We start from the raw sequence: 144,179 nt of genomic DNA on the forward strand, positions 1-144,179 counted from the left end.
CTGGGGCTGGATTCTCCGCAGCCCCACGCTGAAATCGCGTTTGGGGCGGGGGCGGATAATCCATTTTTATACGGGGATCGTGCCCGGCATCACTACCGCGATTCTCCAGTCCCCGGAGAATCGCTCGCACGCGGATTATGCAGCACGGCTGGGGACAGAGGCCCCCCCCCCCATTCCAGTGATTCTCCGGGCAAAACTGGCCGGGTTCCCGATGGCGTGGTTCTAACCACGTATTAGCTGTTGGGAACATCGAGTGGCGGCGGGGGGATCGAGCACCGGGAGGGCCTCATGGGCGGCCGGGGCAGCGATCGGCCGTGCTATCTCGGGGGGACCTATATTTCCGAGGTCGCTCCACGGTCCGAGTCCACCATCGCGCATGGCGCGGTCGTTGCAGGCCGCCGCCATGCGCCTCCACTTTCGTCCCCGGGCCATCGATCGTGCGATGGAGGGAGACCATCGCCTCCGTCACCACCTCCTTCACCGCCACCTGGACCTCCTTTTTTATTGCCTCCTTCATCGGCGGCCAGTTCCTTTTGTAGTTCCTGGTGGGGAAGGGGAGATTGTTGCTGGTGTCGGCGGTAGTGCTCGCGTCGCTGGTCTTTACCACTCTTGGGTGGCTGTGGCTTCCACCTTGCCTCGTGAATCTGCTGGCTTCCGCCCTCTCGTCTGCACCTCGAGCTCCCGTTCACCGGCCTTCTCTTTACCACTTTGGGATTTCTTTCCGTTGGCCTTTTAGGCCAAATTTCTCTGATATTAAAATTTTTGGTTCTAGTTGGGATCTGCGTCCGCTCAGCACATCACCACCACCAGAAATCTGGTTCGTAATTTGTAACATGGTCCCGCCTAACTGATGTAAAAAAAAACAAGAAGTGCATATGCATGGCTCTTTCCAGCCGGTGCATGGACCGTTCGGATTACCAACATAAAACATTCCAAACCGTGCATGTGCAGCCCTTTCCTGGCTGACATATGTACTGGAGATCCCGGGGGCTGGATTCTCCAAAAATGGGGCTTTGTCCCCCATGCTGGCCTAAAAATGCTGGCGGGTGAGACAGAGAAAGCATTCATGCTGTGGGGTGTGGGCTAGGGGAGTAGTCATACTGATCAGCAAGAGGACGAGGTTTACAGAGACCAGCACTGTTACGGACCCTGGGGGTGGTGCGTCATGGTCAGCAGTGTCCTAAACAGGACACCGGTAATACTGGTAAATGTGTATGCTCCCAACTGGGAATACACAGACTATGGCGGAAATCCCCGACATTGACACACACCACCTAATAATGGGGGGCGACTTTAACTGCGTGCAGGACCCATTGACTGACCGATCGAACCGCAGAACAGGGATAAAGACAGGCATGGCTCGGGAACTGGGAACATTCATCGAACAGTTGGGGGGAGCCCATGGAGGGTCCTGCACCCTGGCGGGAGGGAATTCTCGTTCTTCTCACTGGTCCATATGGTATACAACCGAATCGACTTCTTTGCAGTGGGGAAATTGGTGCTTCCAGGAATAGTAGGAGCGGAATACTCCGCGATAGTCATCTCCGACCACACTCCGCACTACGTGGATGTGAGGTTAGAGACAGGCTGTGCTCAACACCCCACATAGGGGTTGGACACGGACCTCCTGGCCGACAAGGCCTTCTGCCAGAAAACATCACAAGCCACAGGCGACTACGTGACTAACAACTGTAAAGGGGAAGTCTCACCTTCCGCATTCTGGGAGGCACTAAAGGCTGTGATTAGAGGGGAAATTATAGCCTATAAAGCACGCAGAGACAGAGAGGAGAGGGCGGCCAGGCAACAGCTGATTACCTCCACCTTGGAGGTCGACAGAAAGTACTCCGAGGACCCGACCGTAGAGTTGCTGGCGGAGAGGAAAAAGCTACAAATGAACTTTAACCTGCTGTCCACTAGGAAAGCAGTGTACCAACTCCGCCGGACACCGTCTACGAACACGGAGAAAAGGTTGGCCACCTACTGGCTCACCAGCTGAGAAAGCAGACAGCCACGAGGGCAATAGCATAGGAAAGGGGAGCAGAGGCAGACTGGTAACGGAACCAAAAGAAGTCAATTGGGCATTCAAGACCTTTTAGCGAGGGCTGTCCACCTCCGAGACCCCCGAATGGGACACGGGGATACAACAGTTCCTCGACAGACTAGATATGCCAGTTGTGGGGGAGGACAGGTGGGGAGGAACTGGAAACACCAATAGATCTGGGAGAAATCATGGAGAGCATCAGCACCATGCAGGCGGAGAAGGAGCCAGGACCCGATGGGTTCCCGGCGGACTTCAATAAAACATTTGCCCCGGCCCTGGCCCCACACCAAAGGGACATGTTCGCAGACTCGCTGGCGAGGGGCACCCTGCCTTTTACACTAGCACAAACCACAATATCGGTCACACCCAAAAAAGAAAACACCCGACGGAATGCGGCTCTTACAGACCCATTTCACTGCTGAATGTAGACGCAAAGATACTCGCAAAGGTCTTTGCCAAGAGACTGGAGAACTGCGTACCAGAGCTGGTCGCAGAGGACCAGACAGGCTTTGTCAAGGGTAGGCAACTCACTATGAATATCAAGCGGTTGATGATTGTAATAATAACCCCCCAGGGAGAGAGCACCAGAAGTGATCATCTCCCTGGATGCAGAAAAGGCTTCGACAGAGTCTAATGGATGTACCTCGTCGAGGAACTGGAGTGGTTTGGGCCAGGAGCAGGATTCATCTCCTGTGTGCAACTCCTGTATAACGTCCCGAAGGCGAGCTTTTGAGCCAACACCACCAGCTCTGAATACTTCCAGCTGCACAGAGGCACATGGCATGGATGCCCACTGTCCCCGCTCCTGTTTGCCCTAGCAATCGAACGCCTGGCGATCACTCTATGAGACGCAAACAGCTGGAAGGGCTTCCAAAGGGGAGGCAGAGAGCACAGAGCCTCACTCTATATGGATGACATGCTCCTCTAGGTCTCAGAATTGCAGGAAGGACCGTGAACAGCTCCTGAAAGAGTTTGGAACATTCTTGGGTTACAAACTCAACCTGGGCAAGAGCAAGGCATTCCCGGTGAAAGCAAACGGGAAAGGAGCAGAGCTGGAGGGACTCCCATTCAAACTAGCCCAAAACAAATTCTGCTACCTGGAAATCCAAATAGCCAGGCACTGGACACAGATCCACAAGTGGAATCTGACCAGCCAGGTGGAGGAAGTCAAAACGGATCTACAGAGATGGGGCATGCTCCCTCTCTCCCTGGCAGGGAGGGTGCAGACAATCAAAATGAACGTACTACCCAGGTTCCTCTTCCTGTTTAGATCAATATCGATCTTCATCCTGAAGGCCTTTTTCCAAAACAAGGAAAGGTGGGGGGGTGGGGGGGGGGGGGGGGGGGGGGGGGGGGGCTGGAGAGAACCCAAGAGTCCCCAAATCAACAGTGTAAAGGAGAAAAGATAGGGGTGGCCTGTCATTACCAAACCTGCAATATTATCACTGGGCAGCTACGGCAGAAAGAGTGAGGGGATGGGTATGTGAACCCAACACAGAATGGGTGCTGATGGAGGAGGCCTCCTGAAAGGGACAGCACTCGCAGCGCCCCTGATGAAATACACATCCAGCCCAGTGGTAGTAGCCTCACCAAGGACATGGAATCAAATGAGGCAACATTTCGGTCTGACCAAGATGTATCCCATGGATACCACAAGTTCCCGCCAGCCATGCTAGACTCCACCTTCAGAAAATGGAGACAGGATGGGGGGACGTTGACAGTCAGGGACTTTTACATGGGGGACATACTAGCTGGGAGAACTGACGGAGGACCTGGAACTACTGACAGGACAGGAACTTAGACACCTCCAGGTAAAGCACTTTCTCCGCAAGGAGAGAGTAGGATACCCCAGGACCCTGGGGACCACATTACTAGGGGACCAGATAAACACGGACAGTAAGGAAGGGGGAAACTGCGGGAAAATGTATGGACAGCTGGACAGGGCTCGAATGCCATTGGACGAGGCCAGACAGAAATGGGTAGACGAACTGGGGACAGAATTGGGCTGGGGACCCTGGAGTGAAGCACTGAATAGGGCCAACTCCACCTCCTCCTGCGCAAGGCCCTGCCTCATGCAGTTCAAAGTGGTGCACAGAGCATACCTGACCAGAACCGGAATGAGCAGGTTCTTCCCGTAGGTGGAGGACAAATGTGAACGGTGCCAGAGAGGCCTGGCCAACCACACCCACATGTTTTGGGCTTGTCCCAAACTTGGTGGGTTCTGGACAGCCTTCTCTGAGGCAATGTCCAAGGTTGTGGGGGTGAGGGTGAAGCCATGCCCAAATGTAGCAATCTTTGGGGTATCGGAGCAGCCTGAGCTACACATTATGTGGTTCACCTGAGGAAGGAGCTGCAGTCCGAAAGCTCGTGTTTGAATCAAACCTGTTGGACTTTAACCTGGTGTTGTAAGACTTCTTACTGAGCTACACATGGGGAAGAAGGCCGAAGCCCTAGCTTTCGCTTTCCTAATCGCACGCTGGAGAATCCTACTTGGCTGGCGATCAGCAGCACCACCCATAGCTGCAGACTGGCTGGCATACCTGGTTGAATGTCTCCACTTGGAGAAGATCAAATACACCATCCGAGGGTCGGAGCATGGGGGCAGATTGTCGGCCTGTTCCAAGACCTGTTCGAAGCAAACAGTGACTAGAGGAAAAAGTGAGAGATGGGAGAAGACAGACAGGAACACAGTAACTCTGTGGGGATGGGTGGGGGCGGGGGGGAGGAGGGAACGCGGTGGAACTGAGGGGAGCAGCACAGAGTGAGGCCGCCCCCCCCTCCCCCCAAACCCACAAGGCAGACACAGCAGAAAGCACAAAGGGAAGAAGGGGGAGATCAGGAGCCAGGGGCAGTACACCCTGAATGAAAAGGGGGACCAGGGGCTGGGGTTGGGATGGCAGGGGCGGGTGGGGGGGGGGGGGGGGGGGAGGGAAGGGGGGGCAGGAGGGAGGGGGGGCAGGAGGGAAGGGGGGCAGGAGGGAAGGGGGGCAGGAAGGCACACCAAGACAGAAGATGCCAAAATGTATATAAATACCACACGTACTGTAAATATTAAACATAAAGTGCAACTGTGGAAAAATTTAAAATACCAATAAAAATATATATCTTTTTTAAATTATTAAACCACGTATGTGTGGCCACGTCCGAGCCAATGGATGCATAGTTTATCTTACCAACATAAAACAATGTGAACTACAAATGTGTATTGCAATCCCATCCAGCGTATGCATGGGAGGCCCGAGGTTCATCGGGATTGGGAGATGCCGACCACGGAGCTGAAAACGAAGATTAGATTTTGTTTATTTACATTAATGTGTAATTATTTTGAACCTCATTTTGGGGCACACTTATGGGAGCTTGTGGGGCGATACACCGCTGGACAACCTCTGCACTGCAGCAGAGGTCTTAAGGAACAAGTTTTTGTGAAGGCAGAAAGTGCAAGATAATTAATGATAATAATAGACATGCTTTTTGCTTCAGACTGTGAAGACATGTGTACCATGTTAGAGGTGGAACAGAAATTCAGCATTCCATAGAATCTGTAGATGTCAAACTTGGTGAGAGTAGGAACAAATAGAATGGTTAGAATTAAGTAGTCAGCGATCTTAAAATAACTCTGATTTTGATGGCAATTGGAGGAACTGAAAGTAATGTCTTTTGAATTTAAAACCAAGGTGGGCCATGAAACAGTGCCTCTGAAACATGTCTATGCTGCCCCAATGACTGAGATGTCAAAACAAACTTGCCTTCGAACCCCTTCAGGTGAACTAACCATTGAAAGGCCTTCTTTTCCAGTGAACAACTTGGGTTAATCTCTGCCTAAATTTTCACCTGTATGGAGGTATTTTTTTAGATTGAACAAATGGTCTTCAGATTTGTTTAGACTGCGAGGAAGGCCATTTATCATCTGCACTGCTAAGAATACAAATATCACCGAATCACAGAATAATACAATGCAGAAGAGGCCCTTCAGCCCATCGAGTCTGCACCGACATATGTAAAACACCTGGCCTGTCTACCTAATCCCATTTGCCAGCACTTGGCCCATAGCCCTGAATGTTAAGACGTGCCAAGTGCTCATCCAGGTACTTGTTAAAGGATGTAAGGCAACCCGCCTCTCCCACCCTCCCAGGCAGTGCATTCCAGGCTGTCACCACCCTCTGGGTAAAAAAGCTTCTCAAATACTCCCTGAACATCCTGTCCCTCACCTTGAACTTGTGTCCCCTCGTAACTGACCCTTCAACAGGGCAGCACGGTGGCGCACTGGTTAGCACTGCTGTCTCACGGCGCCAAGGCTCCTGGTTCGATCCCGGCCCCGGGTCACGGTCCGTGTGGAGTTTGAACATTCTCCCCGTGTTTGCGTGTGTCTCACGCCCACAACCCAAAAAGATATGCAGGCTAGGTAATTTGGCCATGCTAAATTGCCCCTTAATTGGAAAAAATAATTGGGTACTCGAAAAAAAATTTTTTAAGTAACTGACCCTTCAACTAGTAGAACAGTAGAACAGTACAGCACAGAACAGGCCCTTCGGCCCTCGATGTTGTGCTGAGCCATGATCACCCTACTCAAACCCACGTATCCACCCTATACCCGTAACCCAACAACTCCCCCCCCTTAACCTTACTATTAGGACACTACGGGCAATTTATCATGGCCAATCCACCTAACCCGCACATCTTTGGACTGTGGGAGGAAACCGGAGCACCCGGAGGAAACCCACGCAGACACGGGGAGGATGTGCAGACTCCGCACAGACAGTGACCCAGCCGGGAATCGAACCTGGGACCCTGGAGCTGTGAAGCATTTATGCTAACCACCATGCTACCATGCTGCACTAATGGAAACAATCACGGGGCAGCACGGTAGCACAGTGGTTAGCACGGTTGCTTCACAGCTCCAGGGTTCCAGGTTCGATTACCAGCTGGGTCATTGTCTGTGCGGAGTCTGCACTTTCTACCCGTGTCTACGTGGGTTTCCTCCGGGTACTCCGGTTTCCTCCCACAGTCCAAAGATATGCGGGTTAGATGGATTGACCATGCTAAATTGCCCTCAGTGTCCAAAAAATGTTAAGTGGGGGTTACTGGGTTACGGGGATAGGGTAGATACATGGGCTTCAGTAGGGTGCTCTTTGTAAGGGCCGGTGCAGACTCGATGAGCCCAATGGCCTCCTTCTGCACTGAAAATTCTATGATTCTATTCACCCTGTCCATGTCCCTCATAATCTTGCACACCTCAATCAAATCGTCCCTCAGTCTACTCTGCTCCAGGGATAACAACGCAAGCCTATCCAACCTCTCTTCATAACTGAAATTTCCATCCCAGACAACATCCTGGTGAATCTTCTCTGCACCGCCTCCAGTGCAATCACATCCTTCCTATAATGTGGCGGCCAGAACTACACACAGTACCCCAACTGTGCCCTCACCAATGTTCTATATAACTCCACCATGACCTCCCTGCTTTTGTAATCTATGCCTCGATTGATAAAGGCAAGTGCCCCATAAGCCTTTTTCACCACCCTGCCCTTCTGCCTTGAGAGATCTAGGGACAACCCCTCCAAGGTCCCTTTCTTCCTCGGAACTTCCCAGTGTCAAGCCATTCATTGAATACTTCCTTTTCACAATACTCATTCCAAAGTGTATCACCTCAAAGTTTTTAGGGTTAAATTCCATCTGCCACTTTTCTGCCCATTTTATCTATATCTTCCTGGAACCCAATACACTCACCCTCACTCTTAACCACCCGGCCAATCTTTGAGTTATCCACAGTGTCATTTATATACACTTTTAAAAAATATTTTTATTAAGTCATTTATATGAACAGTAAATACAAACCAACACAAGAGTAAGAGCCTACAGGAACCTCATAATAAATAAATAACTAACCAAGAGTCCAACCCCCTCCCCCCATGCCATTCCCCATCTCCTGTCCTGCTATCCCCATTTTAGCTCATGTATTCCCCCATTTTCCCCCGTCCCTCCCGCTGCTGACGCCTCAATTCTTCTCAAAGAAGTCGATGAAAGGCTTTGATCTCTGGGCAAACCCGTCAACCAACCCTCTTAAGATGACCTTGATTTTCTCCAACCGTAGGAACTCCACCAGGTCACTCACTCACACCCCCGCTTTTGGTGGCTCCGAGTCTTTCCACTCCAACAAAATCTGTCTCTGGGTTACCAGGGAGGCAAAAGCCTAAACATCTGCCTCTCTCGCCTCCTGGACTCCCGGTTCTTCTTAGAACATAGAACAGTACAGCACAGAACAGGCCCTTCGGCCCTCGATGTTGTGCCGAACAATGATCACCCTACTCAAACCCACGCTATACGCGTAACCCAACAACCCTCCCCCCCTTAACCTTACTTTTAAGGACACTACGGGCAATTTGTCATGGCCAATCCACCTAACCCGCACATCTTTGGACTGTGGGAGGAAACCGGAGCACCCGGAGGAAACCCACGCACACACGGGGAGGACGTGCAGACTCCGCACAGGCAGTGACTCAGCCAGGAACCAAACCTGGGACCCTGGAGCTGTGAAGCATTTATGCTAACCACCATGCTACCGTGCTGCCCTAATACACTCCAAATATCGCCACTTCTGGACTCAGGACCACCTTCACCCTCAACATCTGGAATATCACCAAACCCATTCGAGTATTGTCCACTGTAATTGTTTCCCCGGCACCCAAATGTATATTTACCTCCCCAGTCTCCAACACCCCCCTCCCCCCCCCCACCAACAGTTGGCCACTTATGTGTTGTAAATAATTTTGCCAGGTGTACAGAGTTGCTGCTGTTGAGCTGGTGCACAATACCCTACCAGTTATTCTATTTTATTTTTTATTGTATTTTTTTTTATTATTTACTATTTTCTTTTCTTTGGTATGTTTGGGTGTGCCCTTATATATATGCGTCTCTTATCCTGTGTACATAACGGTAAATATACTTTGTTCAAAAATCCAATAAAAAACATTTATAATAAAAAAAACATCTGGAACATTACATCTGCGAGCACCTGCCAGAACCCCTGCAGTTTCAGGCATGTCCAAAACATGTGGACATGGTTCGTGGGCCTCCCCATGCACCGCCCACACCTGCCCTCTACCCCCTCAAAGAACCTGCTCATCCTAGCCACCATCATGTGCACCATATGAACTACCTTAAACTGGATATGGCTGAGCGTCGTGGACAATGATGATGCATTCGGTGCTATGTCTTTTCGTCCGACGTCATTTCGTCCAACGACACTTCGTCCACGTCTTTTGGTCCAACGTCTTTTTGTCCGCCCGTCTTTTGGTCCAAGGTCACTTCGTCCAATTATCCAATTACAAATTAACTCCGTATAAAACCATTCAATTGATAAAATGCAAGTACAATACAGCAAGTGAATTTAGTTGCTAAAATGCAAGTAATTGATAAAATGCAAGTAAAATGCAAGTAGAAAAATGCAGTTTAAAATCTAAAAATGCAGTTAAAATGCAGTACTTTCCTGGAGCGGAGAAACTACGACATCAACTGTGCAGCCTTCAAGACGTCATTGATGAAGATGAACATCTTGCCAAGGCCATCCCCACAGTCCCACTACTTGTCTTCAAACAACCGTGCAACCTCAAACAAACCATTGTTTGCAGCAAACTACCCAGCCTTCAGAACAGAGACCACAACACCACACAACCCTGCCAGGGCAATCTCTGCAAGACGTGCCAGATCATCGACATGGATACCACCATGACACGTGAGAACACCGCCCACCAGGTACGCAGCACATACTCGTGCGACTAGGCCAACATTGTCTACCTCATACGCTGCAGGAAAGGATGTCCCGAAGCGTGGTACATTGGCGAGACCATGCAGACGCTGCGAAAACGAATGAACGGACATCGCGCGACAATCACCAGGCAGAAATGTTCCCTTCCAATTGAGGTACACTTCAGCAGTCAACGGCATTCAGCCTCTGATCTCCAAGGTGGCCGTCAGGATGCGCGACAATGCAGAATCGCCGAGCAGAAACTTATAGCCAAGTTCCGCACACATGGGTGCGGCCTCAACCGGGACCTGGGATTCATGTCGCATTACATTCATCCCCCCCACCATCTGGCCTGGGCTTGTGAAATCCTACCAACTGTCCTGGCTTGAGACAATTCACACCTCTTTAACCTGGGGTTACCCCGATCTCCGGATCCGTAAAGGTTTAATTACCTGCAAATGCTCGCATTCAAAGCATTGTCCGGCATCTTTGAATTTGTCTATATACATGTTTCTGGAACATCCCTCTTCATTCACCTGAGGAAGGAGCAGTGCTCCGAGAGTTAGTGTTTGAAAGAAACATGTTGGACTTTAACCTGGTGTTGTAAGATTTCTTACTGTGCTCACACCAGTCCAACGCCGGTATCTCCACATGATGAAATTTAATGCAGGGACATGCAGTGATTCATTCTGGTAGGAAGAATGCAGAGTTAGTGGGCTGGATCCGCCGATTGATTTGGACTCGCGAGAATCCTGAGGCAATTCACTATCCCTTGTAGTGAAAATTTATGCACGGTGAGGATTGTAAAGGATTCTGTCACAAATCCCATTATTGCGGTTCCATTTTGAATGGGCGCCTGCTGGCAAGGTCAGCGGCTGGCCCCTTCTCTCCGCAATGAAATTCAGCCCCCTCACCATGAGATTTACTAGGTCATCCTGCAAACCCCCCCCCCCCCCCGCCCCACATTATGAGAATGACCTGGCTCCCCAACAGAAACCCCCATGATTGAGCCCCCTGCCACCAGAGTCCCCATATCAGAGCTCCCCTACAGAGACACCTCTATATGAGAGCCCCACACCAAAGAGTCTCCATGAGCAGCATTGTAGCACAGTGGTTAGCACAGTTGCTTCACAGCTCCAGGGTCCCAGTTCGATTCCCAGCTCGAGTCACAGTTTGTGCGGAGTCTGCATGTTCTCACCCGTGCTGCGTGGGTTTCCTCTGGGTGCTCTGGTTTCCTCCCACAGTCCAAAGGTGTGCAGGTTAGGTGGATTGGCCATGCTAAATTACCCTTAGTGTCCAGAAAAGTTAGGTGGGGTTACTGGGTTATGGGGATAGGGTGGAGGTGTGGGTTTAAGTAGGGTGCTCTTAGGGCAGCATGGTGGCACAGTGGGTTAGCCCTGTTGCCACACGGCGTCGAGGTCCCAGGTTCGATCCCGGCTCTGGGTCACTGTCCGTGTGGAGTTTGCACATTCTCCCCGTGTTTGCGTGGGTTTCACCCCCACAACCCCAAAGATGTGCAGGGTAGGTGGACTGGCCATGCTAAATTGCCCCTTAATTGGAAAAAAATTAATTGGATACACTAAATTTTTTATTTTTTTTAAATAGGGTGTTCTTTCCAAGAGCCGGTGAATGGCTTGATGGGCCGAATGGCCTCATTCTGCATTGTAAATTCTATTATTCTAAAAGAGAGCCCCACGCCTGGAAGCCAGAGAGCAGTCCAGACAGAGACAGTGAGAAAAAACACTGCTTTAAAACGTGTCTTTGCAAACACCTGCTGGCTCAGGCAGAGAAAGCAGTACCTGTAAATTCCTAGAAAGCAAAAACCACATCTCTAGGGTTTAAAACCTCTCGCATCTTTGATCTCCAAGGCTTTCATTCATATCAAGAGAAAATTGCTTGCACTCGGCTGTGATTGGCAATTTGCACACAGCCCGCTGTCTTAATTGGTTAATTTCATTTCCCTTCACGCTTGAACGAATCTGAAGTATCCTGCTCTGTAACAAATTTATACATATCTAGCTATGATTGACAGCTCTTGGACTACATCGCAAGCAGTTAAATGCTCTCTCGTCTTCTTTTTCTCTGCAGAAAGCATTTGCATTTTCCCATGGATGCGGGGTGCAAACCTTGGCATTGGCAACCGGAGAATTCAGCCCTACATCTTTGGACTGTGGGAGGAAACTGGAGCACCTGGGGGAAACTCACGCAGACAGGGGGAGAACATGCAGACTCCACACAGACTGTGACCCAAGCAGGGAATTGAACCTCAGACCCCAGAGCAATTGTGCTAACCACTGTGCTACCTTGCCATTCGTACGGTATTACTTGACCAGTAACCAGTAGTAATAAAGCTTATCCAATATCAAAACATAGTACTTGCACAATTACTGCAGCACTAAAAGTAAGTCAAAAGCACCTCACTGGGACTCAATATTAAATTTAATTTCAGACCGCAATTTCTGCCCACATTTTGTTTCCGTTTCTTTGCAAGCTTCAGTCCTTCCCTTGTTTTTAGACAGCAGCACACTAAGTGCCTATTGCCACTGGAGTAGTAACTCAAAGAGCCAGAGTTATGCTCTGTGGACCGGGTTTGAATCCATGGCAGATGGTGAAATTTGAATTCAATAAAAAAAATCTGCTATTAAATGTCTAAAGATGATCATGAAACCATTGTCGATTGTCGTTGAAACCCCATCTGGGTCACTAATGTCCTTTAGGGAAGGAAATCTGTTATCCTTACCTGGTCCGGCCTACACGTGACTCCAGATCCACAGCAATGTGGTTAACTCTTAAATGCCCTCAGGGATGGGCAATAAATGATGGCCCAGCCAGCGATGCTCACATCCAATGAAATAATTTTTAAAAAACTTGTTCCGGACACATCTATTCATCTTTTCTTGCTTAATTACCACTCACATCTCTGAAGAGAGACTGAGTAGACTGCGACTCTATTCATTGAAGTTTAGAAGAATGAGGGCGATCTAATGGAAACATATAAAATTATGAAGGGAATAGATGAGACAGAAACAGGGAAGTTGTTTCCACTGGTGGGTGAAACTGGAACTGGTGGCAGAGCCTCAAAATAAGGGGGAGCAGATTTCGGAATGAGTTGAGGAGGAACTTCTTCACCCAAAGGGTTGTGAATCTGTGGAATTTCCTGCCCAGTGAAGCAGTTGAGGCTACCTCGTCGAATGTTTTTAAGGCAAAGATGGATAGATTTTTGAACAGTAAAGGAATTAAGGTTTAAGGTGAGCAAGCCGGTAAATGGAGCTGAGTACACAAAAAGATCAGCCGTGATCTTATTGAAGAGCGGAGCAGGCTCAAGGGCTCAAGGGCCTGCTCCTGCTCCTAGTTCTTATGTTTTTATAAAACTTCATTGGTAGTAAGGATATGTTCCAGATTGCTCCTATGTTCTAGATTCTGCAGCCAAGAGAAACAACTTCTCAGTGTCAAGACCCTTCCAAATCTTGCACGTTTCAATTAGAGAATTCCCATTATTCTAAACTCCAGAACGTACAGGCCTAATTTATTCAATTCTCTCATCCCAGGGACCAATCTAGTAAACATTTGCTGTACTGCCTCTAGTCCAAATGTAAACTTCCTTAAATATGGAGAACAAAGCTGTACACATTACTCTAGATGCGATTTCACTGAAGCTCTATGTAAGTGCAGCAAGGCTTCCCTGTTGTTATACTCCAATCCCCTTGCAATAAAGACCATCATGCTATTTGCCTTCTTAATTGTTTGCTGTACCAGCTTTCTGCTTTCCTTGTACCAGTGCACCCAAGCTCCTCTGAAAAGAAAACTCTGCATTCCTGTTCAGACTATTAAAGTATTATATCACACTTTCCACATTGTACTTCATAAGCAATCTTATTGTCCATTCATTTAACCTGGCTATGGGCTTGATCTGATGGAAAGGTTTTTTAGCGTAATTTGTGGCAGGTTCTGCTGGGAGATTCCCGCCGGCTCTGCCAGTGAGTTCCTCACCTTACCACACTTATCTAACTACACTTAGTCACTTTTTTGGATCCTGGGGAATTTCTCACCGGTTTAGCCCTCAAGGGGAGCTGAACTTGCTGGCCAACCCCCTTTCTGGCCCCCCACACATCAACACCCCCCACCCACCCCCACCAACCTCCCAGATGCCCTTTCTTACATGTCTTGCACCACGCCACCCTTCATACACCTCCTACACCCTCCTTTCACGGACATTACCCCTCTCAGGCCCTGCCTCTTTGCAGTGCCACCCGGGCTGGCCTGGCAGTGCCATGGTGCCCACGGTGCAAGGAGAGGGCCAGGAAGCCACTTTGCACTGTCCCTGATCACTTAGGGGCCTCCGTTAGCCCGTAAGACCCCCCCTCCCCCCCCCCCCGCTGGGTGTCGTAAGCCTGGTCCATGTCTGTGTGGACCAGTACTGAACGGTGCCCTGCTGGGGCCTACCTGGGGAGGCCGGTAGTTCCGGGCAGCATGGTAGCATTGTGGATAGCATAATTGCTTCACAGCGCCAGGGTCCCAGGTTCGATTCCGGCTTGGGTCACTGTCTGTGCGGAGTCTGCACATCCTCCTCGTGTGTGCGTGGGTTTCCTCCGGGTGCTCCAGTTTCCTCACACAGTCCAAAGATGTGCAGGTTAGGTGGATTGGCCATGATAAATTGTCCTTAGTGTCCAAAATTGCCCTTAGTGTTGGGTGGGGTTACTGGGTTATGGGGATAGGGTGGAGGTGTTGACCTTGGGTAGGATGCTCTTTCCAAGAGCCGGTGCAGACTCGATGGGCCGAATGGCCTCCTTCTGCACTGTAAATTCTATGATTCCCGGGAGTCTGGTGGATATCCCGGGTGAGACTTCTTAAGCGAGCACGGCTTGGTCATGGGCGGGATCCTGATCCCAACACTTCACGGGGTCTGAATAGATCTCTCGAGTCATATTGGCTGCCGAGAAGACAGCAAGAGGCTTCACCCAGCATCTACCAGCCATGCTCTATATCTCTTTGTAGCCTCTGTCCTTTTCACAGCTTACATTCCCACCTATTTTTGTGTGCCGTCAGCAAACTTTACTCTCAAACAGATATTACTCTTAGCCAGGGGCGCGATTCTCTGACCCCCACGCCGGGTGGGAGAATCGCGGGAGTGCCGGGCGATTCACGCCACGCTGCCCTGGCACCTACATGCGATTCTCCCACCCCCCCCCCCAAAACGGCGTGTGTCACGTTTTACGACAGGCTGCTCGGAGAATCGCTGCTCGCTGTTTCTGACGGTCGAGCAGCAATTCTCCGGCCTGGGTGAGCCGAGCAGCCTGCCTAACCCAACCGGTTCACGCCGGCGCCAACCACATCTGGTCGCTGCCGCGTGAACAGCGCGAGACCACTGCGTGTGGGGCCTGTGTGGGGCCTGTGGGGGGGGGAGGGAGAATCAAGCACCAGGGGGGTGCTCAGGAGGGGTCTGGCCCGCGATCGGTGCCCACCGATTGTCGGGCCGGCGTCTCTAAAAGACGCACTCTTTTTCCTCCGCCGCCCCGCAAGATCAATGTTCCATTCTTGCAGGGCGCCCGCAGGGAGGACGGCAACCGCGCATGCGCAGGTTAGCGCTGGCCAACCTGCGCATGCACGGGTGACGTCATTTGGGCGCCGCCGGCCGCGTCATTCAGGCGGCACCGCATTGACGTGGGCACCAAGACCCGGCGCGCAAAATTGACACGCTGCCCCTCCTAGCCCCCTGGGGGTGGGAGAATAGGGGGCGAGGAGCAGCCTCCGACGCCGGAGTGAAACACTCCGGTTTTCACTCCGGCGTCGGCACTTTGTCTCCCTTTGGGAGAATTGCGCCCCAGATCTCTCAATCCGGTCCACCGACCTCTTGTTCGAAATTTGTCAGAAAGTGAACTTGAAGATTCTTCAAATAACGGCTTCATTAGACCATAAGATCATAAGACTTGGGGGAAGAAGTAGGCCATTCTGCCCACTGAGTCTGGTCTACCTTCAATGAGATCATGACTGATCTGGGGCGGCATTCTCCCCTACCCGGCGTGACGGCGAGTCCCGGAGTAGGGGAGTGGCACCAACCACTCAGGGGTCGGGCCTCCCAAAGGTAGGGAATTCTCCCCACCTTGGGGGCCAGCCCCGGAGCGGTTGCCACCAGAAGACCGGCGCAAAAAACCGGCGCCCCCGGCAGCGGGGCTGGCCGAAAGGCTTTCACCGGTCCGCGCATGCGCCGGCAGTGACGTCAGCGGCAGCTGACCGCTGACATCACTGCCGGTGCATGCGCAATGTGGGGTTCACTTCCGCTTCCGCCACGGTGGAGGCCGCGGCGGACGCGGAAGAAAATAGAGCAGCCAGGGCACTGGCCCGGAGTCTGAGAGGGGGGCCCCGATCGCGGGCCAGGCCACCGTGGGAGCACCCCCCGGGGTTCGATCGCCCCCCGCCCCCCCAGGACCCCGGGTGCCTGCTCGCGCCGCTGAGCCCGCCGTTCCAGAGGAGGTTTAAACCTCGGCGGCGGGAGAGGCCTCCCAGCGGCGGGACTTTGGCCCATCGCGGGCCGGAGAATCACCGCAGGGGCCTCGCCGATCGGAGTGGCGAGATTCCCGCCGCCGCCACTTCCCGGGTGGCGGAGAATCTCTGCCACGGCGGGGGCCGGATTTTCGGCGGCCCCAGGCGATTCTCCGACCCTGCTGCGGGTCGGAGAATTTCGCCCTACGAATCTGTTGATCTCAGCCTTGAACTCACTTAATGACCCGACCTCAACAGTTCTCTGCAGTAAAGAATTCCATAGATTCACTACCCTCTAAGAGAAGAAATTCCTCCTCATCTCTGTCTTAAATGGGCAAACCATTACTCTGAGATTATGTCCTCTGGTCCTTGACTCATCCACAAGGGGAAACAACCTCTCAACATCTACCCTGTCAAGCCCCCTGAGAATCAGATATATCTAGTTAAAGTCACCTCTCATTCTTATAAACCCCAATGAGTACATACCCAACTTACTCAACCTCTCCCCCTAAGAAAGTCCCTCCATATCCAGGATCAACCAAATAAATTTACTCTGGTCTGCCTCGAATGCTGGTATATCTTTCCTTACATTAGAGAATCAAAACTGTTGATAGTCACAGGCCGTTTCTCTCCCACATTTGCCTGCACCAGGATCACTAGTGAACTAAACAGCAGCACTTGTGGAGCAGCTTTCTTCAGCCTGTGAGCTGAGAAAATGGCAGGAATGGAGCAGTGAGTCTGCTGAGGAGCGAGAAAGAGTCAAAGTGGCTGTCAAGTGGGGTGAGGGATAGGAACGACTACTGGGCGGGGGGGGGGGGGGGGATGGGGTGGGAAGGGAACGAACACTTGCGGGGAGTAAGGGAAGGAATACTGTGCGGGGGAAGGGGGTAAGGAATCAATTACCAAGTTGGGGGGACTGGGGAGTGGAAAGGAGTGAGTACCGGGCCGGCAGTGGGGGGGAGGGAGCAACTGCTAGGTGAGAGGGGAATGCGAAAAGGAACGAGTGTTGGGACCCAGGAGTGGTGGTGTTGAAAAGACCGAATACAGGACAGGAGGAAGGGGAGGGAGTGAGCGAGTACCCAGTATGGGGGAGGGGGGGGAAGTGAGTACCAGGTGAAAGGGAGGTGAGAAAGGGAAGAAGTACCAGGCAGGAGTGGAAGGGGGAAGGGAGTGAGTACCGAGCGGGAGTGAGTACCGGGAGGGGGAAGAAACTGGGGGCTGGGGGATGTCATGGGAATGTCACTTTAAGAAATGTTTGTTTGCTCAAGTGACTGCAGTGATGTCAGAGTGTGGGTGGAGCTGAGCTCTGGCTCTGCTTTTTAGTTTCACTTTAAGGAAAAGCTTGGGTGTGCCGGTGTTTTTTTTAGTTTCGTTTTAGTGTTGGAGCTGCAGCCAGCCAAAGAAGGTGTAATTTTGATCTCTCTGCTATCCAAAGACTATCTCTAGATTGTTTGGTGAATTCAGAATGATATCTGCTCTCAGTAGCGAATTTAATGATGTGCTTCGGTAAAAAGGGGTTTATCTTATGGATGTTAAAAGGAAAGTTCAAGGATTATTTAGAGTGTTGTATTCTTTGGGGTTGTATTTGAATTGATGGTTGCTAAGATGTTCACTGTATGTTTTAAAAAGGTTAACTGATTTCATAGAATAAACATTGTTTTGCTTTAAAAAATACTTTTAGATTTCTGCTGCACCACACCTGTAGAGTGGGCCGTGTGCTCCCCATACCACAATCTAGTAAAAGTCGTGGGTCAGGTGATCTCCATGATATACCTTGGAGTTCTCTAAACCCTGGCCCATAACAAATTGGGGGCTCGTCCAGGGTAAAAGTCGATCTATTGCGTTGGCTTTGCGAACGTAATGACAGTGAGGGGTGAGCATATTGTGGTAGCTTTTCAGGTGTGATATTATGGTTTAAGTAGGGAGTGTGTTGTGGACAATGGCTCTTTCAGAGGCTCAGAAGTTTTTGGGGGTGGAGATGGTCACACGCAATACCTTACAGACAGAGACTAAAAACAGACTGTTAGATTTGGCAAATACATAAGAACATAAGAACATAAGAACTAGGAGCAGGAGTAGGCCATCTGGCCCCTCGAGCCTGCTCCGCCATTCAATTAGATCATGGCTGATCTTTTGTGGACTCAGCTCCACTTTCCGGCCCGAACACCAGAACCCTTAATCCCTTTATTCTTCAAAAAACTATCTATCTTTACCTTAAAAACATGTAATGAAGGAGCCTCAACTGCTTCACTGGGCACGGAATTCCATAGATTCACAACCCTTTGGGTGAAGAAGTTCCTCCTAAACTCAGTCCTAAATCTACTTCCCCTTATTTTGAGGCTATGTCCCCTAGTTCTGCTGTCACCCGCCAGTGGAAACAACCTGCCCGCATCTATCCTATCTATTCCCTTCATAATTTTAAATGTTTCTATAAGATCCCCCCCTCATCCTTCTAAATTCCAACGAGTACAGTCCCAGTCTACTCAACCTCTCCTCATAATCCAACCCCTTCAGCTCTGGGATTAACCTAGTGAATCTCCTCTGCCCACCCTCCAGCACCAGTACATCCTTTCTCAAGTAAGGAGACCAAAACTGAACACAATACTCCAGTTGTGGCCACACTAACACCTTATACAATTGCAACATAACCTCCCTAGTCTTAAACTCCATCCCTCTAGCAATGAAGGACAAAATTCCATTTGCCTTCTTAATCACCTGTTGCACTTGTAAACCAACCTTCTGTGACTCATGCACTAGCACACCCAAGTCTCTCTGAACAGCGGCATGCTTTAATATTTTATCGTTTAAATAATAATCCCGTTTGCTGTTATTCCTACCAAAATGGATAACCTCACATTTGTCAACATTGTAATCCATCTGCCAGACCCTAGCCCATTCACTTAACCTATCCAAATCCCTCTGCAGACTTCCAGTATCCTCTGCACTTTTCGCTTTACCACTCATCTTAGTGTCATCTGCAAACGTTGACACATTGCCCTTGGTCCCCAACTCCAAATCATCTATGTAAATTGTGAACAATTGTGGGCCCAACACGGATCCCTGAGGGACACCACTAGCTACTGATTGCCAACCAGAGAAACACCCATTTATCCCAACTCTTTGCTTTCTAATGCATTGAATTTAACATTACCTGACAAAGTACGAAAAGATTAGGTACTTGCGGCGGTAGCTGAGCATTTAAAATTGCCTGAGATACAGGCTGACGCATTAGAAATGGGAAAACTTCAGTTACAAATCAAATTGAACATGAAAAAGAATTAAAGCAGCTTGAATATGAAATGCAAGAAAAAGAAAGAATAGCCCTAGCAGAACAAAACGAGAGAGAAAGGAGGATACACTTCAGGGAAAAAGAAAAAGAGAGAGAAAGAGATAGAGAGGAAAAATAAAAAGAGAGAGAAAGAAATGGGGAGTAAAAAGAAAAAGAGAGAGAAAGAGATAGAGAGGAAAAAGAAAAGGAGAGAGATGAAAGGTGAAAAGAAAGAATGGCCCTAATGAAAATGAAAATCGCTTATTGTCATGAGTAGGCTTCATTGAAGTCACTGTGAAAAGCCCCTAGTCGCCACATTCCAGCGCCTGTCCGGGGAGGCTGGTACGGGGATTGAACTGTGCTGCTGGCCTGTTTGGTCTGCTTTAAAAGTCAGCGATTTAGCCCAGTGAGCTAAACCAGCCCCTTAATTGCTTATGGTCACAAGTAGGCTTCAAATGAAGTTACTGTGAAAAGCCCCTAGTCGCCACATTCTGGCGCCTGTTCGGGGAAGCTGTTACTGGAACAGAACAAAAAGAATGAGAAAGGGAAATACAGATCAGGGAAAAAGAGAGAGAGAGGAAAAAGAAAGAGAGGGCGTGATTCTCCGCACCCCATGCCACGCCTCCCTGGCACCCTCCATGATTCTCCCACCCCCCCCCCAAAATGGCGTGTTGCGTTTTGTGACAGGCCGTTCGGTGAATCGCCGCTCGCCATTTCTCACGACAAACGGCGATTCTCCGGCCCGAATGGGCCGAGCGGCCTGCCGAACAGCCACATCTGGTCGCTGCTGGTGTGAACAGCGCACGACCGGTGTTTGTGGGGCCTGTGGGGGGTGGAGGAAGGATCGAGCACCACGGGCGTGCTCAGGAGATGTCAGGCCCGTGATCGGTGCCCACCGATCGCCGGGCCGGCGTCTCTAAAAGACGCACTCTTTTCCCTCCACCGCCCCGCAAGATCAAGCCTCCATGTCTTGCGGGGCAGCGGAGGGGAAGATGGCAACCACGCATGCGCGGGTTGGCGCCAGCTTGGGCGCCTCCGGCCACGTCATTCCCGGCGTGCTGCTTTTACGCAAGCGTCAAGGCCAGGCGCTCGGAATTCACGCGCCTCCGCTCCTAGCCCCCCGGGGGGGCAGAGAATAGGGGGCGAGGAGCGGCCTCCGACGCCGGAGTGAAACACTCTGGGTTTCACTCCGGCGTCGGCTGTTTGTCTCCCTTCGGGAGAATTACGCCCAGAGTGAGAGGACAGGGAAAGAGAGAGAGAGAGAGTTTGAACTTTGGAAAATGGCCGAAAATGGCCATGAAACATAGCAGTCTGTTAAGATTGGCGGATGGAAAAAAACCACAGACACCCAAGCTTTACCTCAAAGCAAAATTAAAAAGCAGAGCCAGAGCTGAACTCCACCCACACTCTGACATCACTGCAGCCACTTGAGCAAACAAACATTTCTTAAAGTGACATTCCCATGACAGGGAGAGGAACTGGCGGCTGGTAGTGAGGAGAGGAACGGACTGCTGGTGTGGGAGGAGAGGAATTGGCTGCTGTTGTTGGGGGGGGGAGGGGAGGGGGCGCGGAAAGAGACTGGCTGTTGGTGTGTGTGTAAAAACATGTGTGAGAGTGAGTGACTCATTGTGTGCGTGGGAGTGAGAGTGAGTGACGGAGTGATGTGGAGGGAACTGCGAGAGACTGAGTGAATGTGTGGGGGAAAGTGTGAATCTGCCTTTTACCTAATATCAATATTCTTACTCACTATAACCACCGCACACTAACACATACACACGCACCCTCATCCTCACCCACCCACTTCTATTTGTCCCCTCACACTCTGATCAATTTTATTATTCACTGTTCTTTGCGTAACAATTTATTGCTGTACTTTTGTTCAGCAATTATTTCTTTCCGTTAAAAACCTCAACTTTAAAAAAAAATTCAGTTTAATGTTATGCAAAACCTCTTCTTTCTGAAATTTTCTCATCAGCCCCTTGAGGGAGAAGAATATACAAATGTGGCAAAAAGGTTGGACAAGTCTGGTCTAAATCATTGACATAGATTGTCAATAGCTGCCAACCAGCACTGATCTTTGAAACATTGCACTAGTTACACCCTGGCACCTTGGAAGTGCCCCAGTTATTGCTCTTCTTCCTGTCTGCTGAACAATTCTCTGTCCTTGCCAGTATATTACCACTAATGTATTTATGTTGTGTAGCACTTAACAAATGCCTTTTTGTAATCCAAGAGTGTACATTTACTGGTTCCCCTATATTTACCCTAGTTACCATCTCAAAGATCTCAAATAAACCTATTATACAGTATTTGCCTTTTGTAAAACGTTGTTGGCTTTTCTAAGTGCATTATTAAATCTTCTTGAACAATAGATTCCAACACTTTCCCACTGAATGGTGTCAGGCTAACTGACCTGTAGTTCCGTACTTTCCGTACAATGTGGTCATTGCCTTTGGTCATACAGATGTTGCTGGCTTGGCCATATAGAAGGTGAGTATTGTCAATACAAGGGATATGTTATTGAAGCTTTACATCTTGCCTCATCTTGTGAGAAGAAAGAATGCCCAATTTCAAAGAGAGCAACATATTTATACTTTATGATAAAATGGAGCTGATTGGTTTGCACGTTGACTCTTGCACCTCTGCATACAAAAGACTTGTTGAGGCATTGCATATTATTTTGAACAAAGCAAAAACATGGGGATAGTAGTTCCCTGGTACATTCTCCATGGCCATTCTCCTCAACCAATCAGAGTTGACTTGCCAACTAATCAGCTCTTTTGTATGAATTGTCGCTCCCTTACATCAGCCCAAATGATTACAAGACGAAACGTTTTGGCAACAGGTCTTTTTCCGCAATATTCAAGAATCCTTAATTTCTCTAGTAAACCACAGATGAATCTTTCTTCTTGAGTTTTTGTTTTTTAGTAGTATGTAGTAGGTTGTATTTATGTTGAACGTGGTAAATTGTTTCTTACAATGTTTCCCACTGTTTATTTACCACCAGACCTCTCGGGTCTATTTATCTAATTGACCATTCGCCAGTTCCCCTCTCATACTTATGTCATTTGTTTTTTTTAAGTTCAAGTTTGGGCCTGGAGTGTGTAAATTTCAAATTTATTATGGAAATCAAGTATGATGACCTTTTTCCCAAAGGATCGTCTATTATGAGAATACGAATTAGACTTGCCTCATTGCACAACATAACTTTATCCCTCGTGCAATTCTAGGAAACTGTCAGGAAAGCATTCTACAAATTAATCTTCGAATCGACCTTTGTCAATTTGATTTTAAAGCCCTCCAAATTACTACATTGTCTTTGTTACAAATGCCAATTTTTAAAAATGCTCTGTCCACTGGTATAGCTTCTGTTCGACGTCATATGGACATGTTCCACCAACAATTTCTGATTATCATTATTCCTAATCTCCACCCATTCTACATCCTGTCCTTCTGATCTAAGATCCTTTCTCACTATTGTTCTTATGTCTTCCTTTACTACGAATGTTGCTTCTCCTTTTCTATTCTGTCTGCTTTTTTTAATGTTGGGTACCCTGGAATGTTTATTTCTCAACCTCCATCACCTTGTAACCATATTCACGTAATGGTGATTACACCCAAATCATTTATCTATATTTGTACTGCTAGTTCATCTATTTTAACATATTTTGCACATTCAGATCAGAAGGCTGGATTCTCGACAAAATGAGACTCTGTCCCCAAGTCAGCGTAAGAATGGTGGAGTCTTACTCCTGAAATTCCGTGAGAAAAGTTAAACTAATTCATAGCCCTGCAGGGGGTTAGCAAGGAACCTCGCAGCTTTTGCTGCAGATACTGGCCCCCGCACTTTCGGGTCAGAGGCCGTGCATGCACATGGCGGTGATCTCCAGTGGCTGCGCCGTGCTCCATGACGGATTCGGACCACGGAGCCAGACAAAAAAAATAAGCCCTCCTCTCGGCTGCGCATCCGAGCCTGGTCGGGAGCGGAGGTTTGATGAGCCGGCCTCTGGCAATGGGCTCCCGGCGGCACGGCGTACTCCCCGGTGACGCCAACTTTCGGGGCCCGGAGAATCGCCGGACCGGCGCCGGGCCCGATTACAGCGTCAAACTGGATTCTCCGCCTCGGTGCCAGCCACGATTATGCAGTCGGGCTGTGGAGAATCCAGCCCATTATATTTTGTTTATTGACTACTATTCATTATATGGAACTTATTCACTGATGCATAATTACTGTAAAACTCTCTGTCCCTTCCTGGTCCTTTCTGATTGTCTACAGTCAAATCACTGCCATGTCCTGTTGTCTCCACTCACCTGGAGTTCCCTGTGGTTTTTCACAGAACATTAACCTGAACAGTGTAATTTGATCCTGAAAGCACTAGTAAACAATTTATATTACTGCATAATATAACTAAACATTAGTATTATGTTTCTAATATTAAGCTCTTTATGATGAAATACTTCTATTTTTATCATGTAATGTATCCTTAACATTAATCTGCTGGGTTTTAAAATTTCTTTGTCAGTATTGAATTGATTTTCAGCTTGAAAAATTGGCCAACCTCATTATATCAATATCTATATAATTATATTTGTTTTAGTGTGACAAGTTGTAGAAAATGTTCCAGCATTTTGTGGAAAGTTACTAGACATGTCACTAGCATCAAGATGGCTGCAGATTTTAAAAACTAATTGAAGAAATGAATTGTTCACTTTTCTTCAGCCTCACTGAGCACTTTAATTAGGGAGCATAAATCACACAGTGGGTTTAATGAGATAAAATAGTTATCCTGTCCCTTTGAGAAACTATATCACTTGGTCAAGAAAACCCACACAAAAACCCACATTTAACAATGAACTGGCTTGAATTTCTTGTAGTCTGACCCTGCCTCAGATGGCTTTACAGAACAGATATGGCATTGTGCTGCTGCCTCTGCCCTGGCTCGCATTAGGGTGGATCAAATAGTCTTCATCATGTGGAACTTAACCTTATGCCAAAGACTTCTGGAGAATGTCAGCTCACATTCTCGGTTTTACTTTGGCAGTGAGGAGGAGTACGGGTGAACTGAGAAGAAATGTAATGATGTTTGGCAATCTTTGCAAGAATAAAAGTCGTTTGTAGACTTCTCGACATAATTGTTAATAGAAACAACAACAAAAAAAGAATGTTTGTGGCTACTTTGTAGAAGCTAGCAGCCAACTTACGTTTGACTGAAATATAACTAAAGATATTCGGACTGATTTTGTGACGCATTGCTAGTATCACAGGGCCTCACTGGCAAATAGTAGAGGCTGATAAGAATGTGTGCTCAATCCATTGCCAGACGTAATTTGCAATATTTGATTGGAGGGAAAAGTTAAGTCACGCAACCAACAAGTGAGCCCTTATTAATCAGTGAAATATTTATATTGAAATACTTTATGCTCTGTCATCATCATGTAATTTGTCCATAAAATATAGATGCACTGGACTCAGGAGTGGGAGTAGATCATTCAACCCTTCGAGCTGATCTACCATTCGATAAGGTCATGGTTAGAACAAAGCACAATACAGCGCAGGAACAGGGCCTTCAGCCCTCCAAGCCTGTACCGGTCAGGATACCACCCTTTGCTAAAACCCGCAGCACTTCCTAGTGCTGTACCCCTCTATACCCATCCTATCCATGTATTTGTCGAGATGTCTTTTGAACGCCATTAATGCATCTGCTTCTACAACCTTTCCTGGCAACGCGTTCCAGGCACTCACCACCCTCTGTGTAAAAATCTCCTCCAAACTTTGCCCCACAGTGCCTGACCCCTCCACCCTGGGAAGGAGTACCTGCCCATCCACTCTAACCATGCCCCTCAAAATCCTGTAGACCTCTATCAGGTCGCCACTCAACTTCCGTTGTTCTAATGAAAACAGTCCAGGTCTATTCAGCTTCTCCGCATAGCTAACATCTTCCAGAACAGGCAACATCCTGGTAAATCTCCTCTGCACTCTCTCTATAGCCTCCACATCCTTCTGGTAGTGTGGTGAACAGAATTGTGCACAATATTCCAAGAGCAGCTTTACCAGGGTTCTATACAACCAAAGGGGCTTCTTCATGCCCCCTTACAGCACCCCCCTTTCAGGCCACCCACCCATCAACCGCCCCCCCCCCCCCACACTCCCAGATGTCCCTTCTTACATGCCTTGCATGTCTCCACCCTTCATATCCCTCCAGCACCTCCTTTCACGGACATGACCCCTCTTATGCCCTGACTATTGGCGGAGCCACCCTGGCACCCTGACAGTGCTCCTGCCAGGTTTGCAGTGCACCCAGACACCTTGGCAGTAAGACCCCCCCCCCCCCCACCCTCCCCGGGTGTCGTGACGACGGGTCCATGGACCAGTACTGAACGGTGCCTGGCTGGGACCTCCCTGGGGAGGCCCATAGTTCCCAGGAGGATGGCTCAAGAAAAGGGTGTGAATTCAGAAAACATGGCCGCGCTATTAACTCAATGCTGCTTTTTAGAAGTCAGCACGCCACTGAACTCAGCAGCACGATAGCATTGTGGATAGCACAATTGCTTCACAGCTCCAGGGTCCCAGGTTTGATTCCGGCTTGGGTCATTGTCTGTGCGGAGTCTGCACATCCTCCCCGTGTGTGAGTGGGTTTCCTCCGGGTGCTCCGGTTTCCTCACACAGTTCAAAGATGTGCAGGTTAGGTGGATTGGCCATGATAAATTGCCCTTAGTGTCCAAAATTGCCCTTAGTGTTGGGTGGGGTTACTGGGTTATGGGGATAGGGTGGAGGTGTTGACCTTGGGTAGGGTGCTCTTTCCAAGAGCCGGTGCAGGCTCGATGGGCCGAATGGCCTCCTTCTGCTCTATAAATTTTGTGATTCTGTGATTTTGAACGTGATGCAAGCAGTGTTGTGATGTGTACGTGCTGTGGACACAACCATTTTAGAAGAAATTGCCCTGCGCATGGAAAAAATTGCCCGCAATGCGGTAGATCGAATTATTTTGCCTCCCGGTGTCGTTCAACATCAGCAAAACCAGCGAAAGACTCCAAAAATCAAACAAAGTAAATAAGAAAGTACAGAGTGTGCCAAACAAAGGTGATGGAGAAAATAAATTTCATTCAAATTTAGAATCACCGAAGTATACTCTACAACAGGTATTGTCAAACTCCGGGGCGGGACCCGGGTCGCGGGCGGGTGTCGGGAGGGTCGCGGAGCCGTCAGTCGTGTGCTCCCGATCGCGCAGATCCGTGCGCGACAGCCGCAGCAGCCGGCTTTTAATAATGCCGGCTGCGAGTGGCCTTCAAAATGGCACAGGAACAGAAAAAAAACATTTGGCCGCACTGCATATGTGTACCCAAGCATCGGTGCGCATGCGCAAAACTATGCGCATACGCACCGATGATTGGGCATGGATGCGCAGTACGGCCGCATTTTTTTAATATGGTCGCAGGCTTTTTTTTTCAAGTTTGGGAGGGACCACAGGGACAAAGGGAGCATTGGGGCCAAAGGGACCCAAAACCATTTCCTCGATTTTTGGCAGCAACAAACAAGGTAAGAGAAAATGGTGGGTCCTGCAGGTCGGCCGGCGTGGGTTGCAAAGGTCGGCTGGCGTGGATCGCGAAGGTCGGCCGGCCTGGGTCACGAAGGTCGGCCGGCCTGGGTCACGAAGGTCGGCCGGCCTGGGTCACGAAGATCAGCCAGCCTGGGTCGCGACGGTTGGCTGATTGGTAAAAATGGGTCTCCGGAAACAAAAGTTTGAAAAACACTGGTCTACAAGACTCTTTCATGGTTGATGTGATTGCAAGGGTAAATAAATTGGATACTGTTGAAAATAAAGTACTTCAATTGACAGATCTGTAAAAGGACGGGATTGTTACACTGTACGTAAATGTTTCAGATGTTTCATTTAAGCTAGACACAGGTGCGTATGCCAATTTAATTACAGAAGCGGATCTGCCACTGATAAAGGAGCCGCAAAAGATTGAAACGTCCAAGTGTCATCTGACTGACTACAATGGAAACGCAATTGCAACAAGACGTTCCTGCTGCCTGACAGTAAAGAACTGTGAGTTATGCATTCCCTTGGTGTTTGAAATAGTTGACTCCACAACATCATCATTGATAGGTGTGCATGCATACAACTAAATTTGGTGCAGAGAGTCCACACTGCCAGCACATTCAATGGTTCCCTCAGTGATGAAATAGAAGAGACCCTGAGCAAATTCCCGAATGTATTCAGTGGAATGGGTGCGTTACCGTTCAGTTATAGCATTCAGCTAAAGAGCGATGCTAAGCCAGTGATACATCCACCTCGCAGAGTGCCAGCACTTTTAAGAGACTGTCTGAAGGATGAATTGAATATGATGTTGCAATGCAAAATCATATCATAGATAACTGAGACAACTGACTGGGTGAGCACAATGGTGTGTGTTCACAAACCAAATGGTGACTTACGCATATGCATTGATCCAAAAGATCTCAATAACAATATTAAACGGTTGGGTCTTCCGAACCTGATGTATTACTACTGGGCAGGCGAATGTGGAGAAGGTGCAGAGCTGGGTCAGAGGGGTTGATTCCCAGTGGGTCAGAATGGAGGAGAGTTTGTGTAGGGGGTCAGGATTGAAAGCACTAGCAACAGTGCCCCTCCCGATAGCCCCGGGGAAGTACCCAGGGCGTCCGGTAATAATAGCTTCATTGAGAATTTGGAGTCAGTTTCGCCAACACTTCGGGTTGGGGGCAGGGTCAAGGGAAATGCCGATTTGGGGGAACCACAGATTTGAGCCAGTGAGGTGGGATGGAAATTTTCGGAAACGGGAGGAGAAGGGGATTAAGACACTAAAAGATTTGTTTCTTAGGGGTCGGTTTGCAGGATTGAAGGAGCTGGAAGCGAAGTATGGGCTGGAGCAGGGGGAAATGTTTATATACATGCAGGTTCGAGATTTTGCCAGAAAGGAGATACAGAGCTTCCCGGTGGAGCCGGCCTCCACATTGCTGGAGGAGGTGCTGATGACAGGGGGACAGGAGAAGGGGGTAGTGTCAGCGGTTTACGGAGTTATTTTGGAAGAGGAGAAGGCACCACTGGAAGGGATCAAAGCAAAGTGGGAAGAAGAGTTGGGAGAGGATATGGAGGAGGGGTTCTGGTTTGAGGTGCTCTGGAGAGTGAATGCCTCTATCTCGTGCGCGAGGTTGGGGCTGATACAGCTGAAGGTGGTATACAGAGCACACCTCACGAGGGTGAGGATGAGCCGATTCTTTGAAGGAGTAGAAGATGTGTGTGAACGTTGCGGGGGTGGCCCCGCTAATCACATTCATATGTTTTGGTCCTTCCAAAGCTAGAGGATTACTGGAAGGAGGTTTTTAGGGTAATTTCTAAAATGGTGCACGTGAAACTGGACCCGGGCCCCCGAGAGGCCATATTTGGGGTGTTGGACCAGACAGGGTTGGAAACGGGTGCAGAGGCAGATATCGTAGCCTTTGCCTCGTTGATCGCCCGAAGGCGAACCTTGATAGGTTGGAGAGCAACCTCTCCACCCTGTGCCCTGGCGTGGTGGGGGGACCTGTTGGAATTCTTGACTCTTGAGAAGATTAAGATTGAACTAACTTCAAGGTCTGGAGTATCTTTTGGTTAAAGCTGCATCCAGTCACAGCCTGTGTTATCCCAGAGTACATAACACAACATGGTACCAGGTATGGAGTTTTTCACTGTCTCCTCGCGGATACGAATCACCTTCTCATCAGATGCCGGGAGGGTGCTAGCACTCAGCTGCACCTGTGATTCAATCTGTCGGATAATTTCCAGCAGTTCACTAGGCAAGGTGATGGAGTGGGACAATGCATCAGCAATTTAGGCTGGGGGTCCCCCTATTACAGAAGTCCTTGGGGGGTCCCCACCTATTACAGTGGTCCCTTGGGAGACTGTCCCTATAACAAGGGGTTCCCCCTAATACAGGGGTACTGTGGGGGTCCCCCTATTAATAATAATAGCTTATTGTTATAAGTAGGCTTCAGTGATGTTACTGTGAAAAGCCCGTAGTTGGCACATTCTGGCGCCTGTTCGGGGAGGCTGGAACGGGAATTGAACCCGCGCTGCTGGTCTTGTTCTGCATTACAAGCCAGCTGTCTTAGCCCACTGTGCTAAACCAGCCCCTGATCAAACCCATGAAAACAAGGGGAGAATGTGCAAACTCCACGCAGACAGTGACCCAGAGCCAGGATCGAACCTGGGACCTCAGCGCCATGAGGCAGCAATGTTAACCCACTGCGCAACCGTGCTGCCCTATTACAGGGATCGCTGGGGATGTCTCCCTATTACAGGGGTCCTGGGGGGGCGGGTCACCCAATTACAGGGGGTCACTGTGAAGGTCCTCCTATTACAAAGGTCCCTGTGGTGGGGTAGCCCATTACAGGGGCTGCTGTGAGGGACCCCTATTACAGGGTTCCCTGGAGGCTCCCCTATTACAGGGTTCCCTGGGGGTGTTCCACTATTACTGGTATGCCTGTGGGGAGGTCCCTCTATACAGGGATTCCTGAGAAGAGGTGTGGGGGGATGTCTGGTAAAGAAGGCATAAAGATGTACAGGCACTGCATTGTGGGGTGAGGGTGGCCCTTCATTGGGCTCAGATGGTTCATACCAGCATGGCCCTGATGTGGTAGACCAACTGAGCCCAATGGAGGGCAACCACCACCCTACAATGCAGGGGCCTCTTCTGGAGTTGGGAGTTTCCTCACAGAGGTCTCGCTTCTGGGGGCTTCCTGACACGGGTCTCTCTTCTGGGATGTCTGTGGAGAGTCTCCTTATTTAGGGGGTATTTGGAGGCGTCTCTTTATTTAGGGGTCTCTATGGGGGTCCTTTATTTAGGGGTCTCTGTTGTGGGGGACACCCTTACTGGGGAGGGGGACCCAGAAAATTTGAGGAGTGGGGGGGCTAAATTGTGCTCCAGGGAGTGGTGAGCAGTCGCAGGACCTCACTATTGGTTGCCCACTCAAAATGGTGACCCGATCACGGGATTCTCTTGGGAATCGCTCGCAATTCTCACCATACATAAATTTACATGGTTAAAGATTGGGAATCGTTTCCTGATTTGCGCTCCCAACGAAAATTCAGCTCCGACGGGAGATCATAGTCTCCAAAACAGAATCTCTTTGTCTTTTTACCATTTTTGCAATCTCTGGTGTTATCTGCTGTTGCACTCTCATGTTTTTATGCACTATCCATTCCTGCCGCACTTTGATCATTGTCATGTTGAGCAGACATGGGAATAATACAAATTGTAAAACTGCACCTTTTTTAAAAAGTGGACATTGTTAGACATATAAAATGGCTGCCACAGATAACCTGACTTTTGGAACTGCCATTTTTCCAAGCTTCTGGAAGCTTCAAAAAATGAATTGCAATGTCCACAGCCTTGTGGAATATCACACTTGCTATTGTCAGGACTTGCCCCAAAACAGCAAGGATAATAAAGCCTCAGACATGTCTTCAGAACTACCAGATAACAAAAGGGAGCTGCCAAAACTGATTATTCATATGGAAGTGCATAAAACTCCAATCTGCCTTCATTGTTTGTCAATGGTTTTGACCATAGAAGGTGGAAGTTACTCCATTAATATTAACATATTATTAGCTGCTTCTCATCATGTATCATTGTCCTGTCATCGCATGGCTGAAACTCTTTCAATTTGAAAGTCTTTTTATTACAATTCCTGCTTGCTTGTGGACAACATAGCAATGCAGAGAGTAGAAATAACAACATTATACAAACCTGGCCATGACATATAACTTTTTCAACAAGCCACAATGTTTCAGGTTTATGCCCTTCATAACATCTGCTTCCAAACTATCTTAAATTCACCTGGAAAAGCAAACTAGTCCTCTGGCAACAAGTATTATTCAGGCTGCCTCTCTCTATGTGCTGCGTATCTCTGATTGTGAGGAATCTTCCATAAAGTCCAATCTTCAGCTTCCAGAGAGTAACAATATTCCATCAATCTATTCTCCAACAGAAATGCTCCCTAAAGACCCAATATGATATGGCTTCATTGAACTTAAGATTTAAGAGTTGGAGTTGACCACTTGGCCCTTCAAGCCTGCTCTTCCATTCAACAAGATCACAGCGATCTTCTACCTCAACTCCACCTTCCTGCACTATCTCCTGTCATCTTCAAAGACTTCAATCTGCTAGTGGCAACAGCTTTATGGGGGCTGGGGGATGGGGGCTGGTTTAGTACACTGGGCTAAATCTCTGGCTTTTAAAGCGGACCAAGCCAGGTCAGCAGCACGGTTCAATTCCCATACCAGCCTCCCCGAACAGGCACCGGAATGTGGCGACTAGGGCCTTTTCACAGTAACTTCATTGAAGCCTACTCGTGACAATAAGCGATTTTCATTTCATTTAGTAATGGCTGTCTCCACTGCAACCTCTTTGGGGTTAAAACATGAAGGCAGCCTCTCCATCTCCATTAATTCTTGCTGCCTCCGCTTTCTCCTGCAAGTAAAAGAGTAGTGTGTCAGAGAGTGTTGTGCAAGATGGTAATGATGTGCCTTTCATGTTTGCATAGCTGAAAGCCTTGAGGTGTAGGTGGGAGTCTTGTGAAATGTATATGTGAGTGAGATAGAGTATCCAAATTTTGATTACTAATTCACATTTATAGAGATTGTTAGTAGGTGAGCAATGGGAATGTTGAATTTAACAGTGAATGAATAGGTGGTGTAGTGGTAGGACATCAGGGGCAACACGGTAGCATGGTGGTTAGCATAAATGCTTCACAGCTCCAGGGTCCCAGGTTCGATTCCCGGCTGGGTCACTGTCTGTGTGGAGTCCGTGTGTGCGTGGGTTTCCTCCGGGTACTCCGGTTTCCTCCCACAGTCCAAAGATGTGCGGGTTAGGTGGATTGGCCATGATAAATTGCCCTTAGTGTCCTAAAGAATAAGGTTAATTGGGGGGTGGTGGGTTAAGGGTATGGGGTGGATACGTGAGTTTGAGTGGGGTGATCATTGCTCGGCACAACATCGTGGGCTGAAGGGCCTGTTCTGTGCTGTACTGTTCTATATCTATATCTACATGGCACATGAAGATGCACTCACTGACCTTGACAACTCGGTGCAATCATTAAACTTCTCCCTGAACTGCATCCAAGTCCTGGTCCTTCCTCTGCTGTCTCTTGTCATTGCATTCTGTACATGTGCCTGATGGGCCCCTAGCTCTCGAGGGACATCTCTGCATGTTTCCACCTCTTGCAGTGCTATGCTCAAAAGACTTTGTTCCCCACTCTGTCCTGCAGTCAGCCATTTGTGATTATTCAGAATGGTCACAGGGTTACCACCTTCAACATACCTCCCCTTTAAGTAGTGTAGGTTAACTTTAAGTAGTGCAGTTAAGTCATAATATTGGACAATCCCTAATATGTGCAGTGAATTGAATAGTGCAGGGAGTAATGGCTTCATGCAGAAATCATGCATATGCGCACGCAAACAGGGTTGGCATCCTGTCTGCATTTAAATCAGTGGCACAGATTAATTAAGCATCATGATACCTTTTGGAGGGATTATCCAATTTAACTCTTTCTGACTTTGAAATTATTGTGTAGGAAGAGAAATCCTGCCTGTACGTGGGCACAGGAAATAAGGAATGGATTATAAATCTGCAATCTCTGGTTGAGAAGGGGTTTTCCTGCCTGTTCTCACTAACACAAACAGACTTGTGACAGGAACTTCCTTAGTTTTGTCAGGAATTTCCTGTCACATACATAGTTATATTTAGCCATAACACAAGAAAGAGCATAGACTAAAATCCCAAATTTAATTCTCTGGACTGTGACTGCGGGGCATTATCCTCCATCATTCCTATTGACATCTCTTTAAGCTTCAATTGCGCCATTCTCCTCTTCTCTGTTGTCACCTTGGTATGACTCCCCTAATTTACTTAACCAACTATTACCAAAGCATGATTAGCAATGGTTTCTTTTCTACCCTCACATTGTCACTTTGGAAATACCTCAAAGATTTATCCTTAACCCTCTGGAAAAAAAAAACATGCTGTCGAAGATTTTCATCTTGAACTCATCAAGTTCTCAAGTGTCATAGTATTAAAGAAGAAACATCAAATTATGTCCCGAGATATTGAACTTAAAAAAGAAAGACCTGTAAGCTTTTTGACATGCATACAAACAAAAGATGGCTGAGGACATAAAGTCAGTCACTGGGTGGGTGATACACAGAGAGACAATGGAACCACACACTGTTCCCAGACACAAACTAACTGCCATCTCTGGGGAGACAATGGGAGATCATGGGAGATGAGTATCATCTCATCAAGAGATGGTGTCCAGATGGATTTGTGGATCTTGCCTTCCAGGGATTCATAAAGACTGGGGGCGGGGGGCGATCGAACCCCGGGGGGTGCCCCCACAGTGGCCTGGCCCGCGATCGGGGCCCCCCACTCAGACTCCGGGCCAGTGCCCTGGCTGCACTATTTTCCTCCGCGTCTGCCACGGCCTCCGCCATGGCGGAAGCAGAAGAGAACCCCACATCGCGCATGCGCCGGCAGTGACGTCAGCGGCCAGCTGCCGCTGACGTCACTGTCGGCGCATGCGCCGACCGGTGAAAGCCTTTCGGCCAGCCCCGCTTCCGGGGGCGCCGGTTATTTGCGCCAGTCTTCTGGTGCAAACCGCTCCGGCGCGGGGCTGACCCCCAAAGGTGGGGAGAATTCCCCACCTTTGGGGAGGCCCGACCCCTGAGTGGTTGGCGCTACTCCCCTACGCCGGCACCCTCCGTCACGCCGGGTAGGGGAGAATGCCGCCCCATGGGAGCCATTCACACAACTGTTCCGGGACCTGGTTGTGGCCAACGAACAAACAAATAAATAATCAAGGAGCCAAGTGCCATGGGAAAGAAGCTGAAACATGAGAAGAGAGAGGGAAGGGAGGGAAGACCTGGGAGGTGGGTTGGGGGGGGGGGGGGTGCAAGACAGTGCAAGAGGGGGTTGCTAAGCACAATAGAAAAGAAAGGAGAACTGCAGAGGCGGGGGGGGGGGGGGGGGGGGGGGGGGAAGGGGGCCGGGAAGGGGGGAATGGGGGCAGGGAAGAAGCAAGGACAGGGGGCAAATAATAATAAAGGGGAACTAGAGGGGAGGTAAGATGAGGGAACACAAACTGGAAGGAGAGCACGGGAAACAACAACGACCACAACGAACGCAGCAGGGCAACAGAGAGTAAGAAAGTACAGGAGGAAGGAGCGACGGGCGGCCGAGGTGGAGGCAAACACAACAGCGAAAACCGGCCAGGAGAAGCAAGTAACACCAGGGGCGCTGTCCAGGCGCCCTACCCACACAGTTTTGTTTTGCTTTGCTTGTTCTGTATGAATTTAAAAAAAATAAAAAACAGAAAAGAGGGTGTGGAGAAAGCATGTAGAACGCAATTGTCTCTCCGTTGCTTCTATGTATATACACTTCCCCAGTTTTTATTTTCCCACCCCTTGTTTCTTTTTAGTTCTGTAGTGTTTTTGTTATCTCTTTTTGGTTTCTCTACGTGCAGATCTGTAAATATACCATGTCTAAAAAACCCAATAAAAAAACTTTCGAGCAGTACATATTTAGAGCGCATACACAGAAGACGGGCGAATCTTTTGATAGCTTTCTTACCGACCTCAAGTTGAAACCACAAACTTGTAACTTCGCGACGTTAAAAACCTCGACGATTCAAGATCAGATTGCCCGGGAGAATGAGCTTCAGTTAGAAGATGCAATAAAAATTTGCCATGTGAATGAATTATCTGTGCAGCTTATAAACACTTTGAATGCACGGAGTTTTGCCGCGGAAATTGGGAGTGATGCCCACGCCATTGATGTTTTGATGCACTCGAAAATGAAACCAGGTCTCAACAGCGGTGGCCATTTTAAATGCTTGCCAGAAGCAGCCATTACGTGTAAAAAATGTGGAAACAGGCACCTACCAAGGCAATGTCCAGCATATTGAAAAATTTGCACCAAGTGCAAAGCCAAAAACCACTTTGTCAAACAATGTTTTACAAACAAGAAAATTAATCTGGAGAAGTCTATCAATACTCTTGATGATATTACGTTAGAGGGCACATTTTTCATTGATGTAGTCTTGAATGAAGACAGAACCGGTGAAGACAAACAGACTAAAATGTCACCTGAGGAAGGAAAAGTGCTCCAAAAGCTAGTGATTCCAAACAAACCTGTTGGACTTTAACCTGGTGTTGTAAGACTTCTTACTGTGCCCACCCCAGTCTAACGCCGGCATCTCCATTTAATAAATAAATCACTCATCAAGGTTAAACTAGACATAGGAGTGAGAGCGAATCTCGTCAGCATTAGTGATATTGAAGCTATGAAAATAAAACCCAGAATATTTAACTAGCCAATCTTCTTAAAGGACTATAATGGTCAGGATAAAAGCAAATTACTATGGATGCTGGAATCTGAACCAAAAGAGATAATGTTGGAAAATCTCAGCAGATCTGGCAGCATCCGTAGGGAGAGAAAAGAGCTAATGTTTCGAGTCCAGATGACCCTTTGTCAAATCGAAGAATCAACAGATTGTCAATTTGATGGTGTGTGTTAAAAATGAAATAATATTAGGGTATGCATGGATCCTAAAGATCTAAATGCAGATATAAAAAGAGAGGAGATTATAAGTGAGATGTCAGATGCAACGTATTTCAGCAAACTTGATGCTTCAAAGGGATTCTGGCACCTCAAGTTGGATGAAGAGTACAAGGTATTGTACGTTCAATACTCCGTTTGGTAGATATTGTTTTCTTCGTATGCCCTTTGGCATAATCTCAGTGTCAGAAATCTTCCACAGAATTAGAATTTTTTTTTTAGAACAGTACAGCACAGAACAGGCCCTTCGACCCTCGATGTTGTGCCGAGCAATGATCACCCTACTCAAGCCCACGTATCCACCCTATACCAGTAACCCAACAACCCCCATTAACCTTATTTTTTAGGACACTAAGGGCAATTTAGCCTGGCCAATCCACCTAACCCGCACATCTTTGGACTGTGGGAGGAAACCAGAGCACCCGGAGGAAACCCACGCACACACGGGGAGGCCATGCAGACTCCGCACAGACAGTGACCCAGCCGGGAATCGAACCTGGGACCCTGGAGCTGTAAAGCATTTATGCTAACCACTATGCTACCGTGCTGCCCCGTGTGTGATGGAACACATTGTTGAAGGCATTCAGGGTGTTCGAGTGTATGTCAACGACATCATCATTTGGAGGAACACAAGAGGAACACAATGAAAAGCTAATAACAGTATTGCAGAATGTCAAGAAAAAAGGCTATATGTCTTGCCAAGGCCAAATGTCAATTTGGTGTGAAGGAAATAACATTCCTAAGAGACAGGTTGTCTGCTCAAAGAATAAATAAATAATAATAATAATCTTTATTGTCACAATTAGGCTTACATTAACACTGCAATGAAGTTTCTGTGAAAAGCCCCTAGTCGCCTCATTCCGGCGCCTCTTCGGGTACACAGAGGGAGAATTCAGAATGTCCAAATTACCTAACAGCACGTCTTTCAGGACTTATGGGAGGAAACCGGAGCACCCGGAGGAAACCAACGCAGACATGGGAAGAACGCGCAGACTCTGCACAGACAGTGACCCAAGCCGGGAATCGAACCTGGGACCCTGGCACTGTTAAGCCATAGTGCTAACCACTATGCTACTGTGCTGTCCATCTGATGACAGCCTGATAAAGCCTGATGACATGCAAATACAAGCCATTATGAAAATGCCTCGACCAACAGACAACAAGGGAGTACTAAGGGAGTACTAAGAGTACTAGGCATGATTAATTTCATTGGTAATTTTATGCAAACCTCTCAGTGAAGACAGCATGTCTGAGAGAAGTCCTAAAGAAAATGAATAACTTCACTTGGACAGACAAACATGAACAAGAGTGGATCACATTAAAAACAGCTCTAACGACAACTTCAGTTTGAACATTTTTCGACCTCACCAATAACACCACAAATGTTGATAGCTGCATCGAAGGATGGTTTAGGTGCTGTTTTGCTGCAACAGGAAAATGTTAGTGATTGGAAACCAGTAGCATATGCTTCCAGATCAATGACAGAGTCTGAGTGTCGCTATGCTCAAATTGAAAAAGAATGTCTAGGGCTAGTGAATGAATTAGAGAAATTCCACAGTTACGTGTATAGCCTACCTACTTTCCTTGTAGAAACACATCACAGACCGTTGGTAGACATAGTCAAGAAAAACTTTGGTGAAATGTCACCTCACATCCAAAGGATGATGTTGAAACTTCAAAGATGTGACTTTGAATTGACCTACACACCGGGCAAGCACATTGTAGTAGCTGATGCTCTGTCCAGAGCTACAGCAGCACTGGATGACAATTCCATGGGAGAGGATGTGGACATGTGGATCACTACCAGTGTCACATGCAAAGTCAAAATTGATTGCTGCAGAAATGGAAAAGATGAAATTCTGCAAATTGTGGTACATAATCTTAACAATGGATGGCCGAAAGGTTCATGCTTCAAGTGATATGATACACGATCAGAGCTAAATGTAGTAAATTGTTGGTTACTAAGACAACAGAGAGTTGTTACTCCACAGTTTCTGCACAGACATACTTGCAAAGAAAAGATTCATGAGGGTCACCTTGGAATCGAGAAATGCTAGAGAAGAGTGCGAGGTACAGTCTATTGGCCAGAAATAAATACAGACAATGGTGGAAAAGTGTACCACTTATCAACGATACCAATATGAACAAGCAAAGAAACCAATGGAGATGGGCAAAATTGTGTCAGTTCCTTGGCAAAAGGTGGGGATAGACTTTCGATATTTTTGATTTGATTTGACTTATTTTTTTTTGAAAATAATTTTTATTGAGATTTTCCAAAACATATCAAAAACAGAAAATAACAACAAGAAACCAGTATTAACAACAACAAAAGAAAAACACACTAACCCCCAAAACCAAACCCCCCCCCAGTAACTACAAACAGAAGAAATAGATAAACAACCGGCATATTCAATAAACACATATACACATTTCTCCCTTCCCCCGAAACAAACCCCCTCCTCTTGATTTGATTTATTATTGTCACATGTATTAGTATACAGTGAAAAGCATTGTTTCTTGCATGCTGTATAAACAATGCATACCGGACATAGGGAATGAAGGAGAGACTGCAGAATATAATGTTACAGTTATAGCAAGGTATCGAGAAAAGATCAACTTAATAAGAGGTAGGTCCATTCAAAAGTCTGATGGCAGCAGGGAAGAAGCTGTTCCTGAGTCGGTTGATACGTGACCTCAAACTTTGGTATCTTTTTCCTGACGGAAGAAGGTGGAAGAGAGTATGTCCGGGGTGCGTGGGGTCCTTAATTATGCTGGCTGACCTTTCCGAGGCAGCGGGAATATAGAGTCGATAGATGGGAGGCTGGTTTGCGTGATGGATTGGGCTACATTCACGACCTTTTGTAACTTCCTGCCGTCTTGGGCAGAGCAGGATCCATACCAAGCTGTGATACAACCAGAAAAAATGCTTTCTATGGGGCATCTGTAGAAATTAGTGAGAGTTGTAGGTGACATGCCAAATTTCCTTAGTCTTCTGAGAAAGTAGGGTTGTTGGTGGGCTTTCTTAACTATAGTGTCGACATGGGGGGGACCAGGACAGGCTGTTGGTGATCTGGACACCTAAAAACTTGAAGCTCTCGACCCTTTATACTTTTTTCCCATTGATGTAGACAGGGGCATGTTCTCCACTATGCTTCCTGAAGTCGATGACAATCTCCTTCATTTTGTTGACATTGAGGGAGAGATTATTGTCGTCGCACCAGTTCACCAGATTCTCTATCTCATTCCTGTACTCTGTCTCGTAAATTTGAAAATCGAGTTGGAGGGGAATTTGGCCACACAGTCATAGGTGTATAAGGAGTGTAGTAGGGGGCTCAGGACACAGCCTTGTGGGGCACCGGTGTTGAGGATAATCGTGGAGGAGGTGTTGTTGCCTATCTTTACTGATTGTGGCCTGTGGGTTAGAAAGTTCAGGATCCAGTTGCAGAGGGAGGAGCTGAGGCCAGGGCCACGGAGTTTGGAGATGAGTTTCGTCGGAATGATGGTTTTGAAGGCTGAGCTGTAGTCGATAAATAGGAGTCTGACATAGGTGTCTTTGATATCTAGGTGTTCCAGGTTAGAGTGCAGGGCCAGGGAGATGGCGTCTGCTGTGGACCTGTTGCAGCGGTAGGCGAACTGCAGTGGATCAAGGCAATCCGGGAGGCTGGAGTTGATTCGTGCCATGACTAACCTTTCGAAGCACTTCATGATGATGGATGTCAGAGCCACTGGACGATAGTCATTAAGGCACGCTGCTTGGCTTTTATTTGGTACAGGGATGGTGGCCGTCGTCTTAAAGCAGATAGGGACCTCAGATTGTTGTAAAGAGAGGTTGAAGATGTCTGTGAATACCCCCGCCAGCTGATCTGCGCAAGACCTAAGTGCCCGTCCAGGTACCCCATCCAGGCCAGTGGCTTTCCGAGGGTTGACCTTCGAGAAGGCTGCTCTGATGTCTGCAATGGTGATCTCAGATACAAGTTCATCTGAGGCTTCTGGGGTGGAGGGTTTGCTCTCGCTGACCTGTTGTTCAAAGCGTACATAGAATGCGTTGAGCTCATCAGGGAGGGGTGCATTGGAGCCGGTGATTTTACAGGCCTTCATCTTGTAGCCAGTTATGTCTTGCAGACCTTGCCATAATCGGCGGGGGTCCGTGTGGGACTTGAGCTTTGTCCGGTACTGTCTTTTGGCATCTTTGATGGATCTCCTTAGATCATATCTGGCTTATTCTACCTTGACTTATTCTACCTTGAAGGTAAAGAATATTTGCTAATAGTTGACTACTATTCAAACTATCCTGAAGTGGCACAGTTGTCAAGCTCGTCGGCCAATTGTGTTATTATGCACACAAAAGCAATATTTGCACGTCATGGCATTCCTCAGTTAGTTATGAGTGACAATGGACCATGTTTCAATTGTAAAGAATGGAAGGCATTTGCACAGCATTATGACTTCTGACATGTAACATTGAGTCCTCATTGTATCCTCAGTCAAATGGAAAGGCAGAAAAAGGTATGCAGATAGTTAAACAACTATTGAAAAAATCCATGGAAAGTCAAGATGATCCATGTCTCGCATTTTTCAGCTATCAAGCATCTCCTTTTAGTTGTGGTTTGTCACCATCAAAACTGTTAATGAGACGAAAACTACGAACAGCTCTGCCATGCCATACCAAACAGCAGGTAAATGGCAAGGTAAGGAATCAGCTGCAGTCTCAAAAGAAGAAGCAGAAGAGTTACTATGACAAATCAACCAGGGCTCTGAAACCTTTAAATCCGAACGATGTAGTGAGGGTGGAGGATCCTGATGGCTGGTCATAATGTGCAACAGTATTACAGAAAATAGGTCTGAGATCTTACACTGTAATCACGGAACAAGGACAGTACGAAGGAGAAACAGACGGGCACTCTTGAAAGTTAAACAATCTGTTACTCTCCTGCAAGTGGACAATGTCTATGAAAACTTATACTCTTCAAAACCAACACAACCAGAGGATGAATCAAATATCATTGTACAGTCTGAAGTTCCGAACAGTGATGTGGTTATTCCAGTTGCTCCGACAGAAATGCAAGACAGTCAAGCAGATTCATCAAATCTACCGAAGTTAAAACGATCAACAAGGCATAGAAAGAAACGTGAAAAAGTGAATCTGTAATTGGGCGATATAGCTATACATGATATAAATGATTGTGCTATGCATATTATTTATAATATTTATTGAAATGATGTATATGTTTTTGTTCAAAATCTCAAGGAAAGGGATGTAGTGATATGCATATGCATTTGTACATGCAAATATGTTTGACCTCAAACCACTACTTGGCAGGCAAGTTATACCATGTGACACTGCAACTTAGGGGGACTCCGTAGAAGAAGTCATCATGGTTAGTTGTGTTTGTGATTGTTCCAGTTTGTTAGTATTAGTTTCCAACCCACAGTTTGTTATACAATAATAAATTAGACTAGTCTGGAACTAGATGTTCTTTGGTACTCTGACTCAGTCATTGCCCATGCACATGTGTTTTATTATTTTCTTGCCTTTGGTAGTTAATAAACTCATTCTATTTTTAATTCAAGAAAGGCTGGTTAAATTGGCTCAGTTTAAAACATAAATACTGGGACTGGGAAAAGGGATCCACAAATGAAGGGATTTTTTTTAGATTAATCTTGTTGCAACCAGCAGAAGGGATTGAATAAAGAAAAGGAGCCGGTTCATCCCTTCTCACCCAGGACATAATAACAGTTAGGGGGTATGGAAATCAGACAGTAACAAGTTGAGGAATCTCACCCTAGCCGGTTGTAACATAAGAACACCAAATTTCAACCAGGGTAATATAAACTGTATGAGAAGAGGTGCTGATTTTCTGGCAGGTGGACCCTCGATAATAGAGGCATTGCCATGGTGAATGCACCAGAGAATGATTATCCTCAGGTTTTGCTCAAATTCAAACTCGGCAAGTGGACTCTGGTCAAGGCATTGCCATTGGGAATGAATCAGGGAACAGTTTACCCTCAAGCTTTTCTTTAGTTGAAAAAGATGCAATGCATGCACATATACTTCTTGATTTCAAAAGACAGGGCCCCGCGTATAAATATATGTATCTAGCTAGTAGCACACATCAGTGAGCGACACTGCAAGCCCAACTAATAATCTTAATGTGATTGTTAGTGTAATTAGGGTTAGGGTTACAATCGGAAATATTTAGAAAGTGTTGTCAATCGTTGATTCACAGCTACAGTTGGACATTAGGTTCTAAGTTTTGCAAGCACAGGCTGATTCGCTGTCTGCGTGAGCAGCTAAATGTACCTGCTGTTTGATACATTTCACTAAGCATGGGGATGTATGGCCTATATAGCTACACTGAAATTCATACACCACATTACTCATTCATGTGGGAGGCAGAACGTATTTTTAGTTTAACCACAGCATCCTGTAATGCTGAAGAGGACTTGTGTTGCTACTGCATAGTAGCAACATGAAACATCCAGCTTCACCGGTTGCACAGGTTGTTGGGAAACCGAGTCCTTCCATGGTATTCTGAGGTAGACGGGTGAGGCACTCTCAATTACGACACGAAAGTTAGGTCAGTAATCAAAGGCTTTAATAAGCAGTGAACAATGGCAGCCTCCATGAGAAGTGTGCTCGCAAAATGGAGTCTCATCTTAAGTACTGTTTCCCAGGGGGCGTAGCCAGAGGCGGAGTCCCCCAGGGTTCCAAGCCTCTTAAAGGGCCAATGTACTCCGATCATCACAAGCCTCTTAAAGGGGCAAGGTATTCCGATCATCACATTCACCCCCTGTTTAAAAAAACACATAGTCCGTCGGGGATTAAGTGTTTTTAAATTATAAGTTCAGTCTTTGTGGTGGTCTGATAGTCCGTGCTGACTTTCGCCGCTCCGGTGGTGGCGCCGTGGATGCGGTCGGTTCCGATGGTGGTCTATCCGGGAGCACGGTTGACTGAAGCTTTGTCCGCCTTGGAGAGGGGGGGGGTATCAGGAGTGATTAGGGTGGTCGGTGTCGGCTGGGGGGCAGGGGGCGCTATGGAGGGGGCGCTGTCGAAGTCGGCGTTCGGTGTAGGGCCGGGAGCGTCGGTAGAAGTGGGGGGGTCGGTGGGAGGATTGTTGGAGTCGGTGGGAGAGCCAGCGGGTGCCAGGTCTCGCAGGGATACAGTATCCTGCCTGCCATCAGGGTGCTCGACGTAGGCATAACGAGGGTTTGCGTGCAGCAGGTCGACCCTCTCGACTATGGGATCCGTTTTATGGCTCCTCACATGCCTCCGGAGTAGGACTGGACCCGGAGTCGTCAGCCAGGGTGGAAGCGAGACTCCAGAGGTGGACTTCCTGGGGAAGACAAACAAACGATTGTGGGGGGTCTCGTTCATGGCCGTACAGAGGAGCGACCTAATGGAATGTAGGGCATCGGGTAGGACCTCCTGCCAGCGGGTGATAGGGAGACTCCTTGACCGTAGGGCTAGAAGGACAGCCTTCCAAACTGTCGCGTTCTCCCTCTCCACTTGCCCGTTTCCCCGCGGGTTATAGCTCGTCGTCCTGCTCGAGGCGATGCCCTTGCTGAGCAGGTACCGACGCAGCTCATCGGTCATGAACGATGTACCCCAGTCGCTGTGGATATAAGCGGGGAAACCAAACAGAGCGAAGATGCTGCGCAGTGCCTTGATCACGGAGTCCGAGGTAGTATCGGGGCAGGGGAGAGCAAAAGGGAAGGGGGAGAATTCATCAATGACGGTGAGGAAATAGACGTTGCGGTTGTTGGACGGGAGAGGCCCTTTGAAGTCCACGCTTAGTCGCTCAAAGGGCCCAGAGGCTTTTATCAGGCGGGCCTTGTCTGGTCGAAAGAACTGCGGTCTGCATTCTGCACAGATCTGGCATGCCTTAGTCATGGTCTTGACCTCCCCTGTGGAGTAGGGCAGGTTGCGGGACTTGATGAAGTGGGCAAGCCGGGTGACCCCCGGGTGGCAGAGGTCATCGTCGATGGTTCTCAGGCGGTCCAATTGCGCGTTGGCGCACGTGCCGCGAGACAGGGCATCTGGGGACTCGTTGAGCTTCCCCGGGCGATATTTAATATCGTACGTATAGGTGGAGAGCTCTATTCTCCACCTCAGAATCTTGTCGTTCTTTATTTTGCCCCGTTGTGCGTTATCGAACATAAAGGCGACCAACCGTTGGTCGGTGATGAGGGTGAACCTCCTACCAGCTAGGTAGTGCCTCCAGTGTCGCACGGCCTCCACTATGGCTTGTGCCTCCTTCTCGACTGCAGAGTGTCGAATCTCCGAGGCGTTGAGGGTTCGGGAGAAGAACGCTACTGGTCTGCCCGCTTGGTTGAGGGTAGCAGCCAGGGCGACGTCTGATGCATCGCTTTCTATTTGAAAGGGGATGGCTTTGTCCACCGCGTGCATGGCGGCCTTGATGATGCCGGCCTTGATACGGTTGAAAGCCGACTGGGTCTCATCCGTCAGAGGAAAAACCGTGGTCTTAATGAGTGGCCGGGCTTTGTCCCCATATCTGGGGACCCACTGGGCGTAATATGAGAAAAGCCCCAAGCACCGTTTGAGTGCCTTGAGGCTACGGGGGAGGGGGAGTTCCTTAAGGGGACGCATGCGGTCAGGGTCCGGGCCTCGGACCCCTTTCTCCATGACGTAGCCGAGGATGGCGAGCCGGGTTGTGTGGAACACGCATTTCTCTTTGTTGTAGGTGAGGTTGAGGGCCCGGGCAGTCTGGAGGAACTTCCTCAGGTTTGCGTCGTGGTCCTGCTGGTCATGGCCGCAGATGGTGACGTTGTCCAAGTACGGGAAGGTCGCCCGTAAGCCGTACTGGTCCACCATTTGATCCATCGCCCTCTGTAAAACGGAGACTCCGTTTGTAACACCAAAGGGTACCCTGAGGAAGTGAAACAGCCGACCGGCTGCTTCAAAAGCCGTGTAGGGGCGGTCCTCTGAGCGAATAGGGAGTTGGTGGTAGGCCGATTTGAGGTCAACCGTGGAGAATTCCCGATACTGGGCAATTTGGGTCACCATTTCAGCTATTCGGGGAAGTGGGTACGCATCGAGTTGTGTGAAGCGGTTTATTGTCTGGCTATAATCCACAACCATGCGTTGCTTTTCCCCGGAGCGGACTACTAATACCTGGGCCCTCCAAGGGCTGTTGCTGGCCTCTATGACCCCCTATTTTAGTAGCCGCTGAACCTCCGACTTGATGAAAGTCAAGTCTTGGATACTGTACCGGCGACTCTTGGTGGCGATGGGCTTACAGTCGGGAGTGAAGTTCGCGAAGAGGCGGGGTGGCGCAACTTTGAGTGTCGCCAGGTTGCAGACTGTGAGTGGGGGCAGGGGTCCGCCGAACTTCAGTGTCAGGCTCCGGTGGCTGCACTGAAAGTCGAGGCCAAGCAGCAGGGGGGCGCAGAGTTGAGGAAAAATGTACAGTTTAAAACGGGAGTATTTCGCGCCTTGAATTGCGAGGTCAGCGACACAATACCCCGTGATTTGAACCAAATGGGACCCTGAGGCGAGGGCAATAGTTTGGGAGGCGGGATGGGTGCGCAGGGAGCAGCGCCTTACCGTGTCTGGGTGGATAAAGCTCTCCGTGCTCCCGGAGTCGAACAGGCAGGGAGTGTCGTGGCCGTTGATTCGCACCCGCATCATCGAGTTTCGCAGGTGTTTCGGCCGTGATTGATCAAGCGTGATCGCTCCTAGGTGCGGGCCATCAGAGTCGGACTCACAAAATGGCCGCCCGGAGTCACAAGATGGCCGCCGCCCCGGTCGCACGTGTCGGGTTTCGAAGATGGCCGCCGCCAAGATGGCCGCTCCCATGACTCGCACGAGGTCGATGACGCATCAGAAGTGGGCGTGTCTGGCCGCAGTGCAGCCGCGTTGCGGGGTCTGTGAGGCCGGGAGCTTGATTTCTGGGCCCGGTGAGACTATTGTTTGTGGCCTTTGGGCCCAGCCAGGCAGACTTTCGCGAAGTGCCCTTTCTTCCCGCAGTTGTTGCAGGTCGCGGATTGGCCGGGCAACGCTGACGTGGGTGCTGGCCTTGCCCACAGAAATAGCATGGGGAGCCCCCGGAGTGAGTGGATCGACGCGTGGCACAGGCCTGTAGCGTGGCCGAGTCTGGAGGGGATCGAGAGGGATTCGTAAGGTCCGCGGAGTACGTACGGAGGTTACGGTGGGCCGTTTCGAGAGAAAAGCTGAGCGTTACCGTGCCTTGGAGATCCTTCGCCCCATCTTCTAGGAGCCGCTGCCGGATGTACGATGACCTGATGCCAGACACAAGGGCATCGCGGATGTGTAAGTCCCTGTGTTCTTCAGCCGTCACTGCTTTGTGGTCGCAGTTCCTCGCGAGCGCGGTGAGTCTTTCCACGAACTCGTCCAGCATTTCCCCGGAGCGCTGGCTGCAGGTCGAGAGCAAATGCCTGGCATGTACCTCATTGGTAGTCTTTATGAAGCGTTTCTTCAATATTTCGATCGCCGCCTCATAGGTCGTAGCGGTTTCAATCATGGCGGAGATTCGGTGGCTCACCCGGCCATGTAAGAAGCGCAGCTTGCGAGCGCTGTCGACATCAGATGGTGAGGAGTCCAGATAATCCTCAAAACACCGGAGCCAATGTTTAAAGATTTCCGAGGCTTCAGGCGTCCTGCCATCCAGGTTGAGTTTCTCTGGTTTCAGACCGCTGTCCATCTTGATGTGCAGTAAGAAGTCTTACAACACCAGGTTAAAGTCCAACAGGTTTGTTTCAAACACGAGCTTTCGGAGCACGGCTCCTTCTTCAGGTGAATGAAGAAGTTCACCTGAAGAAGGAGCCGTGCTCCGAAAGCTCGTGTTTGAAACAAACCTGTTGGACTTTAACCTGATGTTGTAAGACTTCTTACTGTGCTCACCCCAGTCCAACGCCGGCATCTCCACATCATGGCATCTTGATGTGCACTGCTTATTAAATTGAGGCACTCTCAATTACGACACGAAAGTTAGGTCAGTAATCAAAGGCTTTAATAAGCAGTGAACAATGGCAGCCTCCATGAGAAGTGTGCTCGCAAAATGGAGTCTCATCTTAAGTACTGTTTCCCAGGGGGCGTAGCCAGAGGCGGAGTCCCCCAGGGTTCCAAGCCTCTTAAAGGGGCAATGTATTCCGATCATCACAAGCCTCTTAAAGGGGCAAGGTATTCCGATCATCACAACGGGACACTTTTCTGCCCCATTTATGAGTTTGCATTATATACAGCATGAATCACCTGATCCAGGTATAAGATCTGTGGTAGTCACCACTAACTGTATTAGATGTATATTAGATGTAGTACGGTAAGACTCCTGTGCTAGAAGTACATGGGTAAATCCCTGCCTGCTGGCTCCGCCCAGTAGGCGGTGTATAAATGTGTGTGCTCGCCGGTGCTGCCCCCATTCTGGTAGCAGCTGCAGGAGGCCACACATCTTTGCTCAATAAAGCCGCGATTCTTCACTACTCTCATCTTTGTAGTAATTGATAGTGCATCAAGATCCTTAATAATACTCAAAATCTTTACCAACAACTGAAGTCAGGATAACCAGCCTACAAGTTCTCATCTTCTACCTTTCTCCCTTCTTAAACAGTGGTGCTACATTAGCCAATTTCTAGTCCCCTTGGACCCTCTGTACCTCCAGTGATTCCTGAAAGATCACCACCAAATCCAGTATTGCCTGTTCCCTCGTGGGGCTATCACACAAGCTGATCCAAAACACCATTTCATAGACATTCTACAAATTTATTTTCTTGGAATCCGCTAACAACCTGGGGCGGGATTCTATCAGCCCGGGGCCGGGCTGGAGAATCCCCGCTACCACCGCGAATCGCGCCACGCTGCCCCGATGCCGGCACGCACTTCTCCGCAAAGCGGAGAATCGGCAACATTGGTGCTGCCGTGGTTGGCGCAGCGCCAGTCGCGGGCCGCTCTACGCGGCCGGCCCACCGATTCTCGGTTCGGGATGGGCTGAGCGGCCGTCGTGAAAACGTCAAGTCTCGCCGGCGCCATCCACAACTGCTCTCCAGAGCCTCCACATACACGGACGCCCTTGCAATGCTGAAGCGCCTATATGCAAGGCCGGTGAATGAGGTGTAAGTGCGGCATCTCCTCAACACTTGCCGCCAACACCCCGGGGAATCACTGGAGGAGTACTTACACAACCTCAAAGTCCTCGCGCGAAGTTGCACCTCCCAGGCCGTTCCGGCCTCTCAACATATGGAACTCGCCGTCTGGGACACCTACGTGGCTGGAGTCAGGTCCAACTACATGAGACAGCGCCTGCTCGAGAAAAGTGCCCTTGACCTAGAAGAGAAGGTAAAACTAGCCACCTCCCTAGAAGTAGCGTTCCAAAGCCTCAACGCGTTCCCGTCTGATGACGCAACCCCCTCGTGGACCCCGACCAGAGAGTACCCCAGGCCTGTGCCGCGCAGCTGCCCGCCCAACCCGGGGGGCTACCCTGCTATTTCTGCGGCCAGCATCAGCACCCCAGGCAGCGCTGCCCGGCTCCGAACGCGATCTGCAGCGACTGCGGCAAAAAGGGACACTTTGCCGAAGTTTTCCTGGCTAGGTCCAAATCCTCCAAGTCGCAGGCCTGACTCTCAGACTCACAGACCCGCTAACACCTCAGTGTGGCTGTGTGCCTGCCGGCCCCGGCCCCTTTGGACGCGTCATCTGCCTCGTGTTGTCCGTGGGGGCAGCCACCTTCAAGCCCGCACAACATGTGCGACTCACGGGGGCCGCCATCTTGGCCACCGTCTCCCACGTGGCCGCCATCTTAGATGCCATCTTCCTCGCCTCCCGACACGTGCGACCGACAGGGGCAGCCATCTTGGCCGCCATCTTCCTCACCGCCCGACAGGTGCGATCGACGGGGCAGCCATCTTGGAACCACCCCATCACCTCCGACCATGCCGGCTACCCGCAACTCGGCGCGGTCATCCTCGACCAGTCACGACAAAAGCACCTCCGGAGCTCCATGATGACCGTCCAGGTCAATGGACATGAAACACCTTGCCTGTTTGACTCGGGGGCACGGAGAGCTTCATTCACCCAGACACGGTAAGGCACTGCTCGCTCCAAATCTTCCCTGCACTTCAAAAAAACAAACAAAAATGAGTTTGATACCCGGGCCAGCTGCGATACCAGAGCTCTGGCGATCACCGCGCACGATCAGAGCGCGGGACAGACTGAACCTGTGAACCCTTCACCCCTGCCGGACTTCAATTTTTTTTTAACAGGAGGCGAATGTGGTGAACGTATTATATTAACCATTCACCATGTATTACACTGTATCACGCTGTTACCCATGTGGGCTCCACATATGGACCATTGTACGATATTACACCGAATGTATCATGTTGGTGCCCTTGTGGGCTCCGCCCCTGGCTCCACCCCTTGAGGGGAGGTATAAAGAGCAGCTGCCCTTTAGGCGGCTCTCAGTAGCAGAGCAGTCGCAGGCAGGCACTGTTCTAGTCGATTAAAGCCATTGTTCACTTCAACTCTCTGTCTCGCGTGAATTGATGGTCACATCACCGGGAAAGATATGTTAGCATTAGAGCGTGTACAGCACAGAATTACCAGATTGATCCCAGGGTTTTGTGGGTTACATTAAGTGGGCAACTTGTGCAACTTTGGATTTGAAGGTTGAAGTTAATCTAATCAAGGTGTTTGAAATTAGAAAGGGTATATAGTGCAGGTAGAGTAAAATCTTCCTCTGTTAGCAAATTCAGAACAAGGGACATAAAGCGGGATTCTCCGTTCCGCAGCACCAAATGTCTGGTGCGGCGCTTCCCTGGGATTCTCCGTTTCACCAGCTGGCCAATGGGGTTTCCCGTTGTGGGCAGCCCCATGCCGTTGGGAAATCCCCGGGCTGCCGGCGAATGGAAATCCTGACAGCAGAGAATCCAGCCCATAATCTGTAAATTAGTTGCTTCACAGTGCCAGGGACCAGGGTTCGATTCCCGGCTTGGGTCACTGTCTTTGTGGAGTCTGCCTGTTCTCCCCATGTCTCTGTGGGTTTCCTCCGGGTACTCCGGTTTCCTCCCACAAGTCCCGAAACATGCGCTGTTAGGTGAATTGGGCATTCTGAATTCTCCCTCAGTGTTTTCCGAACAGGCGCTAAATGTGGTGACTAGGGAATTTTCACAGTAACTTCATTGCAGTGTTAATTGTGACACTTATAAAAATTATTATATTAAGAGTGAATTCAGGAAGCAAAGGAAATGGAACTCTGGAACTCTTTTAAAAGGCTGTAGATGCCAAATCGATTGAAAGTCGATCAACACTTTTGCGAAGCAAGGTTATCGAGGGATAGGAGGCAAAAAGGACCACATGAAGTCGAGGTTCAGATAACCCATGGTTGGATTAAATAGAAGAACAGGGGCCGAAGGGGCTGAATGGCCTACCCTGTTCCTACGCAAGCAGATGAATGAGCAATATTGCGGCAAGTTTAGATGGTGTTTTTCCTTTATTGGGTGGGGGTGGGAAGAGGGGGGGAGAGTAGACTGGGAAAGAGCAAAATCCAGTTTCTCAGTAATTGAAGATGGTGGTTAATTTCTGCCGGAAACAAATCATTTCTTGCCACTCAACAATGGAAAGTATTGAAAGCGGTGATCATGATCTGAAACTTACAACTGACTACTATAACTCAGTGTATGTGAAACAGAGGTGATGATGGGTTATGAACAGGCTACGTAATCGAGAGCTCTGGTGAACTTTCCTTCTTCACTCTGGGAGATTTACTCTGAGAGACTACAGCTGTCACCATGATCTCTTGGGGTTGCTGCTTTGGTACAAGACATTAACTATTGGATTGCAATATATGTGGATAGGAGGTGAAAGGCAGAGTATCATTCGTGATCTGCACTATTGCTCACAAATTGTTGGCTCAAGAGCACAATTGTAGGAGGGTGAGTTTCTTGCTTAAAAAATAGACAGGGTGCTGCAGACGAAGACTCACCTACAGCTGTCAGCAACAGCTCAGGCAGCACCTGTGCCTCTAGCCACCGCCGGCTCTAGGGTTGCTGGCGCCCCGGGCAAGCTGAACTTCGGCGCCCTAGGGGGGGGGGGGGGGCCGGGGGGGGGGGGGGGGGGGGGCCGGGGGGGGGGGGGGCGAGGGGGGGGCGGGGGGGCCGAGGAGGGGCGGGGGGGGCGGGGCCGAGGAGGGGCGGGGGCGGGGCCGAGGAGGGGCGGGGGGGCGGGACCGAGGAGGGGCAGGGGGGCGGGGCCGAGGAGGGGCGGGGGGCGGGGCCGAGGAGGGGCGGGGGGGCGGGACCGAGGAGGGGCAGGGGGGCGGGGCCGAGGAGGGGCGGGGGGGCGAGGCCGAGGAGGGGCGGGGGGGCGAGGCCTGAGGGGGGGCGGGGGGGCGGACCCGAGGGCGCGGGGGGCGGACCCGAGGGCGGGGCGGGGGGCGGACCCGAGGGCGGGGCGGGGGGGCGGACCCGAGGGCGGGGCGGGGGGGACTGAGCGGGGGGGCGGACCGAGCCGGGGGGCCGCCCTGGGGGCGGGCGGCCACCGCGCATGCGCTGGTTGGCACCGGCCCAACTGCGCATGCGCGGGACCCGAGTCTCTGGCGCCCCCGAGCACATGGCGCCCCGGGCAGTCGCCCGAGTTGCCGGTGCCTTGAGCCAGCCCTGCCTCTAGCCCAGAAGGGTTCAAGTCCCACTCCTGCAAAAATCAACACTGCCACTCCATTATAGGAAAGAGGAAGCACTGCTTTGTTGGAGGTGCAATTTGGGTAAGGTGTCTGCCCTCTCGGGTACATTTTTAAAAAGTCCTAGTTCAATTAAAAGTCCGGGAATTCTCCATGACGTCTTACCCAATGAGTATCGCTCAGTCAACATCACAAAAACAGATTATTACCACATTACTGTTTGAGGGAGATTGCTGTGAGCTGATTGGTTGCTGTGCTTCCCACATTGCAATAGTGACCACTTTTCAGAAGTACGTCATTGGTTATAGAGTGTTTAGGAATGTCATGAAAGGCACTATATAAATGCCAGGTTTTCTTTCTGATACAATTTCAGGTGGGACTATAAAAAAAACAAACAGTGCACTCACTCAAAACAGGTGCGCGATTTCTCACTTTAACGAATCAGTGTCCCAGCCAGTTGTAAGACAACATTTGAAATGTTTAAGTGCAAATAGCTGGAACGTGCAGCACCCACGCCCCATCCATTGTAACAATCAGTGAGCAGCCTAACCAGCAGTCCTCAACGGGATTGCTGAAGGCCAGTCCAGAAGCAGCCGAGAACTGTTGTGAGCAGAGGATATATTGCAAATCACAGTCGGACATTTGGCAGAGTTCCACGATTTGTCTTCCTCCCCTTTTTACTACTAATGAGGCCCAGCTTTCCTGCTTTGTGACAACTTTAACCCCCTCCCCCACTCCCGACCCCCTACCGCTCTTGGCATTTTCCTGAATGCTCGGTGATTGAACTTTTAAGTAAAAACAATCATAAATGCTTGGAATCTGAAACAGGAACAAAATTCTGCAAGTACAGCAGGTAGTCAGCAAATTAGCATTTCTGGTATAACAGAAGAGGAAGGAACACTTGGGGCCCGATTCTCCGCAAATGCGGAGAGTCGTGAAGGCTGCCGTGAAACCGGCTGTGTTTGACGGCAGCCTCCGCGCCCCCCGACCGGGAACCGATTCTGCTCCCCGGTCGGGGCTAGCATCGCGCGGCCGTGAACTCCGGCATCGCGGGCTTAACGAATTTTGCTAAGCCCGCGCGCCAAAGTTAGCGACGGCTGACGCGTATGATGACATCAGCCGCGCATGCGTGGATTGGACGACTCCAACCTGCGCATGCGCGGATGACGTCATCACGCATATGCGTGAAACCCGCGCATGCATGGGCCGTTATGCCCCTCAGAAGCCCCGCGGACAGATCCATCGGGGCGGCGGAGTAAGAAAGAGTGCGCGGGGTAAGTACCCGCTTCCCGCAATCGGTGCCCACTGATCACGGGCCCTAGGCATCCTTGGCACGGCCGTGATGCAGCCGTGCCAATCGATGCCATGGTTCCCCAGAACGGCACTTTACGGCCGTTTTTACGAACGGTGAGAGCAGGTGTGTTTTTAGTTCGTAAAAACGGCCGTAAAGGCCTTGGAAATCGGCCCATCGGCCAGGGGAGAATCGCTGCTCGCCGTAAAAAAACGGCGAGCAGCGATTCGTGTCAGGGGCGGCTGTGGGGGGGGGGGGGGGGGGGGGAGAATAGCGGGAGGGCGTCAGACCAGCGTGGCCATAAACATTTGCGCCGCCCGCTATTCTCCGACGCGTCGTGAGTCCGGAGAATCGCGCCCTTGATATCTAAGATGGGGGAGAACTAAACGGAAAGAGAGCAAAAGGTACACACACACACACAAGAGGAGATATGAGAACAATGGCCTCGGAAGCACTGAAAAGGAAGACTGGAGTTGAAAACCACTAAAGTTGACACCAGCATGAAACACAAGAAGAAGCATTTTTATATAAAAGCCTTTCACCTTCTCAAGACATTTCAATGTTTAACATTGAAATAGCTTTGAAATGCAGTCACAGAACCATTACAGCACAGGAGGTCAGTCAGCCCATTGTGCCTACTGACTGCTGTAATGTAAGAACATGACAGAAAGAAGTACTGTAAAATAAACTTTTAAAAGAGACGCTGATATTGTTTGGAAGACTGGGATGGTGAAAGCTGAGGCAGATGTGAAATGGAATCAGGAGGAGCTGGCAAAGTGCCAACCTACCGAGTAAAAAGAAAAACACTGCAGATACTGTCAATCTTTCTTCTCCTGAAGCAAGATAGAGAGTAATGTCGAGTCAGTTCTTCCGACTTAGGCAGAACGTGAGTAGCTGACAGTCACAGATAGAGGGGAGGGGGGTGACTTTAGAAATGATGGGTGGAATTTTCCCAAAAAATGGCAACGAGCCATTTTGTTACGAGAAAATTGGCGCTATTCCCACAGGCCTGGGTGTCATGATCCGGACAGCAATTTTCAGGCACTTCGGAAAAAAATTTCCCCACGTGTAAAACTTCACGATTAAGGCACAAATGTTCTGATTTGCCCACCCCGGTGGGTCACCTGAGCACTTCAATAAAGGGGATGCCTTCATTTAAATGGTTCCACAGCACTCGCTCTCATCCAAGCCAGGAGGATGGCAGTGTGGAAACCAGCTCTTCGATTACAGCAATGTATGGCACCCAGGTCAACAATGCGAAGGTGGCACTTACAGTGAAAGGCCTGGAGCAATAGGTCAGATCCGTGATGGGAGAACTCCAAAGCATGACTCAGTCCCCGAGGACCATGGCTGAGGAGTTCAACACCATGGTGCAGGCAATGGCGGACCTCCAGGACTGGCAGCACCAGATGCGTTGAAGCTTCTGGAAGTCATTGCAACTGCCCCTTCATCCCATGGAGTAACCCAGAGCTCATGAGCACCCGGAAGGAGGAGCATCCACTGGAACACCTCCCTGGATTTCCACCCAGGAGAGCCTCGGAGTAACCAGTCTGTCTGAATCCCACCTTCCTGATACTGGCGCAACTCCGGGGCAGGGGAAAGAATAGGGTGATACAGCAACAGCAGTGCCACCTGAAAGTAGGCTGTGCCTTTCAGAGGGCACCCACCAAGGACATCTTAGGCAACAGAGCATGGAAGACAGCAGGCCTCCTCCACCTCTGATGTGCACCCTGGGAATAAACCTAGACATAGTGGGTGGGTTCACAAGTGGAAGAAAGTGCAGAGGCACAGCATGGACACAGGTGAAGTTAGGCACAGATAGTTGGGGATCTTTATAACTTGTAACATCGACACATGTCACTGTTTTAAATTCTATTGGTCTTCACAACCTTTAGGCCTCACTTTTGTTAACCCTACTCCAAGTGGTATAGTGCTTCTCCCCAACTGGACAAAAATCTTCACATGGTCCTTGATGTCAGGAGACAGTGAGGAACTCTCATAGTGAATATTGTGAAAGGACTCAGGAGTGAGTCAGTGAACACCAGTTCTCACCCTAGTTCTAGGCACTCACCCCTAGTGCTAGGCGATAAAGGAATCTACGTCCAAACCTCACTCGCTCATGAGCTGGGGAGTTAGTGTGTAGGCAGCAGGCAGACAGGAGTCAGACATAAACAATAGCTGAGGAGCATCACAGATCATTCCTCACTGTGAATCATCATCACCCTCCGGCATTGAATTGTCAGAAGGCACTCAAGGACTCATAAGTCCCAGCACCCTGATTACTAAGGTTTCTGCGACCCTCATTCTATGTTTGTGGAGGGGTCATAATGGACCGTGGGGGTGCTTGTTGTGTTGACGGACAACATGCTGGTCCTACTTCATGAAGCGGAAAGTGATGAGGGCATCACTCGCCCTCCTGCCCTTGCGAACCCTTGTCCCGCCTGGTCTCCATCCTCCGGCTCCTCATCGGCCTCTTCCTCTCCACTTTCCAGGACTTCCTCCTCATCCGAGGAAATACGACGCACCTCCTGGTACTTATCAGCAATGTTGTCGTCCTGCTGCTGAGCCAAGTTATCTAGGGCACTGCAAACCACCACGATGCGGGAGATCCTCTGGGGACTGTACTGAAGGGCCCCACCGGACCTATTGTGGCAGTGGAAGCGCACCTTGAGGAAGCTGATGTATCATTCTATCATTGGCCGGCAGCCAGTGAGCCTCTTTGTACTGGGTCTCTGCATCAGACTCAGGCCTCTGCACAGGCGGCATCAGCCAAGACCCCAGGCTGAGCCCTGGAACAACCCTGTTGCATTAAGGTTGAGGGCTGCCGTGACCTTCATGGCCACAAAGAGAGGGTGTCTTCCACCTCCACGTGGTACCACGTTGGAAAGAATGTGGCTCCGACACCGCACAGTCTCCCGGGTGAGGTGGAGTCTCCTGCAGCAAATGTTGTCCGATAGATACATTAGGACACAAGGGTCCTGTATGCCCTCAGTCACCTTCTGCGCCTTTGTGCCACCTGTTTGGCTGGTGCAGCCTCTGGCCCCTGAGCCAACCCTGCAGCCACCTGGTCTCTTGGTGTTAGGTCTTCTCTGGGTGTCGCCTCTCATTGCTGCTGGAGTCTCTGCTCCTCCTGTGCTTTGATAAGAAGAACAGCCAGCTCACTGGCTCCATATCAATATTGCTCAGATAGCTGCGAGAGATGTGAGAGAAGGAGAGTGAGAGAGAGAGAGAGACACACACAGTCAGGTTGGTGTCGCTTTCACTTAACAACAGTACCTCCTCCTTACCCATTAGCGTCCTGGAAGCAGCCAGTCCTTCACCTTCTCTAGCATCTAACATTCACTCATGCCACAGGTGCCATCTCACCTCCATTACCTGACTGACCCTGGTCTATACCCTCAGCCAGTCAGCGTCGCCTTTGGCTTCCCATCTGGTTCTCCCCTCCCCTACTTTCAATATCACTGGGGCTTCTCACAGGAGGTTTATATGGTCGCCCATCCCCCATGGGCAAGGTCCACTGGATGATGATGTCCGCCTTGGGGGCTGACTCTACGGTCCGGCACATAAGCAAACACGACCCTTCTGAAACACAAATGTCCAAGCCTTTATACTAGAACCCTGAGTTTTCAGCCCATTTCTTGACTTTGATGAGCATGAGTGTCAGGAATGTCAGAGGACACAATTACTTTCTGCTTCAGGGATAGGCAAAGCTAATAGGCACCCTTCTTATTCAGTCTGCATAATTCCGAGATCTCATTATTGTCAGGCCTCTGCATTTGAGACTACTGGACAGCCATGTCATATTTTCTTGTCCCTCCAACTCCCCCCCCCCCAACCCCTTCCAAAGGCTGGGAACCATGTTGGCTTCTCTTTCGGTGTCTCATCCATCCAGCCCATTGGGCCTGCCTCATTCACTCTCATCTTACCCCACTCCCACCCCATGTGGCCCACACCTGTAGCTGGCTTTTTAAACACTAGTAGCAGGTTTCTGAACTACCCGCACCAGCCCACAACCACCATTTCAGTAACCCCTGACCACCCCCCCACACCCTCCCCCCCAACACCCATGAGGCTCTCCCCCACCCCCCCCCCAATCCCCCGGAGCTGGACAGCTGGCTCTGTCCCCTTGGACTCCCTGGTGCTCAGCGGAGACAGTGATGTTCATCTTCTTCCCTCCACTTGGACGTCATCGTGCCTGGTTCCCATTTTTTAAAAGCAGTAGTAATTTGTACCCACGTGATGTTATGCCTGTTAGGTGGGAAGATTCAATGACAACTGAAGATGTGACATTATCCTCGCAAAGTATATTATAAAGGATTCAAATTGATGCAAATCAGGTTTGCGCCTTTCCTGGGATAAGTGGGTGCCTGGAAAGATGTTTTGAAACCTCGCCGGCACAAATCCCGTTTTTGGTCATTCGCAATATTTAGCAGCCATTCGAGGATTTGCGCACGTGGCTAATGGGCCCTCTAATCCAACTCCTAAACTAACAACAGTTATGTAACCTCACATCATCCTGGAATAAATGGCAAAATTACTGAACCTGCTTGGTAACATTTCAAGAAGAGAAACCAATGGACTCAAAGAGGTTAACGGCTAAGTAAGCATATATTACAATCCTCCATCTCTTTGATCTCCTTTTTTTTTCTCCTTTCTCTGAAGAAGTGTCATAGGTACTCGAAACGTTAACCCTGTTTCTCCATCCACAGATGCTGCCAGACCTTCAGAGTTTTTAATGCACTTTCACTTTTTATTTCCCGGATTAATTGCTCCAGATTGGTGGCCGTGCCTTCGGTTGCCAAGGCCCGAAGCGCTGGAATTCTTTCCCTGAACCTCACTGCCTCTCTTTCCTCCTTTAAGACATGACTTCGGAGCTGCCTTTGGATCAGCAGCGTTGCTGTGGCTCAGGTGGGAGCACTCTCGCCACTGAGTCAGGAGGCTGTGGGTTCAAAATGATCTCCAGAAACCTGAGGGCAAAAATCAGGGCTAATACTTCCAGTTCAGTGTTGAGGAGGTGCTTCAATGCTGGAGGTGCTGTTTTCAGGTGAGTTGTTATATTACAGCCCTGCATGCTCCCTGAGGTGAGTGTGAAAAGATACCATGGTGCAACTTTGAAGAAGAATAGAGGTGTTGTTGTGTTTGCAGCATTACAGCAGTGGTGACAGTTCAAGAGGATTTCATAGCTGCAAAGTCTTTTGGGATGTCCGGTGGTCATAAAAGGAATTATATAAGTGCAAGATTTTTTTTTAACCTGCCCTAATATTTTAATAAGTGCCTGGGTGTCACATTTTGCTCTGGAATATTTCTGTGAGGTTCTTACTTAATGTTTTATTTTGTTAAAGGAGCTATGTAAATACTAATTGTTATTATTGTCGATGACCACTGGCCTATCTAATCTGATAATTCACTTATTTTCTTTCTCTCTTGCTTTCATTTTATTTCTGAGCATTGGGTAGAAACTTGTGTAGCCCCTACAAGTGGGAAACAAGGTGGTCAGGGGCACTTCATCATTGGACTGGAGGCAAAAGGTCAGCTTCCCAACGCAGAGTAAAACTGTGGAATTCAGTTGACGGTGGATTGAGCCACTTTTTAAACTATCTGCATGCTCATTAAGAGGCAACCTTGCCAGAATTAATTGTGCACCTGAAATTAGGTCATCAGCAAACAAGGAAGACTTTCCTTTAGATTCACAACAATGACATGCACCAGGCAAGGTTGACTTTCTGGTGGATTTGGAGTTAATACGAGCTTTTTGAATGGAAACTTTGTTCAGCTACTGGAGCAGAGGCATTAATGACTGAGATCGAGTGGTAGCTGTGAAAGGGGATCTGGGCTTGGCTGACAGAGAGAGGGAGGGAGGGGGAGAGGTGGCTGTAGTGATCTGTACATCTGCACACAGACCAGGGACTACAGCACAGATGTAACAGCCACAGCATCACTAGAGGGCAGCATCAGAGGCAGGTATAAAGGGTCCGACCCACTGGAGGATCCGTCTCTTTTAGAAGCACAGGGCTAGTGAGCAGCAGTACATAGAGACAACCCAGCATAGGCAGCTTACCTTAGCTTCTCTTGTTTTGCCTCTTGACTGTATTACATCTGGTTGAGCTCTGTAGACAGAATTAACCCACTGAATAAAGTACTTATGTTAACTGGAAGTCTACAATCTTTATTCAGACTAAGAGAATAACATAGTGGCATCCCAACAAATTCTCGGGTGAGACAGAGGCAGGAAGCTGGATTACAAAGAGAAGATCAATGTCAAAAAGCAGTAGGTCAGGCATGATTCTGGTGATGTCAAAGGTTATACAGATAAAGTCAGTGTTGAAATCCTGAGGGTCATGGGTAATAAAGAGTCAAGAATGATAGATGGAAGATTGAGGATGATGGATGGCAAATTGGACGTAACGGAAGGGGAAGCTTATGCCAGATGGGCAACTGAGCGAAGCACATGGAGCAAACTCGAGGGTCAATGATAGCTGGTGAAGATATGGGTATGGGTTGAAGGTCACTGAAGGCAGGGCAAGGATGGAGTGAGGGTCGAGAATGATCGAGATAAAGTCAAAGGTGACTGAGGGAGGATGCTGGGTGATGGCTTTCAGTTCTAGGGCCACTGTGTGTGTCCATGGACATGGTTGCATCAACAAAAAGAGTTCTCTGCAGTGAGCTTTGAGGATGGAATTCACCATGATGGGGTGAATGGAGACTAAGGTGTGCCTGATGCTTAGTATAGGACTCTCCATTGGTCAAAAGTGCTTGGAAAAGTAGGGAGATTCTCAAAGACTGTGTAGTCCAGATCTTTGCCTGCCTTTGGTCCACATTCCGCCTCAGGCAGACAAGATGGGTCAAGTGCACCTGGTGCTTCTACTAGCTCAGGTGCAGCTGCAGAGGAACCAGCAGAGGGTCAGGCAGCTCAGGATGATGGCAACTCGGGGCCAGTGAGACACCAAGCATTGGAATGTGATTGAATATACCACAGGCAGTGTAACTACCTGCAAATGTCAGAGAGGGCATGTCAGACTGGCTGAGGAATGTTGCTAGGTGTTGCTTTTACTTAATTGCTCTGTTTTAATAACCTTTGCTCTAGAGTCGCCAGGTATCTTTCTGATACCACCATGAGGTTCAAAGCCAAGTGCTGATCAATAACTCAATACACCAGTTAGTACGTTTCAAATCAATACACATTTATTATACACACAGTCAATCACTACTCATGCATAAACTCTACTTACTAAACTATCACTGCTACTAAAGGCCTATACTTAGCTTTCGAATGGCCCACCAGGTCAGAGGAACAATGGCCTTTGTCCGGTTCTGAGTCTGCAGGCTTCAAGCTGGTATGGAATAGTAGCTAGGAGCGTCTATCTCGTAGCGTGCATTGACTGGAGACTTACTTGGCTGGTGCAGCTGCTAGGTAGGTCTCTCCTCGCTGAGGGTCCCGATTGATTGAATGTTTCTAATTGTTCCTGGGGATTGCTCATTAGTATGTAGATGGCTATTGGTTTCGGTTCTGTCTGGGTTCTGCAAATCTTAATACACAGGAAACCTTGCACTGCTTGTTTTTCCTGTGGCTGGCCAATTTTCCCTGTATTCTTAGCGGGCATCCATTTTGGAATTGGGACGTGGCCACCCCAGGTGGCTACAGGAAGTCACAGGCTTCTGTCACTCACCTATGACAGAAACTCAGGAAGTCCATGTCAGGCAATCCAATGCCAGTAGCTTTAAAAGTCACATCGGCATTGATTTTCTACACCAGGAGGTCTTTCCAGGACTCTAGGCTGATTGTGGCATCTTGCCGCAGTCAGACATTCACAAATTGCATCAGGGAGGTCACCAATGGGCTCTTCACAACAGCTAATAAATTTTTGTGATTCACCAGACCCTGAGAGCCAGGCAACCAGATCTATGCAGTTTGCTCCCAACACTCGATTTTTACAGGTCCAAGAGGCAATTGATTGTACATAAGTGACACTAGGAGCTCCCTGGAAACATCCAACAGCTTTTAAAAGGGTTTTCACTTTCTCAGAGTGCATCTGGTGTGTGATCGCCACAAATGAATCCTTTAAGTATCTCTCACTTCCCTGGGAGCTGTGATGATTCCTGCATTCTCACTCATTCTCAGGTGCCACAATTGTTTGCTCTCTCTTAGCAACTATAGGAGTGGCTCCTGGGTGACAAAGGACATCCACAGATGAGCAGGCTCATGACACCTGTGCAGAATCCAGAAAGGCCAGCAGAAGAGGTGAATAATGCTGTCCAAGCTTTAACTAGGGCAACAATAGAACAGACCATTGGACTGCTGAAGATAAAGTTCGGCTGCCTCAATGGGAGCAGTGCAGGTTGCGCCAGAGAGAGTCTCCAGGATCATTGTGACATTGTTCAACCTTGTGCAGCAAGGGGGTGAGGAATTTGAAGATGGGGAAATGGAGGACCTGGATGCTTGATCAGAAGTGGAAGTAGTGGAAGAAGCTAATGTTCATAAGGGAGTGGATAATACGGCTGCAGCTCCAGATGTCCGGATGATGGTGTGATGTGCCAGACAGGCTTGTGGATCCCTCATTGCATCCAGATTCCAGTCAGACTGCAAGAGGCCCCTGCGAGACAGCTTGATCTGCTCTACAATACAGATTGTGGTGGAAGAGCCAGCAGAGCGAGACAGTCGTTCCAGGCCAACCTACATTCCCACAACTTCTGACACCTCGCAGGAAAAATGCTGCAGACCCTTGTCAAGAGTAAACTCGTATGGATGCTTTTGTGGAAGCCACATCCACGTGTGATTTGGAAGAAATTCACTTATGACTCAGTGATACAGGTTTCAAATGCTGGCAATACCTTGCTAAGAATTCATGTTCACCTGCAATATATTGAATGCCTCAGCTACAGACGCTGTTCAAACAACAGCTTCTGATGGATGACAAGGTGGAAAACATTGCCTGCTAGATTGCCAGCGAAATTCCAAATCTTATAAAGCTTGCCCAAAATAAAAACCCGCGCATGTCAATAAACTCAGCCGTGCCAATACTTTCAAGGCCACACAATAAATATGTTTCTATATGCCCACTTCACTGATAGATAATGAAGGGCCACACCCTTAAATGCACCCGTCAGTTTGTACAACTCCCAACAGAATGGTCATTCAACACACATGAATAAAGTGCCCCAAAACATGTGTTTACATATCAGTTCTATCTACATCATGAGGAGACACCTGTGCTACCTTTGTGCCATTACATTTTTTTAAATTTTACATGTTCTAACTTGGATGCAAGGCAGGGGCAGCTGCTGAGTTTAATGCCCTGTTTCCTAATAAGATTTGGATTTATTGTCATGTGTACTGAGGTACAAGAAAAGTATTGTTCTGCGTACAGTCCAGACAGATCATTCCATACATGAAAAACATAGGACATACGACAAATACACAATGTAAATACATATTCGGATATCGGGTGAAGCATTGGGTGAAGTCCAAAGGTGTGCAGGTTAGGTGGATTGGCCATGATAAATTGCCCTTAGTGTCCAAAATTTCCCTTCATGTTGGGTGGGGTGGGTTATGGGGATAGGGTGGAGGTGTTGACCTTGGGTAGGATGCTCTTTCCAAGAGCCGGTGCAGACTCGATGGGCCGAATGGCCTCCTTCTGCACTGTAAATTCTATGATATGGGGTGTAGTGCTACACAGTAGAGAAGATGCATGGAGAGCTCAGTTCAGTCCATAAGAAGGTCATTCAAGAGTCTGGTAACAGCGGGGAAGAAGCTGTTTTTAAAATCTGTTAGTGTGTGTGCTCAGACTTTTGTATCCCCTACCCGATGGAAGAGGTTGGAAGGGAGAATAACCAGGGTGGGAGGGGTTTTTGATTGTGCTGCCTATTTTCACAAGGTAACGGGAGGTGTAGATAGAATCAATGGATGGGAGGTGGATTCACGTGATGGACTGGGCTGCGTTCACGAGTCTTTAGTTTCTTATGGGTCAAAGGGAATCAGGGGTTATAGGGAGAAGGCAGGAGAATGGGAATGAGAAAATATCAGCCATGATTGAATGGCGGAGCAGACTCGATGGGCCGAGTGGCCTAATTCTGCTCCTATGTCTTATGGTCTTATGGTCGTGGGCCAAGCAGTTGCCAGACCAGGTTGTTAAGCAGCCAGAGAGGATGCTTTCTATGGTGCATCTGTAAAAATTGGTAAGAGTTAATGTGGACATGCCAAATATCCTTAGTTTTATGAGGAAGTATAGGCACTGTTGTGCTTTCTTGGTTGTAGAGTCGATGTGGGTGGACCAGGACAGATTATTTGTACACCTAGGAATTTGAAGTTGACAACCATCTCCACCTCGGCACCATTGATGCAGACAGGGGTTTGAAGGATACTTCGCTTCCTGAAGTCAATGACCAGCTGCTTAGTTTTGCTGACGTTGAGCGTAAGATTGTTGTCATTACACCACGGCACAAGGTTCTCTATCTCCTTTTTGTACTCTGACTCATTGTTGTTTGAGATCCGACCCACTATGGCCGTGTCATCAGCAAAATGGTAGAAGGAGTTGGAGTCAAAGTTTGCCACGCAGCCCTGTGTGTGTAGGGAGTATAGTACGGGGCTAAGTACGCAGACTTGCAGGGCACCAGTATTGAGGACTATCGTGGAGGAGGTGTTGTTGTTTATCCTCACTGATTGTGGTCTATGGATCAGGAAGTCGAGGATCTAATTGCAGAGGGAAAAGCCAAGTACTGGGTTTTGGAGTTTTAATGTGAGCTTGGTTGCGATTATGGTGTTGAAGGCGGAGCTGTAGTCAATGAATAGGATGCTCCAGGGATGAGCGTATGGCCAGGGAGGTGGCATATGCTGTAGACCGGTTGTGGTGGTATGGGAATTACAATGGATCAAAGCATTCTGGGAGTATGAAGTTGATGTGTCTCATGGCCAACCTCTCGAAGCACTTCGTAATGATCAATGTCAAGGCATACTCGTTGAGGCACGTTGCCTGGTTCTTCTTTCGTACTGCTATGATGGTGGTCTTCTTGAAACAGGTGGGAACCTCGGAACAGAGTAGGGGCATGTTGAAGATGTCCGCGAACACACCCACCGGTTGGTCCATGCAGGATCTGAGTGCACAACAAGAGACTCCGTTCGGACCCATTACTTTCTGAAGGTTCACTTTCAAGAAGGTCGATCCGACTTCGGAGGCTGTGATATTAGGTATGGCTGTGTCCGAGGCTATTGGGGCAGTTGACAATGGTTTGGTGGTTTCCTGCTCGAAACAGGCATAGAATGCATTGAATTCATCTGGGACCATAAGACATAGGAACAGAATTTTTTTTTCTTTTTTTTTAATAAATTTAGATTACCCAATTATTTTTTCCAATTAAGGGGCAATTTAGCGTGACCAATCCACCTACTCTGCACATTTTTGAGTTGTGGGGGCGAAACCCACGCAGACACGGGGAGAATGTACAAACTCCACATGGACAGTGACCCAGAGCCGGGATCGAACCTGGGACCTCAGCGCCGTGAGGTGGTTGTGCTAACCACTAGGCCACCGTGCTGCCCTGACATAGGAACAGAATTAGGCCACTCGGCCAATTGAGTCTGCTCCGCCATTCCATCATGGCTGATATTTTATTCACCCTGATTCTTCTGCCTTTCCCCATAACCCCTGATCCCCTTATTAATCAAGAACCTATCTATCTGAGTTCCACAGATTCACCACCCTCTGGCTGAGGAATTTCCTCCTCATCTCTGTTTTAAAGGAGCGTCCCTTTAGTCTGAGGTTGTGTCCTCTGCTTCTAGTTTTTCCTATAAGTGGAAACATCCCCTCCACATCCACTCTATCCAGGCCTCGCAGTATCCTGTAAGTTTCAATAAGATCCCCCCTCATCCTTCTCAACTCCAACGAATACAGACCCAGAGTCCTCAACCGTTCCTCATACGACAAGCTGTTCACTCCAGGGATCATTCTTGTGAACCTTCTCTGGGCCAATTCCAAGGCCAGCACATCCTTCCTTAGATACGGAGCCCAAAACTGCACAATACTCCAAATGGGGTCTGCCCAGAGCCTTATAAAGCCTCAGAGGTACATCCCTGCTCTTGTATTCTAGCCCTCTTGACATGAATGAATGGGAGGGGTACACTGTTGCCAAAGATTCTACTCGGCTTTGCTTTTTTGCCCATTATGTTGTTTAAGTCTTGCCACAACCGACAAGAATCCGTACTGTTAGCCTGTGACTTTAACTTAGTCTGGTACTGTCTCGTGGCATTCCTCATGGCTTTGCGGAAAATGTATCTAGATTTCCTTTATAGGCACGGGTGCCTGTCTAGAACACCTCAGACCTGGCCTTCAGTGGGGAATAAATCTCCCAGTTAAACCATGACTTCCCGGTTAAGATGACTTCAGCTAACATCCTCTGATGGTCCGACGTCTAACGGGCCCTGGCTTGCTGAGAGTCTTCTGTGCAGGTGCACCTCATTGGCCTCACCTGCTGGATGGGTGGTTGGGTGGAATGAATCCTTGGATTGCTCTAAGATGGCATTGTCGGGGCAGCTTGTTGATGCTCCTCTACCTTGTCAGTGCATGGTGGCACCTCCCGGACTCCAGCAGGGGAGGGAGCATGTGGAGGGAAATCAAAATGACTGATTTCCCACCCTGCCTAGCCACCGCTGAACAGAACCCATGGCCAGAGTGGCAGAATGCAGGACCAAGCCCATATCTGGCAGCCGCTGAGTGTTCCTATGATCCTGGCTCTTCATGGCGGTCACCAACATTTCCATTGAGGGAAGAGCTAAGCACTCACATGTCAGAGCCATGACAACGCCCAGGACTTTGGCAGACTCCTCCACCTTTCACTCATGGCTTTCGGCATCTCTGCCAGATATTCTCCTGTCTCTACATCGGCACCAGAATGCCCAATTCCAGAATCAAGTCATCAGCATGGGGTTCAGCATGGACCAGATCTCCAGCGGTCCACCATCTGACATGGACAATGGCTGTCACATCCTCTATCAGTTGCAGGGATAAACCTATGTTTTGCTCCCCAGATTGTTGCCCAGCGTTAATGTTAAACGTCTACCCATCAATCTGAATGTCTCTGCACTGGTGGAGGGTGCACGGAAATGATGGTTCATCTTCCGTTTCATCTACCTCAGAAGTAGTGGAGCTTGGGGAGGGATGTCTCTTTCTCTTTATCGTGCTGTGAGGACCTGCCATGGAACACACAAAGAATTAGCCCACAGTTATGAACAATCTCTTTCCCCGTCAATATCTAAGGTGTTACTCCTGTGTGTTCAGCTGTCAACACCCGTTTGGAAGTGTCCTCACTCGAATGCCTTGGAGTTCCAGCCTCTTCATCTGCACAAGACCATCCTTGTTCTTCCACAGCCAATTCAGGAACCTCCTTTTCTGGGGTTCAAGACTGTTAGGTCGGGCTCACCTCCACCCACCTTTGGAGTGTTCCCTCAGGTTATTATTTTTTTATATTCGTTCATGGGATGTGGGCTTCGCTGGCTGAGCCAACATTTATTGCCCATCCCTGAGAGCATTTAAGAATCAACCAAATTGCTGTGAATCTGGAGTCTCATGTCGGTCAGACCAGGTAAGGATGGCAGATTTCCTTCCCTAAAGGACATTTGTGAACCAGATGGGTTTTTACAACAATCGACAATGGTTTCATGGTCATCATTAGATTTTTAATTCCAGAATTATTTTATTGAATTCAAATTTTATTTCACCAGCTGTCAGAGTGGGATTCAAACTCAATCCCCAGAGCATTACCCTGGCGTACAATACCAGTACGCCATCACCTCCCCAAAATGAGTTATTTAGTCCTGCAGACAGACAAAGGATTGACTATCATTCCAATCAAGTCCAGTGGCAGTTCCAGTGCTCACCCAGTAAGTGTTCCAGATATACACTCTCCTGCAACTGGTACAACTTCCGAACATGAATTGGCTCCTACACCTTCAATCCACATGTGCCACCCTGACACTGAGAGCTGCAACCCAAACTCCCACCTGACATCCCTCTCCACTTGCATACTGGCATTGCTTGATGGCTTTTACGAATGCCACTTTGCAGTCACCACACTGTGCCACTTACCAATCATTCACCGTTTTCCTGCACTGCGGCCAGTTTCTGTTGTGGACTACGCAGATACTAACCTCCAATGTGACCTCAATTCAAGCCACCTTGGTCAGAGAGGAGGGCCTCCTGCTGCCACCCTTGAAAAACAGGACCTGCTGCTTTTCCCCGACTGTCGAGAGGAGAACCTGCAGGGCGGTATCGCTGAAGTGTGGGGCCACTGTTTTTTCATCCTGAGAATGGCAGCAGCAGGAGTTCTCCACAGGGGTGGAAAAGTATCCATGCCTCCGGAACAACAACGACACTGAAGCTCCTCGTTTACAGGGAAGGATTGCCTGTCCGCATACCCTTTCAATATACATGCAAACATATGAATTAGGTGCAGGTCATTTGGCCCCTCATGCCTCCTCTGTCATTTGATCAGGTCATGGCTGATCTGATTGTGTCTCAACTCTACTTTCGTGCTCCCCACTATACCATGTGACTCCCTTGTTAGTCAAGAATCTATCTACCTCTGCCTTAAAACTATTCAGTGACCCTGTATCCCGGAATATGCACGACCCCTCATTTCTGTTCGTGAGGCGGGTTGAATGAAATATTTTTGGATTAGTGTAGTCACGTTTAAATTTTTTAAAGAAATAATTTTCGCACAGCATACAAAATCAACTGCAAACTGATTGCATCTATCTGCTAAATGTAAAACTGAGGGAAATAAGAGAGATGGTCAATCCACATGTAATAAGGGTCCAGAGGAGGTTCACAAGAATGATCCCTGGAATGAACAGCTTGTCGTATGAGGAACGGTTCAGAACTCTGGGTCTGTACTCGTTGGAGTTTAGAAGGATGAGGGGGGATCTTATTGAAACTTACAGGATACTGCGAGGCCTGGATAGTGTGGACTTGAAGAGGATGTTTCCACTTGTAGGAAAACTAGAACCAGAGGACACAATCTCAGATTAAAGGGACGATCCCTTAAAACAGAGATGAGGAGGAATTTCTTCAGCCAGAGGGTAGTGAATCTGTGGAACTCTTTGCCGCAGATGGCTGTGGAGGCCAAATCACTGAGTGTCTTCAAGACAGATAGATAGGTTCTTGATTAATAAGGGGATCAGGGGTTATGGGGAGAAGGCAGGAGAGTGGGGATGAGAAAAATATCAGCCATGGTTAAATGGCAGAGCAGACTCGATGGTGTTATGAGCCAGGATTTAGAGAACCCCAAAGTGTATCATGGAGTTCACCTGACCTACAACTTTTAATAGATTGTGGTACGGGGAGCACACGGCCCACTCTACAGGTGTGGTACAGCAGAAATGGAAAAGTATTATTTAAAGCAAAACAATGTTTATTCTATGAACGCAAGTTAACCTTTTTAAAACATACAGTGAACATCTGAGCAAACATTAATTCAAATACAACCCCCAAAGAATACAACACTAAGTAATCCTTTAAGCTTTCCTTTTAACATCCATAAGACTTAAAAACACCTTTTTACAGAAAGACATCAGGCTTAACTTCACTACTGAGAACAGTTCCAAAGTTGAAATGAGCAATTGGACACACATAAGCTTGCAGAGATTCGCACACATCCTGCAGTGATTGCAGCTTCTCCAAAACTAAAATGAAACCAAACCCACCCTGCAGCAAAAAGCCTAAAGTGAAAGTAAAAACCTGACAGACAGCCCAGCTCCACCACTCTCTGGCATCACTGCAGTAATAAACACCCATTTCTTAAAGTTGCTCTCACTACAAATAATTATATACACACCCATCAAGATTATCCAGAGGATTGGGATAATGGAATTCCATTCGTACTGTTTGCAATTAGGGATGCACCTAATGAGTCAACCAAATTTAGAACTTTTGAACTAATTTTTGGTCATGAGGTAAAAGGACCACTTAAATTGATTAAGGAAAAATTGGTGAGTGAGACATCGGAAATTACATTATTGGATTACGTGTCAAATTTTTCTTTCTTTTTTGTAAATATATTTAGAGTATTCAATTAATTTTTTCCAATTAAGGGGCAATTCAGCATGGCCAATCCACCGAGCCTGCCCATCTTTGGGTTGTGGGGGTGAAACCCACGCAAACACGGGAAGAATGGGCAAACTCCACACTAACAGTGACCCAGAGCCGAGATTCGAACCTGGGACCTCGGCGCTGTGAGGCAACAGGGCTAACCCACTGTGCCACCGTGCTGACAACGTGTCAAATTTTAGAGAACGATTAAATAGAGCAGGTGAATTGGCTAGACAACATTTAAAAGTTGCACAAAATGTGATTAAACGGGTAGGGGGCAAGAAATCCAAAGTTCATAGTTTTGCCAGTGGAGATAAAGATTTAGTGTTGTTACCAGTGGTAGGTGAACCTTTAAAAGCTAGGTTTTGTGGACCTTATCAGATTGAAAGTAAATTAAGTGCGGTGAATTATGTGGTACAAACACCAGATAGAAGGAAGGCTCACTGAGTGTGTCATGTGAATATGCTTAAAAGGTACTTTTGAAGGGAAGGAGATAAAAAGGAGGAGGTTTTAATGATTCTAACTCAAAGCGACAAACCAAATCCAGATGACTGTGAATTTGACATACCTCAAATTAAATTGGAAAATGAGGATGTTCTTAAAATTTGGGATAAATTGCTGAGTTGCCTTCCAGAGGAAAAACAAACTGACCTGAATGAGTTATTCATATCACATGAGCAAGTTTATGGAGATAAACTGGGAAGCACTAAAATGGCTATACATGAAAATGAAATGAAATGAAAATCGCTTATTGTCACAAGTAGGCTTCAAATGAAGTTACTGTGAAAAGCCCCTGGTCGCCACATTCCAGCGCCTGTTTGGGGAGACTGATACGGGAATTGATGCTGGTCTGCTTTCAAAGCCAGTGATTTAGCCCTGTGCTAAACCAACCCCTGCAACTGGCACCTTCACCAACTCGCCCCAGTTTGCAGCCCATCATTGTATCAGGGATGTCATTGATGCCCTCTATGCCAGGAGGAACATCTTCATCATTTACATCATGGACAGAACGAGGCAGGATGAGAGAGCACCACTTGTCCGGCATTGTAGCTTTCCCAGGGTCCAGGATGAGCAGCGTCAGGGCAGAATCTTACTGCCCGTAAATTCAAAATATTTTTCTGTTGGGGCGTGGTCACCGAACCCGATGGTCTGTGAGTCCCACCCAGCCATGCAATCTTCCAGCAGCAGCCAATTAAGAGACTATCTCTCACTCTATTTAATTCAAGGTAGCGGGTGGGTTTCTGTAGAACCAGTCAGACGGTCTGCAGCTTTGGAAGGCCAGCAGCCCTTCCTGCAGAGGAGGCTGCTGCTAAGGAAATGGAGATCCACAAATTCAGGTACATTTAGAGCTATTCATCGAATTTAAAAATATGTTTAAGCCAGTAGCCCCCCCCAATAAAGGGGAATCCCAAAGATGCGGCCTTTCCTGCCTGCAGCCTTGAGCTTCCGGCTCCAATGGCCACACGGCCTGATCCAATGATGCAACTTCATGAAATGAAAATGAAATGAAATGAAATGAAAATCGCTTATTGTCACGAGTAGGCTTCAATGAAGTTACTGTGAAAAGTCCCTAGTCGCCACATTCCGGAGCCTGTCCGGGGAGGCTGGTACGGGAATTGAACCATGCTGCTGGCCTGCTCTGGTCTGCTTTAAAAGCCAGCGATTTAGCCGAGTGAGCTAAACCAGCCCCTGGAATCATAAGGTTATGCCACAGAAGGAGTTTGGCCTATCAAGTTCATACTCTCTGTAGAGCAGACAAGTTAGTTCCAATCCTCTTGCTCTCTCCCCATACTCATGTAGCTTTATTTTGGCATTTTCTTGACTCTGCCCCCAACCCGAAGTGTTGGCAAAACTGCCTCCAAATCTCAATGAAGCTATTATTGTCGAACTCCTTGAGTATTTCCCCAGGGCAATGGGGGGCGACATTGTTGCTAGCTCCTTCAATCCCAACCCCTTTACAAACTCTTCTATATTCTAACCCACTGGGAATCAACCCCTCTGACCCAGCTCCGTACCTTCTCCACGTTCGCCACCCTGTAATACATCAGGACCTGGATTCTCCCCTACCCGGCGGGGCAGGGGATCCCAGCGTGTTGGAGTGGCATGAACCACTCCGGCATCGGGCCGCCCCAAAGGTGCAGAAGTCTCCGCACCTTTAGGGGCCAAGCCCTCACATTGAGGGGCTAGGCCCACGCCGGAGTAGTTCGCACTCCGCCAGCTGGCGTGAATGGCCTTTGGCGCCATGCCAGCCAGGGCCGAAAGGACTTCACCAGCCGGCGTAAGTCCGCGCATGCGCCGGAGCATCAGCGGCTGCTGACGTTATACCAGCGCATGTGCAGGGGAGGGGGTTTCTTCCGCGGAAGAAAAAGAGTGCCCCCACGGCACAGGCCCGCCCGCCGATTGGTGGGCCCTGATCGCGGGCCAGGCCACCGTGGGGGCACCCCCCGGGGTCAGATCGCCCAAGCCCCCCCCCCCCCAGGACCCCGGCGCCCGCCCATGTCGCGAATCCCGCCGGTGAGGTAGGTGGTTTAATCCACGCCGGCGGGAGAGCCTGTCAGTGGTGGGACTACAGCCCATCGCGGGCTGGAGAATCGCCGCGGGAGAACGCCGACCAGCGCGGCGCGATTCCTACCCCTGATGAATCTCGGTGGGCGGAGAATTTGGGAGACGGCGGGGGCGGGATTGATGCGGCCCCGGACGATTCTCCGACCCGGCGGGGTTCGGAGAATCCCGTCCCAGGTTGAGAAGACCCAAACCCCCTGCCTGCTTTCCCCTCTGTAGCAGCACCTTTCTAACTCTGGCCATCTACCCTCCCAATATGAACGAGGTAATCATTCCTTCAATCTCCCTGAAAAATGCCTTTGGCAGGAAAATCGACAGGCATTGGAAAACAAACAGAAATCGCGGCAACATGTTTATTTTAACCGGCTGTACCCGACCCACCGGTGACAGAAAGACCATCCCACATTGCCAGATCAGCACTCACGGGTTCACCGCTTGGGTAAAGCTCCTATACAACGCTCCCATGGCGAGTGTACGGACCAACAATACCAACTCCCAATACTTCCAGCTGCACAGGGGCATCAGACAAGGATGCCCACTGTCCCCGCTGCTGTTCGCACTAGCAATCGAACCGCTAGCAATCGCGCTCAGGGCAGCAAAAAATTGCAATCATGGAACACACTCCCACTCTCCCTCACGGGGAGAGTCCAGACGATCAAAATGAACGTACTGCCCAGGTTCCTCTTCCTGTTTAGATCCATTCCGATCTACATCCCCAAGGCCTTTTTCAAAGTGCTGGACAAACTTATCATGGCTTTCGTATGGGGGGGTAAAAATGCTAGGGTCCCAAAGAAGGTCCTACAAAAAACAAAATCCAGGGGGGGCGCTAGCCCTCCCGAATCTACAATTCTACCACTGGGCGGCAACAGCCGAGCGAGTAAGGGGATGGATCCAGGAGCCAGAAGCCGAGTGGGTGCGTGCGGAGGAGGCCTCCTGCATGGTAGCACGGTAGCATGGTGGTTAGCAGGGCAGCACGGTAGCATGGTGGTTAGCATAAATGCTTCACAGCCCCAGGGTCCCAGGTTCGATTCCTGGCTGGGTCACTGTCTGTGCGGAGTCTGCACGTCCTCCCCGTGTGTGCGTGGGTTTCCTCCGGGTGCTCCGGTTTCCTCCCACAGTCCAAAGATGTGCGGGTTAGGTGGATTGGCCATGCTAAATTACCCGTAGTTTCCTAAAAAGTAAGGTTAAAGGGGGGGGTTGTTGGGTTACGGGTATAGGGGGGATACATGGGTTTGAGTAAGGTGATCATTGCTCGGCACAACATTGAGGGCCGAAGGGCCTGTTCTGTGCTGTACTGTTCTATGTTCTATGTTCTATGGGGACCTCCCTCTGGGCCCTGGCCACGGCAGCACTCCCATCCCCACCCAAAAAACACTCCAGCAGCCCAGTGGTGACAGCCACCCTCCAATCCTGGAACCAACTGCGGCAGCAATTTGGCCTGACCAAAATGTCGGACAAGGCTCCCATCAGCAACAACCATAGGTTCACACCAGCACTGACTGACGCCACCTTCAAAAGGTGGAGGCAGGACGGGGGGGCACTGACAGTCAGGGACCTATACACGGACGACAGGATCGCAACACTGGACGAACTGACAGAGAAATTTCGGCTAGCCGGGGGGAACGAGCTACGGTACCTGCAGCTCAAAAACATCCTACGAAAGGAGACAAGGACGTACCCACAACCGCCACGACAGACACTACTGGACGACCTACTGGACGCAAGTATCCTAGAGAAAGGGAACTGTAGCGACATGTATGACCGACTGGTAGAAAGGGACGACACCGTACTGGACGCAACAAGAATGAAATGGGAGGATGACCTGGGGATTGAGATAGGGTGGGGACTCTGGAGCAAAGCACTGCATAGGGTCAACTCCACCTCCACGTGCGCAAGGCTCAGCCTGACGCAACTAAAAGTGGTACATAGAGCCCACTTAACGAGAAACCGTATGAGTAGGTTCTTCCCGGAGGTGGAGGACAGATGTGAACGGTGCCAAAGAGGCCCGGCCAACCACGCCCACATGTTCTGGTCTTGCCCCAGACTTGTGGAGTACTGGACAGCCTTCTTCGAGGCTATGTCCAAAGTGGTGGGGGTGAGGGTGGAGCCATGCCCGATAGTGGCAGTCTTCGGGGTTTCAGACCAGCCAGATCTATTCCTGGGGAGGAGGGCGGACGCCCTTGCCTTTGCCTCCCTGATCGCCCGTTGTAGAATCCTGTTTGGCTGGCGGTCAGCAGCACCGCCCAGAGCTGCAGACTGGCTGTCCGACCTCTCGGAATCTCTCCAAATGGAGAACATCAAATTCGCCATCCGAGGGTCGGACGACGGCTTCCACAGAACGTGGGAGCCATTCATGCAACTGTTCCGGGACCTGTTTGTGGCCAACGAACAAGAGGAAGAATAGTCGGGTGGCCAAGAATCAGGGGAAAATGGACGGGAATCGGGGGAAGGTAGCCCGGGGGGGGGGGGGGGGGGGGGGGGCTACGGGTTCGTTATGGGGGTTTGATGGCTAGCTAAGGCCCAAAACCAAGCTGTAAATAAATGCCTATAAGCATGTGCCTCGACCATATTGGGGAATGTAAAATATGTATGCCGGCTAAAGGGGGCAGCCACAGTTGTTATTATGAAGATGCTTACCTGTAAATATACATGTTAATTTTTGCGAGTTTTTTTTTTCTCTAATAATTTGTAATTTGTTGGATATAAAATACGAAAACTCAATAAAAAACATTTCAAAAAAAAGATCAGCACTCACTCTCCCCACCAAACAATGAAGGAAATTGTCAACGGACTTTCACTGTTACTTTACACAAGTTTTACTTTAAAACAAATCAGAATCACTATAAATGAGACATGGATTAAATGGCAAATAAACTTCAAATAAAAAGATACATCTTACAGGCACCCATGTCACTCCCCTCTGACATTTAACACAGCGGCGCTACACAGTTGCACAATATGCTGTTTTTTATTCACGCAGGGTAAGTCAAGAGTCCTATCTGACATAATCTTTCACCGCTGAGCTTCGTAGGTATGATTAACATCTGTTCGGCACGATTCTATGAACCCTCCCTTTCTCAGGTCACAAGAATCCTGATGGTGTAACTTTCCAGAGATCCTTATCAACCGAACAACTATCAGTACCTGGGTTCATGGTTTAGCCTCTTCTAGTCAGACACCAGCCTTTTAAGTATCCCTGAGCAAATCACACAACCTTCCAGGTTTTAGCCTGTTTGTACAGTGCCTCAGGAGCTCTGCATCTGTGTGCCAGGTCACATGGACTAGTATTTCTTAATTTTGAAGAAAACTACAATTGATCCCTTTACGATTAATACAAAATTTGTATTAATCTATCTGCATGCTCATTAAGAGACAACCTTGTCAGAATTAATTGTGCACCTGAAATTAGGTCATCAGCAAACAAGGAAGACTGATTTGGTGTTAATACAAGCTTTTTGAATGGAAACTTGGTTCAACTACTGGAGCAGAGGTATTAATGACTGAGATTGAGTGGTAGCTGTGAAAGGGGATCGGGGTTGGCTGACAGAGAGAGGGAGGGAGGGGGAGAGGTGGCATCCCAACAAATTCTGGTGTGGGACAGAGGGAGGACGCTGGATTACAAAGAGAAGAATAATGTCAAAAAGCGGTAGGTCAAGCATGATTGTGGTAATGTCAAAGGTTACACAGATAAAGGCAGTGTTGAAATCCTGAGGGTCAGGGGTAACAAAGAGTCACGGATGATAGATGGAAGATTGAGGATGATGGATGGCAGGTTGGAGGTAACGAGGGGGCGGGGCAGCTTATGCCTGATGGGCAACTGTCTGATGCACATGGAGCAAACTCGAGGGTCAATGATAGCTGGTGAAGATATGGGTATGGGTCGAAGGTCACTGAAGGCAGGGCAAGGATGATGGAGTGAGGGTCGAGAGGTAAAGTCAAAGGTGACTGAGGGAGGATGCCGGGTGATGGCTTTCAGTTCTAGGGCCACTGTGTGTGTCGATGAACGTGGTTGCATCAACAAAAAGAGTTCTCTGCAGTGAGCTTTGCGGATGGAGTTCACCATGATGGGGTGAATGAAGACTAAGGTGTGCCTGATGCTTAGTATAGGAGTCTCCATTGGTCAAAAGTGCTAAAGTGCTTGGATAAGTAGGGAGGTTCTCAAAGACTGTGTAGTCCAAATCTTTGCCTGCCTTTTGTCCACATTCCGCCTCAGGCAGACAAGATGGGTCAAGCGCACCTGGTGCTTCTACTAGCTCAGGTGCAGCTGCAGAGGAACCAGCAGAGGGTCAGGCAGCTCAGGGTGATGGCAACTCGCGGCATTACCCAGTTTTCTAATGTCCAAAAAGCCTAGCTGGCATGAACTAAAAATTAGAATGACTATTCAAAAGAAGGCAGGAAATCTAATTATAATATTTAAAAACCAATCCAGCTCTTGTGTGAGGATTTCTCACCACTTACCCCACCAAGAACCCCTCTCCCACCCAGCTCTCAATCCTGCCTTGTGAGGTGGGCTGGTTCAAAATGGGTTGAGCTCCTGTTTCAGATGATTTGAACTTTATTCTGACATGAAGCCAATGTTTTTAGGAGTTAAGTTCAAGCCCAGTGTGTCAGTATCTAATTGATAGTGGTCTCACGGTCATCCATTAGACTTTTAATTCCAGATTTTTTTCATTGAATTCAAATTCCACCATCTGCCCCAACAGGATTCGAACCCAAGTCTCCAGAGCATTGAAGGGGTGTCCAGCGATGAGACCTCTTAAAACTGAATAGCTAGGATGCCACTAGAGCAGTCTACATAAATTGGTTTATTAAGGATTGAGATTAATTACAGAAAGTATACCCAGTAATCACTATTAACCATTAAACCTGTATTCTAGGACATTGCAGTGATAATCATGTCAGCTCTGGCTACAAGCAGTGGCCACAATGCATGATGGGATTTAGGTTAGCTAACTTGCCCCTGTTTTTGAGACACATGAGATGTGTGGTCAGCAGATTACAGTGGATATAAACAAGTTTTATCCCCCAATATCCTCCGAAACAATCCATGGAGTAAAGAGGATATCAGTTCTGACAAACTGTCCCTAGCTGGACAATGGGTCGACAGGATCTGACTGTGATATTAGGATGGGAAAAACAACTTTAAATGGACAGAGAACCTTGGTAAACAACAGGTGAATGGATGGGGCTAAATCATGGGTTGATCACAATTTTAGTGGATAGTTTGAACATGACAGCTTCAGGGATTGGATCGAGTCCAACTAGAGTAGGCTATTGATTTGTGGAAATAGTATAATTGATGGGTTTTTTTCAGTGTTCAACAGATCGATCTTGGCATTATCCAGGTCCATCTCTTGTGTACATGAAATCAAGCTTGTGTTAATAAAGCCATCTTAACCAGGTTGTGTGTCTGCTCTGTTTATTAAGCCAAGGACTAACAAGGAGGGAGGAACCTCATATAAAGGATGGCTTAATACTTAGGCCTTGGAAACGCTCCTACAAGCATTACCCTGGGTTTCTGGATTACTAGTCCAGCAACACCACTGCCTTGAGGGCGGCACGGGAGCACAGTGGTTAGCACTGTTGCTTCACAGTGCCAGGGTCACAGGTTCGATTCCCGGCTTGGGTCACTGTGCAGAGCCTGAACGTTCTCCCTGTGTCTGCGTGGGTTTCCTCCGGGTGCGCCGGTTTCCTCCCACAAGCCCCCAAAGACTTGCTTGTTAGGTGAATTGGACATTGTGAAATATCCCTTAGTGTACTCGAACAGGCGCTGGAGTGTGGTGACTAGGGGCTTTGCACAATAACTTCATCGCAGTGTTAATGCAAGTCTACTTGTGGCAATGATAAAGATTATTATACTCAAAATGAACTACATCAAACCACTTAAAATGATTTGCTTACCTCAGTGAACCCCGAATTGTCCAATAGAAGCTGTCAGACTTCAGAAAGTTGAATGCCGCAGAGAAACATAATGCACACTTTGTAGGGTAACTATGATAAAACAAAATTAATATCGCAAAGTGGATTAACCGCAAGAATGACAATTACCAAATTGGGAATAAGAAAATAAATTTTGGGGCAGCACTGGGGCACAGTGGTTAGCACTGCTGCCTCACAGCTCCAGGTACTAGAGTTCAATTCCGACCTCGGGTAACTGTGCTGAGTTTGTGCATTCTCCCTATTCTGCGTGGGTTTCCTCCGGGTGCTCCGGTTTCCTCCACAGTCCAAAGATGTGCCAAATGCCCTCCTTCTGCACTGTAGGCATTTTATAATTCTAATTGAGTGATTAGGATCTAATTGAGGATCTCGAATAATAATGAGTCAGAATACAGGAAGGAGATAGAGAACCTAATGGAATGGTACAGCGACAACAATCTATCCCTCAATGCTAGCAAAACTAAAGAGCTGGTCATTGACTTCAGGAAGCAAAGTACTGTATACACACCTGTCAGCATCAATGGGGCCGAGGTGGAAATGGTTAGCAGTTTCAAATTCCTCGGGGTGTACATCACCAAAAATCTGTCCTGGTTCACCCACGTCGACGCTATCACCAAGAAAGCTCAACAGCGCCCATACTTCCTCAGGATTTTTTTTTAAATTTAGAGTACCCAAGTAATTTTTTCCAATTAAGGGGCAATTTAGCGTGACCAATCCACCTAGCCTGCACATCTTTTGGGTTGTGGGGGTGAACCCCACGCAGACACAGGGAGAATGTGTAAACTCCACACGGACAATGACCCAGAGCCAGTATCGAACCTGGGACCTCGGCGCTGTGAGACAGCAGTGCTATCCACTGCGCCACCGTGCTGCCCCCCCCCCCCTCAGGAATAAGGAAATTTGGCATGTCCACATTAACACTTGCCATCTTTTACAGATGCACCATAGAAAGCATCCTATCTGGCTGCATCACAGCCTGGTATGGCAACTACTCGGCCCAAGACCGCAATAAACTTCAGAGAGTTGTGAACACAGCCCAGTCCATCACATGAACCTGCCTCCCATCCATTGACTCCATCTACACCTCCCGCTGCCTGGGGAAAGCGGGCAGCATAATCAAAGACCCCTCCCACCCGGCTTACTCACTCTTCCAACTTCTTCCATCGAGCAGGAGATACAAAGTCTGAGCACACGCAAGAACAGACTCAAAAACATTCTTCCCCGCTGTTACCAGACTCCTAAACGACCTTCTTATGGACTGAGCTGATTAACACTGCACCCCTGTATGCTTCCCCGATGCCGGTGTCTATGTAGTTACATTGTGTATCTTGTGTTGCCCTATTATGTATTTTCTTTTCATGTACTTAATGATCTGTTGAGCTGCTCACAGAAAAATACTTTTCACTGTACCTCGGTACACATGACTATAAACAAATCAAAAGCAATCCAATCCAATCCGATTAGTATATTGAAATTTACAACTCGCATCCCCTGAGTGGTTTATGCTCCAAGGAGGCAAAGGGGGCACCTTAACAATCCTGGTAATCACTGCAGCACTGAGATACTGAGGGAGTTTCTGTCTGTGCTATGGTGACAGCTGAAACACCTGCCACTAGACTCAATATCATGGATGGCTCTCTGCAAATGATGAGTTGGTCACTGGTCACTGGTTCCCTGCTGGAGAACCCCCCTTAACCCCACACGAATCCCTTGTGCCAATTTGCAGCCAGACTCGTCCATGTACCTTGACAGCAACAACAAGCGTCATGGCAGGCATGCCAATCCACAAAGCATGTCTGTGTGTTTGCTCATCAGCCTTTCCCTGTGCATAGACCATTGATTTTCATCTAAATCCTCTGCAACAGCGCTCGTGTGTGAACGCAACCTCGAGGGAGTTGGCAAACCTTCTATCCTTTCCCCTTGGTCTGGCTGCAGGCTGGTTCTGCCCAGTGATGCACTGCATGCACATCCTGCCACTATGTTACCTACTGAGATAGTCACAGTGCCAGTTTCTGAACTGGTGCCTGCAAGTGTAGGAGTAAGTGATGCCCATTATCGTCAAGCTGCACTGGCTGACCAGACAGCAGCTCTCGGGTATCTGAAAACAGAAATGCCAGGGGAAGGAAAGCAAGAGACACATTGTTACATCATCTACAGCTTATACTTCAGACTAGATTGCAGAATGAGGGAGAAGTCGTATTTGAAAAAGTGCACAAAACAAGAACATATTGGCATCCTGTATGGCTTCAGCCACACCAGTTGGCAATGGCTTCAATGGCAGCTGCACCAATAATGCGGAGTACAGTCTACTCCAGTGAGGTGAGGCCATGCAGCTGTGCCTGTCTCCTGCTCGCTCTTTGCTGCTGCTTTCTAATATGGGTCATCACTTATCCTGAAATAAAGAGATAGAGACAAAAGAAAGTAAGTGTGTTGCCATGTGTTAGGGCAATGGTCCAGTGTTGGCTAAATACCCGGTGTCAGTATGTGAAATCTGGGAGATGTGTGCGTGAGGTTTACAGTGGCTGAGGTGGACTAGGTAACTGTTTCACATCAGCCCCGATTGCTAGTGATTGTTAGTTAGGATGTTGTACATTGAGAAATGTGTGAAATCGGTGTTGTGATTGGTAGAATTACGGCATTTGAAACTTGCATTCAACGGTCCGATGGATAAATGAGCTTTCTCCACCTTTCCACCGTCGTCAGTAGTTTCATTGGAGGACGTGGTGCCTCAGGCCTGCCCCTCCATTTCTCAGATTTCTTCCTTCACAAAGTCCCTCTCCGCCTCTCCCACCCTTTATTGCAGCTAGAATGCATCGCCCCTTTGAGGAGGGTGGGCTGGCCTAAAGAAATGCAGGCCGGCTTTAACTCATGCGAGTTTAGCACAAGCCTGGGCCTCTTGTTGAGTGTGCAGCCAGTCAGCAGCACATTCAGTGCTGGGCTGCAAGGCATAATCAGGGAGATAAGCTGGAAGGACAAAGTTTGCTTCATATCTACATCACCAGACTTGGGGATGGGATAACACCACATTCTGATCCCAGTACGCACTAATTTGCAACACGCTGTTTTCTAGAATTATATAATCGTTACAGCACAGAAGGAGGCCATTCACCCTATCATGTCCATGCTGGCTTTCCGCAGAAGCAACCCGACTACGCCTTTCTCCACAGCCCTGAAAATTGCTTCAACTCAGGGGCTTATCCAAAGCCATGATTTAATCTGCCTCCACAAATCCCTCAGCCAGGGCATTCCAGATCCGAACATTCCTGATTTTCTTTTCATTCATTGAACGTGTCTAATTGCCCCAGAATAGTTGGTGGCAAGTCATCTTTACATAAATATTACATAGAATTTATAGTGCAGAAGGAGGCCATTCGGCCCATCGAGTCTGCACCGGCTCGTGGAAAGAGCACCCTACCCAAGGTTAACACCTCCACCCTATCCCCATAACCCAGTAACCTCACCCAACACTAAGGGCAATTTTGGACACTAAGGGCAATTTATCATGGCCAATCCACCTAACCTGCACATCTTTGGACTGTGGGAGGAAACCGGAGCACCCGGAGGAAACCCACGCACACACGGGGAGGATGTGCAGACTCCGCACAGACAGTGACCCAAGCTGGAATCGAACCGAGGACCCTGGAGCTGTGAAGCGATTGTGCTATCCACAATGCTACCGTGCTGCCCACCTTCTTGAGGTTCCGGTGCTTGGAGGCATGGAAGAGGGTTCCATGGGAGGAAAGAGGATGGGATCGGCAACATGGAGGACTGAAGTGGGAAAGGACTGGTGACCTGGGTGTGGTCAGGGAAGGGGTGGAGGTGCAGTCAAGGTAAGAAAGTAAGCCACCTATTTTTTTTGTCCTAAAGAACAGTATCTGTACTATTCCCCTTGTGGATCCATTTCAGAGTGTTGGCTGGCAGAATTCTTATAAAGGACCTTGAGTTCACCTGCAGCATTCCAATGCCCATCCCTTAATGCCCTTGAGAAGATGGTGATGAGCTCCTTTCTTGAACCACTGCAGTCCATGAGACGTAGGTACACCCAGAGTGCTATTAATGAGGGAATTCCAAGATTTTTACTCAGTGACAGTGAAGGAAGAGGGATATATTTCCAAATCAGGATAGTGAATGGCTTGGAGGGCAACTTGCAGGTGGTCCGTGAATCTGCTGCCTTGTCCTTCTAGGTGGCAGCGGTCATGTGTTTGGAAGGTTCTGTCTAAGGAGCCTTGGTGAGTTCCTGCAGTCCATCTTGTAGATGATAGACAATGTCCTTTACGATGCATGGAAGCTGAGCCTGCAATTTCAGCCATGTCCCAAAGGTTGACCATTCCAATACTGGACACTAACATGATAATTCAGTAAAGAGTGAACAAAAAAAACAACATTGTTTCTTCAAAACTAAAGGAAATATCCCTAATTCCACTGGGCACATCAATGTGTGCCAACCATGAGGCGTGCCAGTACATTTAGCTCTCTGACTAAGCTACTCTCAACAAATAATGCACACATGAATAAGTGAAAGTAATGTCATTTGAAAAATTTAGATTTCAGAAACACCCAGCCACCTTTGCGCTAAGTCTTATGTTAAGGATCAAACCAGTTGGTCAGGAACGTTTTGCCAGTTTGACCAGGCGGTTCTTTTATCACCCAGCCATATTTGGAGCATTATCATCTGACAGCGGGTTTCACCAATGAAATGCTTTGCCCGTCGCAAAATCACCTCCTCTGCATGCAACCGGCACTTTACATTTGAATTGTAATTGTCAGGGAAACAGAAAAAGACAAGAGAATGGAAGTGGTGAACACTTCCTGTACTGCCATCAGGAATGGCGCACCACTGGTACAATTCTGATCACTTCTCCAGTTGAGGCTGAACCAATGTTTCAAAGAGGTTCATCGTAACATCCTTGCTTTCGTACTGTATGCCTCTATTTATAAAGTCCGGCCTGCTCTCTCACCTTCAACGACTTGTGCATATTCCCCTAGATCCCTTAGCTCCTGCACCCCCTTTCGAATGGCACTCTTTATTCTTCTTTCTGAAATGAGTTGCTTTACATTTCTTCAATTTGATCTGCCCACATGTCTGCCCATTCCACCATCTCCTCACAATACTTCCAAATTTTGTGTCATCTGCAAATTTTGAAATTGTGCCCTGAACACCCAAATCAGGAAAAGCAATGACCCCAAGTCGTGCTGCTGGGTAATCCCCACTGTCTTCAGTCTGAAACATTACTGGTCATCACCGCCTGATTCCTGTTACTCAGTGTGAGTGGCTGCATTTTCAGAGAAGAGCAAGGCGACTTCCGGTGACGACAATGTGCTGAGAAGTCACACCTCAGGTGGCTCTCCTCCCGCGGAGCTGCAAAATATCCACTTTTCACCGAACATTCGCCAAAGAACTTAGCAACTCGTTACCCCGACCTTAGTAAAACAGGGGGGGGGGGAAAGAGAAAGGGAAAAATGCCAGGAAAAAGTCAACCCAGGGGCCGAGCAGAGACCAGAGGTGGAAAGAGCCTGCATCAGAAACGAACGGACGAGTTGATCGGCGCACGAGACGGCGAAGCCCAAGTTTCGCCAGACTGAGAGAGCCGCACACAGAGCCCTCTCTCACCCCGGGGGGGGGGGGGGGGGGGGGGGGGGGGGGGGTGGCGGGATGATGATGTTCTTCTCAGAAGCACTGAAGGAACACAGACAAGAAACAAGAATGGGCATTGTGGCAGCGGCGAAAGGCGCAATAGCCGAAGCCCTGGCACACTTGGACAAAGCCGAAAAGAGACTGGAGGCCCAAGAAGCAATGATCATAGACCTGGAAAGGGCCGCAACGGAACAGGGTGATCGGATTGTTGCCTGAAAAAGAGGTGGCAATGCTTGTCGCGACACGGGGTAGCCTAAAATTTCAATAATAATAATTGCTTATTGTCACAAGGAGGTTTCAATGAAGCTACTATGAAAAGGCCACATTCCAGCGCCTGTTCAGGGAGGCCGGCACGGGAATTGAACCCGCTCTGCTGGCTTTGTTCTGCATTACAAGCCAACTCTTTAGCCCACTGTGCTAAACCAGCCCCTGGAACGGTCGAGGACCAAGAAAGCCGGCTGATTGGCGGGGTGTACCACAAGGGAGCAGCGCCTTACCGTATTGGCATGAATGAAGCTCTCATTGCTCTCGGAGTCCAGCAGGCAGAAGATCTCATGCCCATTGATTTTCACGTTTGTAGAGGCAGTTGCTAGGTTGCGTGGACGAGACTGGTCAATCGTGACCAAGGCGAGACGCGGCTGGTCGCTGATGGTGGCAGACGATGGGGTGCCCGGGGGGCATGGGTCCTGGTATGATGGAGGCGCCCACGGGGAGTGCTGTGGGGGAGGCAAGATGGCGGCTCTTGATGATCCTGGGGAGTACAAGATGGCAGCGCCCACAGGCTGCACATGGTGGCCGTTGAACAAGATGGCGGCGCCCACGGGTCGCACGTGGTCCGAGGAGGGGAAGATGGCGGCGCCCACTAGTCGTACAATGGGGGGGGGGTCGGAACAATAGCGGCGACTGAGCGGGCCTGGCACACCGCAGCGAAGTGCCCCTCCTTTCCGCAGGCCATACAAAGGGCGCTCCGGGCCGGACAGCATTGTCGGGGGGGTTTTGGCTGGCCACAGAAGTAACATCTGGGGCCCCCAGGGTTGGTTGGCGAGCACAGGCGTGGTGTTGGCTGAGTGGGGTTCCCGATGGGGCGGCCGTCTGCGGAGTCCATGATGCGTATGAGGTTGGACACAGCCTTATGGGCCGACAAGGACTTCAGCGAGAAAATATCACAGGCCGTAGACAAATACATAAAGAACAACCAGAACAGGACGGTCTCACCCTCCACGTTCTGGGAGGCACAAAGGCTGTGATCAGGGGAGAAATTGTGGCCTTCAAAGTGTGGAGAAAGGGAGGAGAGGGTGGCTAGGCAGCAGCTAGTTGACTTCATCCTGGAGGTAGACCTGCAAAACTTCGAGGCCCTGACTGTAGAGCTCCGGGCGGAAAAAGCTACAGGTGGACTTTGACCTGCTCTCCACGAGGAGAGCGGTGCACAAACTCCACCAGGCATGGGGGCCCTATATGAATACAGAGATGAAGCCAGTCACCTGCTGGTGCACCAGTTAAGAAAGCAGGCAGCCACAAGGGAAATCGCACAAATTAGAGACAGCAGAGTGTGATGATATGATCTGCATGCTCGTCTGCCATTGGGCCAGAACGTCGGCTTACCATTGGCCCTGGTCGGTCAGAAGCCTGACGATCGTCCCTTTCCACTGTAGACGATCGCCAGGCTGTGTTCTAGTTAATTAAAGCCTGACATTGGTAAATCACTCGCCTCGCGTGCAATCGATGGTGCATCAATTTAATTAACTACAACTTTGAAGATGGAGTTCCGCATCAAGCCCGAATGCCTCCGCATCAGCCCGCAAACTCCGAACTCTACAGAACTTTTCAAACTCTGGCTGACTTGCCTCGAAGGGTTCCTGGCATCTACAACCACCCCCCCCCCCCACCGGGGCACAGAAGCTGCACGTCCTCCACTCCAGCGTGGGTATTGCCGCTTACTCAATAATCGAAGACGAAACAGATTATGATGACGCTATACGGAAGCTAAAAGGACAATTCCTCAAACCGATCAACAGGGTATTCGCTCGACATCTGCTGGCCACCAGAAAGCAGGTCCCCGGTGAGTCTCTAGACCAATACGCCCGGGCCCTCTGTGCCCTGGGGAGAGGTTGCGCCTGTGAAGCGGTGTCCGCTACAGAGCACATGGAGCTACTCGTCAGAGACGCTTACGTGGCTGGGATGCTGTCTCCCGTGATCCGCCAGCGGATGCTGGAAAGAGACAAACTCAGTTTAACGGAGACACTGACTCTCTCCGCCTCCCTGGAGGTCGCAGATCTAAGCGCTCGCACCTATGACCCTGGCCAGGCCGCCTCCTGGCACGCTTCCCACCAGCTACCCACCGCTCCCGGCCTCCCTCAGGCTTGTGCCGCGGGGCGCCCCGATAAATCCGCGGGGCCCCGCTGCTACTTTTGTGGGTACGCTAAGCACCCTCGCTCGCGCTGCCCAGCCCGCTCCGCCCTCTGTAAGAGCTGCGGGAAGAAGGGCCACTACTCCACGGTCTGCCAGGCCAAATCGCTGGCTGCAGCGCTTCTGGAAGCTGCACAGCACTCTCCCCCCCCTCCCCCAGGCCTCTGCAAACGGCCTGTGTGCCTCCCTCTCTCCCCCAGGGCTGCCCCAGCCGCTCCCGACTCGCGCCCCGCCGGCCGACATGCGCACCTCCCCGGCCCCTCCAGGCCTCTGCCTGCCCCCCGCGCACGTTTCTCCCCCCCGCCCCCGGGCCCCGGCGCCCGACCGGCTCGCCTCTCCGGGCCCCCCTGGTCCCTGCCTGCCTGCAGCGGCCCTGCTTCCCTTGCTCCCGGACCCCGGCTCCCCCCACCCCCGGGCCCCGGCGCCCAACCGGCTCGCCTCTCCGGGCCCCCCGGTCCCTGCCTGCCCGCAGCGCGACGCGGCTCCCCCCCGCCCCCGGCCCCCCGCACCCGGCCCGCGCGCCTTACCTCCGCCCACAGCTGATGCACCTAGCCGACGTCCTGGAGCCGGCTTCCGCATCCCCACAGCTGATGCACCTAGCCGGCGTCCTGGAGCCGGCTTGTGCATCCCCACAGCTGATGCCGATCACTCACCTCTTGGAGCCGGCCTGCGCGCCTCTCCGCTCACAGCGCCGGCAACGCTAGCTCCGCCTCCAGCGGCCACGAGGGCTTCCTGGGCGCCGCCATCTTGGGGTGCCGACCCCACGTGCGGGTCCTGGGCGCCGCCATCTTGGGGCCCCGACCCCACGTGCGGGTCCTGGTCGCCGCCATCTTGGGGAACAGACCTCACCTGGGGATCCTGGCCACCGGCTTCCACATCTGCCACGCAAGGTCCCTCCAGCATGGAATCGGACAGCGACGACGGATTTTCTCCACGGCTCCCGGCCGTTCACCCCACATATGGATCCTGGCCACCGACTTCCACATCTGCCACGCAAGGTCCCTCCAGCATCGACTCGGACGGCGACAACGGGATTTCTCCACGGCTCGCGGCTGTTCAACTCGACCAGTCTCATCCACGCACGCTCGCCAAAACGACTACGCTGATCCACCTCAACGGCCACAAGACGGACTGCCTGCTGGACTCCGGGAGCACGGAAAGCTTCGTTCACCCTGACACGGTAAGACGCTGCGCGCTCCCTGTCCATCCCGTAACACGCAAAATCGGTTTAGCCTCAGGTTCGCACTCCGTCCACATCACCGGGTGCTGCATCGCGGACCTCACGGTCCAAGGGAAGGTTTTTAAAAATTATAAATTCCTTGTCCTCCCTGACCTTTGCGCACCGGCACTCCTAGGACTGGACTTCCAGTGCAACCTGCAGAGCTTGACTTTTCAATTCGGCGGCCCTATACCCCCCCTCACTGTCTGCAGCCTCGCGTCCCTCAAAGTGGACCCTCCCTCCCTGTTTGCTAACCTCACCCCCGATTGCAAACCCGTCGCCACACGGAGCAGACGGTACAGCGCCCAGGACCGATCCTTCATCAGGTCCGAGGTCCAGACGTTGCTGACGGAAGGGGTCATCGAGGCCAGCAACAGTCCCTGGCGAGCCCAAGTGCTGGTGGTCCGGACGGGGGAGAAAAACCGGATGGTCATCGATTATAGCCAAACCATCAATCGGTTTACGCAACTGGACACGTATCCTCTCCCCCGTATCTCTACCATGGTAAACGAGATCGCGAGATACAAGGTCTTCTCAACTGTGGATCTTAAGTCCGCTTACCACCAGCTCCCCATCCGCGCGAGTGACCGACTGTACACCGCGTTCGAGGCTGACGGGAGCCTCTACCACTTCCTTAGGGTTCCGTTTGGTGTCACGAATGGGGTCTTGGTCTTCCAACGGGAGATGGACCGAATGGTCGACAAGTACGGATTACAGGCTACCTTCCCGTACCTTGATAATGTCACCATCTGCGGCCACGACCAGCAGGACCATGACGCCAACCTCCAGAAATACCTCCAAACCGCAAAACTCCTTAACCTCACGTACAATAAGGATAAATGCGTGTTTAGCACCGACCGCCTAGCCATCCTCGGCTACGTAGTGCGTAACGGAGTGATAGGCCCCGATCCCGAACGCATGCGCCCCCTGATGGAACTCCCTCTCCCCAATACCCCCAAATCTCTCAAACGCTGCCTGGGGTTTTTCGCATACTACGCCCAATGGGTTCCCAACTACGCGGACAAGGCCCGTCCCCTCATGCAAACCACGACCTTCCCGCCGTCGACGGAGGCCTGTCAGGCCTTTAGCCGCATCAAAGCGGACATCGCAAAGGCCACGATGCGCGCCATCGACGAGGCCCTCCCCTTCCAGGTCGAGAGCGACGCATCTGAAGTAGCTCTGGCGGCCACCCTGAACCAAGCGGGCAGACCCGTGGCCTTCTTCTCCAGAACCCTCCAGGCTTCCGAACTCCGCCACTCCTCTGTGGAAAAGGAAGCCCAGGCCATAGTCGAAGCCGTGCGACATTGGAGGCACTATTTGGCCGGCAGGAGGTTTACCCTCCTCACAGACCAACGGTCAGTAGCCTTCATGTTTGATAATGCACAAAGGGGCAAGATCAAAAATGACAAGATTTTACGGTGGCGGATCGAGTTGTCCACGTACAACTATGATATCTTGTATCGTCCTGGGAAGCTCAATGAGCCTCCTGATGCCCTGTCCCGCGGTACCTGCGCCAGCGCGCAGATAGACCGCCTCCGCTCCCTCCACGCAGACCTCTGCCATCCAGGGGTGACCCGCCTATACCACTTCATTAAGGCCTGCAACCTGCCCTACTCTATTGAGGAAGTCAGGACAGTAACCCGTGACTGCCACATCTGCGCCGAGTGCAAACCGCACTTCTACCGCCCCGAGCGCGCACACCTGATCAAAGCATCCCGCCCCTTTGAACGTCTCAGCATTGACTTCAAGGGGCCCCTTCCCTCTAACAACCGCAACATTTACTTCCTGGCGGTTGTCGACGAACACTCCCGCTTCCCCTTTGCCATTCCCTGTCCCGACATGACCACATCAACCGTCATTAAGGCCCTACTCTCCATCTTCTCGCTGTTTGGCTACCCTGCATACATACATAGCGATCGGGGGTCCTCATTTATGAGCGACGAGCTGCGTCAATTCCTGCTCAACAGGGGCATCGCCTCTAGCAGGACGACCAGCTATAACCCTCGGGGTAACGGACAGGTCGAGCGGGAGAATGGTACCATCTGGAAGACCATACTACTGGCCCTCCGGTCCAGAGATCTCCCTATTTCCCGATGGCAAGAGGTTATCCCCGATGCACTGCACTCGATCCGCTCACTCCTCTGTACTGCAACTAATCAGACACCTCATGAGCGTCTTCTTGTTTTCCCCAGGAAGTCGTCCTACGGATCCCCTCTCCCGACGTGGCTGGTCACCCCCGGGCCCATCTTGCTCCGGAAGCATGTGCGGGTGCACAAGTCCGACCCGTTGGTGGAGCATGTCCAGTTACTCCACGCTAACCCGTAGTACGCGTATGTGGAGTACCCCGACGGTCGGCAGGACACGGTCTCCCTCCGGGACCTGGCACCCGCCGGCGTGCAGCCCCCCCCCCACCACAGACCCCCCCTCCCCTTTTTCACCCCAGCACCCCACTCAGCTTCCCCATCCCTCATCCATGGCGTCTCCGCGGCCAGCTCAGGTGACGGAGACTACTCGAAGTCTATCGCTCCCGGACTCCAGGACATCAGCAGGACCATCAGCCGATCCGACGACACCTCTTCCACTACGGCGCTCGGCCAGGACGTCAAGGACCACCAAACGACTGATCGAATCCCTCTAGAGTTCTACAGCCCCATGGACTTTCCTTTTTGTAAATATTGTTATGTCTGGGCCAGTGGCAAGCCCCCAAATTCGATAAGGGTACGGAGAGAAAATTATTCTCCCGACGGCTACTCATATCATCAGTTCTTCCCCCCCCCCCCCCACCCCGGGTCTCGTTCACACCCCCCCCCCCCCCCCGCCTTCCTTCTCCGTAAGGGGTGAATGTGATGATATGATCTGCATACCCGTCTGCCATTGGGCCAGAACGTCGGCTTACCATTGGCCCTGGTCGGTCATGTGCCTCTCGACCGATTGGCCGAGAGGCTGAGTTAACCACGCCTCTATCAACGAGGTATAAATGCTCAGACGCCTGACGATCGTCCCTTTCCACTGTAGACGATCGCCAGGCTGTGTTCTAGTTAATTAAAGCCTGACATTGGTAAATCACTCGCCTCGCGTGCAATCGATGGTGCATCACAGAGTCACATTAGAAACAGACCCAGACAAGGTCAACAAAGCCTTTGAGGTCTTCTACCGGGGGCTGTACAACTCAGAGCCCCAGGAAGGGACTCTCGAATGAAGCAGTTCCTCCATGGACTGGACATGACAGTCGTGGGGGAAGACAGAAAATGGGGCCTGGAAGCACCGCTTGAACTGGGAGAGATCATGGAGAGTATCTACAAAGAACTTGCGACAGCACTGGCTCTCAGACTCGCTGGCGAGGGGCAAACTGCCGCCTAAGCTAACACTGCCTCAATCTTGCTAATACCTGATGCTCTATCAATTACCATAAAGACGAGAGTAGTGGAATAATCAAGGCTTTATTGAGCAAAGATGTGTGGCCTCCTGTAGCTGCTGCCAGAATGGCTGCAGCACCGGCGAGCACACACATTTATACGCCGCCTACTGGGCGGAGCCAGCAGGCAGGGATTTACCCTTGTACGTCTAATATACGGGCAGTGCCGTAATACATGTAACATACTACTAGTGTACCCATGTACCTCAAGTATATGTGTCTGCCTTAGACGCAGAAACGGCCTTTGACAGAGTCGAATGGAAGTACCTCATAAAGGTAGTGGAGCGGTTCGGGTCGGAACGGGATTCACCGGGTGGGTGGAACTCTTACATAATGCGCCCATGGCGAGCGTACGGACAAATACCACCAGCTCCTAGTACTTCCAGCTGCACAAGGGCATGATGCAGAGATGCCCATTATTTTTTTTTTCATAATCTTTAAAAAGATTATTGACACAATTCACAAGTAGTACATCAACACTGCAATGAAGTTACTGAGAAAAGTCCCCGCTATTGTTCGCCCTGGCGATCGAACCACTAGTGATCGCGCTCAGAACAGCAAAGAACTGGAAGGGGATCCAAAGAGGAGGCAGAGAGCACAGAGTCTCGATCCATGTGGGTGACCTCCTCACATCTATGCACATGACCTACTCCTCTACATCTCGGACCCACAAAGCAGCATGGGAGGAATCATCGCGCTCCTGAAAGAGTTTGGCGCCTTCTCGGGCTACAAACTCAACATGAGCAAAAGCGGGATCTTCCCGGTGAACTAGCAAGGGGGAGGGGCAGAGCTGGTGAGCCTGCTGTTTAAACAAGCCCGACACATATTCTGCTACCTGGGGATCCAAATTGCCCACGACTGGACGGGGATCCACAAATGGAACATGATCAGTCTGACAGAGGAAGTAAAAAAGGACCTGCCGAGATGGAACAGACTCCCACTCTACCTCGCGGGGAGAGTCCAGACGATCAAAATGAACGTACTGCCCAGGTACATCTTCCTACTTAGATCCACCCCGATCGACATACCCAAGGCCTTTTGTAACTCACTGGACAAACTAATTATGGCGTACGTGTGGCCGGGGGGGGGGGGGGGGGGGGGGGGGGGGGGGGGGGAATGCACGGATTGCACAGAAAATGAAATCCAGTGGAGACAAACTCTCCCAAACCTGCAATACTACCACTGGGCAGCGACAGCAGAAAGAATAATGGAATGCATAAAGGAGCAGGAAGCTGAGTGGGTGCTCGCGGAAGAGGATTTCTGCAGGGGACCTCGCTCTGGGCCCTTGCAACGGCGGTACTCCTAGCCCCAAGAAATACTCAAACAGCCCATATGTGATAGCAACACCACAATCCTGGAATCAGCTACGGCAACATTTCGACCTAACTAAAATTTCCATCAAGGCCCCCTTTGCAACCACCACAGGTTCAGATCGGCACTCATAGACACCTCTTTTAAAAGGCGGAGACAGAACGGGGGTCATTGATATTTAGAGATGTATACACTGACGGTAGGGTATCAACACTGGACAAACGGACGGAAAGATTTCATCTGGCAGGGGGCAACGAATCCAGGTACCTGCAGCTTAAAAGCTTCCTATGGAAGGAAACAGCGACATACTCATCACTGCCACGGCAGAAACTACTAGAGGGCCTACTTGCCGCAGATATCTTTGGCAGAGGGAACTGTAGTGACATGTACGAACGACCGATAGAGAGGGCCGACGCCAAACTAGACGCATCAAGGAAGAAGTGGGAGGAAGACTTGGATTCGAAATAGAGTGGGGACTCTGGAGTGAAGCACTACACAGGTCAACCCCACCTCCACATGTGCAAGACTCAACCTAGCGCAACTAAAAGTGGTACATAGAGCCCACTTGACCAGAACCCGAATGAGTAGATTCTTCCCGGAGGTGGAGAACAGATGCGAACGGTGCCAAGGAGACCCGGCTAACCACGCCCACAGGCTCTGGTTTTATCCCAGACTTCCCGGGTAATGGACAGCTTTTCTTTGAGGCAATGTCCAAAGTGGCGGTCTTCAGGGTATTAGACTAGCTAGATCCCTTCATGGAGAGGAGGGTCAACGCCCATGCCTTTGCTTCCCTGATTGCCCGCCGTAGAATCCTGCTCGGCTGGTGGTCAGCAGCACCACCTGAAGCTGCAGACTGGCTGTCCGAACAATCGGAATTTCTCCAAAAGGAGAAAATCAAATTCGCCATCCGTAGGTCAGAAGATGCCTCCACAGAACATGGGAGCTATTCACCCGGCTGTTCTGGGACCTGTTTGTGGGCAGCAATTAGGTAGCCAGGGACAAACAGAAAATAGCCAAGAAAAGAGAGGGACGGCCCAGGGAAACAAGAAAGTGAAACTGAACCCAGCAGGAGAGATGGGAGCAGCAGTGAAGGCGGGGAAACACAACAATGGGGGAGAACCAGGAGGGAGATAAGACAGTGGAATACAGGCGGGAAAGGAAACACAGGGCCCACAACGGCCACAACTGAATGAACAAAAGAAACGGTAAATAACAAAAGCCGACTGAAATATAAATAATATCAGGGGTCCCCCCTTGCAAAAGTCCTATCACCTTGTGTGTATTTATATTGTGCGATGTACAACAAAATCCCAATAAAAGACGTTTGTATTTAAGCAAGGGTCATTCGGCTGTGACAGGAAACAGCGCTTTAGAAGCCATGGAATGTTTCACCATGAGGCACATGGTCATAAAAAAAGAGCAACACACAACCATGCTTCAAAGCTGTGCGAAGTCTTCGGTCATTTAAAAAAACAATTTTTATTCTCCTTTTGCACATTTTCTCCCACATTTACACCTAGCAATAAACAATAATCATTAACGAATGCAATGTCAATCCCCGCATCAATAACAATGATCCCATCCTCCCAGCAAACCCCCAGCCATTGGCCCGCGTGTTAACATAAACAAATGACAAAGAGGAATTACGAATCACCCGTTATCACCATTAACACATACAGTCCCCCTCCCCCCCAACCTTCCCAGCCCCCCCCCCCATGTTCAATGTAATCCAATTTTCGAAAGTACATAATGAATCATGCCCATGAATTGTAGAACCCCTCCATCCTTCCCCTCAGTTCAAATTTGACCTTTTCAAGGGCCAAGAATTCCAGCAGGTCCCCCCGCCACGCCAGGGCACAGGGTGGAGAGGTTGATCTCCACCCTAAGAGGATCCGCCTTCGGGCGATCAACGAGGCGAAGGCTACAACAACGGCCTCTGCACCCGTTTCCAACCCCGGCTGGTCCGACACCCCGCCGCCCGAGGGCCCGGGTCCAGTTTCACGTACACCACTTTAGAGATTACCCTAAAATCCTCCTTCCAGTAATCCTCCAGCTTTGAATGTGATTTACGCCAGCCGGACTGGCAACGAACGGGCAGGACTTTGGCCCATCGTGGGCCTGAGAATTCGTGGAGCCCCGGGGCCCAATAAGTTGTGCCAGTCTCCGCCATTCTCCGAGGCGGGCGGCGTGACTCACGGCGGGGCAATTTTTGGGGATCGGGAGAATTTGGAGGACGGCGGGAGCGGGATTCACGCCGACCCCCGGCGGGAGGTCGGAGAATCCCGACCATGGTTCCCCCCGATTTGGCATTTCTCTTGACCCTGCCTCCAGCCCGAAGTGCTGCCGAAACTGCCTCCAAATTCTCCACGAATCTATGACTACCGGAGTCCCTGAGTATCTCGCCAGGGTCGTCGGGAGAGGTGCTGTTGCTAGCGCCTTCAATTCCGACCTCCTATGCCTTTGTCAGGAAAATCATCAGGCATTGGAAAATAAACAGGAATCATGGCAGCACGGTGGTGCACTGGTTAGCACTGAGGTCCCAGGTTTGATCCCGTCTCTGGGTCACTGTCCATGTGGAGTTTGCATATTCCCCTCATGTTTGCGTGGGTTTCGCCCCACAACCCAAAGATGTGCAGGTTAGGTGAATTGGCCACGCTAAATTGCCCCTTAATTGGAAGAAAAATAATTGGGCACTCTAAATTTATTTTTAAAAAGATTTTAACCACCTGTACCCGACCTGCCAGTGACAGAGGGACGCCATCCGACCTTGCCAGATCAGCTTTCACCCTCCCCACCAAACTAGAAATGTTGTCCCTACATGTTGCACTTACCCAGCCCTCCCCCCAATCCCAAGCAATCCGCACTCCCAGGTATCTAAAGTGAGTCCCTGCCCTACGGAATAACAGCCTCCCCCACCCCTACCCCCACCCCCGACCGAGACAGCACAAAATATTCATTCTTGTCTGGATTTAATTTGTACCCCAAGAAAGACCCAAACACCTGAAGCCGCTCCAGTATTCACCCTATTGACACACATAATAAAAAGTCATCGGCACATAAGGACATCCTATGTTCTATCCCCCCCCCCTCCCGCACTATCCCTTTCCATACCCCCAAACTTCTTAACGCGATGGCCAATGGCTCAATCGCGAGTGCAAGCAGCAGGACATAGGACATCCCTGCCTCGTCCCTCCGTGGGGCAGGATTCTCCGGCCCCCCAAAAATCGGCCCAGCGTGAATCTGCCGCCCGCCTCGGAGAATGGCGGGGACCGGCACGACTCAATGGGCCCCGGGGCTGCCCGAACTCTCTGGCCCGCAATGGGCCGAATTTCCGCCCGTTTTATGCCAGTCCCTCCGGCGTAAATTGCAGTAGGTCCCTTACCGGCGGGACCTGGCAGCGCGGGCAGCCTCTGGGGTTCTTGGAGGAGCGCGGGCGGGTCTGGCCCCGGGAGGTGCCCCCACGGTGGCCTGGCCCGCGATCGGGGCCCACCGATCCACCGGCGGGCCTGTGCCGTGGGGGCACCGGCAATGGCGGACTGCTACAGCTACCGGTGCGGAACTGAAGCCCTCTGCGCATGCATGGGGTTGACACCAGCACACGCTGGCGCTCCTGCGCCCGTGCCAACTCACACCGGCCGGCGGAGGCCCTTCGGAGTCAGTTGGTGTGGTGCCAAGCCCCTTTCCTGCCGGCCGGCGGGGCACAAACCACTCCTGGGCGGGCCTAGCCCCTGAAGGGGCAGAGGATTCCTCACCTTTGGGGAGGCCCGACATGGAGTGTTTCACACCACTCCGTCCCGCCGGAGTTGCCCGCCCCTCCGATTACGGAAGAATCCCGCCCGTGGAGAGGAAAGTATTCTGAGCTGATGTTATTTGTGATAACACTGGCCCTCGGCTCTTTATATAGTAACTTTACCCAGTCCACAAATCTTGGTCCAATCCCAAACCCCTCCAGAACTGCCATCAAGTATTCCCATTCTACCCGGTCAAACGCTTTCTCGGCGTCCAATGCCACAACCACCTCTGTTTCCTTCCACTCTGCCGGTACCATGTTCAATACCTTCCTAATGTTCGAAAAGAGCTGTCTCCCTCTCACAAACCCCGTCTGATCTTCACCTATCATCTTCGGAAGGCACTCCTCCAGCCTACCCGCCAGTACCTTCGCCAATATCTTTGCGTCCACCTTTAAAAGTGATATGGGCCTATATCACCCACACTCCGTTGGATCCTTATCTTTCTTAAGTAACAGGGAAATCGAAGCCTGCCCCAAGGTTTGTGGTCACACCCCCTTCCGTATCGCCTCTTTAAACATCTCCACCATCAGCGGTACCAGCTTATCCTTGAATTTTTTTAAATATTCCACGGAAACCCATCCGGCCCTGCCACCTTCCCCGACTGCATCCTCCCAATCACATCTTTTATCTCCTGCTCCACTATCGCCCCCTCTAATGTAGCCCTGTCCCCCTCCCATAACCTCGGGTACTCCAACCCATCTAGAAATTCCTGTATCTCCTGGCCTCCCCCAGGTGGCTCTGACCTGTACAATCTCTCACAGAATTCTTTAAAGACCTTGTTAATCTGATCTGGAGCTACCACCAACTTCCCTGCCCTGTCCCTCACCTGGACAATTTTCCTTGCCGCCGCCTCCCTTCGAAGCTGACCTGCCAACATACGGCCCGCCTTCTCTCCATGCTTGTAAACTGCCGCCCTTGCTTGCCTCAATTGTCGTACCGCCTTCCTGGTAGATAGTTGGTCAAAGCTCGCCTGGAGTTTCTTCCTCTCTTCCAACTTTGCTGGGTTCCCATCTTCTGCATACCTCCTGTTTACCTCCAGCATCTCATCTATTACCCTCTGACGTTCCAACCTCTCCTCTTTGTCTAACCTAGCCTTGAACGAGATCACCTCACCCCTCACCACTGCCTTTAGAGCCTCCCAGACACCCACCTTCGACACCTCACCCGTACAGCTAAAATCAACATATTCCTCGATTACTTTTTCAATTTTGTCACAGAACCCGCCCACCCACTGACTGAACACGCGCGCAGTATCCATGTCCATCCAACACGAGGCTCCGCTCAGTTTCGATTTTGAATCCACGGTCGTCTCCAAGCTTTCCATCAGCTCCCATGACCTTTCCCCCATCCCAGTCACAGATGTCCTTTCTCCCATCACCATACACCGGCCCCCCTCCCCACCATCACCTTCGACCTCCCCACCGAGACCCTCCAGCCCAAACCATTCTCATTTCAGGACGTCCAGATGCTCATGCACATACCATCCTAGAAATCCCATCATATCCACATCGAGCTCTCCGATATCTTCCTTTCCAATCCCTGATGTTTGCCTCCCTGTTCCACCAAACATGCTCACTGCCCTCCTACGCTACCGATGCACCCTCACCATCCCAACCTGCCCGCTCCCTCTGCCCCCTCTCTCACTCACTATTCCATCCTTCCATCGCCACCCTATGTTCTCGCTCCAGGTGGCAGTCATTGACACCACAAATGCCTCTTTTGCACATTAACCTGGACAATCGTGCCCCCCCCCCCCCCCCCTTTATGGGCATCATGGTAGCTCAGTGGGTAGCACTGTTGCTTCACAGCTCCAGGTTCCAATTTTGATTCCCGGTTTGGGTGTGCACGTTCTCCCTGTATCTGCGTGGGTTTACTTTGTGCGCTCCGGTTTTCTCCCACAAGTCCCGAAAGATGTGCTTGTTAGGTAATTTGGATATCCTGAATTCTCCCTCTGTGTACCTGAACAGGCGCTGTGGCAATTCGGGGATTTTCACAGTAACTTCATTGCAGTGCTAATGTCAACCTACTTGTCACGATAATAAAGGTTATTATTTCACCTTCCTGCACCTTACTCTCTCCTCACCCTGTCGTCCTTTCTTCCCCCCTCGGATATGCTCTCACCCCCCCCAACAACTTCTTCCTCTCCCCTTATTTCCTCTTCCCGATAGACAGCCCCTCCCTCAAAACTCATAACCCCATAGTCCTATATCCCCTGGACACCCTAGAACATACAGTGCAGAAGGTGGCCATTCGGCCCATTGAGTCTGCACCAATCCACTTAAGCCCTCACTTCCACCCCATCCCGATAACCCAATAACTCATCCTAACCATTTTTTTGGTCACAAATGGAAATTTATCATGGCCAATCCACCTAACCTGCACGTCTTCGGACTGTGGGAGGAAACCGGAGCACCCGGAGGAAACCCACACAGACACGGGGAGGATGTGCAGACTCCACACAGACAGTGACCCAGCGGGGAATCGACCCTGGGATCCTGGAGCTGTGAAGCCACAGTGCTATCCACTTGTACTACCGTGCTGCCCATCCACCTTCCAAATTCAGTACCTTCGGCCGTCCTCCCCCTGCCACAAATCTCCCCATTTTCATTTCTGCTGCTGAAACTTCCTCCACACCACTCCCAGCTTCATCCCTCTGACAAATTCATCCCCCTCCCAGCTTCACCCCCAAAACTTCCCACTCCGCCTTCAACACCCCCATCACTAATACCTTCCCTCCCGCTCACACCTAAACGTTCCTCCCAACTCACACCTAAACCTTCCCTCCCGCTCACACCTAAACCTCCCCTCAACTCACACCTAAACCTCCCCTCAACTCACACCTAAACCCTCCCCTCAACTCACACCTAAAATCTCCCCTCCCGCTCACTCCTAAACCCTCCCCTCAACTCACACCTAAAACCTCCCCTCAACTCACACCTAAACCTCCCTCCCGCTCACACCTAAACCTTCCCCTCAATTCACACCTATACCCTCCTCTCCCACTCACACCTAAACCCTCACCTCCCGCTCACACCTAAAACTCCCTTCAACTCACACCTAAACCCTCCCCTCAACTCACACCTATACCCTCCTCTCCCGCTCACACCTAAACCCTCCCCTCCCACTCACACCTAAATCCTCCCCTCAACTCACACCTAAACCCTCCCTTCCCTCTCACACCTAAACCCTCCCCTCAACTCACACCTAAAACCTCCCCTCCCGCTCACACTTAAACCCTCCCCTCCCGCTCACACTTAAACCCTCCCCTCAACTCACACCTAAACCCTCCTCTCACTCACACCTAAAATCTCCCCTCCCGCTCACACCTAAACCCTCCCCTCAACTCACACCTAAAACCTCCCCTCAACTCACACCTAAACCTTCCCTCCCACTCACACCTAAACCCTCCCCTCAATTCACACCTAAACCCTCCCCTCAACTCTCACCTAAACCCTCCCCTCAATTTAAGCTTTGGAACGGGTGCAGAGGAGATTTACCAGGATGTTGCCTGGTATGGAGGGAAAATCTTATGAGGAAAGGCTGATGGACTTGAGGTTGTTTTCGTTAGAGAGAAGAAGGTTAAGAGGTGACTTAATAGAGGCATACAAAATGATCAGAAGGTAAGATAGGGTGGACAGCGAGAGCCTCCTCCCGCGGATGGGGGTGGCTAGCACGAGGGGACATAGCCTTAAATTGAGGGGTAATAGATATAGGACAGATGTCAGAGGTGGGTTTTTTACGCAAAGAGTGGTGAGGCCGTGGAATGCCCTACCTGCAACAGTAGTGAACTCGCCAACATTGAGGGCATTTAAAAGTTTATTGGATAAGCATATGGATGATAAGGGCATAGTGTAGGTTAGATGGCCTTTAGTTTTTTTTTCCATGTCGGTGCAACATCGAGGGCCGAAGGGCCTGTACTGCGCTGTATCGTTCTATGTTCTATGTTCTAATTCACACCTAAACTCTCCCCTCAACTCACACCTAAACCCTCCCCTCAACTCACTCCTAAACCCTCCCCTCAACTCACACCTAACACTCCCCTCAACTCTCACCTAAACCCCCCCTCAACTCACACCTAAACCCTCCCTTCAACTCACACCTAAACCCTCCCCTCAACTCACACCTAAACCCTTCCCTCAACTCTCACCTAAACCCTCCCCTCAACTCACACCTAAACCCTCCCCTCAACTCACACCTAAACCCTCCCTTCAACTCACACCTAAACCCTCCCCTCAACTCACACCTAAACCCTTCCCTCAACTCTCACCTAAACCCTCCCCTCAACTCACACCTAAACCCTCCCCTCAACTCACACCTAAACCCTCCCTCAACTCACACCTAAATCTTCCCCTCAACTCACACCTAAACCCTCCCATCCCTCTCACACCTAAACCCTCCCCTCAACTCACACCTAAACCCTCCCCTCCTGCTCACACCTAAACCCTCCCCTCCCGCTCACACCTAAACCCTCCCCTCCCGCTCACACCTAAACCCTCCTCTCCCTCTGACACCTAAACCCTTGCCTCCCGCTCACACCTAAACCCTTGCCTCCCACTCACACCTAAACCCTTGCCTCCCGCTCACACTTAAACCCTCCCCTCCCTCTCACACCTAAACACTCCTCTCCCTCTCACACCTAAACCCTTGCCTCCCGCTCACACTTAAACCCTCCTCTCCCTCTCACACCTAAACCCTCGCCTCCTGCTCACACCTAAACCCTCGCCTCCCTCTCACACCTAAACCCTCCCCTCCCTCTCACACCTAAACCCTCCCCTCCCGCTCACACCTAAACCCTCCTCTCCCTCTCACACCTAAACCCTCCCGTCCCTCTCACACCCAGACCCTCCCCTCCCGCTCACACCTGAACCCTCCCTTCCCTCTCACACCTAAAGCCCTCCCCTCAACTCACACCTAAACCCTCGCCTCCCGCTCACACCTAAACCCTCCCCTCAACTCACACCTAAACCCTCGCCTCCCTCTCACACCTAAACCCTCGCCTCACGCTCACACCTAAACCCTCTCCTCAACTCACACCTAAACCCTCGCCTCCCGCTTACACCTATACATTCTACTCCCATTCACATCTAAACCTTCCTCGTCACAGCATCTCACCCACTTTGTCGCATCCTTACCAGCCCATGGTGATATCCCTGAAGTTCCCAAATACGTCCAAAAGATCAGCAGAGACCATGGAAGACAGTACAAGCCCGTGACGGCTCAGTGAATTTCCATGAAGATCTGAAATATAAGTTAAGCCCTCCTACCTTCCAAGAGTTTCTTCTGGAGGAGCCATGTACATGAAGATCCACTAACCATGCAATGCCTGTGTATCTCTAGGATATTGTCACTGTAGAGCGTCCAGTATCTTCTTCTCTTCAGATATCTGCGATCCGAGCAGAACTGTAATGATAAGTCCAACTCTGGAAGGTGCCCAGCAGAGCCCTGCAAAAGTTTAGGCTGAAGCATTTGCAGCCACCTTCAGCTAGAAGTGGCAAGTGGATGATACATCCTGGCCTCCTTTGGAGGTTCCCAACATAGGAACATAGGAATTAGGAGCAGAAATAGGCAATTCAGCCCTTCAAGCCTTCTCCGTTATTCAATCCGATCATGGCTGATCTCTTCCTGGTCTCAAATCCACCTTCCCACCTGTTGCCCGTATCACTTTCACCTGCCTTTTTTAATCAAAAATATATCAATCCATTTCTTGAAAACATTTAATGACACATATTCCACCGCACTATGGAGCAGCGAATTCCACAAACTCACCACCCTCTGCGAGAAGTAGTTTCTCCTCATCTCAGTTCTAAATTTACCGCCTCTCAACCTATATCTGTGACCTCGCGTTCTGGATTTCCCCACAAGGGGGAACAGTTGGTCTTTGTTTACTCTATCAATCCCATTTAGTATTTTATACACCTCGATCAGATCCCCTCTCATCCTTCTAAACAAGCATAAGCTCATGTTGTTTAATCTCTCCTCATATGTCAACCATTTCATCCTCGGAATGAATCTGGTGAACCTCCTCTGAACCTCCTCCAATGTCACCACATCCTTCCTCATATAGAGGGCAAAATTCTCCGAAGACCTGCGTGACGCCCATTTCCGGCGGGCAAAAGCGGTGCGGATGACTCCAGAGTCGGGGCCTTCTTTTAAGCCGTTAATCTCCGTTCCCGAAAGGGCCAGCAGCGGACTGACGTGATACGCGTCATTTTCACGCGCTGCGGAAGTGGCGCGTCGGGCGACATCATCAACGGCGCCCGGCGAAACTGATTATAAATAGCGCATCCGCCCCCCCCCCCCCCCCCCCCCCCCCGCAAGATCTCCGGTCATGGCGTCGCGGAGATCAGCACCCAGGTTTCAGGACCGCGACCTGGAAGCGCTCCTGGACGCTGTAGAGGCCAGGAGGGAGGACCTCTACCCCCGAGATGGGCGCAGGGTCGCCCCGCGACTCCGAAGCCGCCTGTGGAGGGATGTCTCCGTGGCTGTCAGTTCGGCGGGTATCACCCCAAGGACAGGCACACAGTGCCACAAGAAGATAAACGACCTTGTCAGGGCAGCCAGGGTGAGTCCCCCTCTCCGTGACATTGAAAACCAACCTTGACCTTCATTGTGAACTTGACCTTGAACGTGGCCTTTATTCTGACCTTGACCTTGAACTTGACCGTCATGCTGAACTTGTCCTTCATTGTGAACTTGAACTTGACCTTCATTCTGAACTTGACCTTCATTCTGATCTTGGCCATGAACTTGACCTTGAACTTGACCTTCATTCTGAACTTGACCTTGAACTTGACCGGCATTCTGACCTCGACTTTGAACTTGACCTTCATTCTGATCTTTAACTTTGCCCTTCATTGTGAACTTGACCTTCATTGTGAACTTGACCTTCATTGTGAACTTGACCTTCATTCTGAACTTGACCTTCATTCGGAACTTGCCCTTGAACTTGACCTTCATTCTGACCTTGACCTTCATTCTGATCTTGCCCTTCATTCTGATCTTGACCTGGGCCTTCATTCTGAACTTGACCTTGAACTTGACCTTCATTCTGAACTTGACCTTCATAGAACATAGAACAGTACAGCACAGAACAGGCCCTTCGGCCCTCGATGTTGTGCCGAGCAATGATCACCCTACTCAAACCCACGTATCCACCCTATACCCGTAACCCAACAACCCCCCCCCCCTTCACCTTACTTTTTCTTTAGGACACTACGGGCAATTTGTCATGGCCAATCCACCTAACCCGCACATCTTTGGACTGTGGGAGGAAACCGGAGCACCCGGAGGAAACCCACGCACACACGGGGAGGACGTGCAGACTCCGCACAGACAGTGACCCAGCCGGGAATTGAACCTGGAACCCTGGAGCTGTGAAGCATTTATGCTAACCACCATTCTACCGTGCTGCCCACAAATTCATTCATTGTGAACTTGACCTTGAACTTGACCTTCATTGTGAACTTGACCTTGAACTTGACCTTCATTCTGAACTTGACCTTCATTCTGAACTTGACCTTGAACTTGACCTTCGCCCTAATTTGGTCACCAACTTTAATGTGTCATGACCTTTGCCAGGGGATATGGGGTGGTGACTCATATGGACCAACCCAAGGACATTGGGCTGATTATTACTGCTCTGCTGACGAATCCTTGGAGTGGGGCCCGTGGCGCTGAACCTCTGACACCGGCTGGTGTCTGTCTCCTTCCTTGTCCAGGGAACAGGTTGTCCCAACTCTCCTGCATGGCATTCAGCAGTGTCTCGAGCTCTACAGCTGCGAATGTCGGTGCCACTCTTTAAGGTACCATCTTCCTGGCTGCAATGAAAGTGTGTGGGGAGAGGAATGCTTATAGGCAGCACAAACTAATCAAGCTCTCGGGTGCCAATCAGGACAGCACCAAATTCAATGTTTGCTTTAGTTAGAATAGCTGGAGTTCCACTGGGCACCGGTGCTGGCCCCTCTGCACGTCCTTAAAGGCTCCGACACTGGCGCTTCTATCAGGACAGCACAGCAACACCAATTCAGTTCCAGCATCTGCTCTTAGACTCCAGGATGAGGTTTACATTGCAATTTATATTAATGAGGGGAGTGAAAGCGCTTCTGCCATAATCGTGGACGACACATAAATTGGTGTGAAGGCACAAGTCTACAAAGGAATTTGGACAGATTAAGTTAGTTGGCAAAAAAATGGCAGACAGGATATAAATAAATAAAATATGAAGTTCTGAACTATGGTAGGAAGAATAAATGAGCTGCATATGATTAACATGGAGAAAGAGTGCTGAAAGCTGCAGAACCGTTGGATCTGGGGGTCTCCAAGCATCAAAGAAAAAAAGCTAGCATGCAGTAAACTAGATTATTGGGAAGGCAAATTGAATATTGGTCTTGTGTCTAACACTGTTGTTTCTACATCTGCTACCCACCCTCCAACAGGACAAGTTATCGTACAACAGGAGGTGTCAAACGAATGGTGGGGGCAGTGCCGAGGAGAGACCACTCATGGTCCATGAAGAAAGGGCCCTGGAAATGGCAGGAGGACCCGAGGACCGGGAGGTTGCCGAGGCAGAGGTCGGGGGCCCGCAGGCAAGTGAGCCACCCACGGCCCTTCCTCCTCTCCCATATCCACCCTCCCCCCAATCCCCTCTCCCCGTATCCCCCGATCTGAGTGTGTAACCATGCTGCTGTATTGTGTAATGCAGGACCAGACATCGAGGCACCCGTCCCCACGGATGCCCACCGCCCGCAGGATGCCCCAGTGCGGCCACGGGAGAGGGAGCGACCCGGCCCCTCTGGCCTGCAACGGCCGCAGGATGCCCCAGTGCGGCCACGGGAGAGGGAGCGACCCGGCCCCTCTGGCCTGCAACGGCCACAGGATGCCCCAGTGCGGCCACGGGAGAGGGAGCGACCCGGCCCCTCTGGCCTGCAACGGCCACAGGATGCCCCAGGGCTGCAGAGGAGACGCGTGGCTAAACTTGGACGATGCCCGCGTGTCATGCGCATCCTGCGACGCCGGTTTATAAGACGCAGCGATGAGGGGAGAAGCCAGAGGCCCCCGTCGAAACAACCAATGGACACCCCAAGCCAGGACACTGCCACACAGGACAATGAACGGTCCCTGCAGATGGGGGAACCCCAGGGGACCGCAGACACGGACTCTGACAATGCGAACAGCTCACCGGCACAGCTTTCTCCAACACCCTCCACCATCGCAGAGACACTCACCCCGGCAGGGCTTTTTAGTGAAGAGTCATTTGGGTCACTCGCTGGTGAGCACCACACTGTCGTCCCAGTGCAGCAGGTGGAGGGAGGAGCGGCAGAGGGGCCGGGTGGTCGGAGGGCATCCTGGCGCAAGCAAACATCTGCCGCCCAGACTGGTCCCAGGTTCCTGGAGTTCACGGACCCACCCATAGACCCGATGCAATCAACAAACCTGGGTCCAAGGAAGAGGGTGACGGCCGGCTTGCAGCTGATGCAGACGCAGGTGGAGGAGTCCACCCGTGTCCAGGTGCAGGAAGTCGTGCCGCTTATACGTGCCACCCAGGCCGAAACCGCACGGGTGCCGTCCGCGGTGGAGGCAATGTGTGCAACGGTGTCCGACATGGCTCGCAGTATTCAGGCTCTGGAGCTGTCCATGCAGGCGGCGTCCGTGTCCCAGGACGTGGCTTCCCTCTCACAGGAAGCCATGAGCCAGACCCAGCGGCTGATGGCAGAGGCGTTCAAAGTTGTGGCCCTGTCTCAGCAGGCCATCGCTGAGGGCATCGGTGCCATTGTCAATCACCTCTCCGGCGTCACAGAAAAACAAACAGGGATGGTCAACTCCCTCAGCTCCATTGCTGTAGATCTGAGGACCCTTGTCGGTACCAGCACGGGCCTCCAGGACTGGCAGCACCAGGTGCCGGGGGAGCGTCGGATAGCCGGTCCGGACGCACCCCCGACCCATGTAGAGGCCCGGGGGCCATCGGGCACCCCGAGGGAGGAGGAGGTGCTGTGCTCTGTACCGGGTCCCCCTGTAGAGGAGGTCCCGGAACACCGCGCTACCTCGGACTCCCCCCCTTCCGTCCCAGGTGCATCTGGTGGGCAGCGGGTAAGACAGGCTGGCAGCTCGCCATCCCAGTCGCCCGAGCCGCAGCCTGGCCCATCTAGGCCGGGCCGCCCCAGGAAACGTCCGCTAGAGGGATCAAATGTCACAGGGCTTGATTCGCAGGAGTCCACCTCCAGTCCTGCTGTACTGTCTGGGGAAGCACCTAGACGTCGTAAAAGGGTCCGTAAGAGCAAGAAACTAGACACTTAGTAAGTTGGCACAGGTGAAGGGCACAGTAGTTTCAGGGTCTAGGGCACATGTTTGAACAGTTTGTCATTAAAATCACTTTCACACCTACAGAAGCTGCCTTTGTGTTCTGTCCGAAGCGTGCGGGGGTGTCATGTAGGTTGAGCGCCAGTGTGTGTGGAGGGTCTGATGTCGGCCTCAGGTGAGTGTGCCCCCCCCCCCCCCCCTTCACCTGGCCGCCCTCTCAATCCCTCTGGGCAGAGGTTGGGACCGAGCGCTGCAGTGTGACGGCCGCATGCAGGGATGGTCCGGAAGGCTGGTGGTACTGTGGCCATGGGTCAGATATTGTACAACGATTTGGAGCCAGGAGCTCATCGCAGTGCGTGACATCATCATCCTCCATGGCCTGCAGTAGACACGCTTCCATCGGCAACCGTGTGATGACGGCCCATTGTGTCGCAGTGGATGTGCAATGGAGGGGTGTTGTGCTTTCAGGTGGTGTGGAAATGGTTGGTGAGGTGTTGGGACTTGGTGCAGGGTTACTGAGGGGGGAGTGAGGGAGTTGGGTGGGTGAGGGCGGGTGAGGGCGGTCGGATGTTGCCATGGTGTGTGGAACGTTGCCATACTCGCCGATTCGCTACCTCCCTAGTCTGTGAACCGGCCGGCTATTACCCTGTCCCGTGCTCGCTGGCCCAGATAGTGATGTCGGGCGCCACCCGCCAATGACCTGCCCGTCTGCCCTGACCATTGCCCCCATCTCCCTCGTCTGGGGACTTTCCCAATCGATATGATTCAAACCCCCCCTATCCTGGGGTTGTTTCTCGATGGCTGGGGCGGTTCCTAGGGCTCATTGTTCTGGTTTCTCTGGCGCCATCCTGGCTGGGTAGCTATAGAAAAGTATCAATCGATACTTAAATATATCTATTGTATCTGGGACTGTCCCGGTATCACCTCATTAGTGTGCAGATCGTTTTCCCATTAACATCGCTGCCTGGACTCTGCAGCTGTGGGGAAACCGTTTTTTTGTGAGTGTCTCACTGTTGAAAGCTTCTGCAAGCTGTTTGTCCTGTACTATGTCCGTTTTTCCCTGCAGTCTTTGCAGTTCTCCATTTTGTATACTGGTGTCCATTTTAGATGGCTACAGGCGTCCCTCGAACATTCCAGGGATGTTCGACCGTGACAACACGTATGAGTCATGAACACTTCCCAGGTACCGGGCGCAGACGTGCATGATTATCATGCGGTGGTCGCAGACCACTTGGGTGTTCATAGAATATGTCCCTTTCCTGTTGGTGAAGACGGCCCTGTGTCTGCAGGTGGCCGCACGGCTACGTGCATCCCATCGATCAACCCTTGGACCATGGGAAAACCAGCCATGGCAGAGAACCCCACGGCCCGGGCATCCTGGTTTGCCTGGTCCATGGGGAAGCGGATGTAGTGGTCCGCAATGGCATATAGGGCGTCTGTCACTGCCCGGATGCATCGGTGCATCGATGCCTGTGAGATGCCGGACAGGTCCCCACTCGGCGCCTGGAATGAGCCCGTGGCATAAAAGTTGAGGGCCACTGTAACCTTGACTGACACGGGGAGAGGGTGTCCTCCCCCAGTGCCACGCGGTGCCACGTGAGCCATCAGGTGGCATATGTGTGCCACGGTTTCAGGGCTCATCCGGAGTCTCATCCTGCATGCCCGGTCTGTGAGTTCCAGGTACGATGAACGGGGTCTGTACACACGGGACCTCCTCGGATGTCTCTGTTGCTGTGCCGCCACAACGTCCTCCACCTTCTTCTCGTTCTCCTCCTCCCCCTCCTCGTTCTCCTCCTCCTCCTCCTCCAGGGCGACTTGTACAATCGCGGATGCAACTACGGCGGCCAACATCACAGGCTGAACGGATTGATTGCCTGCATTTTTGCCTGCGGGGAGTGGGGGGTGGTGGCGGAGAAGACAACATGTCATCATTGCCCTCATCACCCACCCCAACACCCCCCCCCCACCCCCACCCCCCCCCCCCCACCCCCCACCCCCCACCCCCAACCCCCCACCCCATCCCAACCCCCCCAATCTACCGGCACTAAAGTAAGTGACTTCACTCTCTCTCTTCACAAACACCTCCCCCCAATCTATCGGCACTCGAGGTAAGTGATTGATCTCTCTCTCTTCCAACACCCCCCCACCCCCCTAACCCCTACACCCCTCCCCCCACCCCTCTCCACCGCCTCCCCACCCCTCTCCACCGCCTCCCCACCGCCTCCCCACCCCCTCCCCACCCCCTCCCCACCCCTCTCCACCGCCTCCCCACCCCCTCCCCACCCCCTCCCCACCCCTCTCCACCACCTCCCCACCCCTCGCCACTGCCTCCCCACCCCCTCCCCACCCCCTCCCCACCCCTCTCCACCCCCTCCCCACCCCTCTCCACCGCCTCCCCACCCCTCTCCACCGCCCTCTCCACCGCCCTCTCCATCCCTCCCCAGTGCCGCTACCCACCCCCCGCGCACTCGCCCTAGGTCACTGAACAGCTTCAACCATCATCAATGGTTGACGCCGTTTTAAAGCTACTGTGTTTTTCGCTGACGTGACCCGTGGCCACGTCGGCGGGACTTCGGCCTATTCGGGCCGGAGATTTGTTGAAAGTAAAAATTAAATGACATCCCGCCGGCGCCGGCTGTTTTCAGAGGCTGCCGGCGGGATTTGCACAACGCCGGTTTTTGGCCGCTCGGAAAATTCAAAACCCGGCGGGAGCGGGAATAACGCCGCCGCCAGCCGATTCTCCGACCCTGCGTGGGGTCGGAGAATTTCGCCCAAGGAGACTGAAACTGGACACAATACTCCAGATGTGGTCTCACCAACACCCTGTGCAATTGCAACACCACTTCTCTAATTTTATGCTCCAGTCCTTTTGCAATAAACACTAACATTCCATCTGCCTTTTTAATTACATGCTGTACCTGCATACTGACTTTCTGGGACTCATGAACAAAGATACCCAGATCCCTCTGCCCAGATGCTTCTAGAATCTGTTTTCCATTTAGATAATAATTTGCCTTTCTATTTTTTGGGCCAAAATGGATAACCTCACACTTATCTACATTAAATTTCATCTGCCAAATTTTGACCCAATCTCCTAGTCTTTCTACATCCATCTGTGAAATCTTTATCGCCATTTCACTGCCTGCTTTCCCACCTATTTTAGTATCAACCACAAATTTTGCTATGTTACACTCGGCCCCTGCTTGCAGATCATTTATATGACATCATATAACTTATAACATCAGAAGTGCCAGTCTTCAGCCAATTCAATTCACTCCACATTATATCAAGAATTTGCACCTCTATTAGGTGATGTATGGTAGGACCTGTACTACAGGTACGTTGGTAGTCCCTGCCTGCTGGCTCCGCCCAATAGGCAGAGTATAAATATGTGTGTCCTCCATGCTGCAGCCATTTCGCCAGCTGCTGTGGGAGGCCACACATCTTAGAGCAATAAAGCCTCAGTTGTATCCAACTCAAGTCTTTGTGCAATTGATCGTGCATCACATCAGAAGTGCCAGTCTTCAGCCCATTCAGTTCACTCCACATGATATCAAGAATCGGCAGACGGCATTAGATACGGCAAAGTCTTTGTGTCCTGACAATATTCCGACAATAGCACTGAAGACTGAGTACTCCAGAACCTGCCACACCTCTAGCCAAGCTGTTCTAGTACAACTACAACACTGGCATCTACCCGGCAATATGGAAAGTTGCCCAGGAGTGTCCAGCACACAAAAACAGGACAAATCCAACCCAGGAAATTACTGTCTCTTTGGTATACTCTCGATCATTGATAAAGTGATGGAAGGGGTCTTTAACAGTGCTACAAAGCAGTACTTGCTGAGCAATAATCTGCTCACTTTGGGTTCCAGCAGGCTCATTCAGTTTCTGACCTCATTACAGCCTTTGTTCAAGCATAGACAAAAGAGCTGAACTTCAGAAGTGAGGTGAGAGTGACTGCCCTTGACATCCAGGCAGCAATTGGCCAGGTATAGCATCAAGGAGCCCTAACAAATGTGCTCTCGCTAGGAGAATGGGAGAAAACCCAGGGCTGCAGGAGAGAGGAGCAGGGACAACTCGAAACTCAGGGCTGAGGAGGGAAGAAAAATGCCTGCTCTTTCAGAAAATTCATATTCATTAAAATCAATTTTTAAATCAAGAAAGGTCAGTTAATATGAAGCAACACTAGCAATCTGGCAGTCAAAAATGCAAGAAGTTGAAGGTGAGGCAAGAGGACGAAGCTAGGCAAAAAGACAGTTTACAATTTTAATATAAAAAATTCAAAGTATTGAACTCTGCATAAACCACACATTCATCCTTATCTGATGATTTAGATGAGCTGATTAACTCACACTTAACTCACACTTCACGGGCAGCACGGTGGCCTAGTGGTTAGCACAGCTGCCTCACGGCGCTGAGGTCTCAGGTTCGATCCCGGCTCTGGGACACTGTCCATGTGGAGTTTGCACATTCTTCCCGTGTCTGCGTGGGTTTCGCCCCCACAACCCAAAAATGTGCAGGATAGGTGGATTGGCCACGCTAAATTGCCCCTTAATTGGAAAAAAATAATTGGGTAATCTAAATTTAAATTAAATTTAAAAAAAACAAAAAAAAAACCACTTAACTCACACTTCCACTTACTCTCGAGTCATCTGCAAACTTGGAAATATTACGCTTCATCCCCACGTCGGAAAACCTCAATATACCACTGGTTCCTCCTTCCAATTTGCAGGAACAGTTCCAGAGTCTATGGAATTTTGAAGGTTGACCACCATTGCTTCAATTATCTTTACTATCATCAAATCCAAGTAATTAATCTACATGAAGTCCCATTAGTTTCTCTAGCACATTTGTAAAGCTAATATTAATATCTTGTAGTTCCTCATTTACACTCGTCTCTTGATTCTCCATTATTTCTAAAATGTTTATAGTATTTCCCTATGTGAAGACGGACACGATGGCGGGGGTGGGGGGGGGGGGGTAGGGCTGGGGGGTATGTAATCTGGCTCTTCCGTTTTTGTGGGGAGGGGAGTGTTGATGAGGGATTGGCAGCAGAAGCCGAAAGTAACACAGGAGTCCCAAAACATGGTTTATGCTGGCAGGATTTCCTGTTCCAACTGTCCCCACCCATTGCCAATGCCATAACAAGAACCCCAATGCGTTGCAACAAAATTAGCAGGCCTTTATGCCTAATTGTCCTTTCACATCCCAGTAAGATTGTCCACTCACTTTGGCATCAGGGCACACCAACGTGAATTATGGGAGGTCCCCCACAACGTGTGTCTGTTGAGAAGACACAGGTGAGTATGGCCCCCAAGGGGAGAGGGATACGACCAGGCAGTACTCTGCAGACAGGCTTTTGTAAAGGAAGAGTGCATGGGGGATGTTCCTTGGGTGGAGGGGGTGGGGGGGGGGGGGGGCGCTATTGCATGGGTGGGGGTTCAATGTGGGGGTGGTCCATGGGGGGTTCTTCAGTGGAAAGGTGTTCCTTTGGACCTGGACCAGAGGGGTACTAATATCCTGGGGGGGATTTGCTAATGCTCTTCGGGAGGGTTTAAACTAGTTCAGCAGGGGGTTGGGAACTGGAATTGTAGCTCCAGTATACAGGAGGTTGAGAGTAGTGAGGTCATGAGTAAGGTTTCAAAGTTGCAGGAGTGTACTGGCAGGCAGGAAGGTGGTTTAACGCCAATGCCAGGAGCATCCGGAATAAGGTGGGTGAACTTGCGGCATGGGTTGGTACCTGGGACTTTGATGTTGGGGCCATTTCGGAGACATGGATAGAGCAGGGACAGGAATGGTTGTTGCAGGTGCCGGGGTTTAGATATTTCAGTAAGCTCAGGGAAGGTGGTAAAAGAGGGGGAGGGGTGGCATTGTTAGTCAAGGACAGTATTACGGTGGCAGAAAGGACATTTGATGAGGACTCGTCTACTGAGGTACTTTGGGCTGAGATTAGAAACAAGAAAGGAGAGATCACCCTGTTATGAGTTTTCTATAGGCCTCCGAAAAGTTCCAGAGATCGAGAGGAAGGGATTGCAAAGATGGTTCTGGATAGGAGCGAAAGTAACAGGGTAGTTGTTATGGGGGACTTTAACTTTCCAAATATTGACTGGAAACGCTATAGTTCGAGTACTTTAGATGGGTCCGTTTTTGTCCAATGTGTGCAGGAGGGTTTCCTGACACAGTATGTAGATAGGCCAATGAGAGGCGAGGCCATATTGGATTGGTACTGGGTAATGAACCAGGACAGGTGTTAGATTTGGAGGTAGGTGAGCACTTTGGTGATAGTGACCGCAATTCGATTACGTTTACTTTAGCGATGGAAAGGGATAGGTATATACCACAGGGCAAGACTTATCGCTGGGGGAAAGGCAATTATGATGCATTGAGGCAAGACTTAGGATGCATCGGATGGGGAGGGAAACTGCAGGGGATGGGCACAATTGAAATGTGGAGCTTATTCAAGGAACAGCTACTGCGTGTCCTTGATAAGTATGTACCTGTCAGACAGGGAGGAAGTGGTCGAGCGAGGGAACCGTGGTTTACTAAAGTAGTTGAATCACTTGTCAAGAGGAAGAAGAAGGCTTATGTAAAGATGAGACATGAAGGTTCAGTTAAGGCACTTGAGAGTTACAAGTTAGTTAGGAAGGACCTAAAGAGAGAGCTAAGAAGAGCCAGGAGGGGACATGAGAGGTCTTTGGCAGGTAGGATCAAGGATAACCCTAAAGCTTATAGATATGTCAAGAATAAAAAAATGACGAGGATAAGAGTAGGGCCAGTCAAGGACAGTAGTGGGAAGCTGTGCGTGGAGTCCGAGGAGATAGGAGAGGTGCTGAATGAATATTTTGCGTCTGGAAAATTCACACAAGAAAAAGACAATGTTGTCGAGGAGAATATTGAGATACAGGCTACAAGACTAGAAGGGCTTGAGGTTCATAAGGAGGAGGTGTTAACAATTCTGGAAAGTGTGAAAATAGATAAGTCCCCTGGACAGGACGGGATTTATCCTAGGATTCTCTGGGAAGCTAGCGAGGAGATTGCTGAGCCTTTGGCTTTGATCTTTATGTCATCATTGTCTACAGGAATAGTGCCAGAAGACTGGAGGATAGCAAATGTTGTCCCCTTGTTTAGGAAGGGGAGCAGAGACAACCCTGGTAACTATAGACCAGTGAGCCTTACTTCTGTTGTGGGCATAGTCTTAGAAAGGTTTATAAGAGATAGGATGTATAATCATCTGGAAAGGAATAATTTGATTAGAGATAGTCAACACGGTTTTGTGAAGGGTAGGTCGTGCCTCACAAACCTTATTGAGAAGGTTACCAAACAGGTGGACGAGGGTAAAGCAGTTGATGTGGTGTATATGGGTTTCAGTAAAGTGTTTGATAAGGTTCCCCACGGTAGGCTATTGCAGATATGGTGGCATGGGATTCAGGGTGATTTAGCAGTTTGGATCAGAAATTGGTTAGCTGGAAGAAGACAAAGGGTGGTGGTTGATGGCGGGGAAGGCAACATGTCATCATTGCCCTCATCACCCACCCCAACACCCCCCCCCCCCCCACCCCCCACCCCATCCCAACCCCCCAATCTACCAGCACCAAAGTAAGTGATTTCACTCTCTCTCTTCACAAACACCTCCCCCCAATCTACCGGCACTCGAGTTAAGTGATTGATCTCTCTCTCTTCACAAACACCTCCCCCCAATCTACCGGCACTCGAGGTAAGTGGTTGATCTCTCTCTTCCCAACACCCCCCCTACCCCCCTACCCCCCACCCCCCACCCCTACCCCCTCCCCACCCCACTCCACCGCCTCCCCACCCCTCTCCACCGCCTCCCCACCCCCTCCCCACCCCCTCCCCACCCCTCTCAACCGCCTCCCCACCCCCGCCCCACCCCCTCCCCACACCTCTCCACCCCCTCCCCACCCCTCTCCACCGCCTCCCCACCCCTCTCCACCGCCCTCTCCACCGCCCTCTCCATCCCTCCCCAATGCCGCTACCCACCCCCTGCGCACTCGCCCTAGGTCACTGAACGGCGTGAACCATCATCAATGGTTGACGCCATTTTAAAGCTACTGTGTTTTTCGCCGACGTGACCCGTGGCCATGTCGGCGGGACTTCGGCCCATTCAGGCCGGAGATTTGTTGAAAGTAAAAATTAAATGACATCCCGCCAGCGCCAGCTGTTCTCAGAGGCTGCCGGCGGGATTTGCACAACGCCGATTTTTGGCCGCTCGGAAAATTCAAAACCCGGCGTGAGCGGGAATAACGCCGCCGCCAGCCGATTCTCCGACCCTGCGTGGGGTCGGAGAATTTCGCCCAAGGAGACTGAAACCGGACACAATAGTCCAGATGTGGTCTCACCAACACCCTGTGCAATTGCAACACCACTTCTCTAATTTTATGCTCCAGTCCTTTTGCAATAAACACTAACATTCCATCTGCCTTTTTAATTACATGCTGTACCTGCATACTGACTTTCTGGGACTCATGAACAAAGATACCCAGATCCCTCTGCCCAGACGCTTCTAGAATCTGTTTTCCATTTAGATAATAATTTGCCTTTCTATTTTTTGGGCCAAAATGGATAACCTCACACTTATCTACATTAAATTTCATCTGCCAAATTTTGACCCAATCTCCAAGTCTTTCTATATCCATCTGTGAAATCTTTATCGCCTTTTCACTGCCTGCTTTCCCACCTATTTTAGTATCAACCACAAATTTTGCTATGTTACTCTCGGCCCCTGCTTGCAGATCATTTATATGACATCATATAACTTATAACATCAGAAGTGCCAGTCTTCAGCCAATTCAATTCACTCCACATTATATCAAGAATTTGCACCTCTATTAGGTGATGTATGGTAGGACCTGTACTACAGGTACGTTGGTAGTCCCTGCCTGCTGGCTCCGCCCAATAGGCAGAGTATAAATATGTGTGTCCTCCATGCTGCAGCCATTTCGCCAGCTGCTGTGGGAGGCCACACATCTTAGAGCAATAAAGCCTCAGTTGTATCCAACTCAAGTCTTTGTGCAATTGATCGTGCATCACATCAGAAGTGCCAGTCTTCAGCCCATTCAGTTCACTCCACATGATATCAAGAATCGGCAGACGGCATTAGATATTGCAAAGTCTTTGTGTCCTGACAATATTCCGACAATAGCACTGAAGACTGAGTACTCCAGACCTGCCACGCCTCTAGCCAAGCTGTTCTAGTACAACTACAACACTGGCATCTACCCGGCAATATGGAAAGTTGCCCAGGTGTGTCCAGCACACAAAAACAGGACAAATCCAACCCAGGAAATTACTGTCTCTTCGGTATACTCTCGATCATTGATAAAGTGATGGAAGGGGTCTTTAACAGAGCTACAAAGCAGTACTTGCTGAGCAATAATCTGCTCACTTTGGGTTCCAGCAGGCTCATTCAGTTTCTGACCTCATTACAGCCTTTGTTCAAGCATAGACAAAAGAGCTGAACTTCAGAAGTGAGGTGAGAGTGACTGCCCTTGACATCCAGGCAGCAATTGGCCAGGTATAGCATCAAGGAGCCCTAACAAATGTGCTCTCGCTAGGAGAATGGGAGAAAACCCAGGGCTGCAGGAGAGAGGAGCAGGGACAACTCGAAACTCAGGGCTGAGGAGGGAAGAAAAATGCCTGCTCTTTCAGAAAATTCATATTCATTAAAATCAATTTTTAAATCAAGAAAGGTCAGTTAATATGAAGCAACACTAGCAATCTGGCAGTCAAAAATGCAAGAAGTTGAAGGTGAGGCAAGAGGACGAAGCTAGGCAAAAAGACAGTTTACAATTTTAATTTAAAAAATTCAAAGTATTGAACTCTGCACAAACCACACATTCATCCTTATCTGATGATTTAGATGAGCTGATTAACTCACACTTAACTCACACTTCACGGGCAGCACGGTGGCCTAGTGGTTAGCACAGCTGCCTCACGGCGCTGAGGTCCCACGTTCGATCCCGGCTCTGGGTCACTGTCCATGTGGAGTTTGCACATTCTTCCCGTGTCTGCGTGGGTTTCGCCCCCACAACCCAAAAATGTGCAGGATAGGTGGATTGGCCACGCTAAATTGCCCCTTAATTGGAAAAAAATAATTGGGTAATCTAAATGTAAATTAAATAACAAAAAACCAAAATAAAAACCACTTAACTCACACTTCCACTTACTCTCGAGTCATCTGCAAACTTGGAAATATTACGCTTCATCCCCACGTCGGAAAACCTCAATATACCACTGGTTCCTCCTTCCAATTTGCAGGAACAGTTCCAGAGTCTATGGAATTTTGAAGGTTGACCACCATTGCTTCAATTATCTTTACTATCATCAAATTCAGATAATTAATCTACATGAAGTCCCATTAGTTTCTCTAGCACATTTGTAAAGCTAATATTAATATCTTGTAGTTCCTCATTTACACTCGTCTCTTGATTCTCCATTATTTCTAAAATGTTTATAGTATTTCCCTATGTGAAGACGGACACGATGGCGGGGGTGGGGGGGGGGGGGTAGGGCTGGGGGGTATGTAATCTGGCTCTTCCGTTTTTGTGGGGAGGGGAGTGTTGATGAGGGATTGGCAGCAGAAGCCGAAAGTAACACAGGAGTCCCAAAACATGGTTTATGCTGGCAGGATTTCCTGTTCCAACTGTCCCCACCCATTGCCAATGCCATAACAAGAACCCCAATGCGTTGCAACAAAATTAGCAGGCCTTTATGCCTAATTGTCCTTTCACATCCCAGTAAGATTGTCCACTCACTTTGGCATCAGGGCACACCAACGTGAATTATGGGAGGTCCCCCACAACGTGTGTCTGTTGAGAAGACACAGGTGAGTATGGCCCCCAAGGGGAAAGGGATACGACCAGGCAGTACTCTGCAGACAGGCTTTTGTAAAGGAAGAGTGCATGGGGGATGTTCCTTGGGTGGAGGGGGTGGGGGGGGGGGGCGCTATTGCATGGGTGGGTGTTCAATGTGGGGGTGGTCCATGGGGGGTTCTTCAGTGGAAAGGTGTTCCTTTGGACCTGGACCAGAGGGGTACTAATATCCTGGGGGGGAATTTGCTAATGCTCTTCGGGAGGGTTTAAACTAGTTCAGCAGGGGGTTGGGAATTGGAATTGTAGCTCCAGTATACAGGAGGTTGAGAGTAGTGAGGTCATGAGTAAGGTTTCAAAGTTGCAGGAGTGTACTGGCAGGCAGGAAGGTGGTTTAACGCCAATGCCAGGAGCATCCGGAATAAGGTGGGTGAACTTGCGGCATGGGTTGGTACCTGGGACTTTGATGTTGGGGCCATTTCGGAGACATGGATAGAGCAGGGACAGGAATGGTTGTTGCAGGTGCCGGGGTTTAGATATTTCAGTAAGCTCAGGGAAGGTGGTAAAAGAGGGGGAGGGGTGGCATTGTTAGTCAAGGACAGTATTACGGTGGCAGAAAGGACATTTGATGAGGACTCGTCTACTGAGGTAGTATGGGCTGAGATTAGAAACAAGGAAGGAGAGATCACCCTGTTATGAGTTTTCTATAGGCCTCCAAAAAGTTCCAGAGATCGAGAGGAAGGGATTGCAAAGATGGTTCTGGATAGGAGCGAAAGTAACAGGGTAGTTGTTATGGGGGACTTTAACTTTCCAAATATTGACTGGAAACGCTATAGTTCGAGTACTTTTGATGGGTCCGTTTTTGTCCAATGTGTGCAGGAGGGTTTCCTGACACAGTATGTAGATAGGCCAATGAGAGGCGAGGCCATATTGGATTGGTACTGGGTAATGAACCAGGACAGGTGTTAGATTTGGAGGTAGGTGAGCACTTTGGTGATAGTGACCGCAATTCGATTACGTTTACTTTAGCGATGGAAAGGGATAGGTATAAACCGCAGGGCAAGACTTATCGCTGGGGGAAAGGCAATTATGATGCATTGAGGCAAGACTTAGGATGCATCGGATGGGGAGGGAAACTGCAGGGGATGGGCACAATTTAAATGTGGAGCTTGTTCAAGGAACAGCTACTGCGTGTCCTTGATAAGTATGTACCTGTCAGACAGGGAGGAAGTGGTCGAGCGAGGGAACCGTGGTTTACTAAAGTAGTTGAATCACTTGTCAAGAGGAAGAAGAAGGCTTATGTAAAGATGAGACATGAAGGTTCAGTTAAGGCACTTGAGAGTTACAAGTTAGTTAGGAAGGACCTAAAGAGAGAGCTAAGAAGAGCCAGGAGCGGACATGAGAAGTCTTTGGCAGGTAGGATCAAGGATAACCCTAAAGCTTATAGATATGTCAGGAATAAAAAAATGACGAGGCTAAGAGTAGGGCCAGTCAAGGGCAGTAGTGGGAAGCTGTGCGTGGAGTGCGAGGAGATAGGAGAAGTGCTAAATGAATATTTTGCGTCTGGAAAATTCACACAAGAAAAAGACAATGTTGTCGAGGAGAATATTGAGATACAGGCTACAAGACTAGAAGGGCTTGAGGTTCATAAGGAGTAGGTGTTAACAATTCTGGAAAGTGTGAAAATAGATAAGTCCCCTGGACAGGACGGGATTTATCCTAGGATTCTCTGGGAAGCTAGCGAGGAGATTGCTGAGCCTTTGGCTTTGATCTTTATGTCATCATTGTCTACAGGAATAGTGCCAGAAGACTGGAGGATAGCAAATGTTGTACCCTTGTTTAGGAAGGGGAGCAGAGACAACCCCAGTAACTATAGACCAGTGAGCCTTACTTCTGTTGTGGGCATAGTCTTGGAAAGGTTTATAAGAGATAGGATGTATAATCATCTGGAAAGGAATTATTTGATTAGAGATAGTCAACACGGTTTTGTGAAGGGTAGGTCGTGCCTCACAAACCTTATTGAGAAGGTTACCAAACAGGTGGACGAGGGTAAAGCAGTTGATGTGGTGTATATGGGTTTCAGTAAAGTGTTTGATAAGGTTCCCCACGGTAGGCTATTGCAGATATGGTGGCATGGGATTCAGGGTGATTTAGCAGTTTGGATCAGAAATTGGTTAGCTGGAAGAAGACAAAGGGTGGTGGTTGATGGCGGGGAAGGCAACATGTCATCATTGCCCTCATCACCCACCCCAACACCCCCCCCCCCCCCCCACCCCCCACCCCATCCCAACCCCCCAATCTACCAGCACCAAAGTAAGTGATTTCACTCTCTCTCTTCACAAACACCTCCCCCCAATCTACCGGCACTCGAGTTAAGTGATTGATCTCTCTCTCTTCACAAACACCTCCCCCCAATCTACCGGCACTCGAGGTAAGTGATTGATCTCTCTCTCTTCCCAACACCCCCCCCTACCCCCCTACCCCCCAACCCCCCACCCCTACCCCCTCCCCACCCCACTCCACCGCCTCCCCACCCCTCTCAACCGCCTCCCCACCCCCGCCCCACCCCCTCCCCACACCTCTCCACCCCCTCCCCACCCCTCTCCACCGCCTCCCCACCCCTCTCCACCGCCCTCTCCACCGCCCTCTCCATCCCTCCCCAATGCCGCTACCCACCCCCTGCGCACTCGCCCCAGGTCACTGAACGGCGTGAACCATCATCAATGGTTGACGCCATTTTAAAGCTACTGTGTTTTTCGCCGACGTGACCCGTGGCCACGTCGGCGGGACTTCGGCCCATTCAGGCCGGAGATTGTTGAAAGTAAAAATTAAATGACATCCCGCCGGCGCCAGCTGTTCTCAGAGGCTGCCGGCGGGATTTGCACAACGCCGATTTTTGGCCGCTCGGAAAATTCAAAACCCGGCGGGAGCGGGAATAACGCCGCCGCCAGCCGATTCTCCGACCCTGCGTGGGGTCGGAGAATTTCGCCCAAGGAGACTGAAACTGGACACAATACTCCAGATGTGGTCTCACCAACACCCTGTGCAATTGCAACACCACTTCTCTAATTTTATGCTCCAGTCCTTTTGCAATAAACACTAACATTCCATCTGCCTTTTTAATTACATGCTATACCTGCATACTGACTTTCTGGGACTCATGAACAAAGATACCCAGATCCCTCTGCCCAGACGCTTCTAGAATCTGTTTTCCATTTAGATAATAATTTGCCTTTCTATTTTTTGGGCCAAAATGGATAACCTCACACTTATCTACATTAAATTTCATCTGCCAAATTTTGACCCAATCTCCAAGTCTTTCTATATCCATCTGTGAAATCTTTATCGCCTTTTCACTGCCTGCTTTCCCACCTATTTTAGTATCAACCACAAATTTTGCTATGTTACACTCGGCCCCTGCTTGCAGATCATTTATATGGCATCATATAACTTATAACATCAGAAGTGCCAGTCTTCAGCCAATTCAATTCACTCCACATTATATCAAGAATTTGCACCTCTATTAGGTGATGTATGGTAGGACCTGTACTACAGGTACGTTGGTAGTCTCTGCCTGCTGGCTCCGCCCAATAGGCAGAGTATAAATATGTGTGTCCTCCATGCTGCAGCCATTTCGCCAGCTGCTGTGGGAGGCCACACATCTTAGAGCAATAAAGCCTCAGTTGTATCCAACTCAAGTCTTTGTGCAATTGATCGTGCATCACATCAGAAGTGCCAGTCTTCAGCCCATTCAGTTCACTCCACATGATATCAAGAATCGGCAGACGGCATTAGATATTGCAAAGTCTTTAGGTCCTGACAATATTCCGACAATAGCACTGAAGACTGAGTACTCCAGAACCTGCCACGCCTCTAGCCAAGCTGTTCTAGTACAACTACAACACTGGCATCTACCTGGCAATATGGAAAGTTGCCCAGGTGTGTCCAGCACACAAAAACAGGACAAATCCAACCCAGGAAATTACTGTCTCTTTGGTATACTCTCGATCATTGATAAAGTGATGGAAGGGGTCTTTAACAGTGCTACAAAGCAGTACTTGCTGAGCAATAATCTGCTCACTTTGGGTTCCAGCAGGCTCATTCAGTTTCTGACCTCATTACAGCCTTTGTTCAAGCATAGACAAAAGAGCTGAACTTCAGAAGTGAGGTGAGAGTGACTGCCCTTGACATCCAGGCAGCAATTGGCCAGGTATAGCATCAAGGAGCCCTAACAAATGTGCTCTCGCTAGGAGAATGGGAGAAAACCCAGGGCTGCAGGAGAGAGGAGCAGGGACAACTCGAAACTCAGGGCTGAGGAGGGAAGAAAAATGCCTGCTCTTTCAGAAAATTCATATTCATTAAAATCAATTTTTAAATCAAGAAAGGTCAGTTAATATGAAGCAACACTAGCAATCTGGCAGTCAAAAATGCAAGAAGTTGAAGGTGAGGCAAGAGGACGAAGCTAGGCAAAAAGACAGTTTACAATTTTAATATAAAAAATTCAAAGTATTGAACTCTGCATAAACCACACATTCATCCTTATCTGATGATTTAGATGAGCTGATTAACTCACACTTAACTCACACTTCACGGGCAGCACGGTGGCCTAGTGGTTAGCACAGCTGCCTCACGGCGCTGAGGTCTCAGGTTCGATCCCGGCTCTGGGACACTGTCCATGTGGAGTTTGCACATTCTTCCCGTGTCTGCGTGGGTTTCGCCCCCACAACCCAAAAATGTGCAGGATAGGTGGATTGGCCACGCTAAATTGCCCCTTAATTGGAAAAAAATAATTGGGTAATCTAAATTTAAATTAAATTTAAAAAAAACAAAAAAAAACCACTTAACTCACACTTCCACTTACTCTCGAGTCATCTGCAAACTTGGAAATATTACGCTTCATCCCCACGTCGGAAAACCTCAATATACCACTGGTTCCTCCTTCCAATTTGCAGGAACAGTTCCAGAGTCTATGGAATTTTGAAGGTTGACCACCATTGCTTCAATTATCTTTACTATCATCAAATCCAAGTAATTAATCTACATGAAGTCCCATTAGTTTCTCTAGCACATTTGTAAAGCTAATATTAATATCTTGTAGTTCCTCATTTACACTCGTCTCTTGATTCTCCATTATTTCTAAAATGTTTATAGTATTTCCCTATGTGAAGACGGACACGATGGCGGGGGTGGGGGGGGGGGGGGGTAGGGCTGGGGGGTATGTAATCTGGCTCTTCCGTTTTTGTGGGGAGGGGAGTGTTGATGAGGGATTGGCAGCAGAAGCCGAAAGTAACACAGGAGTCCCAAAACATGGTTTATGCTGGCAGGATTTCCTGTTCCAACTGTCCCCACCCATTGCCAATGCCATAACAAGAACCCCAATGCGTTGCAACAAAATTAGCAGGCCTTTATGCCTAATTGTCCTTTCACATCCCAGTAAGATTGTCCACTCACTTTGGCATCAGGGCACACCAACGTGAATTATGGGAGGTCCCCCACAACGTGTGTCTGTTGAGAAGACACAGGTGAGTATGGCCCCCAAGGGGAGAGGGATACGACCAGGCAGTACTCTGCAGACAGGCTTTTGTAAAGGAAGAGTGCATGGGGGATGTTCCTTGGGTGGAGGGGGGGGGGGGGGGGGGGGGGCGCTATTGCATGGGTGGGTGTTCAATGTGGGGGTGGTCCATGGGGGGTTCTTCAGTGGAAAGGTGTTCCTTTGGACCTGGACCAGAGGGGTACTAATATCCTGGGGGGGATTTGCTAATGCTCTTCGGGAGGGTTTAAACTAGTTCAGCAGGGGGTTGGGAACTGGAATTGTAGCTCCAGTATACAGGAGGTTGAGAGTAGTGAGGTCATGAGTAAGGTTTCAAAGTTGCAGGAGTGTACTGGCAGGCAGGAAGGTGGTTTAACGCCAATGCCAGGAGCATCCGGAATAAGGTGGGTGAACTTGCGGCATGGGTTGGTACCTGGGACTTTGATGTTGGGGCCATTTCGGAGACATGGATAGAGCAGGGACAGGAATGGTTGTTGCAGGTGCCGGGGTTTAGATATTTCAGTAAGCTCAGGGAAGGTGGTAAAAGAGGGGGAGGGGTGGCATTGTTAGTCAAGGACAGTATTACGGTGGCAGAAAGGACATTTGATGAGGACTCGTCTACTGAGGTAGTATGGGCTGAGATTAGAAACAGGAAAGGAGAGATCACCCTGTTATGAGTTTTCTATAGGCCTCCGAAAAGTTCCAGAGATCGAGAGGAAGGGATTGCAAAGATGGTTCTGGATAGGAGCGAAAGTAACAGGGTAGTTGTTATGGGGGACTTTAACTTTCCAAATATTGACTGGAAACGCTATAGTTCGAGTACTTTAGATGGGTCCGTTTTTGTCCAATGTGTGCAGGAGGGTTTCCTGACACAGTATGTAGATAGGCCAATGAGAGGCGAGGCCATATTGGATTGGTACTGGGTAATGAACCAGGACAGGTGTTAGATTTGGAGGTAGGTGAGCACTTTGGTGATAGTGACCGCAATTCGATTACGTTTACTTTAGCGATGGAAAGGGATAGGTATATACCGCAGGCCAAGAGTTATAGCTGGGGGAAAGGCAATTATGATGCAATGAAGCAAGACTTAGGATGCATCGGATGGGGAGGGAAACTGCAGGGGATGGGCACAATTGAAATGTGGAGCTTGTTCAAAGAACAGCTACTGCGTGTCCTTGATAAGTATGTACCTGTCAGGCAGGGAGGAAGTGGTCGAGCGAGGGAACCGTGGTTTACTAAAGTAGTTGAATCACTTGTCAAGAGGAAGAAGAAGGCTTATGTAAAGATGAGACATGAAGGTTCAGTTAAGGTACTTGAGAGTTACAAGTTAGTTAGGAAGGACCTAAAGAGAGAGCTAAGAAGAGCCAGGAGGGGACATGAGAAGTCTTTGGCAGGTAGGATCAAGGATAACCCTAAAGCTTTCTATAGATATGTCAGGAATAAAAAAATGATGAGGGTAAGAGTAGGGCCAGTCAAGGACAGTAGTGGGAAGCTGTGCGTGGAGTCCGAGGAGATAGGAGAAGTGCTAAATGAATATTTTTCGTCTGGAAAATTCACACAGGAAAAAGACAATGTTGTCGAGGAGAATGTTGAGATACAGGCTACAAAACTAGAAGGGCTTGAGGTTCATAAGGAGGAGGTGTTAGCAATTCTGGAAAGTGTGAAAATAGATAAGTCCCCTGGACAGGACGGGATTTATCCTAGGATTCTCTGGGAAGCTAGCGAGGAGATTGCTGAGCCTTTGGCTTTGATCTTTATGTCATCATTGTCTACAGGAATAGTGCCAGAAGACTGGAGGATAGCAAATGTTGTCCCCTTGTTCAAGAAGGGGAGCAGAGACAACCCCGGTAACTATAGATCAGTGAGCCTTACTTCTGTTGTGGGCAAAGTCTTGGAAAGGTTTATAAGAGATAGGATGTATAATCATCTGGAAAGGAATAATTTTATTAGAGATAGTCAACAGGGTTTTGTGAAGGGTAGGTCGTGCCTCACAAACCTTATTGAGAAGGTGACCAAACAGGTGGACGAGGGTAAAGCAGTTGATGTGGTGTATATGGATTTCAGTAAAGTGTTTGATAAGGTTCCCCACGGTAGGCTATTGCAGATACGGAGGCATGGGATTCAGGGTGATTTAGCAGTTTGGATCAGAAATTGGCTAGCTGGAAGAAGACAAAGGGTGGTGGTTGATGGGAAATGTTCAGCCTACAGTCCAATTACTAGTGGGGTACCACAAGGTTCTGTTTTGGGGCCACTGCTGTTTGTCATTTTTATAAATGACCTAGAGGAAGGCGTAGAAGGATGGGTGAGTAAATTTGCAGATGACACTAAAGTCAGTGGAGTTGTGGACAGTGTGGAAGGATGTTACAAGTTACAGAGGGACATAAATAAGCTGCAGAGCTGGGCTGAGAGGTGGCAAATGGAGTTTAATGCAGAAACATGTGAGGTGATTCATTTTGGAAGAAATAACAGGAAGACAGTGTAGCCACCTGGGTTGGCCCCTTCCCGACTTAAAATGGAGATTCGCAAAGAATGCAGGGAAAATTGGACAGTATGAGAAAACAAGCAGTTTGCAGAGTTCTTCTGTATATTCAAGTTGCAGAAAGCAGACAGCATTGAAACCAGCAATCTGAATATTAATGAGCGATTCCCAGGCACAATAGCAACAGTTAGGATAATTGAGGTGAAACCTGACATCTCGGCGCCGGCAGGAGTCCAAGACAAAAGAGGCTAACGAGCACCCTAGGACCGCCCAGCGATCAGGAAACAGCCCCAGTATTGGGGAATTCAAACTGATCGATCGGTACGTGATCCAATCGATTGGAGTCAGGTACGGGGTCCGCCCAAAAGGGCACAAAGCCCCTGGGGCCTATAAAAGACAGGTCCCAAGTTCAATTCGGTCTCTTGGCAGTTTCTCTCGATAGACTTCTCGGCAGGGTCATGCAGCAGAACTGCCTTACAGCTGCACCAACAAGTAAGTGTCCAGTCAACGCACGCTACGAGATAGGCGCTCCTGACCCTTAGTCCGTACCAGCTGGAAGCCTGCAGTCTCAGGATTAAACAAGAGGCAATTGTTCCCTGACCCAGTGGGTTCCTTTTCCAGAAGATAAGTATTGGCCTGTAGTTGTAGAAGTAGCTTAGTTTTGTAGTATTTATGCATGAGTAGCGATTGACTGTGTATATAATAAATGTGTTTTGATTTGGTGTATTGAGTTATTGATCAGCACTTGAACTTGAACCTCGTGGTGGTATCATAAAGATACCTGGCGACTCTAGAGCAAGGTAATAAAACATAGCCAATCGAGTGTAAAGCACACTCACCAGAACAAGCAACAACAGAGTACTGGGCTAATGGTTAGATTCTTGGTAGTGTGGATGAGCAGAGAGATCTCGGTGTCCATGTACATAGATCCCTGAAAGTTGCCACCCAGGTTGAGAGGGTTGTTAAGAAGGTGTACGGTGTGTTAGCTTTTATTGGTAGAGGGATTGAGTTTCGGAGCCATGAGGTCATGTTGCAGCTGTACAAAACTCTGGTGCGGCCGCATTTGGAGTATTGTGTGCAATTCTGGTCATCACATTACAGGAAGGATGTGGAAGCATTGGAAAGGGTGCAGAGGAGATTTACCAGGCTGTTGCCTGGTATGGAGGGAAGATCTTATGAGGGAAAGCTGAGGGACTTGAGGCTGTTTTCGTTTAGAGAGAAGAAGGTTAAGAGATAACTTAATTGAGGCATACAAGATGATCAGAGGATTGGGTGGACAGTGAGAGCCTTTTTCCTCAGATGGAGATGTCCAGCATGAGGGGACATAGCTTTAAATTGAGGAGAGATAGATATAGGACAGATGTCAGAGGTAAGTTCTTTACTCAGAGAGTAGTAAGGGCGTGAAATGCCCTGTCTGCAACAGTAGTGGACTCGCCAACGTTAAGGGAATTTAAATGGTCATTGGATAAACATATGGATGTTAAGGGAACAGCGTAGATGGGTTTTAGAGTGGTTTCACAGGTCGGCGCAACATCGAGGGCCGAAGAGCCTGTACTACGCTGTAATGTTCTTTGTTCTATGTCTATGTTTGGTGGGAGGGAGGAAGAAGGGGGTGTTCTGTGGATGGGGGCATTGTTAAGGGGGCGGTGTTCAGTGGGAGGGTAAGGTTTCTGTTTTTAATTTCCTGTATTGGGACGCCCTTTAACAACCAAAGTTTCCTGGGGGGCAGACACATTCAGAGCCCACCCTGCCATCCTGATGTTGTGGGACTCGCACTTGCATTTTATTTTGGCTCTGAGCCGAACAATACGGCCTTTGGAGCTGGTGGCTTTATTGCTGTTTTCCTGCCCACTGTGCTACTCTGCCTTTTTTGAGAAAATTCCACGCAAATATTTGTTTTATTTCTCTGCCGTTTCTTTTTTCCCCATTGTAAATTCTCCTGACTCTGCTTGTAATGGACCCACATTTATTTTGGCTAGTCTTTTCCATTTTACATATTATAGAAGCTTTGAAAATCAATTTTAATGTTTCTTGCTGGTTCCCCCGAGCGGAGGTAAGTATGGTTGATCCCGTAGGAAGGGGGGACAGAAACCCCCCACCAGGATAGTCATTTGGAACGTTAGGAGACTCAACGGCCCGGTGAAAACATCCAGAGTCTTCACCCACCTAAAATGTTGGAAGCTGACATAGTCTTCCTCCAAGAGACACACCTGAGGGAGAAGGACCGACTGCAGGTAAAGAAGGGCTGGATGGGACAGACATGCCATTCCTGCTATGGGACGAGAGCAAGAGTGGTAGCCATCCTGATAAGCAAGAGGATGGTGTTCACTGCGGCAAAGACAGTTATGGACCAAAGAGGACGGTACGTCATGGTCAGCGGTGTCCTGGATGTGGCACCGGTTGTCCTGGTGATCATGAATGCGCCCAACTGGGATGACATGGAATTTGTTAAAATGACCATAGCGGAAATCTCCGACATAGGTACACACCGACTGATCATGGGGGTGGACTTCAACTGTGTACTACAGGATTCACTGATGGAATGATCAAACTCCAGAACGGGGAAGGCGACAGACATGGTTATGGGAACTGGGAACGTTCATGGAGCAGATGGGATGGTGGACCCATAGTTGTTCCTGCACCCAGGTGAGAGGGAATTCTCGTTCTTCTCACCAGTACATAAGGTCTACACCCTCATTGACTTCTTTGCAGTGGGGAAATCAGTGTTTCCAGAAATTACGCAATCATAAATCTCCAACCACGCTCCACATTACATGGATGTGTTGATCAGTTGTTGCTTAGCCGCCCTCTCTTCCCTGTCTCTACATGCCTTGTAGGCTATAATTTGTCCCCTAATCATTGCCTTCAGTAGATGTGATGTTGGAGACGGGTCGTGCCCAAGACCTCTCCTGGAGGTTGGACACAACCCTCTTGGCCGACAAGGCCTTCTGCCAGAAAACATCAAAGACCATAGGTGAGTACATTACTAACAACCGGAACGGGGAAGTCTCACATTCCACGTTCTGGGAGGCACCGGAAGCGATGATTAGGGGACAAATTATAGCCGACAAGGAATGTAGAAACAGGGAAGAGAGGGCGGCTAAGCAACAACTGATCAACTCCATCCTGGAGGTTGACAGGAGATACTCCGAGGCCCTGACCGTACAGCTTCTGGCGAAGAAGAAAAAGCTACAAATGGACTTTAACCTCTATCCACCAGAAAGGCAGTGCACCAACTCCGCCAGGCACAGGAGACCTTTTATGTACATGGACAGTAGGCTAGCTGCCTGCTGGCTCACCAGCTGAGAAAGCAGGAGGCCACGAGGAAAATAGCACAGGTGAAGGGCAACAAAGGCGGACTGGTAATTGAATCAAAAAAGGTCAACGAAGCATTCAAGGCCTTTTACTGGGGACTGTACACCTCCGAACCACCCGACGGGGACTCGGGGATGAAACAGTTCCTTGAAGGACTGGCTATGCCAGTCCCGGGGGAGGGCAGACTGGGGGAGCTGGACGCATCAATAGAACTGGGAGACGTCATGGAGAGCATCAGCTCCATGCAGGCGGGGTAGGCACTGGGACCCCACGGGTTTCCGGCGGACTTCTAAAAAATGCACTGGCTCTCACCCCGCGCCTGCGGGAGATGTTCGCAGACACACTAGCGAAGGACACCCTGCCTCCTGTAATGTTCCTTAATTGGGCTGATCTGGAATCTCAATATTGCCGTGTGAACAAAGAACATTAGACTCAGTTTCATAGACAAAGTTATTTCTTACAAACACTACACTAACGAATAACGAAAATGTCTAAGATGAATACAGTTGGAAATGATTGGAAACACTAACTTACACAAAGATACTACAGAGCTACTCTGATATGTGACTGCTATCAACTCCTAACAAACACCTTCTGGAGGAACACATGGTGCACCCGGGTCCCGGGACTGCATATTTGTCCCACCTGCAGGGTGGATGCTAGAACTACAACAGTAAAACATATAACTTAGAATACACATGCAGATGATGATTAACTACTCATATTATATACAGATGATAGTCTACCTATCATCATACCTCCAACACAAACACATGCCACCATATCGCTGATACTCAAAAAAGACAAAGACCCAATAGAATGCAGATCATACAGACCTATTTCGCTGGTCAATATGGATGCGAAAATACTCGCAAAAGTCCTGGCCAAGAGACTGGAGAACTGCGTACCAGGGATGCCCGCTGTCCATGCTCCTGTTCGAACTGGCAATTAAACCCCTGGCGATCGCCTTAAGACCATAAGACCATAAGACATAGGAGTGGAAGTAAGGCCATTCGGCCCATCGAGTCCACTCCGCCGTTCAATCATGGCTGATGGGCATTTCAACTCCACCTACCAGCATTCTCCCCGTAGCCCTTAATTCCTCGCGACATCAAGAATTTATCTATCTCTGCCTTGAAGCCATTTAGCGTCCCGGCCTCCACTGCACTCCGCGGCCTTGCGAGGCACAAGAGGCTGGATGATCTACGCGGATGATCTGCTCCTCTACGTCTCGGACCCGCAAAATGGCATGAACAAAATCATGAAGCTTCTAGAAGAGGTCGGAGCCTTCTCGGGTTACAAACTCAATATGGGCAAAAGTGAAGTTTTCCCGGTGAACCCGAGAGGGGGAGGGGCAGAGCTAGATTATCTCCCATTTCAAATAGCCCAAAACAAATTCCGCTCCCTGGGGAATCAAGATATCCTGCAACTGGACTCTGATCCACAAATGGAACCTGACCAGTCTGGCGGAGGAAGTTAAAAAGGACCTACAGAGATGGAATGCACTCTCGCTTTCCCTGACGGGAAGAGTGCAGACGATCAAAATGAACATACTGCCCAGATTTCTCTTCCTGTGTAGATCCATACCGATCTTCATCCCCAAGGCCTTTTTCCAAACAGTGGAATAAATGATTATGGAGTTTGTGTGTTGTGGGGAGGGGGGGGGGGGGGGGAATCCAAGAATCTCAAGAACAACACTACAAAGAAGAAGAAGTATGAGAGGCCTGGCCATCCCGAACTTGCAACTCCACTGGGCTGCCACGGCCAGGAGAGTGGGGGGATGGGTGAAGGAACCAAATACAAAATGGGTGAGAATGGAGGAGTCCTCCTGCAGAGGAATGACCCTCCGCGCCCTCACTGTGACAGCACTCCCACCCCCCCCCCCGGCAAAACACTCACCCAGCCCAGTGGTAGTAGCACCACTAAGAACCTGGAACCAGATGAGGCAGCACTTTAGTCTACCATGGCCCCCATCTGCGGCAGTTTCCACCAGCCATGCCAGATGGAGACAGGACAGGGGGAATGCTAGCAGTCAGGGACTTCTACACGGGACATACTTGCGACCCAAGAAGAGCTGATGGAGAAATGGAACTACCGACTGGACAGGAACTCCGACATTTGCAAATCAAAAACTTTTTCCGCAAGGAGGAGACGGGTACCCTAGGGCCCCGAGAGACACAATGTTGGAGGAGTTAGCAGCACTACCCTCAGCTGTGGACTGGCTGGCAGACCTATCGGAGTTTCTCCATCTGGAGATCAAGTACATCATCCGAGGGTCCAGAAGATGGCTTCCACAAAGCATGGGGGCCATTCATCAGCCTGTTCCAAGACCTGTTTGAAGCCAAAAACTGATAGAATGGGGGGGGGGGGGGGGGGGGGGGGGATACAGAATCCGTCAGGGCCACAGAAAGCAGACAGGAACGAGTGAAGGGAGACAACAGGGGGGAGAGACCCAAGGAAACGCCAAAGGGGAGCCCAGGGAAAGACTGAAACAGGGACCACAGGCCCATTACAAAGCCACAAGTATAAGACAAACACCAAGCAAACGATCTACAGTGAAAGAAACGACCGAGGATTGGACCCGGAAGCAGCAAAAAAGGGAAGAGGGGAGCGACGTGGGGACAAAGGTTGGGGGGTGGAGGGGGGTGCCGGAAATGAAAGGAACAACATATAAATTGTTACCACTTCATCCATTTCTTGTGCAGTGTAAAAATGTTAATTTTAATGAAAATATATTTTTTAAATGATTCTTGTTAGTTTATTTTCATGTTCTAATTTCCATTTCTTAATCTTTTCCTGCTCTTCATTTGCAGAATTCTAAAATGCTCCTAATTGTTTTAACAAATTTATATCACCCCTTCCTTTGATCTGATGCAACCCTCGATTTCTTTCGTTAGCTACTTTGCTGGATTTTCGTGCATTAAAGGAACTTACTTTAGTCATAAACTATGGGCTGGATTACGCCCAAATCGAGCCCGGCGTCGGTCCCCGGAGAATCCCTCACGCACGATTTACGCAGCGCGGCTGGGGGTCCATTGCCAGAGGCCCTCCCAACGATGCTCTGGTCCCGACCGGCCGAATTCCCAACGGCGTGGTTCTAACCACGTCTGGCCGGTCGGGACTCACAATCAGCGGCTGTGGACTCAGTCCGCGGCCACCCTGGTGGGGGGCGCGGGGATCAAGTACCCGGGGGGGGGGGGGGGAGGGGGGGGCATTATGGGCGGCCGGGCCGACGATCAGGCGGGTTACATGGGGCAGAGCGGGGCAGGACGGGGCGGGCAGATCGTTGGGACCTCCTTTGTTGGTCCAGGTCCGCCAGCTGAATCCACCATCGCATTCGGCGCAGCCGCTGGAGGCAACCAGAAATGCGGGAGCCCGTATCCGCAGCTAAGGCTGCGAGAAGCACTCCAGGACCTTGCCAGCCCCCTGCAGGTAGGAGAATAGCTGTAAAAAAATTTAAGGAAAGTCTGGCATGAAACGGCAGCGTTTTTACGCCGGCCTAGGGACATAGCCCCATTTTTGGAGAATCCAGCCCGATGTATTGGTTTTTTAAATAGTAACCATTCCCTATCTACCATCATACTTTTTGAAGTAGTTTCCCAATGCACCCTCGCCAATGTGCCCCTCATACTGTCATAGTTTATTTTGCTTGGCTATAAAATTGTTGGGTCTGATTAAGCTACCTCATTTACAGAGTTTATATAAAATTCTGTCATATTGTGGTCACTCTTTCTAAATGTTCCTGTACAACGAGTTTATTAATTAGTCTTTTATAAAGTTAGATCGAATATAGGGTTAATGAATTTTGGCCGATACAACAATAACCTACAATTACTAGATTTAAATATTTTACTCACATTGTGTGTAGGCTATTGGTAAATGAACCATGTGATCATTGTGAGAATAGTGCAATGTTCATTAAAAATGCTCCTTTTCTATTCAACGTTATTAATAGCCGCAGTTTGACCAACTGTCCTTGTACACTATTTTCAAAAGAGAGAAAACAGGAAACCATCTGTTGGTTAGCGTGATATTAGGTGTAGGCAAAATGCCAGAATATTATAGGATGTGGTTACAAGGCACTTTTATAATTTCAACATAATTAAGCAGAGGCACAACGCATTTATGAATGTGAAATCAACTTGACAAGTCCGTTAAGAAATGTTGAGAGCCATAGAGTCATAGAGGTTTACAGCATAGAAACAGGAACGGCACGGTAGCACGATGGTTAGCACTATAGCTTCACAGCGCCAGGGATCCCAGTTTGATTCCCGGCTTGGGTCACTGTCTGTGTAGAGTTTGCACCTTCTCCCTGTGTCTGAGTGGATTTCCTCCAAAGATGTGCAGGTTAGGTGGATTGGTCATGCTAAATTGCTAAATTAACGGTGTAGTGTCCAAAAGTTAGGTGGGGTTGCTGGGTTACAGGGATAGGTTGGAGGTGTGGGCTTAGGTAGGGTGCTCGTTCAAGGGCCGGTGTAGACTCAGTGGGCCGAATGGTATCCTTCTGCACTGTAAATTCTAAGATTCTAAGATTCTGGGGCCCTTCGGCCCAACTTGTCCATGCTGCCCAGTTTTTACCACTAAGCTAGTTCCAATTGCCAGCATTTGGCCCATATCGCTCTATACCCATCTTTCCCAGATAAGTATCTAAACTGTTGTAAAAATAGAGCATGAGGGGGAATCAGTGGATGTATTTAATTTGGATTGTCAAAAGGCATCTGATACACGCAAGAGTTTATTGAAAAAAAGTAAGACAAATGGGATTGGGGAGCATGGGTTGAGGACTGGTTCTGGACAGGGAAAAAAAAGAATAGGAATTAAAGGAGATATTTACGGGTGGCATGCGACAACTAGCCGGGTATGTCAATGATCAGTAATTGATTCTCAGTTATTGACAACCCATGTTAATGACTTTGATGAGGAAAGTGAGTGTAATGTATTCAAATTTGCTGATGATGCAAAGTTAGGTGGAAAGGTAAACTGTGTGAGGAAGATGCAAAGAGCTTGCAGGAGGGATGCAGACAGAGTGATCAGGAACAGGACAGATTGCATGCAATTAAAGGAAAATACCTTTTGACTGGTGTGAGACTGTGAAATGTTTGCATTCTGAGGCACTTATGTCCATAGAAAGTTGACACACAAGTTCAGCAAGCAGTTAAGAAGGCGAATACTAGATTACTTTCATTACAAAGGGCGCGTGACAACGCAGAATTGCCGAGCAGAAGCCTATAGCCAAGTTCCGCACACATGAGTACGGTCTCAACCGGGACCTGGGATTCATGTCGCATTACATTCACCCCCCACCATCTGGCCTGGGCTTGCAAAATCCTACCAACTGTCCTGGCTTGAGACAATTCACACCTCTTTAACCTGGGGTTACCCCTCTCTCTGGATCTGTAAAGACTTAATTACCTGCAAATGCTCGCATTCGAAGTATCGTCTTGCATCTTTGACTTTGTCTATATATATGTTTCTGGAACCTACCTCTTCATTTACCTGAGGGAGGAGCAGTGTTCCGAAAGCTAGTGTTTGAAACAAACCTGTTGGACTTTAACCTGCTGTTGGGTCTTCTCCAATGAAGGGCAATTAAATGGGTTAGACCTAGATTCCCTGGAGTTTAGAAGGACGAAAGGCAATTAAATTGAAACATATAAAATTCTTAAGGAGCTTGACAGGATAGATGCTAAGTAAATATTTTCCCTGACTACCTGTACATGCAGTCACTCTCTCAGAATAAGGGGTCGGCCATTTAAAACTGAACTGAGGAGATATTTCTTTGTTCAAAGGGTTGTGAATCTTTGGAATTCTTTATCCCAGAGAACTACAGATGCTCAGTTGGTGAGTATATTCAAGACCGAGGTTGATAAATCTTTAAGATATTTAAAGGAATTTAGGGATAGAATGGGAAGGTAGCTTTGAGATACAAGGGCTGTTATTCTCCTGAACCGCGACTAAGTGCTCTTGCCAGCGGGAATACCAATGATTCTCGTTGGCACTAGGTGCGACCTGGGTGTGCCATGCTATGGCACTTGGAAAAATCGCTTTGGAGAATTGGCTTTTCCATGCCTTTCCATGGCACACCAAGCTCTGTGTTGTAACTGAAAGGGGTAGGTCCTAATCTCTCTGACAGGTCCCGCGGCTCTGAGTTTGGAGCACTCTTTTTAGCTGTTAGAGGTCCCCCCCCCCCCCCCCCCCCCCCCCCCAGATCACTGACAGGGCACCCCATCCTCACCTTAATTACTGACAAAGCCCCACTGCTCATAACCCTTCTTAAGCGCCCCCCCAGGCCCTCCATTCAGCCATCCCTCATTTCCACCCTCACCACTCCAGCCCCCATCAGTAGCCCCCTCAGCCCCACTCCCCATCATTTAGCCCCCCCTCAGTAGTCTCCACTTGCCCTCTCAGACCTCTCAGTAGACGCCCCTCCACCAATCAACCCCTTCCTCAATATCCCTCTCAACCTCCATTCCCCCTCAGTATCCCATCAACCAAAAGTCTCCCCCCCCTTTAGTGCCCCCCTCAATCTTACCCTTCAGACCTTTGCAGTGCCAACCAGGTAATGAGACTCTGTGCCCGCCCCACCGGAAATCGACAGTAGGTTTCCCGATGTCCCAACTGGGCATCTCACCCTGGTTCAGCAAAACCATGCAAAGAGCTCATTAGAGCTATTTTACATGTCATTGATGGGCAGGACACATCATTCACAAGGCAGCTAGGCTGCTCCAGTCGATCTGGCTGTGTCCCTCTGGCGTAAATTGCTGCAATTATTGAGGAATGCGGACCAGATGGGTTTGCACTCCGAGGGGTGACAAGATGGTAAGCACCCTCCCAACAATTGCTGTGAGGGTTCAGAAGGAAGACTTTCATGGGAGGTAGTGGTCAGCGTGCTTGAGCTGGGCTAGAGAGACTCAAATCGGGGATCTTCCCTTAGATGGGGCTTGTTTGGCTACTCCACCCATCTGCTGCCTTTAAAACCATTAAACACTCAGTTAGTATGTAAAAATTAAAGTTTTCACATCAGCGTAAGTGTTCTCATCTGTACCCCTAAACCCTTCAAAAAGTCTGTCAGTCTGCCAAGTTTAAAGGTTTGTGAGATGAAGGTAAGAGTGATCTCTTTAAAGTGGTGATAACCTTTGAAGTAGTTTTCACACAGTCAGTTTCATTGCCCTTTAAAGTCTGTGTGAATGGCTAGAAGGCTGAAAGCTTTGAACTGGATTATTTACATTCAGTTTCAAACTCCATTGCCTGCAGAAAGCTTTTTGTTTGAGTGTTGGAGGCAGTTTGAAAGGGGAGAATCAGATAGTTGATTTTTATAGCTCTGCAGGGATCAATTAACTCAGAGTAGCAGTTTTTGTAATGAGTTTGCCTCTTTGTTCTCGAGTGCTTCTAGAAACTGCAGTCTACACTTCCAATGGCAAGTATCTGTCTTGACCTTTGGAGTATAATTAAGTCCAATCGGCGGTGAAGGAAAGTGGATTTAAGGAGTTTGGTTTGGATTTTAAGTAACTGAATTATTTGGATTTTAATTGCTTTAGTGTAAGTGACTATTTGAAATAGAGTGTAGTTAGTAGAATTTGTATTCTTTGGGCAGCATGGTGGCACAGTGGTTAGCACTGCTGTCTCATGGCGCCAATGACCCAGGTTCGATCCCGGCTCTGGTTCACTGTCCGTATCGGGTTTGGACATTCTCCCCGTGGTTGCTTGAATTTCATCCCCACAACCCAAAGATGTGCAGGGTAAGTGGATTGGCCACACAAAATTGCCCCTCAATTGGAAAAAAACTGAATTGGGCACTCTAAATTTGTTTTAAAAAATTGTGTTCTTTGGTTTTAGCATAGTAAGCATCTTTTGTTTTAAATTAATAATAATAATTTTTATTGTCAGAAGTAGGTTTACATTAACACTGAAGTGCAACACATTGTTGAAGGCATTCAGGGTGTTCGAGTGTATGTCAATGACATCATCATTTGGAGGAACACAAGAGGAACACAATAATAAGCTAATAAGAGTATTGCAGAATGTCAAGAAAAAAGGCTATTATATGACTTGCCAAGGCCAAATGTCAATTTGGTGTGAAGGAAATAACATTCCTAAGAGACAGGTTGTCTGCTCAAGGAATAAATAAATAATAATAATAATAATAATCCTTATTGTCACATGTAGGCTTATATTAACACTGCAATGAAATTACTGTGAAAAGCCCCTAGTCGCCTCATTCCGGCGCCTGTTCGGGTACACAGAGGGAGAATTCAGAATGTCCAAATTACCTAACAAGCTCGTCTTTCGGGACTTGTGGGAGGAAACCGGAGCACCCGGAGGAAACCCACGTAGACAAGGGGAGAACGTGCAGACTCCGCACAGACAGTGACCCAAGCAGAGAATCGGACCAAGGACCATGGAGCTGTGAAGCAGAAGTGCTAACCACTGTGCTACCGTGCTGCCTGTAAATTGTGAACCTAATGGCTTCATTCGCTTAGTAAATAGCTGGATTTCTGGATTCTCAAAGGAAATAAACATGAATTCTATGATTGAAATCATAAAAAAATTTGGGATTCTAATGGGGTTGCAAATTCACTGATTGTGCTGCATGTGTTGGGAGATTGGCAAAGGTTTGCCTAACAGGAGTTCATGGTGAATTTTATTATCCAGAGTGAACGTAAGGACAGTAATTACAGTTCTGAAGACTTTCCTCGAGAAGAAAGATTTATTCCTGAGTGATTTGCAACCATTAAGCAAAGTTAGGTCAGGTGCGTGCGGAGGAGGCCTCCTGCATGGGAACCTCCCTCCGGGCCCTCGCCACGGCAGCACTCCCATCCCCACCCAAAAAACACTCCAGCAGCCCAGTGGTGACAGCCACCCTCCAATCCTGGAACCAACTGCGGCAGCAATTTGGCCTGTACAAAATGTCGGGCAAGGCTCCCATCTGCAACAACCATAGGTTCAAACCAGCACTGACTGACGCCACCTTCAAAAGGTGGAGGCAGGACAGGGGGACACTGACAGTCAGGGACCTATACACGGACGACAGGATCGCAACACTGGACGAACTGACAGAGAAATTTCAGCTAGCTGGGGGGAACGAGCTACGGTACCTGCAGCTCAAAAACTTCCTACGAAAGGAGACAAGGACGTACCCACAACCGCCACGACAGACACTACTGGAGGACCTACTGGACGCAAGTATCCTAGAGAAAGGGAACTGTAGTGACATGTATGACCGACTGGTAGATAGGGACGACACCGTACTGGACGCAACAAGAAGGAAATGGGAGGATGACCTGGGGATGGAGATAGGGTGGGAACTCTGGAGCGAAGCACTGCATAGGGTCAACTCCACCTCCACGTGCGCAAGGCTCAGCCTGACGCAACTAAAAGTGGTACATAGAGCCCACTTAACGAGAAACCGTATGAGTAGGTTCTTCCCGGAGGTGGAGGACAGATGTGAACGGTGCCAAAGAGGCCCGGCCAACCACGCCCACATGTTCTGGTCTTGCCCCAGACTTGTGGAGTACTGGACAGCCTTCTTCGAGGCTATGTCCAAAGTGGTGGGGGTGAGGGTGGAGCCATGCCTGATAGTGGCGGTCTTCGGGGTTTCAGACCAGCCAGATCTATTCCTGGGGAGGAGGGCGGACGCCCTTGCCTTTGCCTCCCTGATCGCCCGCCGTAGAATCCTGTTTGGCTGGCCGTCAGCAGCACCGCCCAGAGCTGCAGACTGGCTGTCCGACCTCTCAGAATCTCTCCAAATGGAGAAAATCAAATTCGCCATCCGAGGGTTGGACGACGGCTTCCACAGAACGTGGGAGCCATTCATGCAACTGTTCCGGGACCTGTTTGTGGCCAACGTACAAGAGGAAGAATAGTCGGGTGGCCAAGAATCAGGGGAAAATGGACGGGAATCGGGGGAAGGTAGCCGGGGGGAGGGGGGGGGGGGTTACGGGCTCGTTATGGGGGTTTGATGGCAAGCCAAGGCCCAAAACCAAACTATAAATAAATGCCTATAAACATGTGCCTCGGCCATATTGGGGAATGTAAAATATGTATGCTGGTTAAAGGGGGCGGCCACAATTGTTGTTATGAAGATGCCTACCTGTAAATATTCATGTTAAATTTTTGTGTTTTCTTTTTTCTTCTCTCTAATAATTTGTAATTTGTCATATATAAAATATGAAAACTCAATAAAAAACATTTATAAAAAAAAAAGCAAAGTTAGGTCATTACAATTAGCAGAAAAGTTGGAGTTCGAGATAAAACACATGGGTAATCACATCCTGTGGCATGATCGAACGGCGCCCAACTCGTAACGTGACAAGGTCGTTAAAGATTTATCAAGCTTGCAATGCCTCGCGAGAATTACTGAGATCTCGCAAGACATCGCGATTTGGATCTTGCCTTGCTGAGCGAGATCCAGATTTATATACTTAAGTGAGTCATTAACGATGTTGCCGTCTGATTCTTCCGAGACTCGGGAACGAATGCCCACACTTTGGTGACCTCATCATGGTGCTGTTTAGCACTGGTCAACACAAATGTGGACCAGACGTAACAGCCCCTGGGGAGGTCTCCTAGGCCATCAGCGGACACCAGATGGTTGGGCTCTGGACAGGGTGGTACCCTGACATTCACACTGCCACCCGGGCACCTTGGCACTGCCAGATTGACACTTTGGCAGTGCATTGCCAGGCTAGCAGGGCCACTGGCAGGGTGCCAGGTTGGCAGTGCCAAGGATCGGATCTGGGGGTGCCCTGACTTATGAGGTGGGGTGAGGGGGTGCTCAGAGACCCCCTAACAGGTAAGTTGGAGAGTGGAGGGATGGTTCAGAGGCCCTGCAGTGGAGATGTCGAAGGGGATTGAGAGATCGGGGTGGCATTTAAAAATGGTGCTCTGATCTCTTCCTGTACTGAGAAACTCAAGGAAATGGTAGGTCGGACACAAAACTGGGTTTAATGACATTTGCAACTTCTCTACTCCACTCCCCGAAGGGTTCTCTCACCCCACCGTTCATTTAGACCAAGGTTGTTAAGGGGAAGCTCCGCCTTATTATCAGGGAAGTTTGTACTCAGCTGAGGTCACTGAGACCTGTTGTTCCATACCCCGTGACCACTGCGAAGGTCGTAACAGACTCCAATCTTCATTAGCCAAACTTCCTGTTGGCAGATATCAGGGGCGGAATTCTCCGACCCCCTGCCGAGTCAGAGAATTGGTGCGGCGCCGTGCAAATCACTCCCGTTTTTACTCCGCCACCTAGCCGCCCATTGGGAGAATCCTGCCCCAGTTGTCTGTGCACGTCCTGTTTTCCACAGCATTGTGTTTTTTGATATGGCTGTAACTTTACTCATTGTCTGTGCTAGACAATCAGTCTGAATGCAAGCCATTGTCTGCTGGTTGCTTCTTAATCATTTGCAAATAGAAGGATTTTGCATTTAGGATTGGCACTATTTAATCTGTAACAGCATCAGCTTTTTCAATGGTGTCCACAAGGTTTATCTTTTCAAATCTTACGCACTGGTCATACTGGTAACCTTAGACATCTCCTTCAACAGACATGAGAATAGAGAAAGAACTAGAGACGACGAGAGAATATTTCAAAAAAATAACGCAGCCAGTTGCTGTGATCTGGAATTAACTGCCTGAAAGGAGGTGAAATAAATTTTCAAAAGGAAATTGGATCTAAACTTGAAAAGGCAGCATTGCAGAATGATATGAGAAAGGAGCCCAGGAATGGGATTAATTGACTTTCAAAGAGCCATCACAGGATTGATCGGCTCAACGGACTTTCTGTACTAATATGCTATATGACATATGGTATATGTCAATGAAAGCCGAACGCACTGATTCTTCCCGTCTCTCTGGATAGATACAATATTATCATACTAACTATGTAATAGTACAATGGGTGTACCTACACCTCAAGGACTGCAGCGGTTCAAGAAGGCAACTCACCACCACCTTCTGAAGGGCAACTCGGGATGGGCAATAAAATGCTGGCCTAACCAACTGATGCCGACATCTCGTAAATGCATTTTTTAAAAATATTCAGACTCGGAGATGTAGACACATAATTCCGTTAAGCTGTAGTAAGAAGGAAACAAGGTCAGCACTGTGTTACCAATGAAATGAAATCCAGCTGCAGCCAGCTTTTACTTCACAAAGAACTATATTTGAAATCTCTGATACAAAGGCACCATTCTTTTGAAGCAAATGTCTGAGGTTGACGTACAATATCGTCATCTCAACAAAGGAAAAAAAGCAAATTTAATTTCCTTCAGACTTAGCACAGCCCTGATACAAATCAAATTGTAATTAGCTCAGTGTTTTGAATCGGTTTTAATGCAGACATTTCTGGATTGCACCAGATCTATCTCCCTTTTTGGTGCCTCTGAAGGCCAATTCTGATGGGCACCCCTCATTCATCCCCCCCTCCCTACCCCCACCCCTCCACCCCGCCGCATCGCATCCCCCACCCCCACTCCAAGATCGGCAGGAGAGGTCAGGCTTGAAATTGCAATGATGTGAAGCCTAACTGCATTCTGGGTGGATGCTGGCATGACACGGGTACATAAGAGGTCACGCGGGACAGTAGCGTGGGAGTTCTCCTCGGAGCGCAGGCAGACACACAGCATGCAAGAGCTGCTCAGAGTACACAATAAAGTGTTATTCTTCTAAGTCCTTGATTGCCAGTCATTGGAACCCAGCACTTCTACATGGTATCAGGAGTTGGCAGAATAGCACAGGGGCCTCGCTGCATCAACCCACTCATGTTCGACGAAAACAGTGCGAAAAACTGGGCAAAGTTTGAAAAAGAGTGGCGCATCTACTGCAGTGATGGTGTATCAGACAACTCCAAGAAGTTTCAGGCATACACTTTATTAAACTTTGTGGACCCCGAGGACATTGAGAAATTTGAATCTTTTGTTTTCCAAATGGAGGAGGAGAAAGAGCACCCCGAGATATTGTTAGAAATGTTTGAGAACATTTGCTTGCCAGCAAAGAGCATCATACTCGATAGAACCTGTTTAATACTACCAACCAAAAATTTGATGAATTGATTCAATCCTGCAATAGATAGATTGGAGAGTTGGGCAGAGAAATGGCAGATGGAGTTCAATCCAGGCAAATGCGAGGTGATGCATTTTGGAAGATCTAATTCAAGAGCGGTCTATATGGTCAATGGAAGAGTCCTGGGGAAAATTGATGTACAGAGAGATCTGGGAGTTCAGGTCCATTGTACCCTGAAGGTGGCAACGCAGGTCGATAGAGTATCAAGAAGGCATACAGCATGCTTGCCTTCATCGGACGGGGTATTGAGTACAAGAGTTGGCAGGTCATGTTACAGTTGTAACAGGGCTTTGGTTAGGCCACATTTGGACTACTGCGTGCAGTTCTGGTCGCCACATTACCAGAAGGATGTGGATGCTTTAGAGAGGGTGCAGAGGAGGTTCACCAGGATGTTGCCTGGTATGGAGGGTGCTAGCGATGAAGAAATGTTGAGTAGATTAGGATTGTTTTCGTTGGAAAGACGGAGGTTGAGGGGGGGACCTGATTAAGGTCTACAAAATTATGAGAGGTAGGGACAGGGTGGTTAGCAACAAGCTTTTTCCAAGAGTGGGGGTGTCAGTTACAAGGGGTCCTGATTTCAAGGTGAGAGGGGGAAAGTTTAAGGGAGATGTGCGTGGAAAGTTTTTTACGCAGAGGATGGTGGGTGCTTGGAATGCGTTGCCAGCAGAGGTGGTAGAGGCGGGCACGATAGCATCATTTAAGATGCATCTGGACAGATATATGAACGGGCGGGGAACAGAGGGAAGTATATCCTTGGAAAATAGGCAACAGGTTTAGATAAAGGATCTGGATCGGTGCAGGCTGGGAGGGCCGAAGGGCCTGTTCTTGTGCTGTAATTTTCTTTGTTCTTTGTTGTTCTTGAACCGCAACTTTAAAAATTCTGGCAAAAAGATGTGTATTTGGGACCTTTACTGACAAGCTCTTCAGGGATTGCATTGTGTGTGAGGTCCATGGTGATCTTGTCCGCAAGCAGCTTCTTTCTGACAGAGATCTAACATTACAATCAGCCATCAGCATCTGTATGCTGAATGAGCAGTCAGAAAAAAGCGGTAAGGCGGGAAACAAGTTTTTGCGGTGCAGTGAACACCCTGCTCCAACTGTGATGGCCATTATTCACAGATGGGTGCACAGTGGTTACCACTGATGCCTCACAGTTCAATTCTGACCTTGGGTGACTGTCTGTGTGGAGTTTACACATTCTTTCCATGACTGCGTGCATTTTGTCCGGGTGCTCCGGTTTCCTCCCACAGTCCAAAGATGTGCAGGTTAGGGGGTTGGCTGTGCTAAGTAGCCCCTAGGTGGATTGTGGGGCTAGAACGGGAGCGTGGGCCCTTGCAGGATGCTCTTTCAGAGGGTCAGTGTAGACTCGATGGGCCAAATGTCCTTCTTCTGCAGAGTAGGGATTCTATGAGAACAGAGCAGTGTGTTGACATTTGGTCAATGCTGCAACAAATGTGCCAAATGAAACCATTGTACAAAATGCTGCAGATTGAAACCACAGCAGCCTTCCTATGCTTCCAGCCACATTGCAGCTGGTCACTCCTCCAGGGTTTTGAGAACGAACAATGTAAACAAATTGGAGCTCAATCAGAGCAACCAAGGCACTGAGCCTCCAACAACACACTACTGTCAGAGTATCCACACTATCATGGAGAGAGTGAGATTTTCACCACCTTGAACATTGCCTGCAGCAATGCAAAGCTAAAAGTAAAGACTGACACTGGAGCAAAGTGCAATGTACTGCCCAGGCTAATGTTGTGGGACATGGACCCATATGCAGCACCAGATTCTAACACCCAGGCGCATGGCAGACAAACCATCCACATGGAAGGTGTAGCCACTCTCCATTGCACACAGGGCAGTTTCAAGTTTCATATTGTCGACCAAAACTTCAGGAGCTGAAGGGTCAATACAGGCCCCCTACACCAATAAAAATGGAAGATGTTCCAGAGGCCAACAGACAACGTCCAGCTACAGGAATGCCTGATGCCATTCACACTGAGGACGCCATCCCAAGAGCATCTTCAACACTACCAGCTGGTACAATCACATGCTCAGGGTATTTGAGTAAATCAAATACAAGGTTCAAGGACTATGTCATGGAGTAGTCTACACCTGGCCTTTGCCTTTCAAAAGGGGAGGGGCAGTGACGAAGATATGATGATCTGTGCATCAGCAGCATGTGCCCAATCCATGTTTTGCACAATGTAAATAGTTATGTGTCATTAGCCTGTTCAATTTGTAGTTATAAATATCCTTGCACACTCGTTACACCTCGGTGCTCCCAGTTGTCCCAGCTTGCACAGTAGCACAGTGGTTAGCACTGTTGCTTCAGTACGCCAGGGTCCCAGGTTCAATTTCCAGTTTGGGTCACTGTCTGTGTGGAGACTGTATGTTCTCCCTGTGTCTGCGTGGGTTTCCTGTGGGTGCTCCGGTTTCCTCCCACAAGTCCTGAACAATGTGCTGTCAGGTAATTTGGACATTCTGAATTCTCCCTCAGTATACCTGAACAGGTGCTGGAGTGTGGCGACTAGGGGGTTTTCACAGTAACTTCATTGCAGTGTTAATTTAAACTTATTTGTAACAATAATAAAGATTATCATTATTATTATAAATTGGGAAGATGTTGGCTGGGTGGTCACATAGATTTGATTTGATTTATTATTCGTAGTACAGTATACAGTGAAAAGGATTGCTCTTGCATGCTACACAGACAACGCATACCGTACATAGGGAAGGAAGGAGAGACTGCAGAAGTAATGTTACAGTCATAGCTAGGGTGTAGAGAAAAGATCGACTTAATACGAAGTAGGACCATTCAAAAGTCTGATGGCAGCAGGGAAGAAGCTGTACTTCAGTCGGTCACTGATCATTGGAACCCGGCACTTCTACACAGACGTAATTTCTGGTTTGTTAGGGGGTGAGGTGCGCAGGGGATGGGGTGTCGGGGTGCCTGACTAACAAGCTCCCAAGAGGCTGAGCATTTATGTACATATGTGCTAATCAAGTTATATGCATCAAATTTTACCAGCCGTGTGGGCTGTGTTTCCCAGCGCTCCGGGTACCTGACCCCTGAAGGGATACCAGAAGAGCCGAAATTAGCACGTTAGTCACTCCAGAAAGCAGTCTTCCCAGCCCATGATCCAATCCCGCTCCAACCCACAAACACTTCACTCATCCCGCACATCACCCCCTCCCACCCCCACCCCCCACCCCCCCCCTGCCCCCCACCCA

This window comes from Scyliorhinus canicula, chromosome 10 (genome assembly GCF_902713615.1).
Source record: "Scyliorhinus canicula chromosome 10, sScyCan1.1, whole genome shotgun sequence".
NCBI classification, from domain to species: Eukaryota; Metazoa; Chordata; class Chondrichthyes; order Carcharhiniformes; family Scyliorhinidae; genus Scyliorhinus; species Scyliorhinus canicula.